Genomic DNA, 144179 nt, shown 5'->3' with positions numbered 1-144179 from the left:
AGGAGGTCAGAGACCCAAGTTTTGAGTGGGTGAACTGTTACTCAGGCTCACAGTGTCCCTGACTTTCGTGTTTGGCTTCGTGTCAATAAACTCCTTCAAACCTGTTTGTCTCTAGGTTGACTGTTAAGTCTTAACTGTTGCAGGGTAATTATAAAATATTTCCTGTTTTCCCAGTTTCTTAACTGTTTTTCTCAGAATGTGGAATTTGGAAAAACATTAAAACATCTTAAAATATACAAGGAAGGAACCCCACATTGAAACGAATGATACACTATAGAATTTTTGTAATTCTTCCAAGTCTAAAACCAAAGTACAGAGTACCATTTGACTATGAGTTGTTTCTTTTTGACTTCTAGAAACTCTGAGTGATTCTGTAAATTTTTGGCTGAAATAAAGTAAGAGGAAAATGAAAGAAACATTAAATGAATATAATAGAATGTGCTTAATTTTTATCTCACAAAACTTTGGAATTATTAGAATGTTTACCAAAATGAGAGTTGACAACATTCGTTTGATATTTAAAGTAGCTATTATAATAAATTTGTTATTTCAGTTTAAAATTACTTTAAGACCTTTTCTTTGAGAAATTATAGAAATGTATTAATTACACAGAATAATGTTCCATAATGCCACTACTTTCTGTTTAGTATTTTAAAATTCTCAAATCATTCCCTCCATAACTTATTTCATTCTCAGAACAATGCCAACAAATAATTATAGTACCTACCTCAGTGGGGTAGGTACTATAATTATTTTATAGATTAGAAAACTGATCTACATTAAGACAGCAGCAAATGCTTGCAATTCTAGTGGCTCAGGAAACTGAGATAGGAGGATCACAATTTTAAGGATAGCCTCAGCAACTTAGTGAGACCCTGTCTCAATATAAAAAGAAGTGTGGATGGGGCCCAGTGGTTAAGCACTCCTGGGTTCAATGCCTGGTACCAAATAAATAAATAAATAAATAAATAAATAAAAAGATGGTGACTAAAAGACTGTCTGGGTCACATAGATAGCTAGTAACTGGCAGAACAGGAATGAAAGTGAACGCTAGTTCAGTTCTTTTTGTCTTTCAGTATGCTGTCTCAGGGTACAGTTCATAGAACTCTTCATATGAAAATGAATGTTTAATAAAAACCTATTGATCCATAGTGGGGTGGGGGTAGGTAAGAATGAAGGAACTTTGGATTGTGCAGAGGGGAGTGAGGGGAGAGGTGGGGTGGTGGGGATGGGAAAGAAGGTAGAATGAGACAGACATTATTACCCTATATACATGTGTGATTACTCTACTGGAGTGAATGTACCATGTACAGCCAGAGGAAGGAGAAGCTGTGCTTCATTTGTGTACAATGTGTCAAAATGCATCATACTGACATGTATAACCCATTAGAACCAATTATAAGAACAAAATTAAAAAAAAAAAAAAAACTACTGATAGCCAGGTGCAGTATGTGGCACACGCCTGTAATCCCAGTGGCTCGGGAAGGGAGGCAGGAGGATCATGAGTTCAAAGCCAGCCCTAGCAATGGTGAGGCACTGTCTCTAAATAAAATACAAAATAGGGCTAGGGATGTGGTTCAGGGATTGAGTGCCACTGAGTTCAATCCTTGGTACCCCCTCACCCCCCCCCCCCAAAAAAAAAAACAAATAAAAAGCCCTATTGACTGATTGATTGACTGACTGATGTGATAAGGAGGATATTTTCACTAACTGAAATAAGAAGAAATCACCAAGGATCTGATATGTGGATGTTTTCTTCTTCAACATTCTTAAGTCCTGTTTCTAGTGGCAGCAGCAGTAGCTGCTACATGTGAGTTCTCCGTTTAACTAGAATTTAGGAGGGACTATAAGATGAGTGGCAAAAGAGAGTCATCTCCCTACTATATTAGGTCGAAAAACTGTTCAAGACTCAGGGTAGGTCTTTGGTTCCCCATTCACGTGAAAAAGGAACACTGGAACTGATAAGGAATACTACCTTGACTGTTGGAATCTGGGGAGAGGTATTCAGGATGATACAGCACATATCAATACATATAACACTTCATAATAACCAGTTCTTTGTCTCCAGAAGCTAATTCTCTCTCTCTCTCTCTCTCTCTCTCTCTCTCTCTCTCTCTCTCTCTCTCTTTAGCACAGGACATATCCTAGAAACTTAGTAAAGGACATGCTACAATATTAAGAATTCTATAATTAATGTTGGATAGCTTTGAATTTAAATCCTGTACTTTTCAGGGTCTAATTAAACTCAGACATTATTGTGAGTGGAATGAGACATTTTCCTGACCAACCGTATATTAATGGTTTAATGTGAAGGATTTTATGTTAAAAGTTTAAAACATATTTGGAATAATGCGTTTCCCTTTGAAGTCAGGAAGAGTGAAAAGTTATCTTGCCTTAACATAAAAGGAAATCACCTTTGATAAAAAGTGGTCTTATTAAGACAGATATTATTTTTATCTCTTTACAATTCTCAGTAGCTCTAAAAAAATAGGCTGCAAGATTGTAAATATAATTCTTGACACTAAACCAAGATAACTGTTCTAGTTTAGTGGTCTTTGGTTCTAAATTATTAATTCATTTTAGATGACATTTTTAGTTGTTGAATTGAACTCTTTGGTGAATGATGTTAATATCTTTAGATAGCATAACTGCAAAATGGTTGATTAATTGTGTACTAAAGTGTTTAATTTCAATATTTACTTGGAGTGTGAAAAGTAGTTTCATGTACGTCCTAGAAAATAAACTATAGGAAAATAACCATCTGCTAATGTTTATAATGTACTTTAAAGAAAAGAAATGCTGTTCATTTTCAGTCATTTTTCCCAAAATTATAAATTGTATGATAGTAGCATTACTACCCTAAATGTCTGCATAACAACTTTATCCCTAATATTTCAAGTGCCTTTTTACCTATTATTTCATTGTATCTTTCCAACCTACACATGAATGTTAATTTAAAATAGCATTATAAAACTTAAACCTAAAAAAGAAATGCGTACTCTCAACAATATATAAACTATAAAAATTACAGAAAGGTAAATTTCCAAAACTACCATTTCATAAAACCTTCAGTTTCACACAAGTAAAATAATATTAGTCAGAATTTAAGTAATCCAATATTGAATGAAATCATAGACATAAATAAAATAGCCAAAATGCCATAAAATGAGCTTTAAATTTCTGTATAAAAGTGTTTTCATGCTCATACAAACTTATAATCTTCTGCCCTGTTTCTTTCCTGGTCTTAGAAAGAAAGGATTGAGTTCTGCTTTTTTTCTCAGTTTCGTCAAAATAGAAATAATAGATTTCAGGAGAAAAAAACAAGAAAGTAAAACAAAGGGCAGAGCGGAGAGCCAAGTGGTTGGAAAATAAGTCTGAACACATTTCTCCAGTGCTCATGTTCTCCGAGTTGGCTCTTTAACCTTGAGTAGTAGTGATGTAGTTGTCACTCATTTCTATATTCTTACTGAAACTAGAGATGATACATTAATTTTAAGGCAATAATAACTGTCTTGGAGCCTGCAGATTTAGGCCCAGGGTACGGAATAGAATGTGTGACTCTCAGAAATGAGAATCTTATGCTTGAACTTGGATGATTTACCTTTGTCATCATTAGTAAATCCTGAAGTTGGATCTCTTAAAACTGGTTGTTTTTTTCTTTCTTTTTTTCAGCATCACCAGGGTTAAAATTTTCTCCCAATTGCCCTAGACTAAAGCAGTTCTCCTAAATCCCAAGTAAGTTATTCAAGAGAGCATAAGGCAGAACTAAATTCTGTTGAAGAACTTATCACCACTCGAACCCCAAGAAAATCTAAAGAAGGCTGCCAACCGGCTTCGCTGCTGCCCTCCCCCCACCAAGAGAAGATATAAAAATGGAAGATTTACAAAGTAAACTACAGTGTACAGAATATATGTATATATATACATATATATATATATATATTTTTTTTTAACCCACCACTTTGTCTTATTTGCATGAGCACAAATCGCTTTCAACTTAATGCCAGAGAAAAAGGCAACATTCCCTGTGATGACTTGCTGAAAAGCTTGCTGTATTTGTTTGATAATGGATTTTAGTTCATTGTCATGTACTTCACTCTTCATCAGCAGGAACACTTCAGGGTAAAGAAACAGGCTTTTACCACACTGGAACAAAAGCTACATAAGGAAAAAAAAATCCTGAGCAGATGGAATATTATTTGCATTTGCACAAATAGTGCTTTTTAGCACAATTCATATTACTCCATTGTGAGCTCAAGTAAGCCAGATGTGTCTACAGCATGCTGTAGGCGCAGAATCGGCTTTTTGTTTGTCAGACTCAGAGGTCCCAACCTTATGATATCTTTGTACTTGTATATCCATTAGTTTTATTTCAGTTACTTATCAGAAGGGAAAAGAAGAAAATAACACTGGATATTTAAGAGGACCATTGCATAGAGGGCCAAATTAACTATTTTTTATTTTCATGAATGAGGATCAAATAGGTTTCAGGTATCTGTCCATCTAGAGATCTAAATGATGATGCAAAATTAAAATTCAGGAGCTAAGTGTGAGAAATATCATTTCTTCATGATTACATCAAATAATCTTTGACATATAGCTTTTTCTTAAGTATCTCAGATGCAAAAAAGATCAATCATATGATTTGACATGATTAAAATAGAAATTTAGGTCTGAAACGGGTATTTGACACTATTCCAACTTTCTTATTCTACAACTCAGGAAAAAGACTCTGAAAGTGAGGTGACTCATAGAGAGGATGGGCTACACAAAATTGGGGCCTATTCCCTTGACCTTGAATCCAACTCTCTATTCATTTGTCAGCATTTTCTAAAATGTTTTACTCAGGCTCCAACCTCAAATGGGTTTGGCAATTTGGGCTTCAAAAAAGTTAAACTAACCAAATTTTCTCAGCCTTTAGTATCATTTGCGTTTTACCTTTCCAAAGACAACAAATAATAAGTCACACTTCTCAAAGTTACTTGTTGCAGAACCACCTCTTCCTACAATACATCCAATACATCCTCAGGTTTGTTGTTCTTCAGAATGCCCTTTTGGGGATTTAAGCTATGGTGTCCCATGCCCTCTACAATGAAAACACAATGATCAAAATTATGAAAATCACAGAGGGGGAAAAAAACTAAGATGAACTTGAATTCTGAAGATAAAGATACTCAGTTGAATTGAAAACAGTGAGTGGTTTTTAAAGCTTGCCAGAAACAACTTTATCAATTAACATTTATTGGGCTGGGGATGTGGCTCAAGCGGTAGCGCGCTCACCTGGCATGCGTGCGGCCCGGGTTCGATCCTCAGCACCACATACCAACAAAGATGTTGTGTCCGCCGAGAACTAAAAAAAATAAATATTAAAAATTCTCTCTCTCTCTCTGTCTCTCTCCCCTCTCTCAAAAAAAAAAAAAAAATCTTTGGGAACCAATTAAAAAAAAACATTTATTTATTTCATTTTTAAAAAGAAGCCTCTGATTTCCATGTTACATAATTTGCTTTATGTAAAATAGTATACTCAAAAATAAATAAATAAAACAGCACACTCATCTTTCATACTGGTATGAAATAGTGGTTGTCACCATCTGTGCTGATGGTGGAATAGTGGAATAGTGGCTGTTTTCCATTTGAGCCAACCCAGGGATCACTGGGAAAACCAAGAGCCATTTTTATCAATCCTTGAGCCACTCTTATTCATTTCTCCCTCAATTATTCCATGATATGGATACACCCCTGCTTTGTGTCAGGCATAGTGCTAGACATTGAAGCTATAGAAAAAAAAATAAGATAAAGCACTTCTCACGGAGCTTGCCGTCTAATTTGACAGAGTCCAAAAAACAAGCAAACAAAACATAAACAAGTAAGTAAACATATCAAGAAAAAAATAGTTATGGTAAAATACATGTTACTGTATTCCAGATACAGGACAAAGATGACAGTGAACTGAACTAGCATAGCAGCGGTGACAATGACAAGAAGTGGACAGAATTAAGAACTATCAGGGAGGGAACATATGCAGTTCTCGTGAAATATGACTGTGTGGATCGAGGAGAGAAAGACTAAATGGTGCACATAGTTAGGGAACTGATAGGTTACTTAGCAACTTTGTTTTTATGCTTAAGGGTATTTCTCTAACTACTTGATAGCAAAAGAGGCAAAGCACCTTATCTGAGATTTAAATGATACAAAGTCACATGGATGCAGATGAGTTCTTGTTTTTAATTCCAAAAAATTCAGGTTAAAAGCAAATTTTCTTTTTTTTTCTTGTTGAAAAATAATATTTGTATCTCACGAACTTTTAGATGATAAATAAAGCATTTAAATTTAGCAAATGTGCATAATTTACAAAAGAAGAAAATACTATCTCTATTCAGAGATAGGTGTTCTTGCTATTTTATATAAAGGTATTTCTAATTGTCCAAATTTTTATTACCTGAATTTAAGAACTGAAATGGATTTGGTTAACATGGATAGTTGTATTTTCTTCCATTCTTTTTATGTATTCATTTCAAAACATTGCCTACAGATTGTATCCATAATTGTTCTCCTATCTTTTTTTAACATTATGTTGCATACATTTTCCTTTCCATATAATCTTTTAAAGCATTATTGTATACTAAATATATAATTTGTTGAGTCATTTCCCCATTGAAAAACACTTAGGTTATTTTTGTTTTTTCACCATAATAAACACTGTACTAATGAATGTGTTTTTATGCAAATTTAGCCTTTGCTTTTTTCCTTAGGATAAATTTCTAACAGTGCACTTGCTAAATCAAAAGTTATCCACATCTTTAAGTCTCTTTATAGATAATGACAAATGGATCCTATAGTTTATATCAATATTTTGAGTATTCCCAAAAACCATGTTTGAGAATTATAGAAAACAGAAACATTTTAGAAAATATCTTCAATTCAGGGACATGTACCAGCTATTTGAGAAAAAGGAAAATGTGATCATTTGCCATGTTAGCCATTTCAAGTGGGGCAGCAGATAAGCCTTTGTGTCTTTGCACCAACGGGATGTGTAGCACCTATCCTATGCCAACAGAGTGGAGATGGAGGAAGACACGCCATGTGAGAAGAGTTCATTATCGTGTGACCTATTCGGTGGAGAACAAATAAGGTAATAATTGGTCAAGTATTTTGACTTTTTAATCTACTTGTGTATAAGTAACTCACACTTCCTGAATGATTGTCAGGTGCCAAATACTTTTTTTAAGAGAACAAAGATGAATGGTATGGGACCTGAATTCAAGAAGTCTGGTTGAGATAGACTCATGAACAAATAATATCTACTATTAATCTAGCATTGTGTGTGTGTGTGTGTGTGTGTGTGTGTGTGTGTGTGTGTGTTACTGGGAACTTAATCTAGGGGAGATCTACCACTAGCCGGTACTACCAGTCCTTTAAAAATTTTTTATTTTGAGACAGGGTTTTGCTAAGTTGTCAAGGCTGGCCTTGAACTTGCCATCCCCCTACTTCAGCCTCCCAAGTCACTGGGATTACATGTGTGCACCACCATGGCTAGCAATCTAGCATTTTCTACTTGTTAGTCATTGTACCAAAATCTTTACAATGATCTCTTTTATTCTGAAAACATCCTTGTGAGGGAACTTTTATTCTCTCCTCTTTTTTTTTTTTTCCCTCACATAAAAGAAAACTTGACTCACAAGAGTTAGGTAATTTTCTTAGGTCACATGTCCAGTGGATTACAGAGTGGAAATTTATCCTTGGTCTGTATGAAGTTTGAAGTCTGTGCTCTGGTCTCCAGTGCTGTAAAGTAAGACTATTTTAAGAACTATAATGAGTATTTTATTGTACAAAGCCCCAGGGGCCAGACACAAAAGTTGAAGTGTCCAATTCTACTAGAGGATAAAGAACGAAAGGTCCAAGGAAGCTTTACGGAGATGCTATGATTGTGTGGTGTCATTTCAAATGAATATACATTCATGAGGTTCACAAAGGGAAAACTCACTCTAAGCTGAGGGATTAGCATGAACAAAGGCCCATTCTGATGTTTTAGAATAGAGGGAGTCCACCTTCCACCATCTTTTCCTTCTCACTTTATGGGCTATCTGCAAACAATCTCATCCACTCCAGAGGCTATACACACTGGCATAACTACATCACTCTCAAGCCTATATATGTATTGTGACCTTCCTATGGATCAGCAGAATTGTGTTCTCAATCACCCGCTGGGTGGCTCCACTTGGATATTCAACGAGCACTTCAAATGAAACATGGTTTGTTCTTTTCCAGCCAAGTTTTCCTCCTATACATACTCAATGTGATTTCCAAATCTTAGCTTGTTCCTCAGCATTTAAAATACTTGGAAAAAATCACCAGGAACAATTGGTTCTCTTTAAGTTCTTGAGTTTCTTTTTGTTTATTTGTTCTAACTGTTTATACATGACAGTAGAATTCAGTTTGACGAATCAGACATAAATGGAGTATAACTTCTCATTCTTCTGGTTGTACATGATGTAGAATCACCCTGTCATGTAGTTATATACACATATAGGGTAGCAATGTCTGATTCATTCCATTATCTTTCCTACACCCTGTCCCCTCCCCTCCCTTCATTTCCCTCTGCCTAATCCAAGATAACTCTATTCTTCCTTAGCCACCCCACCCCTTATTGTGAATTAGCATCCACATATCAGTGAAAACATTCTGCCTTTGTTTTTTGGTATTGGCATATTTCACTTAAGTGTATTCTTTAGCTCCATCCATTTACTGGCAAATGCCACAGTTTTATTCTTTTTTAAGGCTGAGTAATATTCCATTGTGTATATACACCACATTTTCTTTATCCATTCATTTGTTGAAGGACACCTAGGTTGGTTCCATAGTTTAGCTATTGTGAACTGGGCTGCTTGCTATAAACGTTGATGTGGCTGCGTCACTATAGTATACTGACTTTAAATCCTTTGGGTATAAACTGAGGAGTGGGATAGCTGGGTCAAATGGTGGTTCCATTCCAGGTTTTCTGAGGACTCTCCATACCTCTTTCCATAATGGTTGCAGCAATTTGCAGTTTCACTAGCAATGTATGAGTGTACATTCTTCCCCACATCCTCGCCAAAATTTATTGTTGCTTGTATTCTTGATAATTGCCACTCTACTGGAGTGAGATGAAATCTTTGAATTTCTTTCCTTCTAATCCTCACTGCTATTGCCTTAGTCCAAGCTTTTATTATTTCTCATCTAAAATATTGCTTTCAAATGTTACAGAAGGGATATAGCACAAAGAAGATTAAATGGAAAGAAGATAGACTGGAATTGAAGAAAAGTTTAGAGTATCATTTCCAATTCTTAATGGTGAGCTAACTAAATTTTTACCAGTAATTTATTTGAATTATGGTTTTTCCTTTGGTAAAATGGATATTTACTTTCCAGGTTACTCCGTAGATTTATATACTATTGTGCTTGAAGGATCCAGCATCATGCCTGATACTTAATAGTTGTTTAACCAATGACAGGTAACTTTCCTATTAGTCAGAACCTGTTTCTGGTGAGAGAAAGAAAAGCAGTTCAAATTAGTTTAACAAAAAGAAGAAACAGATTGATAGATGCATCTGGGAATTTCCAGACATTGTCAATTAGGGATAAAGCAGTGTCAACAGAACTCTGTCTTCTCTTATTTTTCTCAAGTCTTGGCTTCAATTTTACACAATCACTTTCTACATTGGGAACTCAGTTTACATCCTTACATTATCTGAAAGAACCCACGAATTAGAGGGAAGGAACTCAGATCAGTCTTACTGGATTCTCACTAACCTGTGAACAAATCACTTGTCCTGGGAAACGTAGCATCAGCATTGACCCAGCTTTGTGGTTGTGTGGAACACTGTGATTGACAGTCCAGCAGGACTCCAAGTGCAGAAATTCTTCCTAGGAAATAATGTTTTCAGACAAAGACCATGTGCAACCACACCTTTCCTCCCCAACTTTCTGTCTCCTGCATTTCTGTCTAGCATATCCTCAACCATTTTCTTCCTAAAATATGGAGTATACTTTGTAACTCCCCAAAACTTAAAAACTGGCGCTCAGAGAACATAATGCTAACTTCTTCACAGGGCTCAAAAATGCACATCTATCTTATCTCAACCAACCCTCCAAAATTTCCTCTGTGTCTCAGGGCTATCACCACCTCAATAAGCACTGAGTTTTCCCTCTTGCCTTTGCTCAACCCTTTTCTTTTGCTTGGAAGAATCATTTTTTTTTTCTGTGTCAGCTTAGAGGTGCCTTATCTGTCTTTCCAAACTGCAATGGAATTCATTCTTTTTGTTTACCCCAAACCCTTCCTCCTTAGAGAATCTGCTTGTCTCCCGATGCAACTCTGTATCTGGAAGGCTTACCAATTATATAGGGCCTGACCACGTTCTCTGAGCAACTGCAGATTGGAAAGGGTTTGAGAGTTATAAAATAATTTCTAACATACAGAGAAAGCCTACATTCAGTAGGAGACAATGAGGCCAAGATGCAGAGAGATAGGATAGCCCAAGAACCTGAATCTGAATGCTTCAGATCTTGTTCTAATAGTGACAACCAATAATCTATTTTATTTTGTTTCTCTTTAATTATGTTGAACTGAGCCTCTGTCACTTGACAAAAATTGCCAGGTTAAGCTTAAATATTTTTTTCCTCTAAGAGACCTTTCTGGACTTGGTTCTTGTAGGTCTCCTCTATTAGACTGATTTCTGTTTTTTGGAAGGTCCACATAAGTGTTTCCCTATCCCACTAGGTACCTTCATTAAGTGTTACTATTTTTCTGTCTGTGCTAGACTGGGAGCTTGCCTCCTACCCTGTTAGCACAGGGTCTTATACACAGGAGAGTTTTGAAAATTGTTTATTGAAGTGGCTTGCCAAAGGGGGTTAAAAGAAGGGTTTCCATCCCATTTTGCCCATGTATTTTTCTTTTTCTTTTTAAACTCTGCATTGATAATTGAATCATAAATAATCTAAAATATTTCACTGAAAATGTAATTTTTGAAAAATATATGTGAGTAACCAGAGAACATAAGCTATATTTGAAGCGGAAAAAGGTTACATTTTCAAATAATGAACTCGAGCCATTTCTGTGTCTTACCTCTAAATAGCAGGTACAAATTGGTTTATTTGCATTTTCTTGGTTAATTACACATTTTGGAATGATCTTTCCATGTGGAAGTCATTGATAACAGGATCTAATTCCAGAGACCAAAGTGCCATTAGTTTCATTGAATTGAAGCATTTTCAGAGGGTTGGAGTCAAAGCCTGGGAATTAGAAATCATGGGTCTTAATTACATCTTGTTCCTAGATTGGTTGTTTTCTTGGAAGCATACAACCTCAAAAAATTCAAGTGCTTATAAAATGAAGATGGGAATATGCATCCTTCAACATCAGACCTTTATGTCGTTTAATGAAATATGACCTATAAATACCTTTGAAATTCTAGGGCGATGTTCATTACTTTCCTGAGCCCTTAAATTGAAGGACAGTTTTAGCAAAGTGAATCGATAGGTAAATTGGCTATGCTTTTATGATCCTCTTTTATTATAGCAATGATTGTTTGGTCTGATCAAGGCCTCCAGTCCAAAGTGTGCAAAGTCCAGTTGTTTGTACAGAAGGCACAGGAATAATGAAGAGAAGAAAGCTGATCTGAATTGGATGCCTGCTTTACATGGGTGCTGGGCTAGGCTCTTTACTTACCTTTAATCTTTAGAAAAATTCTTTGAAGCACAGATATCTTAAGTAATTTTCTTCAAGGTCATATAACCAACAGTTGTTTCTGTAAGATCCTGTGGGGGTCTGTGTGATGGTTTTCCATAGAATTAATTATAAGGTTAAAATGTCTATGTTTTTGGACATTTATTAAAAAATAGGTACCTATTATGTATGGGTATCTTATCAGAAGTAATGCTGTGTATTTTATGGTTAATTATTGTCAACTGTAAGGAGAACTTTGGCCTTCAAGGTATTTTCCTCTATCAGAGTGGCTCATAAACTGAGAAATTTAGCCCTTCAGTTTGTCTATAGATGGGACTCTATAGATCTGTTGTGGGCAGTCATTTTTGAACTATAGGATGAGCATCAGATTCATTTATGAAGCTTATTGAAAAAATCAGCTTTAGGATATATTTTGTTTAGATTCTGAAGTGTGTGTGTGTGTGTGTGTGTGTGTGTGTGTGTGTGTGTGTTTACAATCTCTTCCCTGGGGTAGGAGACAATGATCCAACATTCCATGGGAGAAGACAAAAGCCAGTTCCATGGAAGTATGTGTGTGGGGGAAACTCTATAAGACTTAGGTTCTCTTTCTGGTAACCTGAGGTGCCTGAAATCACTTCACAGTTGCAGACAAGTCTAAATTGGCTTCAGAACTGACTTTCTTTTCATAAAACCCAATTGGCAGAGTCACCTGATCCCAACATGTTTTGTTGTCTCTCAATCTGGAGTCAAACAGTTAACATAAGTGTGAACGCAGCCGTCTCAGGAAGCATGTGTAGCAGCTGAAGTAAGAATCTTTGGCAATAAGCCCACAACCTTACCATGGAGGCTGCACCCTGTTCCACCACCTGATAAGACAGGATAATACCTTCATGTTTCACTTGGCCAGTTTGTAATGTGCCACTCAAAAGGAAGCAAGTCTGTCAAGCTCGTGTGTTCAGCATCTGATTGTCCCCACACTGCTCCTGCCATCCCCCATTGTGTCACAAGTACATGACTTGCCGGGGCAGTGAGGCTCAACCAACAAGGAGAGCGGGGCTGGGAGGATTATGGCAAAGAGCAGCGAGGCTCAACTAATGGGGGGGTGGGGGAAACCAAGAGTCCCACATCCACATGAGCTCCGCCTTGCTTCATGCCACTAAACCCCGTTGAAAAGCCAGTTCAGATTTTGGTGTAACAACTCTATTGGCAAAAGACAGCCAAAAAACTCTATTTCCCAAAGCTTATTTGTTTTAAACTCAGAGGAAATAGTGTTAGAAGGAGGTGAATGCTATTTCCTTATTTTTATATATTGAAAAGCAATGTGTGTGTGCACATATATGTGCACATATGTGTGTACATTCATTACTTCCTACACTGGCACAAAAACATCAGTGAAGACTCTTGGAAATAGCCATAAAGCACTACAGGACAAAGCTATTTATTTTATTGATATTTTTCTTGCCCATCTGATATAAAACTTTACCTGCTAATCCTTTCTTATGGGAACTGGCAGTAGTCAAATGTAACAGAGGTGTCCATGGAGCCTGGTATGTGTGTGTGGGGGGGTCTACATCATGATTTACATTGTATCAATATGCAAATGCAAATGGTTTATGGCATAGTTAAATACTTGGTATATATTAGCTATAGATTCAAAATAGCTTTGTAAAAATTATTTCACAATGAATGTAGTGGTAGTGATCACACCAAATGATGAAAACTGGCCTTACAAAACTATAGGGACCCTCTAAAAAATTGATGGAATAAAAAATTTCAATATATCTGGCTATAGATGATACCCCCACTCTACCCCCATCCCCCCCCCACACCCGTTTAAATTCTTCAAGTGAGAATATCACTTAGAAAGTGCTTTGTAACACTAGAGAATCTTGTGTGCACTTTAAAAAACTTGGCCTTGAACCTCTCTCCTTGTTTCCTGGCCATGGTGGGATGAGCAGCTCTGCCCCACATGCCCTCCCTGCCGTGATGCTTTGCCTCACACAGGCCCCACAGCAAGACAATAAGCAGACCATGGACTACAACCTTGAACTCTAGCTTTTTTCTATTCCTATACACAGATGTCTACTTTTAAGAGCAAAATTATAGATACATTATAATATTATTTCATTTATTATACATATATAAACTATAATAGATACTCTATAATAATATTTCATTTACTATTTTGAATATCATTATGTCATAAACATGATGTCATTAATACTTGCTTCCTTTATAAGAAAAAGTGTTTATTGGTTATAGAGTACCATATGAATTTTCCAACCTATTATTGGACACTTCTTTCCACACCTTTCTTATCTGAATATAGATACAGCAATACATTTTTTTTTGTGCCTATCAACAATCATTTCTTAAGAATAAATTCCCCAAATGGAAACTATTGAATGTTATAGTGATTATGGACATATATTCTATGGTCACATTCAAATTCTTAGCTTATGAATCGTGAGAGTTTGGGAAAATTACTTAGCTTCTAAATGCCTTAATTTGCCTTTCTATAAAATAAAGATACCTATAGTGGTGTCATAAAGATTCTTTTTTTAATATTCAAAAAATTCTTAATTCAATGCTTGGCACATAGTAAATGCTATATAGATGTTTGTAAATGAAAAAAGCAAAGGGTATATACCTTTGTAAGGACTCTGATGCATGTTATCAAATTACCTTCCAGAATGAATCTATCAGTTTATATTTCTTACATTTGCATGTAAGTGTAGTACCTTTTTCCTGCCCTCATGGAGTAGTGCTTAAGGATATGGGAGGTTAGACCACTTTATCTCAAAATCTGGCTTCATGCGGAGGGGTTGCATTTTCCTGGGAGAGTTACTTGACCACGATAAGTTTCAGATTTTTTTTTGTTTTTTGTTTTCTGTAAAATGGGGATGATGAGAGATATTCACCTTATAGGATTTTTGTGAAGCAGAAATGCGCTGATAAAGTGCTTAGTGCAGGGCCTTGTACAAAGTAGGAGATCAATAAACTATTAGTCTTTGTTTGCAGTCCCTCTATTTAAAGTGAAAATTAGAACCAGAAAGTATTGCATCTATGGCCGAAGCACTAAGGTAATAGGTCAACATGGTCCAATAAATCAAGTAAGAAAAAGGAAGTATCTGATTCTAAGTTATACAGTTTTTGTGTTCTGGACCAATATGGAGATCCTGAGAAAAAATGTCCAAGCAGCCTTGCCATGCCCAGGTTTTAGTAATCAATGATGTGGACAGTGGAACTGAAATTATAGTCATTACCGTTGTTTTAGTGTGAATGTGGAAAGGAGGAAACTTCATCTTGGAAAAAACAGACAAGATAATTCAATTAAGCAAAGAAAACTATAGTAGTTGTCTACTTGAAGAGAAAATTAAGTTAGCCAAGTACCAGGTGTGGAATGAGTGAGTACTCAAAACAGGCAGCAAAAGTTGTATTAGCCATTTTGTGAAACCAAAACAAAGCAACACTGGCAATGAACAAAATTCTATAGAAAAAAATTTACCTAAGATACCTAAATTTACCTAAGTAGATATTTAAAAACTGGGTAGTACCCCACTCTTCTTGGGTATACTTGGTCAGCCTTCTATATAAGTTAACAGAAGGACTGGACCTCCTAATTACATACAATCTTGAAGAACATAGGACTCATCAGAGGAGACCAACACCAATGGCTGGAAAGATAAAAGACTCTTGTCGTGATTCACCTTGAGAAATGTAAGAGAAAATTTTGCCATTTTTTAAAAGAGTAGGCAAGACTTTCTTAGAGAAGAAACGGTACAATTATTTATTCCCACTGCGCATGGAACTGCAAGAAGTGAATTTCAAGCTGCAGCATGAAAGATTTAAGTTAGAACGATTGAAAATAATTTATTTGTAGTGTGCAATGTAAAATACTACAAATGATTACTAAAAAAAGCTATGTAAGTTCTTCAGAAGTATTTAAAATGGGACTTTGTTTTTGGATAGGTTTCAAATTATTTTAATGGGTCTTAACTAAAGACAGGAGAATGGGCTGGGTAGACTCTCGAGGTTCCTTTCTATGATTTGATGATAAAAAAAAATTTGATCCTATAAAGATTGCTCTGGCTTCTTTTCTATTGCAGCTACCCAAGGAAAAGCTGTTGCCTTGACAACAAGGGACATTCTTAGGTTCCTCATATGCTAATAGGAAAACGGCCAATTTTCTTGTTCATAAAAGAAAACTGTTGGTTAATGTCTCTATCGTTTTTTTTCTCTCTCTCATTCTTTTTCTCTCTCCTCTCTCCCTCATACCATTACTAGCTACTCTTCAATGAACCTTAGCAAAGGGCAGAAAATAAGAAAGGATAGAACAATTTATATCTCTAGAAATCCTCACTGAAACTTAAGAAACTCATTTACAAAGGAGTTTGGAGTAAGATGATATGAACTAACAAGAAAACTGTTTAATGTGTAAAGAAGAAAAACAATGAATAGTATAAAATTCTTAGTTTGCGGTAAGACAGGGGCAGACCAGTGAACAGATTCCAGGAGGAGGGACTCAACGTGCCCCTTCATGGATGTCTCAATACAAGATGACATCAGTGAGACAATTTTTCCAAAACTACTTCCACATAATGAAGTGCATGTATGCATATACCGCCTGCTTTTGAATAAACTGATTCAATTGTATACAGATGTAGGTTTACATAGGACTTATGAGAATAATGCCACAAAATAAGGCAGAAGAACAGCAATCACTTTCACATGCAATTCACTAAGGTCAGAAGTGACAATTAGTTCACCCGGGCAAAAGCCATCGAATAACCTCTGCTTTCTCCTTTGCTACCTGAAATATAGCCAAAAGCAAGCTAACAAACTGATTGACAGCTGATAACAAGTGCTTTAAGTAAATTTACCCACATATTATGTGGAGAGTTAGAGCTTGTAGAATAAAAGCAAGCCACCTCTCTGCAGTGTCTCTTAAAGCCTCAACTATAAAAAAGCCAAGTGTTTGAGCCCAGTGGAAGACGGCTTTTTGCATATAACAGCATGGAAGTGTCAAGATGCAGCCTCAAACCACTCTTGTTTTTGTGTTGTGTTCACATGGCTGGTGTGTACAGTATCATGACAAACACATATTCCCTTGTACGTCCACCCTACATTTTTCTATATAGTAGTTACACGGTGGGTATATTATTTGCTGTTTTCTCCATTCCCCATTACCTCCAAGGATTTTTTTTTGCTTATTATTTTTTGTTAAAAAAGTGCTTTAAAATTATCAAAATAATTTGTGCTTATTGTAAAGAATATGAAAACAGTGTAGAAAAGAACAAAGAAGGAAATGAAAGACTATTGTTTTGAAGAGCAATATTGAAAGCAAAGGAAGCTGTGGTAGGTATTTCTTTTATTAATTGCTAGAAGAGCACAGGACACATGATACAGTACACACTTCTTACCCTGGCTCTTTCTGTTTTCTGTGCTCAGGCTTGTGCCTCCCTGGACCCTGGAGAATAAGAACACTGATGACATATACAGGTACCATAGGTATAAATGGGTACTATGTTTCCCTGAAGAGCGTGCTTGTTAAGCATATTGAAGGATAGATGAACATTTGAAATACCAGGCCAAAGCATTTGCAAAACTTTGACAAGGTAATATTGAGGAGGTTCTGAAAATTTTTGGTCTTCAAGGCATAATATTGTTGGAAGATTTGGGGGGTTAGCTTTTCTTACCCACAATCCACTTATCCCCAGTTTTCCCCATAGAATGAGATGATCATTGGCTCAGTTGGCCCCACTTCTACATAGTCAAAAAATCTTACCTTTTAGTTCAGTCTTCTTCCCCTATTTCATATTATCATTACTGACCTTTTTTCCATCCATCTCCCCCATTTACAACGATTCAGTTGATCCCTACTGTCCAGAAGAAAATATTCTTGTGATGGGGCACCTTTCAACTTTTCCTGTCTTGTCTAATGTCCCTCTCCTACACAAAGGCCACCCCACAGAAGTCATTCCATCCTCCATCATGTTGAACTGCTTCTAATTCCCTACCACCTCCTCCTCCAGCTCAGGGATTGCTATTCTCTCCCCTGGAATGCACCTTTGCCCCAGCATTTCATCAGGATTCATTGAGCCACTACCTTTACAATTTTAGGTAAGAGTCTTTGCTGGCTGGATGGCTCCTCTGCCCTGCTTGCTTCCCACCCGGAAATAAGACATGTTCCCTTGCTGAGTTGTGACAACCTTGCCACTCTCTGGGCACTTGGTATGTGTTAGCTAATTTAATAGAAGTTCTGAGAGGCAGTGTCTATGTCTGTTTTATCCATAGATGTATATAGCTATCACCCACTGTAGAGTATGTCACACAGAAAGTGTTCAATGACTTGGGTTCAGTGAATGAATGAATGAATGAATTTCTACTGTGTATGGAGGCTGGTGAGTCCGAGCTAAATTACCATGAGATTCTCTGAATTATGCTACTTATAGGGTAATAGAGGCCCAGATAGATCATAAGTTTAACAAGTGCCATGATAGTGAAAATAGGAGCACATATAGGTGACCTATACATGAACATGAGTAACAAATACATGTAGGTCATGAACATGAGCAAATACGGGAAGATATCCATGTAGAGGAAATGGATGTGTGGAGGCTTAAAGTGAGAGAGAACTTGAGGAAAAGGAAACACATTTAGCTTGGCTAGAAATTTCCAGCATAAGGTGAAGGAAAGTGAAAGACCAGGCTGGGGAGGATTTTGGGACTGGTTCATGAAGGTCTTTTAATCATGTTAGAGGGCTATAGAGAGCCATGGAGGAGTCTTCATGGGAAGGAGGTGTTGTGCTCAGATCTGAGATTTAAAAACGTCATTTTGGCTGAGATGTGGAGGTGGTATCAGAGAGATGAGTTGTAGAGGTCAGGAGACCAGTCAGGGGGCTTCTTTTCTGGACACTTCTCCAACTGAAGATCAGCTCTTTGAGGAAAGGACAATCGTGTTTTTGGTGTTGTTGGAGACTCTTCTTATCCTAGTGATCATATTTCAAAAGTCAGAATAAAAAAGGGCCAATTATATTGTAAGTAAGATAATATATATGGGTGATACAGACACACACATACACGGGTACATATGTGTGTGTGTGTGTGTGTGTGTATTTCATTGAGCTGTCATTTCTTGGATTAAGACCATATGATCTTTCCATGTTGCATAAAATACCTAGGAATAACCGATCAAGTCCTGTTGTCTTGAGTTTGTTTTGAGGACTGGTAAAACAGTTAATGAAGATATGAAGGAAACCCTGAATGACAAAAGAGTCATCTGAAAGGTTATTCGTGAATATGCTGTGCTTGTGTTAGAATATAGCCTTAAAATCACGTATGCAAGGAGGGCTTTGTGGACATGGATAAGCTCCCCTCTAAGTAAGGTTAAGTCCTGGGAAGTAGGACCTGGCCATCCATAGTCAGGGTGTCCCATCCCTTAATCTTCCACCATAGCCCCAGGATGGCACACTGCCCACTGAGGTGAGTTTGGATGTATACGCATTCTCTGGTGCCTGTACACACACATAGATACACACACATGCACACACATGTGGAAAAAAATAGAATATAGCCTTAAAGGAGTTCACTTTATTGAATAAGACCGTTTTATTAAGCCTTCAGTCAGCAGACTATGAATACCTATCTTATATATAGCAACCATTAGTAACCGTAGCTCTCATTTTCCTTTTGATAAAATGAAAGAGAATAAAGTAATTTTCAAAGGGACTTTTTGAAATCATAGTAGTTAACTAAATCAACATTTAATATAATATGTATTAATATAATATATAGTGAAATGTTCCAATTTTTATATTAGTTGATGTTATTGAATCTTTGATTTAAAAAACAATTATTTTTTCAAAACATTTAAATTATGTGAGATAATAACATATTGCAAATTCGCCAGATAGAAGAAGGCAGAGAACGGATTATTTCTGATTCAGATTGTACATTGTTTAGTTGTGTTTAAAATTAACAAAGGACATAAATTTATTTTTTTGTAGGTTGCTGGGTGATATGGATTATTTGTTCTAATATCTAATATGGTTCCTACTTTTCTAAAACTTTTGTTTTTTGATGGTTCATAAAGAAGCGTATATGATTAGCTTAATCATTGATTCAACAACTATCTATATAAATTTAAAATGTATGTTATCTTTAAAAAATTTTTATTTATTCGTTCTAATTAGGTATATATGACAGCAGAATGCATTTTGATTCATTGTACACAATTCCAGCACAACTTTTCATTTTTCTGTTGTACACGATGAGGGTTGCACCATACGTGCAGTCGTACATATACCTAGGGTAGTGATGTCCATTTCATTCTACCATCTTTACTGCCTCCAGTATGTTATCTTCTTAAAGAATTGACTTGCATGTTGATCTCTCCATTGTGAATTATTATCGTCTTTATGGTTGCTTCATAACAATAGCAACTATCAGTGTTTAAAAGAATAAGAAGGACTATGATTCTGCATCTGGATGTTTTTAATAGACTGATACAAAATTCTGTTTGAGATCAAACATTTTGTCATTTTAGAGTGGGCATGAACTGAAGGGAAAATGTTTGTAGATTGTTAGGTTGGTATTGGTCCACAATTATTTTTGGGGTCTTTTTAAATACATCTCTAATGCTACACCCAGAGATTTGGCTCAGATGTCAGGAATAATGATCTTCATCATAATAGTAGACCTTGATGAGAGTTCTGGAGAGAGAAAGGAAGAAAGAAAGAAAGGGAGGAAGGGAGGGAGGGAATAAAGCAAGTGTCGTATTTTACATATACAGACATGTAGCACCATCTACTGGATTAGAGTAAATGAATAAAAGCAGTAAAACATGTATTTCCACTAGCGAAAGTGTGAACCTCTGAATATCAAAGCTTCTTTTAGTGTTGACTTATCCAATTCTTTTGACTTTTCGGGTTATTTTACTAGATAGGTGAGAATATTTTGACATATGGGCCTTCTTTCCCCCTTTGGCCTAGGTTCTAGGAAATAGTCATAAAATTATTAGCTGTTATTTATAGTGCCTTCGTCTACAGCAATAGATCACACACACACACATACACACACACACACACACCCTCCACTCAACCTAATTACATAATAACACACACACAGCCTATTCTATCTACCTCAATTACATAATACTTTATAAAGCAGTAGTTGCCATTGGCAAAATAAATTTTGTGATTGTGTATTTCCCAGAAATAGATATTAGAAAGTCTGTAATTAGAGAGGTGTTTCTTCTATTGTTCTTCTGCATTATAAAATGCTTCTTTAAATATAGTTATGGTCTCTTGTTATCAAGAGAAATAAACCTGTAGGGGTAATTGATTCATTAATTCAGTGAGCATTAATCAAGAGATTAATATGTGCCATCCACAGGATGAAAACATTGAGAAAAAAGCAAAGATGACATCAGAAATATTACATAGTCTTTGGTTGTGAGTTCAATGCTCCTTCATGAAGATTTACATCCATTTTTAAAGAGTGAATAGTGTCCACTAGAACAGCTGATTATCTGATGCAAACTTGTGGAGTGTGAAAGTTCTCAAAATATAGACACTGGCCAAGATACTCACCACTAAAGTCATATTTTGTGTAGGCAGGAAATTGAAGAAAAGGACAGTTACAGGACCCCTCTGATACTCTTCTTCTGAAACTTATTTCATCAACCCAGTCATTACCTACCTTATTTTATTATACCTTGTAATAAAATGCATTTCCTCAGAAGGCAGGGAGTAACTAATCAGTGGAAGTGCAAATCTGATGCACATCTTGCAGTCAGGGGCAATCTTGGAGGTTTCTTCTAATTCTGAGGTTATATAAATGCTGAGTCTAGGCATATGCAATCACTAGGAATTAATTACATAGAAGAAGATCTGAACAAATGCTGAATAAATGGAGACTTTTATCATATTTATGTGTAGGCAAACAATAAATGTTTCAGTTTTTAAATTAATCTGTATATTCAATGAAATTGCAGTGAAAATACCTCAGGCTCCCCTTTAACCACAAATCAAAACAAAACTTGACAGCTTGATTCCAAAGTTTCAAATTAATTTGGAATTGTGTTAAATAGACAGAAGAGTGTTGTGACAGTGGTGAGATATGGTACATTTGACCGGCTCCGCCACTCAAAACAGAGTGGCATTTTTGTAGAGATAAATAAATCAATGGAGTACCGGACATCCCCAAACTATACCTTTGTATATATAAGAATTGAACATATAGAATGGATATATTTCAAACCAAAGGAGAGAGCTATTTCAAATAGTCTATTGCTATTTATTTTGAAAAAGTTATAAATATACTTCTCACACATGAACATAAATTTCATGTGAATTAAACATTTAGTATAGAACATATAATTATAAAATACTAGAAAAAATTATTGGAGACTATTTTTATAGTCTCCTGGGAAATGCCTTCTTTAGTGTGGAACTAAACATACAATTCTTCCAAGAGAAAAATGACAGATATAATGACATAAAAATTTAAAACTCTTCTCTTTCCTATACTTATTACCTCAGCAGATTTTTATGATCACTATCATGTACCAGGCATTGCTGTAGTCTCTGAGTTCAGGGTGAACAAAACGCACATTATTCCTATGATTATGTATCTTAAAGTCTAGTGGCAAATATAAAAAATAAACAAGCAAATATGAACACACTAATTGTGGTGAGTTGTTTGGAGCAATTAATAAATGTGAAAAGTTTGCCATGAGAGAAAACAACAGGGAAAATCAGGCACAGGGAAGAGCTTATCTGAAGACACTAGGGCTGGAAGATTTTTTTTTTGAGACTCTAACAAAATAATTTTTAAAAAATAAGGTGGCTGGAATACAGGGAATGAGGGAAAAGATGGCAAGAGATGGGGTCGGAAAATAGGCAGGAGTCAGTTCACATAGGACCTTGTAGACCAGTTAAGGAGTCTGGATTTAATTACAGCTAAACTGGAAATTCACTTAAGAATTTTTATTTGGAAAAAATCTGATTTAAGTTTTTTTAAACCCCTTAAAATAGTATAGCTACTTAGAAAAAAGTTCTGGCATGTTTTCAGAAAACTAAACATATACTATCTTATGATCCGCAATTGCATTCCTTGGTATTTGTTCAAGAAAAAGAAAAACATACATCCACGAAGCTGCTTGTTCTGGGAGTGAAAGTTAATAATTCTGAAACTATTTTAGGCTGGTAGGAGTTCTGTGCCATTGGGTCATAGTCAGAAATACCAGATTATGTTAAGGTTTAGCTTATACAGATAAATATAGAAGCAATTATGGACATGTATGAATTTATGGGTTAGTATACATACATATATTATTAGTGTTTTCTATTGAAAGGACTCCAAAGAAGGACACTCCCATAACAACAAATATGCCCAGAGCTCAGTTTGATTTTGAGTTTACTAAAAATTTATTCTATTTTTCTTCCACATTTTTTTATTGGTGCATTATAGTTGTACATAATGATTGAATTTCTTGTTACATATTCATACATGCACACAATATAATTTGGTCAATATCATTTTCCTGCATTCTCCCCACCTCCCCTCCTTTCTCCCCCTGGTTCCTTTACTCTACTGTACTGATCTACCTTTGATATTCATAAGATCCCCCAAACTTTCTTTTCCTTTTTCCTCTCCAGCTTTCACATATAAGAGAAAATATACAACTCTTGACTTTCTGAGTTTGGCTTAATTTACTTAGCATGATATTCTTCATTTCTATCCATTTACTGGAAAATGCCATAATTTCATATTTTAATGGTTGGGTAGAACTCCATTGTGTGTGTGTATACATATATACATATGTCCATATATATATATATGTGTGTGTGTGTGTGTGTGTGTGTGTGTGTGTGTGTGTATAATTTCTTAATTCCATTCATTTACTGATTGTCATCTGGGTTGCTTTCATAATGTAGCTATTGTGTTATAAACACTGAGGTGGTTGTATTGTAGTAGTATGCCAACATTACTTCTTTGGGGAAAATACCAAAGAGTTGGATAGCTGGGTCATATGGAAGTTCCATCACTAGTTTTTTTGAGGAATCTCCATACTGCTTTCCAGAGTGGCTGTATTAGTCTGAAGTCCTACCAACAATGTACAAGTGTACCTTTCTCCCCACAACTTCATCAGCATTTATCTTTGTTTGTATCCTTAATCATTGTCATCCTAACTGGAGTGAGATAAAATCTTAGTGGAATTTTTAATTTGCATTTCCCTGATTGTTAGAGATGTTGAGCAGTTTTTTATGTATTAGCGCGATCGCCTGGCATGCGTGCAGCCTGGGTTCGATCCTCAGCACCACATACAAAGATGTGTGTCCACCGAAAACTAAAAAATAAATATTAAAAGTCTCTCTCTCTTTCTCTCTCTCTCTCCCTCTCTCAAAAAAAAGAATCATTGTTTTTTTTTAATTTTGTGAAGAATGTCATTGGTATTTTGATGGCGATTGCATTGATCTCTATATTGCTTTTGGTAATGTGGCCATTTTGACAATATTGATTCTGCCTATCCAAGAACATGGGATGTCTTTCCATCTTCTGACATCTTCTCCAATTTCTTTCTTTGGTGTTCTATAATTTTTATTATAGAGATCTTTTACCTCCTTAGTTAGATTAATTTCCAAGTATTTAATTTTTTAGGTTATTGTGAATGGGATAGTTTTCCTGATTTCTTCCTCAGCTGAATCACTGTTGGAATATAGGAAAGTTATTGATTTATGGGTATTGGTCTTGTATCCTACTACAACTCATCTTTGAGCTTTAGAAGTCTTCTGGTGAAATTCTTTGGGTCTTCTGGATATAGGATCATATTGTCATCCAACAGAGATAGTTTGACTTCTTTTCCTATTTGATTTTATTTTCTGTCCTGATCACTCTGACTAATGTTTTGAGGACTATATTGAATAGGGGTGGTGAGAATGAACCGCTTTATCTTGTTCCTAATTTTAGAGGAAATGCTTTTAGTTTTTCTCCACTTAGTATGATTTTGGCTTTGGGTTTGTTATAAATGGCTTTTATGATATTGAGGTAATATCCTTCTATCTCTAGCTTCTCCTGAGTTTTTAATACTAATGGGTATTGGATTTTATCAAAGGTCTTTTCTGCATCTATTGGGATAAACATGTGAGTTTTGTTCTTAATTCTGTTTAAGTGGTGAATCACATTTATTGATTTGCATATGTTGAACCAAATCCTTGCATTCATGGGATAAAATACATTGATCATAGCAGATTATCTTTTTGATGTGTTTTTGAATACAGTTTGCTAATATTTTATTAAGGATTTGGCATCTATATTAACCAGGGATATTGATCTGGAGTTTTCTTTGTTTTCATAGATCTTTGTCTGGTTTTGGTATCGAGCCTATCCTGGTTTCATAAAATGTACTTGGGAGTGTTCCCTCCCCTTTAATTTCATGGAATAATTTAAGAAATACTGCTGCTAGTTCTTCTGTAAAACTCTGGTAGAACTTAGGCAAGAATCCATCCTGTCCTGAACTTTTTTTTTTTTTGGAAGACTTTTAATTGTTGTTTTAATTTCATTACTTGATGTTGGTCTGTTTAGGTTTTCTATATCTTCCTGATTCAATTTGGGTAGGTCATATATGTTTATAAATTTGTCAATGTTTTCCAGAATTTTCAGTTTATTGGAGTATAAATTTTCAAATTTTATCAGAGGTTCTGATAAACTTTTGGATTTCAGAAGAGTGTGTGGTGATAACTCCATATCTTGTTGATTTGAGTCTTGTTACTCTTTCTTTTGGTGATTTTGGCTCAGGGTTTGTCAGTCTTATTTATCTTTTTAAAGAACCAACTCTTCATTGCATTGATTTTGTGTAATGTTTTCTTATTCCTAATTTCATTGATTTCAACTCATCTTAATTATTTCTTGTTTTCTACTGGTTTTGGGATTAGTTTGTTTTTCTTTTCCTAAGGAGTTAAGGTGGAGCATACTCTTATTAATTTGAGATCTCTCTAATTTTTTAATGTGGACACTTAGCATTATAAATTTTTCTTTTAGAAGTGTTTTTATACTGTCCCAGAGATTTTGATATATCTTTGTTCTTATTTCTAAAAATTTCTATATTTCAATTCTCATTTCTTTTTTTGATCCATTTTTTTTCATTTAAGAGAGTATTGTTCAATCTCCATGTGGCTTCTATTATTTTCCTTGCTGTTGATTTCTTGTTTTATTCCATTACGATCTGACAGGATGCATGGGTTTATATCAATTTTTTTTGTATTTGCTAAGATTTGCTTTGTGGCCTTGAATATGATCTATTTTAGAAAAAGTTTCAGGCAAAGCTAATTCAGCTGTTTCAGGGTGGAATATTGTGTAGATGACCCTTAGGTCCATTCAATTTGTAGTGTTATTTAGGTTGAAGATATCTTTATTGATTTTGTTTTGATGACCTGTCTATTGGTGATAAGAGTGTGTGAAATGACCCAGTATTATTGTGTTGGGATCTAAGTGGGATTTAATGTCATGCAGCATTTTTTTTTTCATGTAATTGGGTATGTTGACATTTGGGGCATAAATGTTTACTATTGTTGGATCTTCTTTTGGATTGCTTCCTTTCCTAGAATGTAGTGGACTTCTCTTTTGATTAATTTTTGCTTGAAAACTGCTTTGTCAGATATGAGAATAGCTAATCCTGCTTGTTTTCTTGGATCATATGACTGGATTTGTTTTCTATCCTTTTACCTTCAGTCTGTGAATATCTTTGCCTATGAGATGAGAGTCTTTTGTAAACCATGTATTGTTGAATCTCATTTTCTGATTCATTCTGCTAATATGTATCTTTTAATTGGGGAGTTGAGATCATTAACATTCCATACCTAGTCTTTTGAGGAACCTCCACACTGATTTCTATAATGGTTGTACTAATCTAAAATACCACCAGCAGTGTAAAAGTGTTTATCTTTTTCCACATCCTTGCCAACATTTATTATCATTTACATGTAGGCCTTGATTTTTAAGTACAATTCTTCATAATAAGGAAGAGGCTCCTCAGAGAACTGACTTTTGGGATGGATCATTGAAAATACAAGATGAACCTGAAAAGTCTTACAGTGTCAGAAAGTAAGAAGATGTTCAAAACCAAAAGACTGGAGTCATGTCAAAGGCTCACTGGGGCCAATAAATGATTGTATAAATTAATAAATGGGAGAGAACCCTTTATATGTGTGTGTGTATACACACATATATAAAAATATATACTTTATATATATTTTATATATGTGTGTATACATATATAAAATATATATTTTTATGTATGTATACACACATATATAAAATATATATTTTATATATGTATACACACATATATATAAAAAAATACATATATTTTAGTTGTCAATGGACCATTATTTTATTTGTTTATATGTGGTGCTGAGAATTGAACCCAGTGCCTCACACATGCTAGACAAGTGCTCTACTACTGAGCCACAACCCCAGCACGCCCCAGAGAAGGGAGAATCCTACAGAAAAATTTGAAATAACATATGTAGTCATTCTTCCTTTAGGAGGGAGAGTGTAAGCTCTCTCCTTAGGGAAGGCTGATCTTAGTCATCTGCTTCCAAAGAATAGTGTCTAAAAGGGGAAAAATAATAATTTTTAAATTCATGTTTGTCAATGCAGCATAGTCTTAATAATTTGGTCCATTCCATTCTCCAGTACTTCCCCTTTCTCTGTCTTCTGCTTTCTCCCCTGATAACCTTCCTGTTCTTTATTGACCTTTCATCTATTAGAAAAATAATAACTTTACAGTGGAAAAAGCTGGCAAACACTACCTTGACAAAATGTCTGAGGGTGAAATCACCATGGTGATTGTAGGGCAAACATAAGATGGCTATAGCTAAGCTCCCTTGACAACACTTCCATCAGCCTATGCTTTTAGTATTCAATCAAAGTCATAAATATTCAGCATATGTACTCAAGGTCAGAAACATATGCTTTTGAGCATGTGCTCCTTTATGTAACCTGTTGATACCGTGTCTTCTTTGTTTGGCCTGCATATAAAAAAGGCCTATGAAAGCACTACTGCTGCCTCCAAATAAAGTATGAGTACTATCCCAACTGCCCCTGGCATCTTCTTTCACCTACTGGGTTCTGAAATCTGTGAGTATGAGCCCCTGCAGAATAGAGGTCTTGGGGAGTCATGTGTTTGTTTGTGTTAAGAAGAAAATTTATAATTTTTTATTTCTAACTATTCTTTGGTGAATTGATGCAGAATAAACATGCATTTGGGCAAATATTGAATTCCAGTGAGTTATATGCTTCCATTGTGTTTTGAAATATAAGTTGGCATAAAAGAACCAACAAAAAGAATCATTATGGTTTCAGTGTTTTTTAAAATTAATTAATTTATTTTTATTAGGTATATAGGACAGCAGAATGCATTTTGATTCATTATACACAATTGCAGCACGACTTTTCATTTCTCTGGTTGTACACGATGTAGTGTCACACCATATCTGCAGTCATACATGTACCTAGGGTAATCATGTCCATCTCATTCCATCATCTTTCTTGCCCCCTGCCCGACCTCCCCTTTGCCCCATCAAAGTTCCTCCATTTTTCCCATGTCCCCCCCATTATGGATCAGCATCCACTTATCAGAGAAAACATTCAGCCTTGGTTTTTTGGGATTGGCTTACTTCACTTAGCATGATATTCTCCAACTGCACCCATTTGCCTGCAATTCGATAATTTTATTCTCTTTTAATGAGTCATGTGTTCTTATATCATGTGATGAGAAGGGCACTGTACCTCTGTGGCTTTCTTTCCCCAAACCCATGAGTTATCATACCTAATCATGAGGCAAACAACAAACAAAATAAAATTAGATATATTACACAATACCTGACCAGTGCTACTCAATGCTGCAAGGCAAATGAAATATAAGGAAAAAAAAATAAGAACATGTCCCAGACTAGGGGAGACTAAGGAGACATAATAACAAAATGCAAAGTGATACGCTGGATTGGGCTCTGGAACAGAAGAAGAACATTCATGGGAGAGATGGAAAATCTGCAGTTTAGTTTAGTTTATAGTAATGTACCAATGTCAGTGTCTTTATTTTGACAAATACCATGCACCATGGTAATATGAAATGATAATACTGAGGAGATGTAAAGCTGGGTGAAGGTATACAGGAACTCTGTTTACTATTTTTGCAACTCTGTGCAGATCCAAAATTATACTAAAATAGTGCATCAAAAAAACTTGTGCAAATATGTCTTTGTTTTGTTTTGCTTTGCAATACTTGTGATTGAACCAAATATGTTTACAATAGCTTTATTTGCAATAGCCCCAAATTGGAAACAATCTAGCAATTAAAAACAAGTTATGGATATATACATCATATGGATAAATATCAAAAGCATTATGTGAAGGGAAGAAAAGCACCTTATATGAGAAAGTACATATTTATATCAGTCTAAGTCCAATGATGATTTAAGGGTGGAGCCCTAATCCTAGAACTGGTGGGATCCTTAGAAAAAAGAAGAAGAGACACTAGGAAAGTACAGAAAAGAGGTCAAGTGAGGATACAGTGTTCAATGATATAGGCTTTATCAGAAACCAACCCTATCAACATCTCAATCTTGGATTTCTGGCCTCCAGAACTCAGAGAAAACAAATTTTTGTCATTTAAGTCACCTAGTCTGTGGCATTTTGTTATGAAGACTTAGCAAAACTAATACACCTGTCATATTATTTAGACCATGGAAATAGATATGATCACCAGGGAAACAGGAGTAAAAAGAACAGTGGAAGGAACAGCTTGGGTCTTAAGGATGACCAGTCTTTAGTAGCCAAACAGGACAAGATAAAGCAGCAAACAAGACTGATAGGTTAATTGGAAGCTTTCTCTTATGACAGAGAGTCAGAAAAGCCCCCAAGAAAGCAGGGCAGGGTGATGCATACCTGTAATCCCAAAGACTTGAGAGGCTGAGGTAGGAGAATGGCAAATTCAAAGCCAGCCTCAGTCAGGTAGCAAGTCCCTGTCTCAAAATAAAACAAAGGGACTGGGGGTGTATCTCAGGGTAGAGTGCCTCTGGGTTCAATCCCCAGTACTTCTCTCTCTCTCTCTCTCTCTCTCTCACACACACACACACACACACAGAGAGAGAGAGAGAGAGAGAGAGAGAGAGAGAGAGAGAGAGAGAGAACCATAAGAAGAAAATGTTTTAATTGGAGAAAAACAGCTGAGTTGAATGTTGGATCCTGAGGAACAGGAAGCATGCTGATTGTAACAAGTGCAGTTTCTGAGCTATGCATGGCAAAATATATTAACAACAAAGTTAAAAATAAAACCAAAACCAGATTGGGAGAAAAACACTATTTACACATATGTAATGCTATCTATAACATTATATAACCTGCTATAATTTAATAAAACAGCAGTTTAGGGAAAATGGGCAAATGATATGATAAAGACATTCTTAGGAGAAATATGCTCAGTCACTCAGAAATATGATACTTTGTCTCACTCAGTGAAATGTTGAGACACATGACTAATCAGTCAGGGTCACTCCGGGTGAACTGGGCTGGCAGGAAATAATCACACAAAGACAGAAAAAAATACCTTTTTTGGGGGGTGGGGTGGGGGGTGGGGGGTTCTGTGACAGCTCCTCTGACCTAGGCAAGGCAGGCAACAGAGAGCGTGAAGCACGCCTGGAACCCTGGTTTTATTGGTGGAGCCTGTTTGGAAGAACATTCCAACCATTTAAGGCAGAGGGGTAATGTTACAAGAGGCAGCCCACTCCCATTGGTAACGCCCACTCCCAAAGCTGTGCTTCTCTGCTGAGTGGAGATGGGGATCCACCGGCTTCCAGGTCAGAGAAGCCAGTCTCCACATTTCCATCACTCAAAGCTAGGGGGCGCTCAGCTCCTATGTGGCAGCTCCGGACAGTGAAATGTCAATTAACAATAATATATTGTATTTTGCCTTTTGTGAAATATTTAACATCTTACGTCATAAGTAACTTCATGAAAATAACATCCAGAATTTGTGGAGAATATTCTTCTATTGTTCTTGAGTATTTAAAGTCTTTTTCTTTTTCTTTTTTCTTTTTTTGGTACTGGGAATTGAACTTAGGGGCATGATCATTGAGCCACATCCCCAGCCATTTAGAGACAGTTGTCTCACTGAGTTTGCTTTAAAGTCTCGCTATCGCTGAGGCTAGCTTGGAACTCGCAGTTCTCCTGTCTGAGACTCCCGAGCCCCTCGGATTACAGGCGTGCACCACTGCACCCAACTTTTAAAGGCTTTTTGAACATAACTTAGTGGTATCTTTCAAAATAAAATAGCTTATACCGGTTTTCCATTCATTTTACTCCTAAGAGTATGTTTTACCAAAACACATAGGCATGCAAGATTACATCTAATTTCACTATTGATTAAAAGATGCAGCTCAATTTCAGAGATATTAAAATGTGAAAATAAGCACATTCTAAAATTTGTGAAGTATGGTATTATAAAGATGTTTGCTGTAGAATTGGTAATATTGAATTTTAAGCTTTCATTAAAATACAAAGGAAGATCTAAATGTACTGTCATGGAAACATGGCCACCACTCTTAAGTGAAAAATGGATTTGCAGAATATGTTTCTATTTCTGTAGGACAAAAATTTATATATGTAAGCATTTATAGCTTCATTAAAAACATGTACTAGGGTAAATAACAGTGGTAATCTTCTAGAGATAGGTTTGGCATGGAAGTAAAAAGATCTTTCCTTTTACTTTATACATATATGTATTTTTTAAAAAGGATAACCTTATTTTTGCAAAAAAAATTTTTCTTTATATTTTGTCCTTAACCTGATTTGAGTGAAGTTAGCTACATGGAAATAAGCTAATGGAAGTGTGCCATCTTTGTATTATTGGTATTAAGTATTTTTTTTTCCTATATACATATATTTGTTGTGGTGCTGGGAATTGAACCCAGGGCCTTAGTGCATGCAAGACAAGGATTCTACCAATTGAGCTATATTCCCAGCCCTCCTTTTCCATGTTTTCATTAGTGTATTATAAGTCATACATAATAGGCTCATTTTGATATATTCACATAACATCATGACTACATTTTAACCCCAGTCCTACCTCTTTCTCTCTCCTCTTCCTTCCCCCTGACTCTTCTTCCACTCTACTGAACTTCCTTCCATTTATTTATTGATTTTTAAAAAAATTGGTGCATTATAGTTATACATAAAAGTGAAATTCATTGTGATATATTCATACATGCATATGGCAAAACTTGGTCAATTTCATCTTGCAGTTTCCCCTTTCCCAGCAGTTCTTTCCATTTCTCATTCCTCCTGTTCCCCCTCAATCCCCTTCTACTCTACTGTTTTCCCTTCTATTTTCATGAGATCCTCTTATTTTAATTCCTTTTTCCTCTCTAGCTTCCACATATGAGAGAAAATATTCAACTCCTGACTTTCTGAGTCTTGCTTATTTCACTTAGCGTGATGTTCTCCAGTTCCATCCATTTACTGGCACAGGAGGTAATTTCATTTTATGTTCAACTCAACAAGACTTTTAAAACTGTGGGTTTTGTTTCCACACCTGGATCTGAATGAATTCAAGTAGGGTTATTATCTAGAACTTGTGAGTTCTCACTTGTGAGTGAGAACTAGGTGACACAAGATGTGGAGGTGATGAACTGAAGCTGCAGAAATATAATTTTAAGGCAGAATTGTAGAATTTGAAGACTACCTGGAAATTTCATCTAAAATTATGTCATATAATTATCATCCTTAAATTCAGAAAATAGAATCCTTGAGATGGGTTTCATGAGATTCTTTACAAGGCTTCAGCTGCTCGACTTCTTTGCCATGGAGTAGAGGGGAATGCCCCTCAAAGATTGCAGTAGTCATGTATTTAGCAGCTCCTGCTGGAACTCAGAGGGATAAATCAATCAATTGGCATGGGCCAAAGGAGTATTTGTCAATATTCAAATTAGTAACTGGGATGGGAGATTAGTAATGTTTATGATATATGGGAAGTAATAACTCATAATTTTAAAAAGCAGCATTGCAACAAACAAGGCTCCAACATAGATAACCACTTGACATCTGAACATAAGCTAGAAACTAACATCTTCATTAGTAGGATGACTAAACTATTATAAATTATGATCTTCTAAAAGATATTTGAGTTCTAAAATTCCATTATTCTATGCAGGTCAAAATTGCGTTTGCAAGCTGAGTCTTCCTCCCAAGCTAACATAAGGATTTAAACATTGTAGAAGTGAGAAGGAAAATGCCTTGCTAATTGTGGTCTTTAACGACACTGTTTAAAAAGTTATATGTAACAATAGAATCCACTTTGACATAATTATACAAGCATGGAGTCTTATTCTAATTCAGACCCCAGTACCTTTCCTTCCTTCTCACTTTTCCCTCTCCCTGAGCCATTCCCTTTATTGATCTTTCTGCCATTTGCCCATTATTATTTTTAAAATTAATTTCTTGTGGATGTACATGATGGTGAGATTCAATATGTTGTATTCATATATGTAGACAGAAAAGCTGTATGAGATTAATTCCACTGTCTTTCCTTTTCCTATGCCCCCTTCTCTTCCCTTCATTCCTCCTTGTTTAATCCACTGAACTTCTATCCTCCTCCCACCCCACTTGGGGTAGCTTTCATATATGAGAGAGAATATTCAACCTTTGGTTTTGGGGGATTGGCTTATTTCACTTAGAATGATTGTCTCTAGATCCATCCATTTACCAGCAAATGTCATAAAGTCATCTTCTGTATAGCTAAGTATATCTGTTGTGTATATATACCACATTCACTTGTTGAAAGGCACTAAGGTTGGCTCCATAGCTTAGCTATTTTGAATTACACTGCTCTAAACATTAATGGGGATGTATCACTATAGTATGCTGATTTTAAATCCTTTGGATATATACCAACGAGTGGCATTACTGGGTCAAATGGTGGCTCCATTCCTAGTTTTTTTTTTTTTTTTTAGAAATCTCTATACTGTTTATTGGAGTGGATGCACCAGTTTGCAGCCTACCAACAAGTATGAGTGTACCCATTTCCCCATATCTTCACCAACATTTATTGTTACTCACATTCTTGATAATTGACATTCTGACTGCAGTCAGATGGAATTTCAGTGTATTTTTAATTTACATTTCTCTGATTGCTAGAGATGTTGAACATTTATTTTTTCATATATTTTTTGACCATATTTCTTCATTTGGGAAGTGTCTATTTAGTTCCTTTGTCCATTTATTGATTGGGTTATTATTTTTTTTGGTGTTAAGTTTCTTGAGTTCTTTTTATATCCTGGAAATTAATGCCCTGAGGTGCATGTGGCAAAGATTTTGTCCCATTCTGTAGGCTCTCTCCTCATGGTGTTGATTGTTTCCTTTGTTGTGAAGAAGATTTTTTTTTTTTTTTTTTTTTTTTTACTTCTTGCACTTTAGGAGTCTCTTTTAGGAAGTCAGTTTCTGAGCTGATATGAGTAGGTCCCAGGTTTCTTGTAAAGAACACCATTTCTAAATCCACAAGATTAAATTTGTGGAAAATACTGTAGGTTCAAGGAGACAAAGCTATTAAAGGAGAATTTTAAAAGCATAGTAGCTAATCTGCCAGACATGGTACCCCATGCCTATAATACCAGCAGTGTGGGAGAATGAGGCAGAAGGATTGTAAGTTGGAGGCTAGGCTGGGCAATTTAGTGAAACCCTGTCTCAAAATAAAAAAAGGCTAAGGATGTAGCTCAGTGGTAGAACACTTGGTTCAATCCTCAGTACTGCATGAAAGAACAACAACAAAAGCAAACCTATAGTCACAAGCCAAGTGTAAATATGTATTTCAGGACAACTGAGAAAATATAAATGACTATGGGGATTACTTTATTTCCTTCTTATACTGGGGATTGAACCCAGGGTCTTGCATATACTGAGCAGGTAATCGACCTGTAAGCAACATCCCCGGTCCAGGTCCTGAAATAGTTGTTAGGTAATACTGAAAGATTATTAGTTTTATTAGATGTGATAATGATATTAAAGAATATGTCTATAATTTGAAGTACCACGGCAAATGATACCGATAAAGCTAATATGGAAAATATGGATGTTAAGGTGATGCATATATAGCTGTTCTTTATACTTTCTATTCTAATACACACTTAAAATTTTAGGGAAAAATTTATAAATGGTTGCTTACTGAATGTGCAAAATTAATTCATGCTTGTAATGCATACTTTAATTATTTCACTGTAGCCTCAGTTCATTTATTTAGCAAACGAAAGGTATAGATTGTTTTGTCCCTCTATTCCTGAGATTCTAAACAAAGACCATAACGCAAATGCCAATGGATGCCAAACAGGTAATTCAAATTAGTGATCTGGTGAAATGTTTGCTGGTCTCAAGGGGGCATTTTCCAGGGGAATATTGCCTGTTGATGAAACGGGCTCTGCCATCTAGCCTTAGCCCAGAGAAGGACATACAGATTTTTATGTGAAATTCCGTATTTTTAAATGTTAGTACATGAAAATGCAAAAAAAATTAAGAGTGTAGAAGCGGCCCTGGAGGAACCACCAAACTCTGCACTGCGTGTTGGCGGTCTCTGTGTGGTCCACCCTCAGCGGTCAGTTAGGAAGTTTGCAATGGGCAGATGAGCATTGTGGGGGAAGTTCAGGAGATTAAGATATGAAGATCAGAACATCCAGAGTAATTGTAGAGAGTGAAGTCTGTTTCAAAATGCCAGTCCACCTCGGCCTATTTTCATCTATAACAGTACTAAAAATGTACACAAATGGGCAAATGCCACTTGTAAACAATAACAACAAAACCAGGTTTATATTCTTGTAGTCTCTCCTCTCCGCCAGGCAACGGTGCAGCGCAGCCACCCCTCAGGTACCCTGTGGTCCTCCCACCGTCCATTTTTTAGATGGAAAGTCGCGCTGCCAGCAAGTCCCTGAAAACCTCGGAAGGGAGTTTAGCTTCCCTCTGCGTTTGAGGAAAAAAACGTTCCTCAAGCTGTTAGTAGGGAAATCAAAGCAGGAAGTCCCACCCCCCGGTTTGGGCGCTTCCGGTTTGGTAACTAAGGGCGCCGTGCCGTTGCTAGGGCTCGGGTGGCAACTTTGCCCAGGCTTCAGCGCAACGCGGGAGCTGCTCACTCGCTGTACCCGAGCGCAGGTTTTTGTTTTGCTGTGTGTGTGTGGGGGTTCCCTGTCCATTTGCCATGAGCAGCGAGTTCCTGGAGGAGCTGCATTGGGAGGATGGGCTTGCCATCCCAGTGGCGAACGAAGAGAACAAGGTCTTGGAGGATCAGGTGAGGACCAGATGAAGGCGACCCGCAGGAAAAAGGGAGGGTCTGTTGGCGGGTCCTCTGATGGGCAGCGCTACCGTGGCCGTTTATTTCTCTCCTCATCTCATCCGTTCTGTCTAACGCTCGCCCGTGCCATCTTCTTCTTCCCTCACCCAGCCTGTCCTTTTCGGTTATTGTTAAGCATTCAATTTTTTTTTTTAATTGAAACAGTAATTGACATCTCGGGGTTATAAAACCCGAGTGGCTATTCATTTCCTCCCTCCTGCTCTATGTATTCACTGCAAGCCTCCTGGGCAGGAAAGGAAAGACTGGTTCCCATGCCCGCTTTTTCCTTCTTTGAAATTAAGCGCTACTCAGAGAGGGATTCCTGAGGTTTGCCCAGCAACAGTTATTTGAGCATGCTTATAAACAAAACATGTTTGGTCGACATCTCTTTATGAGCTTCTGCTTATGATGTTTAAAGTGACTGACAGTGACTCAAGATGTTTTCAAGAGGGGTAGTTCAACAAGAATGTAAAATATGAAGTGCAGAAATTTCAAGTGGGGATCAAGTTGTCACGGTATGACAAAATATTTTACGTTGGAAGGACGAACTTAGACCAACTCCAGTTCTTAGTACTTGTTTTTAAAGAATTGCAGCTGTCTCAGCAAACTTTGAAAAACATTTAGCAGTCAGTCTTAAGTTCCTGGTTATGGTGATGTTTTGTGTAGAAGAGAATCCAAGAAATACATGATGCTTATGCAACTTTACAAGATAGAAAATTTTCTCTCCTTTGACAAATGAAAATGAAAATCCCTAAAGCTATCCTTTGAAAAGGATGGAAAACACTTTTCAGAATATTCTGTCCTATTTACCCAATTTAGAAGGCTGCTTCACTTTTTTCTTTATCTAAGAAAGACAACATTAGGAATTATAAGAGATCTAGCACTGAATTTTGAGAAATAAGAAGTATCCAGTCCCGCGTTCAGGTCCTATTTACTCACCCTGAACCTGTTTCATCTTCTCTAAAATAGAGGTAAATAAAAATAACTACCTCATACTATTGTTATAAGGCTCATAATGTAGGTTAAATGTAAGTTTTTAGTGTTATTGTTATATCTGTATCACAAGATTGCATGTACATAGACTTTTTTTTGAGAGAGAATTTTTTAATATTTATTTATTTTTTTTAAATTTATTTTTTAGAGAGAGAGAGAGAGAGAGAGAGAGAGAGAGAGAGAGAGAGAAATTTTTAATATTTATTTTTTAGTTTTCGGTGGACACAACATCTTTATTTGTATGTGGTGCTGAGGATCGAACCCGGGCCACACGTATGCCAGGCGAGCGCGCTACCGCTTGAGCCACATCCCCAGCCCTTAATATTTATTTTTTAGTTTTCGGTGGACACAACATTTTTTTTTTTTTTTACTTTATATGGTGCTGAGGATTGAACCCAGCGCCCTGCGCATGCCAGGCGAGCGTGCTACCGCTTGAGCCACATCCCTAGCCCAACATAGACTTTTATTAGCTACTTAAAAATTATAGAGCAGGAAAAAAGAAAAATGAGGTTCATAACTGTTTCACCCGAATAAACTCTGACATCAATAAAGCAATTCTTTAAGATATTCAAATATAAATGTACAGGCATAAAATATAAGATATCACTTCCCAGAAGCACCTACTGGTGACTGTAGAAGTGACTATCATAACATTAAATAAACATTTCAGACATTTGCTACACAAATATACAGAAAGAAGAAAAATGAAATCCTATTAAATGTGACTTTTAAACACAAAATATTAATTTTATCATTGAGAGAAGAAAAAGAAGAATTTTTGAATTTAGGTATTGCTTGATTGCAAGAGGTACTGATTGCTAAAAATTCCTCTAAGAAAAACTACTTAAAAATTAAACAGCTTAATTACTGTTTTTTGAAAAACTTTTAATTATAGACAGTACTGATTAACTCCCTGCTTTAAATTTTTTTTAAATTCTCATTTGTTATATGACAGTGGAATGCATTCCAATTCATATTACACATATAGAGCACAATTTTCATATCTCTGATTGTATGCAAAGTATATTCACACCATTTGTGTCTTCATACATGTAGTTTGGATAATGACGTCCATCTCATTCCACCATCATTTCTAACACCATGCCCCCTCCCATCCCTTCCCACCCCGTTACCCTATCTAGAGAGTTCAGTCTATTCCTCCCATTCTCCCCATCCCTACCCAAGTATGAATCAGCCTCCTTTTATCAGAGAAAACATTTGGCATTTGATTTTTGGTGATTGGCTAACTTCACTTAGCATTATTGTCTCCAACTCCATCCATTTACCTGCAAATACCATAATTCTATTCACTTTTATTGCTGAGTAATATTTCATTGTGTATACATACCATTATTTTAATCCATTCATCTACTGAAGGACATCTAGGTTGGTTCCACAGTTTAGCTATTATGAATTGTGCTACTATAAACATTGATGTGGCTGTGTCCCTGTAGAATGCTGTTTTTAAGTCCTTTGGGTGTAGACCGAGGAGAGGGATAGCAGTGTCAAATGGTGGTTCCAAGGAATCTCCATACTACTTTCCATATTGGCTGCACCAATTTGCAGTCCCACTAGCAATGTATGAGTGTGCCTTTTCCCCCTGTCCTCACCAACACTTATTGTTGTTCGTATTCTTAGTAGCTGCAATTCTGACTGGAGTGAGATGAAATTTTAGAGCAGTTTTGATTTGCATTTCTCTAATTGCTAAAGATGATGAGCATTTTTTTCATATATTTGTTGATTGATTGTTTATCATCCTCTGAGAAGTGTCTGTTCATGTCCTTGGCCCATTTGTTGATTGAGTATTTGTTTTTTTCAGGCTTAGCTATTTGAGTTCTTTATATACCTTAGAGATGAGTGCTCTATCTGATGTGTAAGGGGTAAAAATTTTCGCCCAAGCTGTAGATTCTTTATTCACTTCACAGATTGTTTCTTTTGCTGAGAAGAAACTTTTTAGTTTGAATCTATTTGTTTATTGATTCTTGATTTTAATTCTTGTGCTATAAGATTCTTATTAAGGAAGTTGGGGCCTAATCTGACATTATGGAGATTAGCGACTACTTTTTCTTCTATTAAATGCAGGGTTTCTGGTTTAATTCCTAGGTCCTTGATCAACTTTGAGTTGAGTTCTGTGCATGGTGAGAGATAGGGGTTTAATTTCATTTGTTGCATATGGATTTCCAGTTTTCTCAGCACCATTTGTTGAAGAGGCTGTATTTTCTCCAATGTATGTTTTTGGCACCTTTGTCTAATATAAAATAATTGTAATTTTGTGGGTTAGTCCTTGTGCCTTCTATTCTGTACCATTGCTCTACCCGTCTATTTTGGTACCAATATCATGCTTTTTGTTACTATTGCTCTGTAGTATAGTTTAAGGTCTGTTATAGTGATGCCACCTGCTTCACTCTTCCTGCGAAGGATTGCTTTAGCTATACTGGATCTCTTATTTTTCCAGATGAATTTCATGACTGTTTGTTTTATTTCTATGAGGAATGCCATTGGGATTTCGATTGGAATTGCATTAAATATGTATAGTGCTTTTGGTAGCATGGTCATTTTGATAATATTAATTCTGCCTATCCAAAAGCAAGGTAGATCTTTCCATCTTCTATGGTCTTCTTTTTTTTCTTCAGGGTTCTATAGTTTTATTGTGCAGGTCTTTCACCTCTTTTGTTAAATTGATTCCCAAGTATTTTTTTTTTTTGAGGCTATTGTAAATGGGGTAGTTTTCCTTTCAGAGGATTTGTCACTGATATACAGAAATACCTTTGATTTATGGGTGTTGATTTTATATCCTGTTACTTTGCTGAATTCATTTATTAGTTCTAGCAGTTTTCTGGTGGAATTTTTTGGATCTTCTAGGTATAGAATCATCAGCAAATAGTACTAATTTAACTTCTTCTTTTCGTATCTGTATTCCTTTAATTTCTTTCATCTGTCTAATTGCTCTGGCCAGTATTTCTAGAACTCTGTTAAATAGAATTGGTGAAAGAGGGCATCCCTGTCTTGTTCCAGTTTTTAGAGGGAATGCCCTAAATTTTTCTCCATTTAAAAAGATGTTGGCCTGGGGGTTAGCATAGATAGCCTTTACGATGTTGAGATATATTCCTGTTCTCCCTAATTTTTCTAGTGTTTTGAACATAAAGGTGTGCTATATTTTGTTAATGCTTTTTCTGTATCTATTGAGATGATCATATGATTCTTATCTTTAAGTCTATTGATGTGATGCATTACATTTATTGATTTCCGAATGTTGAACCAATTTTGCATCCCTGGGATGGATCCCACTTGATGGCGGTGCACGATCTTTCTGATATGTTTTTGTATGTGATTTGCCAGAATTTTATTGAGAATTTTTTCATGTATGTTCATTAGAGATATTGGCCTGAAGTTTTCTTTCTTTGATGTGTCTTTGCCTGATTTTGGAATCAGGGTGATATTGGCCTAATAGTATGAGTTTGGAAGGGCTGCCTCTTTTTCTATTTCCTGAAATAAATTGAAGAGTATTGGTATTAGTTCTTCTTTAAAGGTCTTGTAGAACTTGGCTGTGTATCCATCTGGTTCTGGGATTTTCTTGGTTGGTAGGCAGAATTCTGATGGTGTCTTCTATTTCATCACTTGATATTAGTCTGTTTAAATTGTGTATATCTTCCTGATTCAATTTGGGAAAATCATATGACTTAAGAAATTTGCAAATGCCTTTGATATTTTCTATTTTTTGGAGTACAAGTTTTCAAATAATTTGTAATTATCTTCTGAATTTCTATAGTGTCTGTTGTGATGTTACTTTTTCATCACTTAGTAAGTAATTTGAGTTTTTGCTCTCCTTCTCTTCATTAGTGTAGCCAATGGTCTGTCAATTTTATTTATTTTTTTCAAAGAACTAAATTTTTGTTTTGTCAATTTTTCAATTGTTTCTTTTGTTTTAATTTCATTGATTTCAGCTTTATTTTAATTATTTTCTGTCTTCTGCTGTTTTTGTTGTTGTTTTGTTCTTTCTTTTTTTTGAGATGTAATGTTAGGTTATTTATTTGTTGACTTTTTCTTCTTTTTCATCTTCATTTCTTCATGCAATGAACTTTTCTCTTAGTACTGCCTTCATAGTGTCCCAAAGATGTTGATATGTTCTCATCTAACTCTAAAAGTTTTAAAATCTCTTCCTTGATGTCCTTGTTCTTTCAGTTGCATATTATTTAGTTTCCAGGTGTTAGACTAATTTTTATTTTTTATCTTGTCATTGATTTCTAATTTCATTCCATTATGATCTAATTAAACACAGGGTAGTAGCTCTACATTTTTGTATTTGCTAAGAGTTTCTTTGTGGCATATTATACAGTCTATTTTAGAGAAGGATCCATGTGCTGCTGAGAAGAAACTGTATCCACTTATTGAAGGATGAAATATTCTATATATGTCAGTTAAGTCTGTTATTGATTGTATTATTGAGTTCTATAGTTTTTTTTTTTTTTTTTTTTTTTTTTTTTTGTTCAGCTTTTGTTGGAAGAGAGAGAGATGTGTTAAAGTTACCCAAGATTATTGTGTAGTGGTCAATTTTACTGTTGAACTTGAGAAGAATTTGTTGATGAACATAGATGCTCCATTGTTTGGAGCATATATATTTATAATTGTTATGTCTTGTTGGTGTATGGTTCCCTTGATCAGTGTGAAATGTCCTCCTTTATCCCCTTTGATTAACTTTAGCTTGAAGTTTACTTTATTTGATATGAGGATGGAAACTCCTGCTTGCTTCCACAGTCCATGTGAGTGGTATAATTTCCCAACCCTTCACCTTCACTATGTGGATTTCTTTATCTATGAGTCTCTTGGAGGCAGCATATTGTTGGGTCTTTTTTTTTTTTTTTAATCCATTATGCTAGTCTATGTCTTTTGATTGTTGAGTTTAAGCCATTAACATTCAGTGTTACTATTGAGACATGATTTGTATTTCCAGCCTTTTTTTTGTTTATTTTTGTCATTTAACTTGACCTTTTTTCTCCTTTTATTAGTTTTTCATTTAGTGTAACACTTCCCTCTACTGATTTTGATTGTTGTTTTTCATTTCTTCTTCATGGAATATTTTGCCAAGGATGTTTTGTAGTCCCAGTTTTATAGCTGTAAAGTCTTTTAACTTTTGTTTATCATGGAAGGTTTTTATTTTATCATCAAATCTAAAACTTAATTTTGCTGGATACAAGATTCTTTGTTGGCATCCATTTTCTTTCAGAGCTTGATATATGTTGTTCTAGGATCTTCTAGCTTTCAGGGTCTGGTTGAAAAACCTGCAGTTATCCTAATTGTTTTCCCCCCATATGTAATCTGATTCCTTTCTATCATGGCTTTTAATATTCTTTCCTTATTCTGTGTGTTGGGCACTTTCATTACAATATGCCTTGGTGGCCTTGGTGTGTATCTGCTGTGATTTTTATACATTTGGCATCCTGTAAGCTTCTTGAATTTGTTTTTCCAAATTATTCTTCATGTTTGGAAAGTTTTCTGATATTATTTCATTGAATAGATTGTTCATTCCTTTGGTTTGAACTCTATGCCTTCCTCTATCCCATAACTCTCAAATTTGGTCTTTTTATGCTAACCCATATTTCTAGAATGTTCTGCTCATGGTTTCTTACCATTTTCACTGCGTAGTCTGCATTCTTTTCAAGATTATATATTTTGTGTTCATTGTCTGAGGTCCTGTCTTCCAAGTGGTCTACTCTGTTGGTGATGCTTTCAGTTTGACTTTTAATTTGGTTTATTGTTTCTTTTATTTCAAGGATTTCTGTTTTTTTAAGAACCTCTGTCTCCATATTGAAATAATCTTTTGCTTCTTGTATTTGTTTATGTAACTCTTTGTCAAAATGATCTTTTGCTGCCTGTATTTGCTCTCTTATATGATCTTTTAATTCACAGACTATTTAATCATGTACGTCCTGAACTCCTTCTCTATAATTTCTTCTGCTGTGCTAGCTATGGATTTGTTTGGGGCACTTTCTTCCCTTGTCTTTTCATGTTTCTTGTGTGTGTTCCCTTCTAGCGCTGTGGTCCTAGGCATTATTGCTTTTAACCTATAGGTTTATAGTGCTCCTTTAGGGTCCTAATACCTCTCATTTTGTGGGGAAGAACAATGTTAACAGATCCCAATATGAACAATGTTAACATATCCCAATATAAACAAGTACCATCTATAAACAATTCATTGCTATTAAGATGTTTACAATTTCGTTACAATGTACAGGAATGTTGAATTTGATCATTATCTATAATATAATCAGTAGGTTTGTAAAAGGGTTTACAGTTTCTAGCGTTTGATAATGAACTGGGGGTGAGGTGTAAGATGATATGCTGAGGAGTCAGGATGTGAGGATATACAGTTAGTATTTCTTAGGGAGTGTCAAAGAAATCTCATGAAGAGGGTTAGTAGCAGGAGAATAGACTGGAAGTAATTTGGGGTAGACAAATATGTTTACATATTTGTAATTTTTACATATTTTACATATTTGTAAGACAGTAGAGTACATAAAACAAATACAAATATGTATTAAGAAAAATAAAGGATGTTAAAATAGTAAAAAATTGGAGGAAAAAAAGAAAAAAAGGCATATAGTACACAGGTAAAATATACTATTCAGATATACCAGTCCTCAAAAAACTAATTCATGCAAAGTACTTGGTTTCATATATGTTGGGGATGTGAGGGTGGGAGAATAGAGGGGGAGAAGAAAAGGAGAAAAAAAGTCTTGAAGAAAGAAACCCGGATTATTAATTGTTTTGGTTGGAGATCAGTATCTTTCCTGCTTCCCTTCTCATCTGATAAGGTGCGGTTGTCTGTTGTTAGCTGCTATCTCCGCCCTCATGATGGTGAAGGTAACCAGGACAGGAAGATTGGTCCTGGTGTAGGGTACCTGAAAGTGAGGTGTGGCACCTGCCAGTCTCTGGAGGGAGACTGCACCTCAAGGGTCTATTCTGGGTCTGCTCTTATGACTTGAGCGCCTGTTTCTATCTTCCTATCTTGCCTGAAGATTTCCCAGTTCCTGGTGTCTCTGTTAGTCTCTAAACTGTTGCACCCTCTCCCTCTCCCTTAGTAGTTCTCAATTAAAGGACCTCTCTCACTGGGACTCCCCAGGACGGCGCCCTGGTCACACTGTGCACCTGTTTCACTAAGACCTGTTTTGTGTTGGCAGTTACTATGCTGGATTATGGGCCGCTGTGGGGGGGGGGGTGGGGTGGGGGTTGAAAATCAGGTACCTGGCCAGCTAGAATTCCAATCTGGGAGCTGTCCCCACCAAAAATGGCCAGAAGGTGACCCAAGATGGAGGAGGGCCACTTCCATCGCCAGGGTATGGATGGGGGAGCCAGGCAGTGGCGTTGTGCGATGTGTTCAGAGATGAGCTCTGTGGTGTGCAGAGTTGCCGCTTTTGGCTGTCTTCAGAGCCTGTAGGATGTTCCTAGGTGCAGGCAGACTACTGCGTGTAGGGGACTATGGAAATAGCTGCTGAGTTGCAAGATGGAGGTGACGGGGGAGCCCCATGTTGGCAGATGAAGGTCCATAGGGGAATGGCAGCAGGAGTTCCTGTGGGTGGGTGGCAGCTCAGTGTCCTGCATGGGAGCGGAGTGGCTTCTGGGAGTTCTGCATCAGTGCTGATTCAGTGATCCCACTAAGGCACTAGGGGAGCCCTGCGTGGGCTAGTAGGGATTTGGGTGTCAGGAGCAGGGAGTCCTGGTAATGCTAAGGCCCGGAGCCCTGCGCTGGCATGGCGCTGATGATTTCTGCAAGTGAGCAGCTGTATAGGGGTCCTCTATCACTCTCAGAGAAGCAGTATTCCTACTAGTTGAGACCTGTGACACGGAGTGACACAGAATGATGCCTCCCTCTGGCCCACCATCTTGGATCCTCTCTAACTTCCTGCTTTTTAAGGTAAAGAAATTAGTTCTCTTACATTTTTTTTTTAACATTTTGTCTTGGAGCATTAAAGATCTCAGTTTTATTATTATTATTCTAATTATACATGACAGCAGAACGCATTACAGTTCATATTATACATATACAACACAATTTTTCATATCTCTAGTTGTACACAAATTAGAGTCACACTGTTAGTGTCTTCATGCACATACTTAGGTAATGATGTCCATCTCATTCCACTGTATTTCCTATCCCCAGACCCCTCCCTAACCCTTCCTCCCCTTTGTTCTATCTAGAGTTTGTCTAACCCTCCTCGGCTCCCCACCAACTCCATTATGAATCAAAATTTGTATATCAGAGAAAACATTTGGCATTTGATTTTTTTGTGGTTGTCAAACTTCACTTAGCATTATATTCCAGTTTTATTATTTTTATATCATCAAGGTTTATTTTATTTGCATTCAATCCAATACCATTATCACAAGTCTTTAGTCTTAGTTTATATTTAAATCAACTTATTGATGCTCACTGAAGCCACTTTTACACCATTTATCTTTTCTTGAATTTTTCTTTCTTTCTTTCTTTTTTTTTTTTTTTTTCATTAGTGCTAGGTATCAAACTCAGGTCCTGGTGCATGCCAAGCAGATGTTCTGTCACTGAGTCACATCCTCAGCCCTTAACTCTTTCATTTTGATTCATCTTATCTTCAAATGGTTGTACTGTGCTTTTAGTACCAAGTTGTTAAATTGGGAATTCCTCTACTGGATTGAAGCTCTATTTCCTAGGTCACATACCTTCTTTCTTGTATTATTTCCTTAATTTGATAGAATACTTTCTTGTGTCCTCTAAAGAAGGGTCTATGGGAGGTAAACAGTCTGAGTCTTGAAATTCCAGGAAACATCTTTATTGGCCATCACATTTGATGGTAGTTTTGCTGTGCAGAAGATTCTAGGTCAGAAATAATTTTTTTTCTTAGAATTTGGAATGAATTGCTCTTTTATCTTCTAGCAGTATTGTTGGTGAAATCAGTTATTGTTCAGCTGTCCATTTCTTTGTAGTTTATTTTAAAAAGAATTTTTGAAAGTGTTTAAAGGTTCATCTTTCCACATCATGCCTTATTTTGGCAACTATATTGGTCAATTATATTTTAAGTTTCTTTGTTGCTTTTTTTGTAGCACTATGGTTTTGTTTTAGGGGTACAAAATAATTTCCAGTTTCTCTGTTTGTGTTCATTTATATCTCTTTGTGTAGGTATGTGGGTTTAGTTCTTATCTTGTGTCCTTTAGGATCCAGTTTATGTTTCCATCCCCCACATGTTGTAAACTTTTCAACAAATATCTGAAAATCCTTATATATCCTTTTATATTTAAGAAAGAAATAGTAAATTTTGGGATCTTGTTGGGGTAGGGTTTGTTTAATGGGTCCAGATTTTCACTAAGGTAAATGAAAAATTTCTGGAGATAATGGCTATAATGGGTGGCACAATAGTACGAATGTTTTTAATGCCACAGAACCATACACTTAAAAAGTAGTTAAGATGGAAAATTTTTTGTTTTATATTTTACTACCATTAATATATATCTATATCTATATCTATCTATCTATCTATCTATATATATACATATATATCTTAAAATGCTATACAAATAGAAATTCCATAGTTCACATTCTCTGCAAGCCAATAGAATTTATAATAAATATTTAAAAATTATTTTTAGATTTTTGGATCAAATAATTAAAAATAATCCTCTATCTTAAATTCTTAAGCCATATGTATTCCTGGATGGATCTTATATGGAAGAGAAATTGAAAGGAAAAATCCTGTTTTAGAAAACAGTACAAGGAGACTGTGTCACACCCAGATTGATGGGAAACTGCCAAAATCTTACTCAGAGAAAATGTATAGCCTTACCTGCCTTCATTATTAAGTCAATAAGACAAGAAGAAACTAAAACCTCATTTTAATAAATTCAAAGAACAGCAAAGTAAACAAAAGAGTCAAAATCAATGAAACAACTAACATAAATACTATGCATATAAAATCAATAAAATATTGTGACAATAATACTAAAAACTAATATTTATATGTAAGTTTAGTTAAGTATGTAGGATTTAAATGAGTAAATTAATATTTTTTTCTTCCTTAGATAAAACTTCTGATATTTTCTTTTTCCTATCAGTGGATTGTGTTGTATGCCCCTGTGAGGTACCACATACTTTGGAGACTATAGCTCAAGTCTATAAGGAAATGTATTTGTGCTTTGTTTAACCTTTATACACTTTGAGGTGTGATATATTCTAATGGTTTGGAGAATCTATCTTGTAACCTCCCAAAGGTTTATTTTGTTTGTTTAATAATTTGTACCATTTTGTTTTTTATTAGGGGTTCTAATTGAAAGGCAAATAAGATATATTAAGAAAAGATTCTAAGCAGCCAAGACCTAGTCTGTTAATCTTTGAGGTTGGAAAAGGAGTTCGGAGAGAAGCAGCCCTATGTGGTGTATAGCCACTATTCAAATTCATGGTTTCTGTTCTGTGTTTTTGTTGTCTTATTAGCATGCTCTTATTCACTTAAGACATCTTGTGTTTTAATTGTGGAATAGAATCTCATTTTTGCCTTTCTGCTATATGAAAAATACATTTTAACAGTGGATCCTGCTACTGCCATAAGTCTAAGAAAGATTCTGTTCTATGTAATATGTTCTGCTTTATATTTAAAATGTCAGTAGATTTTAGCAGTTCATATGGAAAATTTAAAGAAGCAAAGTGTTATGTACTGGATGTACAAAATTTGTATGGTCAAGTTTTAACCCCCTGTGTGATGGTGTTTGGAGGTAGAGCCTTTGGGAGATAATTAAATCATGGGAATGGAGCCTTCATTGTTGAGATTAGTACCCTGTATAAGAAGAGAAAAGACAGAGATGATCTTTCTGCCATGTGAGGACACAGCAAGAAGGCATCTCTCTGCAGAGTAGGAAGAGGGTCCTCGTGAGGAACCAAATTGGCCAGCACCTTGATCTTAGCTTCCCATTCTTTACAACTGTGAGGAATAAATTTTTATTGTCTAAATTAACCAGTCTATGGTATTTTTGTTATCATTAGCAAACTAAGATGCAAAGTAAGTGAAGATATAATTTTCTTTAGATTTTAGGGATTTAAAGGTGATAAAACTTTATGTAAGTATGTATGTATGTATGTATGTATGTATGCAGTGCTAGGGGTCCTACCCAGGGTCTTGTACATGATAGGCAATTGTTCTACCCCTGAGCTACGTCTTCAGCTGCAAAGAATCAGGAAGGGCTTTTAAAGTAAATTATATATATTTTTTGGAGGTGCTAGGATTCAAACCCATGGTTTCATGCCTGCTAGGCAAGTGCACTGTCACTGAATTATACTACCAATTAATAAGACTTTGGTTAATCATGACATTTATTATTTACAGTTATCAAAGCTGCAGAATGAAAGATCAAGGTTGCAAGATCAGCTACGTGACTATGAAGATCGAATTAATGCTATGACTTCTCACTTCAAAGATGTTAAGCAAGAGTTATCATTTATACAGGTATAGTAATATTGAAATTTATGTTGATTATGTCATGTATAGTCATGGAACAAATATTTCACAGTGTATTTGTGTCTGTGATTTTATTTGCATTTGATATAGGAAACTTTAAAATAATTAAAATATTGGGAAAATAACTTGAATCTGAAAGTATATTTAAAAAAAGCTTTGGGGGAATTAACTCTGCTACCAGTTTTAAACAAAAGTTGATTCATACGAAAGGAGAATCATCATTCAGATAAATGAATATAATATTAAGTAGCAGATTAATATGAGAAGAATACCATGATGACAATGAGAAATTAAGGCTGTAAGCAGAAATAGGGATAATATAATACATAATAGATTTTCAGTCTCTTTTTTTTTTTATAGTTTTTCAGCATAACCAACTGGGATCATTTTGAATGGAGGTCAATAGTCCACACTTTAGTGGTTGCTACCGTATCATGGTACTTCATTGTTCAAGAATTGAAATTTTAATAATATTGATATTCAAAAGTTAAATTATATTTAGGAGACCTAAGCTATCTGGAGAGGGCATAATTCATTTTTAGAAGTATATAAAATAAAATTAAAACATGAAGTAATTAAGTAGACTTCTGCTTTATGAACAATGTATTTAACTTTAGAAACACATTTCCTGATGATACCCAGCAAAGCAGATAGCTCTGTATATCAGCATTGGAGAGTTTACAAACTTCTTTTCCAAACTACTTTTTTTCCAAATCTAATAATAATTTTTCTGAGAAAAAAATATAAAACTCTTAAAAGTGAACAAAGCCATGTGTTTCTTTTTTGGAAGGGGTGCTGGAGGAGCAGAATACTGGGGATTGAACTCAGAAGCACTCAATCACTCATCCCTATTTTGTATGTTAATTAGAGACAGAGTTTCACTGAGTTAGTTGCTTAGTGCCTTGCTGTTGCTGAGGCTGGCTTTGTACTTTAGATCCTCCTCCTCAGCCTCCCAAGCCACTGGGATTACAGGCTTGCCCAGCCAAAGCCATGTTTTTAAAAACAATTTATTTTCAATATAAATAAGTTTCTCTTGGCTTACAAATTTCATTAGAATGTTACCTTTAAAAACAATAGTCAAGATTCTCGAATCCTGTTATGCTTGAGTAGTAATCAATAAACTTTGAAATTAACTAATGAGTTAGGGATTTGGAAGACAGAGATTCTTTCATAGGTATATCTTATAATAATCATTAAACTTGGACTAAATAGACAAACTTGGATTAAGTAGAAACAAAATGTGATAATTTTCCTATAACACAATATATAGCTTTAATATTATAATTAATTTTGAGTATTAATTTCAAAGCACTACTAGATAAATGGTTAAGAAATGTTCATTCTTTAAATAAAATAATACAAAGGCATGATTACTTACTAATATATTCTGGGAAATAATGCTCAGTGTTTAAATAATTATTTTAAAATTATCTCTGTTAGAATATATGATCAATTCAATATAAACATTCCATTTCCCAAATATTATTAAGTTGGTATTTCTTCTTACTGATAGATAAGTAATGAGTTGTAGTTTTTAAATCTCACCTTATAAAGTTTTGTTTTCTTTAGTTTTTTCTAGATCAACATAATATATGAAAACTATTTACAATATTTTCTCCCACCAGTTCATTGACTAATTTTCTTACAACTAGTGAGCTGCCAAAGTACATTATAGTAACAGTATAAAGTGGTGGAGGTTTCAGAGAACTAGAGTTTATAATACTCAATCTAAGCATTTTCTGGGAACTGTTTTTTTGTCTAATGGATTACTATAAACATTTCATAATGTTAACATTTAAAAGTATTTCTATTTTGTGTATCCTTCTGTAGTCTCTTTACAAAGCCAGGGAACATGAGATTGAAAGCGAAGAGCATTTTAAGGCCATTGCCCAAAGAGAACTGGGACGAGTGAAGGATGAGATCCGTCGACTAGAAAATGAGATGGCTACAATACAGGAAAGAAAAAGTGACAAGGAAGTATGTGTTGAAGTGCTACTTAAAAATTTGTGCTACTGTACCTTCTCTCTCATCAAAGGAACCTTGATTTTTGTTTGTGTGTAAAGAAGGCATCCATTAGTTTCCTGGCATTTACTTATATTGTTTTTTTGGACAACAAAAGGGCATGGAGATATGATTGAATAAAATAATGCTACATTATTACATTTCCCTCATTATTCATTCTCCAACTATGTATTGAGAGTCTGTGCAAAGTATCTCACTGGCTGCCTGTTGTAATATAATAGGCATGGTTTATATGCAAGTGCTAAATTTTTAATAGCTGTATCACTCTTGGTTTGAATTTCATTTACAATTCTTACCTTTTGTATTAATTTGTCAGCTTTGTGACTCTAATATTAAGCTCATTTAACCTTTCTCTTTTCTTTAGCTTCTAGTTACTTGAGTTAGGAGCTCTTTCCAAATTTTGATTCTTTTCTTTATATATGCATGTACATATGGAAATATACACATACAAATTTTGTTATAATTTTATACTGTATTTGTATATGTAATATCATTCGTATCAATTTGTATTTCTATATTATTCTGTTTTATGAATATAGGTTATGACTAAATTTAAAATAGTAAATATTTTTTAGCTCCTTTACTATATTTGCTTCTGTTAGGAATACTTCAAAAATTTATATCTTATATAGATAAGAGACTTCCAAATATGATTGGAAATGGGGCTGACAGGAACTTGTGGTTTTAGTTAACATATCAAACACATTTTTACCTAAGACTGTGTATATATATTTGGGGTGGCTTTGGTGGAGTGACTGAGGAGATTGCTGTCAGGAAGCTACCCCCCCAATTTATTTTATTTGTTCTTTTTAGATATATATGACAGTCGAGTGTATTTTGACGTATTATACACACGTGGAGTATAACGTATTCTAATTAGGATCCTATTCTTGTGGTTGTACACCATGTGGAGTTTCACTGGTTATGTATTCATATATGAACATAGAAAAGTTGTGTCCAATTCATTCCTCTGTCGTTCCTATTCCCATCCCTGCTGTCTTCCCTTCATTCCTCTTTGTCTAATCCAATGAACTTCTGTTCTTCCCTCCCCCTCCCCTTATTGTGTGTTAGCATTCACATATCAGAGAGAACATTTGGCCTTTGATTTTTTGGAACTAGCTTATTTCACTTAACATGATAGTTTCCAGTTTTATGCATTTCCAGCAAATGCCATAATCTCATTCTTCCTTATGGCTGACTAATATTCCATTGTGTGTGTGTGTGTGTGTGTGTGTGTGTGTGTGTGTGTCACATTTTTTATCCATCCATCTGTTGAATCTTATGAAATGCTCCATAGCTTTGCTATTGTGAATTGGGCTGCTATAGATATTGATATGGTTGAGTCACTGTAGTATGCTTATTTTTAAGTTCTTTGGCTATATACCAATGAGTGGGATAACTGGGTCAAATGGTGGTTCCATTCCAAGTTTTATGAGGAATCTCCAGACTGCTTTCCATAATGGTTGTATTAATTTGTAGTCCCACCAGCAATGTAAACCATTTCCTCCACATCCTCACCAACATTTATTGTTACTTTTATTCTTGACCATTGCCATTCTGACTGGAGTGAGATGGGCTCTCAGTGTGGTTTTGATTTGCATTTCTCTAGTTGCTACAAATGTTGAATATTTTTTCATCTATTAATTGACCATTCATATTTTCTTCTGTAAAATATCTGTTCATTTTCTCTCCATTTATTGATTGAGTTTTTTTATATTAAGTTTTTTGAATTCTTTGTATATCCTGGAGATAAATGCTCTCTCAAATGTGCATATGATAAAGATTTTCTCCCATTCTGTGGGCTCTCTCTTCACATTCTTGATTGTTTCCTTTGCTGTGAAGAAGCCTTTTAGTTTGATACCATCCCATTTATTGATTTTACTTCATATGCTTTAGGAATCTTGTTGAGGAAGTTAATTCCTAAGCTGACATGATGGAGAGTTGGTCCTACATTTTATTCTATTAGGTGTAGGGTTTCTGGTCTAATACCTAGGTCCTTGATCCACTCTTAAGTTGAGTTTTGTGCAGGTTGACAGTTAGGGGTTCAATTTCATTCTACTACATTTGGATCTCTGGTTTCCCCAGCACCATTTGTCGAAGAGGCCATCTTTTCTCTAATGAATGTTTATGGTGCCTTTGTCTAGTATGAGATAACTGTATTTATGTGGGTTTGTCTCTGTGTCTTCTGTCCTGTTCTATTGGTCTTCATGTCTGTTTTTTTGCCAATAAGATGCTGTTTGAAAAACTTTTTCAAGAGGGTTCTGGTTCAACTACTGTTCTCAACTTTGTGTAATTTTCCATTTTATGACTTCTGTATTTTATGACTAAAAAATTAAAATATGAGTATGATGGTTTTGTAATGAAATGTGACATTCTGAATATCTGGAAGATGGGGGCAGAATTTCTGCTTAATATGTTCTGTTGTATACAATATTATGTTTTATTTTGGTTTGTATAGTGAATAACGTTTTGTAATCTCCCTTTAACATTCCTTGGAAACAAGAATGGCATATTTAAAGCTACTCAAAAATTGGATGGTTTGAAATGTCAAATGAATTGGGACCAGCAAGCCTTGGAGACCTGGTTAGAAGAATCAGCCCATAAAGATAGTGATGCCCTCACTCTTCAGAAATATGCACAACAAGATGATAATAAAATTAGGGTAAGAAATTATAAATTGTAATTGTCAATTTAAATCTGTAGTATGTCAATCTTCCTTCCTTCCTTCCCTTCTTTCTTACCTACCTACCTACAATTGTATTTCCTGATTTTTAAAGCAGGACCAGAGACTCCTTTTTGTATCTAGTAAAGCCAAATATTTTCTCCATACCAAAAAAAATCACTATACTTAAATAACCAAAAATTTTTGCTGGTAGTTTTACAGATCCTTTGACAGTTTTATAGATTCTTCTTTGATCAATTTGGGATCCATGGACCTCAGGTTAAGACTATCTTGATTTAGAAGGATTCTTGAGAGCATTTCAGAACAGAAAGTCTTATAATAGAACTTTTTATTGACATTTTACCTATTTTATTTAAAATATAGTTTGAATATTATATTTTTTTGCTATTTGAGAATATAGTGCTATTGTTTGATCTGTTATCATAACCATCACTTAAATTCCACTTATATCTGGTGATATTAACAAAGTTAGTATTATAAAACATGCTATTTTCTAGTAGGCTTAATATCAAATATATTATGTTAAGTAGTTTCAAATGTCTGATTATAATTTAATATTTTTTCTATTTAAGATGTATTAAGAGTCATTTTAGAAATTATTGAATATTCATGAAGCTATATGCAAATAGTTTAGCCCTTTGGGGTTAAAAGATAAGGAAAATGTATACTATATATAGTTGGTGTAGATATCAAATAATGCATAATTTTGTGTAAAAGTAGTTAATATTGGGTATATTATCTAATAGCTTTTAAATTAATAAAATGATAATAATGAATGTTTTGCATGAAACCACATCTTAGGCTTTGACTCTGCAATTAGAAAGACTGACTTTGGAATCTAATCAGAGAAGAAAGATTCTTGACAATGAACTTGTGGAGACTCTAAGTGCACAGGTTGGTTTAATAAAGGTTTTTATTTCTTTTTTTTTTCAAGGTGATGTTTACAGAAGCACTTAAATTCACATAAATGTTCTTTGCTCTCTAATTGACAGTTAGAATTGGATAAAGCAGCACAAGATTTTCGTAATATTCACAATGAAAGACAAGAACTCATTCAACAGTGGGAGAACACAATAGAACAGATGCAGAGAAGGGATCAAGACATAGATGACTGTGCCTTGGTAAAGTAATTTAGTTCTTGTAATGTTCAGCTGTATTTGTCCCTTTTGTATTTAACTCTTTATTTTAAATGTAAATCACAGTGTTATTTGGAAGTCAATTTTGCAGCAGGATTCAATAATTTTGATGTTTTTCAAAGCTGATTCCAATTAGAAATGTGATTTTATGAATATTATTTTCTTATAGTATTATAATCCATGAAGGCTGAATCTTGCCATCTACGAATTGTGTAACAAATATTACTGCAGTAAAACCAAGGCCCTGACTTACACATGATTGTCCATGATGCCTTAGATTTAACGTATGTGCAGTTTGGCAGTAAGTTACAGGTGTAGGGAAATGAGCCTTGATAAATAACCAAGATACAAATGAAGGAGATTCAGACAAGATGGTTATAAGGTTTAACTTTGGTACTGGGATTGAACTCAGGGGCACTCGACCACTGAGACATATCCCTAGACCTATTTTGTATTTTATTTAGGGACTCACTGAGTTGCTTAACACCTAGCTTTTTGCTGAGGCTGGCTTTGAACTTGTGATCCTCCTGCCTCAGCCTCCTGAGCCTTTGGGATTGGATTACAGGTATGTGCCACCATGCCTGGCTAGGTTTAACTTTTTAATTTGGGGTCCCAATAATGATGTAGAAGGGGAGGAGAATGGCACAATGGTAATAGAGAGCTAGTATTATCACTTGTTACTTCCAGAGGTAATTTAGGAGAACCCTATTGGGAAAGAAATAAGGAATGAAGTATTAGTAAGTAAAAATGGAAGGATTAGGAGGAGTTGGGAAGGAGAAGAAATCAAGGAGGAGAGAAGGATGTTGAGAAGATGTGTTTCAGAATTCCATTATAAAACTATTCCAAAAAAAGGACAGCAGCCAAGGCCACTAGGAGTTTAGAATTCTGATTACTTGTGATTTTTGTATTTTAAATTTCTGTAAGAGACCAATGTTTTATTGGTTAATGGGCTATGTCTCCCTAGGAGGAATACATGAGAACCAATTATACTATGAGGTCCTCTTAATTGTAGATATTGTTATATATTTTTTAAACTTCTTTCTACTTTCAAAATCAAGTCCTGTCTGTCCCCCCTCACCTTATAGGTCCACAAACAGCATTCTCAAACCATTCCATGGCTAAATTGACTCAGCCCATTGATTTGGCAGTAGTAGCTATCTGATCATAATAATAGTGGGTTCTTAGTTTCACATTGACATCTCTGATTGGGTTGTCAGAGACTAGGAAGGGTGCCAAGTGGTGGTTTCTTTAGGCAGTGATACACTTCTAAATGTTTTTTATAACTGTTCTCTGAGAAGAAAACAAGACAAAATAAACACAAAACCTCCTAGTTTAAGTATTTCTGATTTCTATGGCATAACTACTTCTATACCAACATGAGTCTTCTTAATACAGAGTAGAGTAGAGATGTGTAAAATCAATTTTTTTGTGAGTTAACAAGAGCTGCTTCATACTGCAGTAGCATTTAGACTGGATAGGTTAGGTTTTTCTATGTCTATCCTGTTAGGCTTTTTATCTAGGATTGACAAAAAACAGATTAACAGGAGAAAAGCATACATATTTTATTTACAAATACAGGGAAGCCCAAACAAGAAAAATACTCAAAAGATGTGGCAAGACCTAAGTGCTTATATACTAAGTTGAACAAAGAATTGCAATTTTGGAAAAGTAAGTAGGATGGCAAGGATTAGTTTGACGAGATTTGAATATCTAGATTTCTCTTGGCCTTGACTCCTTGTCTCTGTTGATGTGAATGTCTTTCTCCTGCGGTAGATGGGCACCTTTCATATAGAATTTTTACCTTTTGCTTTCAAGGGGAAAAAGAAGAGTACCCTTCTTGGGATCTGTAGTGTTTCAAGTGCCTTTAACTCAAAATGGTCAATAAGTTGAAGTAGGATTGTTTGGGGGTGGTGACATATTTTGATCTTCTGCAACTGAAATTGTATTCTTTCGTCTCTTTTCAAACAAAACTTGTCTTTTTAGTGACACCTTAGCAGGAGTCTGGCCAAAAAATTCTGAAATTGGCTTCTTAAGAGAAACAGTATTTAGAAAAGAAAAAAATTTCTATACTATGGTTTTATTCTAAAGTAGAAATGTTGGTATAAGCAACATATTTTCACTTATAAGCATCACCCATATGAAAACATAAATAGCACTGTTGAGAAATATAATGTTGAAGTAGGCTTAAAGCATTTGCCTAAGTGTTAGAAAAATTAATGTAATGCAGAAAACTTTAGAATGATCATTGGCAATGTTTAAACATAGGAAGTTCTGCTATGTCTTTTGTTTGAATGAGCCCAATAATTATATAGAATGTTATAGAATGTTTTTGTTATAGAGAACATATAGGAATACTACATTAAACAAATTTAAAACATCTTATTAAAAGTACATTAAATCTCAGATATGCATCAATTTAATATGCAAGTGTGTACAAATATGATGTGTAACATTTAAAAAACTTACTGATTTCAGAATACATATATCCTCCCCCAGTTTCCTAGGATTAGTTATTTGGTAGGTTCCCATTTGGTAAACATAAAAGAAATACATTAGGGTAATTTTTCCTTTTAATTCATCAAATCTATTGCCATCAGAGTCATTTGTAAAAAGCTCATCTGATCTTTTTATTCCCCAGGTTTAAAATATTCTTTGTTCCACAGTGCTTAAAAAGTTGACCCTCTTTAAAATGGCATTTGATTTTACACAATTGTGGTCTAAGTTCTACCTTTCCAGTCTCATTCCTTGCATCTATATCTTGTTCTTAATCTATTCCCTTCTCTTTTCTGTCCTCCCACCCTGCACTCTAATCACTTTAGAATATTTATGCATCTCCATACACTGTCATAGGCCTGACTTAAATGATGCCTCTTGAGTCCTATCTTCTATTGACTCCTCTGGGGTAGAATCCATCATCTCCTTGTTCTCATACTTATTTTGTCCACATTTCAGTTATACTTTATGTATTCCATTTGTTATTGTATATTTAAGATCAACAAAAGATGCGAGTGAAGATCTTCCTTTACAAACAAATAATTAAAATGTTATTTTTGAAAGATGAAAAATACTGATCTACAAAATATTTGGAAAAATTTATTAAAATACAAGTTTCTATGTGAAAAATAGTTAATAGTATAATCTTTTTAGGTGCTACCCTTCATATGTAAAGTCCCAATTGTTTTTCTTTCTTTAACAAAGTTCCAAAAAGATAAAATAGAGACCTTTAGCCGTATGAGTTTATAGATATTAGTGTATGACATATTAGTATTTTGTTCATATAAGATACTCTTTTATTCATATAAAAGTATCTCTTAAAATGTTTTTTGTTAAATAAATGCTGAATATAACAATGGAAAAAATAAAAAATGAAGTTCCTTTTAGTTTTGTTATATTAAACAAATATTTAAGTGAACACATTTGTTTCAATCCTAGGCATTAATGAAGGTAAAGCAGGAAACAAGAGAAAAGGAAAATTTGGTCAAAGAAAAGATTAAGTTTTTGGAAAGTGAGATTGGAAATAATGCAGAATATGAAAAAAGAATTTCTGCTGCTGAGCGTAAAGTTTTTAAATGTAGAATGGAGTATCAACACCATGAAACTAGCAGAAGTCAGCTGAAGGATGAGGTATGTCAACTACAAGATGGGTTTGTGTGTTCATGACAACATTATTATAAGGTAGCATAAAGCCTTTCCTCAGTTTAAGGAACTATCTTCTAGTTCTTCTTGCTACATCTCTTTTATAAAACTTCTAGGGTGCTCCCATTGAGCCCCAGAATGCTGAGGTACCTGGGAGGGCTCTCCTGATGGAGTTGTGCAGTACCCAATCTGCTCGCCACATATGGTGTTCTGTAAGGGACCTGAAGACAAATGGTTTCTGAGGATCTAGATGGAAATTGTAGTGGCAAGGTAACAGGCAAATGTGAAAATGAATATTAACATATAGTTATGGGTGATAATGTGAGGTGTCTTTCCATTGCTACAAGTGTATGTGTAATTTTAACTCTAAAATTCAACTGGAGATACCTGCTTAAGTTCACTGAGTATTATTTTGGTCTGGTAGGCTAATGTAGAATGATATTTTGGTCTAATAGTAGGCTAATGTGGGGATAAAGAAACTTGGAACAGAATTAGAGGACAAAACTTCTCAGGCATACATGTCAACTAGACTATTTTGTGCAGAGAATAGCCCTTTAGTTAGCAAGAGAGGATCTTTAGAATATTTCTGTATTGAGGTAATATGATCTGAAATTACCAGTTTTGAAGTAGAAAATTGGAATATTATAAATATTATAGACCATTTTATTCTACAAGCTATTATCATTTTTATCTCTGATGGAGAAGACTTTTTTCTGTATAAAGACAATAATCATATCATAAAAATCAATAATTTCTTGTTTAAATTAGATGTCACTGCTGATAGCTCATTCTTAAAATTTTCAGGGTTTAAGCCAGTTTCAGAAAAGAACACAAGGATTGATTGATTCACTTATTTTATTATTCAGTCATAATTTATTTATCAAGATGTAATTACCATATAGTAATTTATTCTTTTAAAGTGTGCCATTCAAAAGTTTTTAGTATTTTCATGAAGTTGGGGAATTATCACCACTGTCTAATTTTAGAATGTTTTTGTCACCCCAAAAAGAAACCCTATCTTCAATAGTAGTCATCCTCTTCCCTTCTGTTGTCCCCTGACAACTATTGATCTACTTTCATTCTCTAGAGATTTTCTTATCCTGTATATTTCATGTAAAAGAAATATAACATATAGATTTTTGACTGGCTTCTTTACTATATTTTCAGGGTTCACCCACATAATAGCATGCGTAAGTACTTCATTCCTTCTGATGCAGAATAATATTCCATATAATGGATATACCCCATCATTTAGGCATTCATCAGCTGATGGACATTTTGGTTGTTTCCACTTTTTAAAACTATTTTGAATAATGTCGCTGAGAACATTCGTGTTATTTATTTAATTTATTAATTATTAAAAATATTTTATGAATTACAGTAGATGGGGTAGAGAGAGAAGATGGGAGGGGAGGGGAGGGGAGGGGAGGGGGGGATAGTAGAGGATAGGAAAGGCAGCAGAATACAACAGACACTAGTATGGCAATATGTAAACCAGTGGATGTGTTACTGATGTGATTCTGCAATCTGTATATGGGGTAAAAATGGGAGCTCATAACCCACTTGAATCAAAGTGTGAAATATGATATGTCAAGAACTATGTAATGTTTTGAATAACCAACAATAAAAATTTAAAAAAAAATTAAAAAAATATTTTATACACTAGGATGTTAGAACCTCTGTCTTACATTGAGATAGTTACTATTGATTCTCTTCAATAGATTGCAAATTTTCTTTTATTTTAAAAATATATGCATCTTTTTTCTGGGCTTTATTGACAAATGATTGACAATTGAAATTGTGTATATTTATGGTATAAAATGTGATATTTTTATAGGTATATACAATGTGAAATGATCACCCTGATCATGCTAATTAATACATCTATCACTTCACATAACTATTTGGGTGTGTGTGGTGATAAACTTAAGAACTACTCTCTTGGAAAATTTCAAATATATAATACACTAGTGTTAACCACGCTATATTTTAGATTTCCATAACTTCTTTACAACTGAATAGTTATATCCTTTGACCAATTTCTAGCCCCTGCTAACCAGAATTCTATTATCTGCTAATGCAAGTTTTTGACTTTATTAGATTCCACGTGTAGGTGAGATCATGCAGTATTTGTCTGTTTCTTGCATAATTAATTTAGCATAATGCCCTCATATTTCATCCATATTTTTAGGAGTAGCAGATTTTTTTCTTTTTCAAGGTGGAACTATATTCCATCATGTGGAATATAGTTTCTTTATACACTCATCTGTTCATGGATACTTAGGCAGTTTCCCTCTGTTGACTATTGTGAATAAGACTACATTGAACTTGGGGAATTAAGTCTGTCTTTAGCATAATGATTTTCTCCCCTTGGGGTCTTGGTCCAGAAGTAGGATTACTGGATTATATGGTAGTTCTGTTTTTAATTTTTTGAGGAACCTCCATTTTTTTTTTCATAATGACTTTAAAAATTTACATTTCCACCACCAGTGAAAATTTCCCTTCCTCCACATCCTCTTCACTTTTTACTTTTTGATAAAAATCATCTTGGGTGTAAAGAACTTTTATTTCATGTGCTTTTTATATTAAATCCAAAAAATTACTATGGAAACGAATTAGTTTTTTCCTTAGAATTCTTCTCAGAATTTTATGGTGTTATTTTTATTTATTTATTTATTTTTAAAGAATTTTTATTTGTTTTAATTAGTTATACATGATAGTAGAATGCATTTATACACTTTGTATCATACATAGATTGGATATAATTTCTCATTTTTCCGAGTGTACATGTTATAGAATCACATTGGTTATGTAGTCACATATATACATAAAGCAGTAATATCTGTTTTGTTCCACTATCTTTCCTATCTTTAATTCATTTATAAAACTTGTTATTTCTAGATACACATGACAGTAGAATGTATTTTGACAAAATATACATACGTAGAATAAGTATAACTTGTTCCAACTAGGATCCCATTATTGTGGTTGTATATGATGTGGAGTTACATTGATCATGTATTTATATAAGGATAGGGAAGATATGTTCGATTCATTCTATTATGTTTTCTATTGCCATTCCCCCTCCCTTCCCTTCATTCCCCTTTGTCTAGCCCAATGAACTTCTAATATTCTCCTTCCTTGGTATGAGTTAGCATCCACATATCAGAGAGAACAGTCTACCTTTGATTTTTGGGGACTGACTTATTTCACTTAGCATGATAGTCCCCCAGTTCTATCCATTTACTGGCCAATGCCATAATTTTATCCTTTTTTATGACTAACATTCCATAGTGTATATGTACCACATTTTCTTTATCCATTCATCTGTTGTAAGGCACCCATCTTGGTTCCATAGTTTAGTTATTGTGAATTGAGCTGCTATAAACATTAAAGTGGCTGCATTACTGTAGTATGCTGATTTAAAGTCTTTTGGGTATAAGCTTAGGAGTGGGATAACTGGCTCAAATGGTGGTTCTATTCCAAGTTTTATGAGGAATCTCCAGACTGCTTCCCAGAGTGGTTGCAACAATTCACAATCCCACCAGCAATGTATGAGTGAAAAATTTTCCCCACACCCTTATTACTTGTGTTCTTGACCATTGCCATTATGACTGGGCGAGATGGAGTCTCAGTGCAATTTTAATTTGTATTTCCTTAATTGCTAGAGACATTGAACATTTTTTCATATATTTGTTGACCACTTGTTTTTCTTCTTCTGTGAAGAGTCTATTTAGTTCTAAGCCCATATATTGATTGGGTTATTTTATTTTATTTTGGGTTTTGGTGTTTAGTTTATTGATTTTTTTTTGTATATCCTGTAGATAAATGCTCTATCTGAGTGCATATGGTAAAGTTCTTCTCCCATTCTGTAGACTCTCTCTTCACATTTTTGATTGTTTCCTTTTCTGTGAAGTAGCTTTTTAGTTTGATTCCATCCAATTTGTTGATTCTTGATTTTAACTTCTTGTGCTTTAGAAGTCTTATTGACTATAAGGATGACATGGTAGAGAGCTGGGGCCTACTTTTTCTTCTAGTAGGCATAGTCTCTAGTCTAATGCCTAGGTCCTTGGTCCACTTTGAGATGATTTTTGTACAGGGTGAGAGATAGAGGTTCAATTTCATTCTAGTACATATGGTTTTCCAGTTTTCGCAGCATGATTTGTTGAAGAGGCTAGCTCTTCTCCAAAGTATGTTTTTGGCACCTTTATTTAATATGAGATAACTGCATTTATGTGGGTTTGTCTCTGTGTCTTCTATTCTGTTGCATTGGTCTACATGTCTGTTTTTGTGCCAATACCATGCCATTTTTTTGTTATTATAGTTCTGTAATACATACTAAGGTGTGATACTGTAATGTCTCCTAAGTCTCTTTTCTCACTAAGGATTGCTTTGGGTATTCTGGGCCTCTTATTTTTCCAAATTAATTTCATGACTGCTCTTTATATTTCTATGAAGAACATCATTGGAATTTAAGAGGAATTGCATTATATATGTATAGTACTTTTGGTAATATGGCCATTTATAATATTGACATTAATTCTGCCAGTCCAAGAGCATAAGGGAGCTTTTTATCTTCTAAGATCTTTTTAAATTTTTTTCTTTAGAGTTCTGTAGTTTTCATTGTAGAGGACTTTCACCTCTTTTGTTAGATTGATTCCCAAATATTTTATGTTTTTTGAATTGTGAATGGGGTAGTTTTCCTAATTTCTCTTTCAGTGGATTCATCACTGATGTATAAGAAGGTGTTTGATTTATGGGTATTAATTTTATATCTTGCCACTTTGCTGAATTCATTTATTAGTTCTAGAAGTTTTTTTTGGTGGAATTTTTGGATCTTCTCAATATAGAATCATGTCATTGGCAAATAGTGATAGTGTGAGTTCTTCTTTTCCTATTCATATTCCTTTAATTTCTTTTGTCTGTTTAATTGCTGCGGTTAGAGTTTCAAGGACAGTGTGGAATGACAGTGGTGAAAGAGGGCATCCTTATCTTGTTCCAGTTCTTATAGGGAATGCTTTCAATTTTTCTCCATTTAGAATGATGTTGGCCTTGGGTTTAGCATATATAGCTTTTACAATGTTGAGGTACGATCCTACTATCCCTAGTTTTTCTAGTGTTTTTAACATGAAAAGGTGCTGTATTTTGTCAAATGCTTTTTCTGTATCTACTGAGATGATAATATGATTCTTGTCTTCAAGTTTATTGATGTGATGAATTATGTTTATTTGCTTATGCTATATGATAGCTTTATAATATAGTTTGAACTCAGGAAGTGTGATTCCCCCAGCTTTGCTTTTCTTGCTCAAGATTGCTTTAGCCATTTGGGTTTTTTTTTTTTTTGTGATTCAATATGAATTTTAGGATTGTTTTCTACTTCTGTGAAGATTGATGTTGGAATTTTGATAGGAATTTTATTGAGTCGGCCTCAAGTATTACAAACATTCAGACAATGTTACTTTTTCTAACTTATGAATACTGGATATCTGTTTCTATTTCTTTGTGTCTTGTATAATTTATTTTATCAATATTTTCCAGTTTTCAGCATAAGATCTTTGACCTCCTTGGTTAAATTTATTCCTAAATATTTTATTCTTTTTAGTGGTTTTTGTAAATGAGCTATTTAAAATTTTCTTTTTCAGTAGTTTGTTAGTGTATAGAAATAAACTGTTTTTTATATGTTGATTTTGTATCTTATACCTTTACTGAATTTGTTTATTAGTTTGAACTTACTTTTTGGTAGAGTCCTTAGGATCTTGCAAATTTAGTGAAGGAGAAAATTTGTATCTTGGACTTTCTGTTTTAACAATTTAGATTAATGGTAAAATGTAGGTGATTAGGAGGATTTGTGTATTTAGGATGATGTATTAGAATCTTTGAGATTTTTTTTTCAGATCCAATTGTACTCATATGATTTTTTCACAAGCACTTTATATACAGACATTAATTTATCTTGAATCCTGGGATATGGTCTTCCTAAGTAGGTCTAATGATATTGAACATTTCTGCATTTCAACACATTTATGTAGTTTTTTATAATTTAATAGTATTGTAAAGCAGACCATTTAAAATTTGACATGAAAATAAGTAAGAAAATACATATATATTAATTACAAAAAAGTTTTGTGGGTGTGGTATAGGTTAGAACTTAAAAATGGGCACAATTGAACTTCTTAGAAATGAAGTTAATTTATAAGAAAATAAATAAATAATTTTGTCATTTAACTAATTAATAGCTGGATTCTTTAAAAGCCACTGTGAATAGAACTTCCAGTGATTTAGAAGCTCTGAGGAAGAATATTTCCAAAATAAAGAAAGATATTCATGAAAAAACAGAAAGGTAAGAAAAAAGCTATTTACATATGTTTGTGGTTTTTTTAGATACTTAAATTTATTTTCTATAAAATAATTGCAAAATTATGCCTACTACTCTACTGAGCTTAAGACAGTTTTACCTGACTTTCATCACAAAGGCTCTAGAGCAGTATTTTTATATTTATTAGATATACAATTTATAGTAAAAAGGTTTATAGTAAATATTCATAAGATATAAAGCAGTCTTAGGATAAAGTATTCTTTGTTTTCGTTAAATACTTTTTTGGAGTTTGTTTTCTATTTTTTCTCACTACTTAGGTTACAAAGAATTAAAAATCATAATCAGATTGTAAAAAAAAAATTAAGTCACATTACTGAAAAAACCATGTCTGTGGAAGAAAAAGCTACCAATCTGGAGGATATGTTAAAGGAAGAAGAAAAAAGTGTAAAGGTAAAGTTTACTTTTAATTTTTTAAAATTAGCAAGAGTGAATTCATTAGACTCCTGGGGTCAGAGGACTATTTGTTTTGAGGCACTGGAAAAGGCTAGTTACCATTTCCTCATTGAAATTTTCAAAGGGACCTGTAAGGGTGCTCTGTTACAGTGGGCACTACTTCTTGCTTTTATCCTTTTTGGGGGGACCAAGGGGAAGAAGAAGGGATAGCTGAAGATGATGGGAAATTCCCTAGACATTTTATGAGGCATATATAAGATATCTCTAGTTATATTTGGATGGAATACAGCTTCCTCAGTAGTCATGTAAAAATTTCTGAGTAGCAATCTTGACTTGAGTGGTGTTTGAGTCCAAATCATACAACATTATTTTTTTAAGTTGTTTTTGTCCTCTAATGGCATGATTTTCTATGGCACATGATAGAGGGCAGTATTGGAACTTACTACAAACTTGTAAAGACTGTAAAATTCATATGAAATAGACCTTTTGATCCCAGAGAATAAAAAAATCATTTTTAGAGAAATTAATTAAATTAGAAAATAAAAATATTGGCAGCAGATGTACTGATCGTATTCTAGCAGGACTGTTCATTATCTTAATTTTTTTTGATGTTGTCTTTTGTTTGGAAAAAAAAGGCTAACTCTATCTTTATTGAATATATACTGTATTATTTACCCTAAAACACGGACTTCAAAATTCTGCTAGGTAATCTTTGAGAAGGTCTTAAACCCAATGAAAACTGTCTGTTTTATGAAAAATGATGTGTTGATTATCAGGTATTTCTTGCTTTATAAAGATTAAAATGTGCCAACCATAGATTTCCTTTACTTCATATTGAGATTCACTTGTTACCGAAAAGTATAAGAACACAGAAGGAAATTATTTCAACATTTAAAAATGATGACTTTCAGTTGATCTTAGCTTGGTAGATCAACCAGAGCTTAGAATACATTGGTGATAAAGTTTCTAGGTCAAGATCAAGTTTGCTTCCAAGAGGAGAAATGAAAAGGGGGACTTGCTTATATTTCCCAGGGGGCAGCACATGGCAGGAAGGTCAACATGTATGAGTGATAGATAGTGCAAATAGTGTGCAGGGCCTGCCCTCTATTAGCCTATAAAGCCAGTATTTGAATTTCCAGGAATTTATATTATGCTGCTAAACACAGTTACTATTAAAATCAAATTCTATTTATAATTGAATAAATTATATTCAAAACAAAAGCAAAAGTAATAAATATTCAGCATTTATCCCTTCCAAATTATTTTATTATAATCTATGTCTTAAGGTTAAAATTACTTACATCTCCTATGTGTATGTTAGAAATGCTGCATATAATGGTCTGCATCTGTGTATCATTCCACAACTCTGCATTTAGTGGACTCATGTTAGTAGCTTGAAATTGGTTGCAGTGGTAAATGTTTATATTGCGAAAGTCATATTCTTCTGAATCCCACCTCCATTGGAGAGCTGATGTTTAGACAGTTACCTGCTCATTACATGATCAAAAGAAGATGGAGATTGGGTGACACTGTTTCTTCCCTCCCACACCCTCAAGATGGCAATGAAATCAGTGAACTTATATATTTTTCTCCAGTGATTTTTATTTTTTGAGGAAACCAGTGGAGTGACCTAGTGTTGAGACTAGGGCCATGTGATATGAAATTAAGATGACAGGACAAAGTGCATGATAGAGGAATAGAAAACTCCTAATTTAGTCTACTAGAGTAGATGATAAGAAATGTTGGGAATTTGTTGAAATCATGCATGGGGTTTTATATTCACAAAGGCTTCAATATTGGTGGCAAGATTTCAAGTTTGTTTATAAGCTCCTAAATTATAGTGTTCATATATAAAAAAACATTTTAAGATATTATGATTTCATTAACCATTATAATTCTTATTATCAGGAAGTAGAAGTTCAATTGAACATAGTGAAAGATGTGCTATTTAAGAAAGTTCAGGAGTTACAGACTGAGACAATGAAAGAAAAAGCTGTCATATCAGAAATTGAAGGAACCCGTTCCTCTCTGAAACATCTCAACCATCAATTATATAGACTGGATTTTGAAACTCTGAAGCAGCAAGAAATTATGTACTGTCAGGTAGATGTTACTCTTGTGATTGTCTTCCATATTGATTTTTTATACTTGTAGTGGTCAAGATGCCTCAATATCCTAAAAAAAGAACAGTTTCTAAGCACTCTTTTGGAAGGACAGACAGATGCTAACGGTGGGATATTATGTTAGGTTCACAGTAGGATAGGGAAACCCTAAAAGCCATTCTTTTTCTCTATCTAACATGAACAGGCAATAGGAGAGACAATTCTAGTGAGGGAGACCCATGTTTTAAAGGAAACAGGGGCAGCTGAGCCCAGAACAAAACAAGTCATGGGATACCTGAAAACTAGAAAAAACTACGTTGATTTTTATTTGTGCCAATAGGAACACCTCATCCCTATTCCCAGGGCAATAGAGTAAATGTATCTTTCATTTTTTCTATATTTATTAAAGATACACACATCTTACGTATTTTCATGATAATTTCTTAACACCCTCTCTTTCTACATGTTAATTTTCTCACCTAATATATTCTTGGTGGTTCAAAATTAAGTATAATTTTTAAAACGATTAATGAGAAGTTTATCATATTTGAACCTTTCACAGTTATTTGTGACTATCTTTCTTGCATGCTCTAGAAAATGTACCCTCAACGATCCATGTCTATATAAGTCCAGTAAATTTACTAAGGCTTTTAGGGCAGTATGATAAACACCCCTGACTTTGTTACATTTTTAGATTGCTTTCATGTAACTCATGCACTCTGTTGAAAATGGTTTGTTGTTGCTAAAGGACTAGAGTGATTTTACTAAGTGATGATGCCGAGGCCAAATGCATAAGAATGTGTTCAGTGTGTTTTTATGTTACAGAGAAGCTTTGAATTATTTATTTCTCCTTATTAACTTCTTTTTAAAAACTATATCAGGATTTTTACATTCAACAAGTGGAACGGAGAATGTCACGGTTAAAGGGAGAGATTAATTCGGAAGAAAAACAAGCCCTTGAAGTAAAAATTACTGATCTTAGGAAATCGGTGGAACAGAAGAAGGCTACCCTTGGTGTTTTGGAGACACAAATGAAGAAGCTTCATGTAATTTAGCTTTATGTAATTTGTTATGTTTCTGGTATCCTAGTTAACAGTTGTTCAGTTTTAAGTCAATAGGTTCCCAAGACAACTTTGGTTAGGGTGATTGCTAAATTACCCAAATATATAAACAAAGGTTCACATTTTGAGAGACAGTATTAGAATGTAATGTTCCCATTAAACATTTACTATATGGTAAATATTGTATTATATTTCTCCAATATTTTATTTCACTTATGCCTTGTGGAGGAAGGTACTGTTTCTATTTTACAAAGTATGTGACTTATCCAAGGTTACATAGTTAGTACCTAGAGAACTGGGATTTGATCCTTGGTCTATTTGACTTAGAATTACTTTCTAAGTAGACTTTTTAGAACATTGGTAAACTCCATTTTTTTGCCATATTAAATAACTTGATTGCCTATTTTCTCTGAAATGCTCTCTAAAAGAAGCAGCTCTTTTTTTGAGTCATCTATTATTATTCCACTAATTACTTATTACAATATTTCAGTTGACTCCATTCAGTTAGTAAGGTGAGAATGTTCTTCATCTTTAGGAGTTTTATTATGTTTATGGAAGTATAAAAACCTAGAGATGATGAACACTTTTCATATGTTTGTTGATCAATTGTATTTCTTCTTCTGTGAAGTATCTGTTCAGTTCCTTAGCCCATTTATTGATTGGGTTATTTGGGTTTTTTTGGTATTAAGTTTATATATATATATATATATATATATATATATATATATATATATCCATCCTGGAGATTAATGCTCTGTCTGAGGTGCCTGTAGTAAAGATTTTCTCCCATTCTGTAGGCTCTCTCTTCACATTATTGTTTCCTTTTCTGTCTAGCAATATGTAGTTACATTTGTAATAATAATAACAGCCACCACTGATTTCTCATGTGTCAGGCACTGTCCTACATACTTCTTGACAGTAACTGCTTTAATCTTCCCAACAACCTGGGGAGGTAGGAGTTGTTCTCATTTCCATTTCAGAGGTGAGGAACTGAGGAAGAGTAGGTTACCCACCAAGGTCAGATGGCTAATAGGTAATAGAGGTCATCTGATTCTAGAGCTTATACTTAGGCCCCTATGTTTTCTCAGACCCATAATGTTTTTACTTTGGAACTTGGATAGGATCAAGCAATTCCAGCATAGAAGGGGTGAGTCCTGTAATGAATTAAAATGTATACTCCCTCTCCTTAGAAATGGTGAGCTCTTCATTATTTGGGTTGAGCTAGAACAATGCATAATATTTTCTATAATTATTGAACTCAGCCTAAACCCAAAATATCAATAGATGATGAAAATAAAAATGTTTCTATGTGACTATCTGTGTATATTATGTAAGATACATAGCATGATGATAGAGTAAAATATCTGATTATAAATATTCGAGAGTGTATAATTTAAGATATTTTCATTATAGTATGTGCTTAATTTAGTTCTTGAAGACATGCTTTCTTTTTTTTTTTTTTTTATTGGTCGTTCATAACATTACATAGTTCTTAATACATCATATTACACGGTTTGATTCAAGTGGATTATGAACTCCCGCTTTTACCCCGTATACAAATTGCTGTATCACATCAGTTACCCTTCCATTGATTGACATATTGCCTTTCTAGTGTCTGATGTATTCTGCTGTCTGTCCTATTGTCTACTATCCCCCCTCCCCTCCCCTCCCCTCCCCTCCCCTTTTCTCTCTCTACCCCTTCTACTGTAAATCATGTCTTCCATTTGTATTCTCTTGACTTACCCCTCCTTACCTCTTATATGACATTTTGTATAACCCTGAGGATCGCCTTCCATTTCCATGCAATTTCCCTTCTCACTCCCTTTCCCTCCCACCTCTCATCCCTGTTTACTGTAAATATTCTTCTCAAGCTCTTCGTCCCTACCCTGTCCTTGTTTACACCACTTATATCAAAGGAGTCATTTGGTATTTGTTTTTTAAAGATTGACTAGCTTCACTTAGCATAATCTGCTCTAATGCCATCCATTTCCCTCCAAATTCTATAATTTTGTCATTTTTTAATGCAGAGTAATACTCCATAGTGTATAAATGCCACATTTTTTTTATCCATTCATCTATTGAAGGGCATCTAGGCTGGTTCCACAGTCTTGCTATCGTGAATTGAGCTGCTATGAACATCGATGTAGCAGTGTCCCTGTAGCATGCTCTTGTTAGGGCTTTAGGGAATAGACCGAGAAGGGGAATAGCTGGGTCAAATGGTGGTTCCATTCCCAGCTTTCCGAGAAATCTCCATACTGCTTTCCAAATTGGCTGCACCAATTTGCAGTCCCACCAGCAATGAACAAGAGTGCCCTTTTCCCCGCATCCTCTCCAGCACTTATTGTTGTTTGACTTCCTAATGGCTGCCAGTCTTACTGGAGTGAGATGGTATCTTAGGGTAGTTTTGATTTGCATTTCTCTGACTGCTAGCGATGGTGAGCATTTTTTCATGTACTTGTTGATTGATTGTATGTCCTCCTCTGAGAAGTGTCTGTTCAGGTCCTTGGCCCATTTATTGATTGGGTTATTTGTTATCTTATTGTCTAATTTTTTGAGTTCTTTGTATATTCTGGTTATTAGGGCTCTATCTGAAGTGTGTGGAGTAAAGATTTGTTCCCAGGATGTAGGCTCACTATTTATCTCTCTTATTGTTTCTTTTGCTGAGAAAAAACTTTTTAGTTTGAGTAAGTCCCATTTGTTGATTCTATTTGTTAACTCTAGCGCTATGGGTGTCCTATTGAGGAATTTGGAGCCCGATCCCACAGCGTGTAGATCATAACCAACTTTTTCTTCTATCAGATGCCGTGTCTCAGATTTAATATCAAGCTCCTTGATCCATTTTGAGTTAACTTTTGTGCAAGGCGAGAGATAGGGATTCAGATTCATTTTGGTGCAAATGGATTTCCAATTTTCCCAGCACCATTTGTTGAAGATGCTATCCTTCCTCCATTGCATGCTTTTAGCCCCTTTATCAAAAATAAGATAGTTGTAGTTTTGTGGATTGGTTGCTGTGTCCTCTATTCTGTACCATTGGTCCACCCGCCTGTTTTGGTACCAGTACCATGCTGTTTTTGTTACTATTGCTCTGTAGTATAGTTTGAAGTCTGGTATAGCTATACCGCCTGATTCACACTTCCTGCTTAGTATTGTTTTTGCTATTCTGGGTCTTTTATTATTCCATATGAATTTCATGATTCTTTTATCTATTTCTACAAGATATGCTGTTGGGATTTTGATTGGCATTGCATTGAACTTATAGAGAACTTTTGGTAATATCGCCATTTTGATGATGTTAGTTCTGCCTATCCATGAGCAGGGTATGTTTTTCCATCTTCTAAGGTCTTCTTCTATGTCTTTCTTTAGGGTTCTGTAATTTTCATTGTATAAATCTTTCACCTCTTTTGTTAGGTTGATTCCCAAGTATTTTATTTTTTGGGGGGATATTGTGAATGGAGTAGTTGTCCTCATTTCCGTTTCAGAGGATTTGTCGCTCATATACAGGAACGCCTTTGATTTATGCGTGTTGATCTTATATCCTGCCACTTTGCTGAATTCATTTATTAGCTCTAATAGCTTCTTTGTAGACCCTTTTGGGTCTGCTAGGTATAGAATCATATCATCTGCAAATAGTGATAATTTAAGTTCTTCTTTTCCTATTTTTATGCCTTTAATTTCTTTTGACTGTCTAATTGCTCTGGCCAGTGTTTCGAGGACTATGTTGAACAGAAGTGGTGAGAGAGGGCATCCCTGTCTTGTACCAGATCTTAGAGGGAATGCCTTCAATTTTTCTCCATTCAGAATGATGCTGGCCTGTGGCTTATCATATATTGCTTTTACAATGTTGAGGTATGATCCTGTTATCCCTAATTTTTCTAGCGTTTTGAACATAAAGGGATGCTGAACTTTGTCAAATGCTTTTTCTGCATCTATTGAGATGATCATATGGTTCTTATTTTTAAGTCTATTGATGTGGTGAATAACATTTATTGATTTCCGTATATTAAACCAGCCTTGCATCCCAGGGATGAATCCTACTTGATCATGATGTATAATTTTTTTGATATGTATTTGAATCCGATTCGCCAGAATCTTATTGAGGATTTTTGCGTCAAGGTTCATTAGAGATATTGGTCTGTAGTTTTCCTTCTTTGATGTGTCTTTGTCTGGTTTCGGAATCAGGGTGATGTTGGCCTCGTAGAATGAATTTGGAAGTTCTCCCTCTTTTTCTATTTCCTGAAATAGCTTGAAAAGTATTGGTGTTAGTTCCTCTTTAAAGGTTTTGTAAAACTCTGCTGTATACCCATCCGGTCCTGGGCTTTTCTTAGTTGGTAGTCTTTTGATGGTTTCTTCTATTTCCTCTATTGTTATTGGTCTGTTTAGGTTGTCTATATCCTCCTGGCTCAATCTGGGCAGATCATAGGACTCAAGGAATTTATCTATGCCTTCACTATCTTCTATTTTATTGGAGTATAAGGATTCAAAGTAATTTCTGATTATCTTCTGTATTTCTGAAGTGTCTGTTGTGATATTGTCTTTTTCATCCCGTATGCTAGTAATTTGGGTTCTCTCTCTTCTTCTCTTCGTTAGCATGGCTAAGGGTCTGTCAATTTTATTTATTTTTTCAAAGAACCAGCTTTTAGTTTTGTCAATTTTTTCAATTGTTTCTTTTGTTTCAATTTCATTAATTTCAGCTCTGATTTTAATTATTTCTTGCCTTCTACTTCTTTTGCTGTTGTTTTGCTCTTCTTTTTCTAGGATTTTGAGATGAAGTATGAGATCATTTATTTGTTGGTTTTTTCTTTTTTTGAGGAATGAACTCCAAGCAATGAATTTTCCTCTTAGAACTGCTTTCAATGTGTCCCATAGATTCCGATATGTTGTGTCTGTGTTTTCATTTAACTCTAGGAATTTTTTAATTTCCTCCTTGATGTCTTCTAAAACCCATTGATCACTCAGCAACCTATTGTTCATTCTCCAGGTGATGCTTGCTTTTTCCTTTCTTCTTTTATCATTGATTTTCAGTTTCATTCCATTATGATCAGATAAGATGCATGGTATTATCTCTACCCCTTTGTATTGTCTAAGAGTTGCCCTGTGACATAGTATATGGTCTATTTTTGAGAAGGTTCCATGTGCTGCTGAGAAAAAAGTGTAGCTACTTGATGTTGGGTGGTATAGTCTGTATATGTCAATTAAGTCTAGGTTGTTAATTGTGTTATTGAGTTCTATAGTTTCCTTATTTAACTTTTGTTTGGAAGATCTGTCCAGTGGTGAGAGAGGTGTGTTGAAGTCTCCCATGATTATTGTATGTTGGTCTATTAAGACATGCTTTCATATATCTTTTTCTTTTTTTACAGAATGATCTTTACTTCATCAAGAAGTCAAACAGTAAAAATTGTGATGAAAAACAGTCCCTCATGACTAAAATAGATGAACTAAATATTTTTATTGACAGATCAGAGAAAGAACTTATTAAAACCAAAACTTTAAAACAGGTACAATAAAATTATGTGCATATATCATTTTAAAAGCCATGTAGAAATTTTAAAAATATGGAAAAATAGTGAAGAAGAAAAAAGTATGATCACTGTACCTAAGAAAAAGTGTTGAAGTCATATTTTTTCTTTCAGTTTTTTAAAGAAAATTGGCTTTTTATTTTATTTTGTATTTAATAAATTTTAATATATTATACAAATTTCCTAAAACAATAACTACTCCTTAAAAAAACAACTCTTGATGACTTCCTGCAAATATATTGCATGAGTTACTATAACTCACTTAAGTACCTTCTACTTTGGGGATATATTTGTTTCCAATGTTTGGCTACTATGTATCATACAATAATAGAAAATGCACATATGTCATTGTACAGTTTTTCAGTTAGTTTCTTGGGATAAATTTTTAACTATATAATTATTATTATCAAAAAATTTTAATTGTAGATGGACACAATATCTTTATTTTTGTTTGTGTATTTTTATGTGGTGCTGAGGATCAAACCCAGGGCCTCATGCATTCGAGGCAAGTGCTCTACCACTGAGCCACAACCCCAGCCCCTAACTGTGTAATTGTGAGAGAGGGAGAGAAGAGGGAGAGAAGAGGGAGAAGAGAGGGAGAGGAGAGGGAGAGGGGAAAAAAGGAAGGAAGGAAAGAGAAATATCTTTGGTGTCTTAAAACTATTTTTTAAGCTAAATTGCCCTCTAGAGGCTTTAACTAATACTTCCCCAACAGCAGTGTGTAAACATTCTATTTCATTTACTACCACTGAGGCTGGATATTCTAACTTACAAAACCATTGCCAATTTGATAGACAAATATGGTATCTCATTGTTTTATTCTACATGTTTAAATTTGAGACTTTAAAATATTTTGTTTAAGGATAAAATGTAAACATTTATGTTTAAATAAAATGTTTACAACATTTTCCATTATGTTCCATATTTTTCTTTTTGGATATCTAACTTATGTTTTTTGTCTACTTTTCCACCAGAGGTTTATATATTTGAATTTTTAATGAAATATTTTTGTATGTGAAAATATTATTTTGTTGTGTTTATATTTTTATTACTTACCTTTAAATTTTTATTCAGACATAAAATCTTTTTTAAATATCAAACCTGTGGGATTTTTTCCTCTTTATAATTTTTATGCTTAGAAGCTTCTTTGTCACCCTAAAAATCAGAAAAATGTTTGCTATTTCTAGTTGCATTGATCTCATTTCTCATGTTAAGTTTTTCATTCATCTAGAATATATTTTTATACATGTAAGATCTAGTAAGGATATAGTCTCTCCTCCAACTGTAAAGTCAACTGTAAAGCTACATTTATGAAATAGAAAAATCTTATATTTTGTTTCTATGTTTTATTTTTGAGATTGATCAATTTATTCACTCTTATGTCAGGACTCTACTTATGACTAAATTGTTTTAAAATAGAAATGTGTTTTCATATTATATTGTGAGATTTAGTTGAGTATAAAAATGTTCTTCCATAGGATTTTATGTTTTTTTCTGGACATTTAAATTTCAATTGTGGGAATAACTTCTTCCTTTTTTTTTCTGTAAAGCCAGAATTTAAAATTGAATGATTTTTTAAAAAAATGACTTGGAATAGCCATGCCCACCCCTCCTGCATTATTTATTTATTTATTAAAGAATCATGACTATGGAGAAATTTAAATTTAACCCTAGTTAATGTCTTTAGTCAATGGTCAAATTAGAAAATGGCATATTCTCAAGATTGACTTTTAGAGCGATAAAAAGGAAGATATTTTGGTTTTGATATAAAAATTAATTATTTCAATATTTGAAAATTTTGCTGTTAATAGGATATGATGATAGAGGACAATCTTCTAAAACTTGAAGTTAAACGAACTCGAGAAATGCTTCACAGTAAGGCAGAAGAAGTTCTTTCCCTGGAAAAAAGGAAACAGCAGTTATGTACTGCTATGGATGAGCGAACTGAAGAAATTAAGGTTCATAAAACAATGCTTGCCTCACAAATAAGATACGTTGATCAAGAACGGCAAAGCATAAGGTAATTATCAGTTTTGAAACACTGCTAAAGAATTTTGAAAACAAACGTGTGTTAAACCGTGATGCAAAGAAAAGACCACCGACTCCAATTTTAAATGAAAGTAAAGCAAGCTTGTAATTCCTACCAGCCGGGACTGTCTCTCCTGAAATCCTTGGGCTAGAGAACAGTACTCCAGCTATCTAGGAGTGCAGTTTTATAGCACAAAAAGTTGCAAAAAAGGGGAGTGTCTTGAAAACTTACAGATAATAGGATTTTGACAAGCATAATAGAAAGGCAGGTAGTAGATTAATGGTCTAAATGGGTCAGCACCCTGGAAGTAAATTTAGATCCCAACATGAGAATTTATGAGGCACCATCAGGGTTTCAGAGAGTGTTGTTATCTGGTCAGGGAAAGCCAGACATGGGTGAGTTCAAGGCATGGGCAGGCATTCCAAGCAAGTTTAGAAATTGCACTAATTTATAGTAAAACAGAAATTAACTTTTCATGACTTTGTGTTGAGATGGCTCCCAATCTTAAGATGGAAATAGGCTGGGTTCATCACGGGAAGTGATGCTTGTTCCCTCATGACCCTGATATTCATCTTTTTCTTATTTGCTTGAAAAGGCCTTAATAGAAGATATAGAGTATGTTATAGCCATAAGTCTAGGCACTTTCCTATCTTTCCTTTGGCTTATTCTTTACTCTTTGGATTCTTGCTTTTACATTAAGATCATTAAGCCACTTGGGGTTGATTTTTGTGTATGGCTTGTGGTAAGGATCCAATAATGAATTTTTCTGTATACAGCTACATTTATTGAAGCAATTTTCCTGCAGGAGTTTTTCAGATCTTTTATAAAATTATTCCTGGTCACATGTTATTTTTTACATTGTTGTCCACATTATCTTCTTTCATAGCATTTTATTAATTTTTTGTTGCTGATATTTACCAATATTTTACAGTTAGTTTCTGTATTTTAAGTATTCAACAAGCTCCCTGAAACTTGAGTTAATTATAACATTCATCTGTAGATTCTATACTTATAGCTATTTCATTTATATCATTTTTGCATAATAATTGTTTTGTTTCTTTCTAATTTTTATAAGTTTTGTTTCTTTTCTATACTTGCTAGGACCTTCAGTCCAATGCTGAATAATGGTGATTACACATGCTTTAATCTTGTTCCTGATCTCAAAGGGAAAGTTTTTGTTGTTTTATCCTTAAGCATAAAGCTTACTGTAGGTTGGTTATTTATTTATTTATTTATTTATTGCTACAGACTGAACCCAAGGCCTTGTGCATGGTAGGGAAATGCTGTGGCAGTAAGCTATAGTCCCAGTGCTGTTTGTTTTGAGATACCCTTTACCATAATTAAGGTAGCTCCCATCTATTTTTATTCTTTGCTTAGAGGTTTTAATTTTTAACATGGAAATGGCTTTGTCTTTTGTTATTAATTTTTCTGTATTCACTTATATTGATCAGCTTTTCAAAGTTAAATCATCCTTATATTTCTGGAATAAACTCAATATGTCTGCCACATATTATCTTTTGTATGTACCTAGATTTTATTTGATGATATTTTAATGCAAGTTTTACTTCAATGTTCATGTATACAAATGACCCACAATTCTCCTTGCTCTATTGCTTTTGTTAGGCATTCCAAGCAAGTTTAGAAATCACAGTAATTTATAGTAAAACAGAAATTAACTTTTCATGACTTTGTGACGAGATGGCTCCCAATCTTAAAATGGAATTAGGCTGGGTTCTTTATGTGAAGTTGTTAAGATTATGTTTATCTTCTTAAAATGACTTATGTGTTTCTTATTCATTTATATTCTGGATAAGTTTGTAAAAGAGTAGAATTACATCTTCTTTGAATTTTCAAAGACCTCATTGGTAAAACCACTGGAGTTACCTGTTGGGGAAGTTTTTCGGTCCTTTGTTAAATTTATTTATTGGTCATATGGAGTAATGCAGATGTTGTATTTCTATTTGATTTAGTTTGGGAAATTGTGTTTTTCCCTGGAGAAATATTTTTTGTACTTCATCCAAAGTTTCAATTATTGCCATCAGTAGTCCATAATATCATTTTATTACTTAATAGTTGTAGCATGTATAGATATTCTTGATATTGTTTATTTGTACCTTGTCATTTTTAGGTGGGATAAGTCTTACAAAAAGTTAATCAATTTTATCAGTGTTTGAAAAGAATCAGTTCTTACTGATCTTTTCTATTGAGTGCTCATTAATTTCTGATCTCATCTTTACTATTCTCATTTTTTGTGGGGTTTTAAATGTTCTTTATCTAACTTCTTTAAATAGATGTGTAGTTCATTATTTTTCAGTATTAAAGCTAAATTTCCTCTAAGTATGATTTTAGCTGCATCCCATGAAATTTGATATTGCCATGGGTTTCTTTCTTTTCTTTCTTTTTTTTGTCTTTCCTGCCTTTCATTGTCTTAATTGAAGTTTTATTTTAAAGAGACAACTTTGTGGAGGTATAACTGAGCTACAATAAATAGCTCATATTTAAACTGTACAATATAAATATATACCTGGGAAAACATCACCGCACATCATGACCCTCACAAGTTTCTTTGTGCCCCATCGTAAATCCTCCCGCCAGTCCCTTCCCATGTGCCTTTCTAAGATAACTGCTTTTTATACATATTTTAGATTGCATTATCAGGAGTTTTATATGAAGGGAATCCATTAGTAAATACTCGTTTTCTGCCTTTTGTCATTTGACATAATTATTTTGAGACTCCGTCTGTACTGTGTGTAATCACTAATAACATTCCTTTTCATCAGAGATTAGCACACTCTTTTGCAAGGGTTAGATAGTAAATGTTACAGTTCTTTGCAAGCCATATCATCTTTGTTTCAATAACTCAACTCTACCATTGTGGAGTGAAAGCAGTCACAGAAAATATGTAAATAAATGAGCATAGCTATATTCCAAAAAACTTTATGAACAATGAAATTTTGTTTTCATCTTTCATAAAATTTAGTTCTTTTGTTTTTTTTTCAACTATTTAAAAATGTAAAAGCCATTCTTTGCATGTAGGCTGTACAAAACAGGTGGCAGTCAGAATGGTTTGCCAACTCTGGCTTTTTATTTTCTCAAAAGTAGTGTTTCATGATACTCTAATTTGTTTATATATACACCTGATGAAAATGGACGTTCATGTTCTTTCCAGTTTTTAGCTATTACAAACAAAGCTGCTATGAACATATGTATTGTTGACATAGACATGTGCTTTCTTTTTTTTTTTCCTGGCTAAATACCTGGGAGAGGAATTACTGGCTCACATGATATTCATATCTTCATTTATTTGTATCTATATCCATATGACTTTTCAAGAAATATTAAGAAATTACCATGTATTCAGTCTTTCTCTCTCTCCTGTCTTTTATTGATTTAATGAATTTTATTTTTCTTCCTTTTAATTGAAAATTTAAAATTCTAATTATTTTTTGGTCATTTTTAAATTCAAAAGAGAGTTTGTCTTTCCCTTCTTGAAAAGACTTAGCACCTTTTACTTCTACTTTTTTCCCCCTCCTCTTTTATGTATTCTTGAAAACACTGATTAAATTTAGAATACAATGTTTTTATGAGAGATCTGATTCCAGGGTAATTCAATTTACATCATAGGGAACCTAATTTTTGTTGTTGGGTTTCTTTGAAAGCTTTAGGACAATCTCTTTATCCTTGCTTTTCATGTCTGGGTGTTTAAATTTTTCTTGCTTGGCTTTTAGAGAACTCTTTCAATTAATTATTTCATTCATATCTTTCTTTGGTTCAGGAGAATATTTTTCTCTATTACTTCAACTTTTTTTCTCATCACTACTTTCTCTGTTTTCCCCAAATTTTTGCTCATTCTTAGTGAATGCTGACCTCCTAGATCTGTCCTCCAGGTTTCTTAACTTTTCTCTCATTTTCTACTTTATTTAATTTTAAAAATATTCTTATTTTCTCTCTCCCTAGTTCCCTTTCTCTCTGGATAGCTTCCTCCACATTTCTCCATCTGTCCAACTCACACCTGAATCTTTATTCTTCACTGATATTTATTGAACAGGAGAACTCATTTTCAAGAACTCTTGTTCTTTCTTTGATTCTTTCTTTTCCTAACAGTTCATTTTGTTTTATAGATATTTTTGGAGCTAGTATTTTTTCATATTTTAGAGAATACTAATTAGAATACTTTGAGAGTTATATTCTATGTATTATCTGTCTCCCAGGATTTGTTTTTCTTTGTTCATTTAATTCATGCTGTTACCATTTCATGAATGTCTGATGATCCTTGGTTTTCTATCAATACTTTCTAATAAATGCTTAATTAATAATTAGTGGATATTGGGATAGGTAGTTGGTAAGGGTTTTATCTGTAGCTAAGTAGATCTCTTTCTTCAACAGATTTCTCCACCAAATGGGAGCCTGGTTTTAGGCTTTTAGCTAGTTTGTCCCCTAAGGAGCACAAATTGTTACTAGGCAGAATCAGGACTTCCATTGTTACCAACAATTAGAATGTATTTATTTTGAATGAAGTAGACTTCATTATATTACTAAGCAGAACTGCCTTTATTTTTCATTTACTTCTACTGTTGTAAAACCTCAGAATTACTTCATGTTCTCTCTTTACTTCTCTCTCTAGCACCAACATATATGCTACTGTGGCAATCTGTCAGTCATCATCAGAGTAGAGACCATCCCTGTCAACATCTGTGTATACCCAGGGTGTTGGGGGAAATGACCCAGATGTTCGATGAATGATCCTTTTATTAACTACCCATTGATGGTAGCTCACAAATCAATCTTGCTCTTTTTATTTATTATTCTTGAGTTTGGGTTTTATTCAGACTTCTTAGGTAGAAAATAGTTTTTGCTGCCTCAGTAATCTTCTATGAGCATCTGTCTTTTTCTATCACTCTTATCATATCTGTTTTCCATTTTCCTATGAATTTGTGAAAATATTTGTTTCTTTCTTGTTTCTAGAGATATTATGGCTTAAAAAAACTTCTTCATCTCAGGAAAGAGAACAGATAAACTTCTGCTCAGTCTGCCATCTTAAGCTTGAAGGCTAGCTTCCGTTTATGATCACCTGAAAGATGGGCAATTTTTTTTTCTCATAAAAAATAGTGACAATTAAAAATAAGAGAATCTTTAACTAAATATATTTTTCCATCAGTTTTCTCTTGGGGCAGAAAACTGGTAGGTTGAAGATTTTTTTTCATCATGGTTTTGTGTCTTAACTTTCATGAGATTGTTGCAGGTAAATGAGTCACCCTCCATATTCCATGAGTATATTAGAACTACTAGTATTATTATAAAATAACTTCTAAAAAATAGCTTATAAAATATAAATTTATTGTAATAAAAGGAAAAAGTACCAATTTAAGAATTTGAATCTGAATGTTAGGAGACAATTCTCTGTGAGCTTCTCATATTTCTGCATGCGTTGCAAGGGGAGGTATTTTCTGCCCTGTTCTGGATTATCTTTTCAAAGATGTTTGAATAGCAAACAGCCTCAGAGGAAGAGGTAGTATTTCACTATGGAGGAACAGTTAGGCATACTTGTTTATTTTCTGTTAGAAGATATTTGGGTTGCCTATACTTCCTCAGCTATGACACAAACCTACCTACTGTGTTTTGGTAGCCTTCACCTGAGCATCTCCTTCCCATTGTGGGACAGGGGAATGGGGAGAAGCAAGGGGAACCATTGCAAACAGGAAACTCATACATATTACTTGCTGTACCATGAGTAATAATTTATAAGTCCTTTGTTTCTGCCACAGGAATCTCATGTCTTCTGACAGCATCCATGAAATCATGGCATGCTAACTTGTTAGCTTTCAAGTAGATAAACTCTGAATTATTAAATTAAAAAATGAGAACACATTTGACTTGCTTGAGTTTGATAATAACATAAATCCAAATGTCATCAGAAAGAACTCATGACTGTCCTTTATTTTTTTTCTCTTTATATTAGCGCTGAGTTTCATGAGCGACTAAGTAAAATCAATAAGCTGAAGAATAGATATGAAATTCTTACTGTTGTTATGATGCCTCCTGAGGGAGAAGAGGAGAAAACACAGACCTATTATGTAATAAAGGTAATCTTAATTGATTTACAGATGTGAGAGTAAGAAGTATCCTTTCTTTGTTAACTCACTCACAGTAATCTTCTGAGTTTAAGTGAACCCAAAGAGCAAATGTTTTCCATGAAACAATAGCAATTATTTTACTTAGTTAGGGTCATTAGCTAATGCATTAATAACATCCCAAACATTAGTTGCTAGATGGAGATAATGAAGCATTAGCAGTTCTATATATATCACCAATCCCTGAGATCCAAGCATGCCCTCTGGATCCCAAAGCCTACTGTTAACTTCCTCTTTTGAGTTCAGGTCATTCTAAGTTGACCGTTTTTTAACCATCATTTTTGCTGTCATTTTTATTGTGTCATTTCCCCTCATCTAGTCAAGACTCATAATCTGTTTTACTCTAAGACATATATCATCATTCTGGGTGCCTTCAGCATGCATGTGACAAACTGTTCAATACCTTAAGGCTTTATTTCACTATGGCCACCTATTATATGCCATACCCTGGACCTTAGCATTTTGTGGGAGCTATACCACCTCTGAATCTTAAACTCCAGTTTACATTTGCAGTCCTGGTAAGCAGTTGTCTAGAGAGGAAGAGGGCTGCTCCCTTTCTCTCTTACTTTACAGGATACAGACAGATCAGGTAAAACTGTTTCTCTCTCTCTCTCTCTCTCTCTCTCTCTCTCTCTCTCTCTCTCTCTCTCTCTCTCTCTCTCTTTTGTTTTTAAACCAGGGTGCTTAATCACTGAGCCACATCCCCATCCAGTTAATTATATATATATAAAAAATCTCACTAAGTTGCTTAGGACCTTGCTAAGGCTGGCTTTGAACTTTCAATCCTCCTGCCTCAGCCTCTCAAGCTGCTGGAAATTCAGGCATGCACCACTGCACCCAGTGAAACTGCTTTTTCTTTTGTGATGTTTGAGAGTTGTCTGGTTATCTTAACCTAAGAATCCATAAGAGAGAACTCCAGAACTGATCAGGAATTGAATGTAATTTTGTTCCTGTATACTGCTACATTCATCTTTTCCATGTAGAAAATACCCTGGATAGATGTGAATTTCTTTATAAAAAGGTTTGGGAAATTACTCAGTACACTTTAAGAAAGGACTAAAAATTACTCAGTACACTTTAAGAAAGGACTAAAATTGTAACTTTGACTCATGGATAGAGGTACTCTCAATTCACACCTTCAGAGAATGGTCCTGTGGATGCTGTCTTCAACTTCTACATATTTCCTTCAGCAACCAAGTTGACTTCTATAGCCTTTCTTCAAGTTTTCCCCTAACACATACATTGAGTGTGGCTTGCCTAACTTGTAACCTTTGGAAATTAACCTATGGGAAATCAGTGCTAATTCTCAAATCTTTGTTATAACATCAGACTTCTGCCTAATAGTAACAAGATGCTCCTCCTCCCATACTTTAAATATACATATTTCATAGTGTGAGGGGTAATCTCTAATTAGTTAGCTGTGGGTAGAAGGTACATGTTGCAATTGCAGTTATTCTTCTCTACCAACAAGGGCTGCGGTGAGTTACTTACATATACTGGTGTTAAGAATGCCTCTGTCCATATCCTGCTTTTGTCTCTAAGTAAGTGATCTTGAATAAGTTGTATGACCCTTTAAGGCCTGTTTTCTCACTTGCAAAATGAGGATGATAATATTGTTACTTTTGTTGGAAAAAGTATGTGAGAAAATATATGCAAAGTTCTCAGGATAGTGTTTGGCACAAGATGGCACTCAAATATTAGCTATTATTATTGTTATTGCTATGATGATGCTGATTCATTTACTCAGGAAAACAGGCAAAATATTTTTAGTGAGGAAAAATTCTGCTTCTATTCACAGTGACATTGATGGACAAATATCATATAACATGTTAAGTAACTTGAGGCTATCAGTTACCCTCAATTGACTGATACCATACTTCTTTTCCTTCCATCTTCTCTGGGATCCATAGCTTGTCACACAGTTATTTCTGTTTTTTATTGTATAATATGTTTAAAATTTTTACTAACAATACTTCACATGTCTCACATATATAAAAAATGAGCCTTTATTTCTTTATAACTGTTACTGTTTGGGGATGCTGGGTTGTTGTCTCTATTCAGCAAAGAATTGAAGAACAGGACACAGGGAGAGCAAGCAAGAAGTAGATTTTTTGCAAAGACTAAAGAGATATAGGGATAGATTTCTCTGAAGAGAAGGGGCCCCAGAGCTAGGAATCCAGGGGGAGTTTTGGCTTGTTCTTTTTATGGTCTCTAGAATTTCCTCCTTTTCTGATGTCCTCCCCTGTCCATGTGCTTCACACTATTATTGGTTGGCGCCCCCTCTGTCCATGTGTTTTACTCTTGGATCTCACTTAGGAGCATGAGTACGGAAGTGTCTCTCTGATTGGGTCCTCCACTTTTGTCCACAATCACTTTCATCAACCAGGAAGTTGACCACATTAGAAGATCCACTCCATGCTCCTTTGTTCTGACTTTGCCTCTAACCTCCTTACTCACAGTCTTGCCCTGGCTGTCAAGCCCTTCTATATCTGCCTCATAACTAAATTCAGTCTAACTTTTATCAGGAAAAATTATCCATGGCATGAAAATGGAGACAAACAGTCACTGGGTGCCATGACACCATTACATGGTGACACCAAGTACTTGGCATTTCTTAGCAGGCCCTTCAGGGATTATCTGATTGAAAAGGAGTGAATACCTTTGACTTCATGTTGACTAATTATTTTATCTATCCTTCCATGGGGATAGATATGAACTTGTAGATAACTGAGAGTAACACAAACGATTCTTTTTGCTAACAATGCAAATGAATTTTGGCTAGTGGAAACACAACTGTGCTTTTTTGTTTTATATTTGTATGAGAATAACTTTTAACCTTTGGAAAATAATATTTTAACAGTTTCACTAGGAAAAACAAATTTGCCAATTAGAACTTAATTTTTATTTTTCAAAATGATTCCATTTTTCAGAGCCACTGGTTTTTTTTTTTTTATAGATTTAGGGTTAAAATATAGTCAATTCAAGAGCTTTCTCTTTTTCTTATCCTTACAATTCTCCACAAAAGGATCTTTCTTAGTGGAGCATATTCGTATGTTTATAAATCTGGGTAAGAGGAATTTGGTTACAGTGTTAGCAACTGATCTGTTTTCTGCGTGTTGTAAGCCAGGGGTCAGCAAACCAGGCCCCAGTCAAATGCTGCTTGCTGCCTGTTTTGTAAATTAGTATTATGAGACACAATAATACACTTATTCATTTGTGTGTCGTCTATGGCTGCTTTCCTGCTACAATGGCAGGTAAGTAGTTTCAGCATAGGCGGAATGGCCCAAAACATTAAAATATTTACTATCTGGCCCTTTACTTTAAAATTTTGTTGACCCTCTTGTTAGTTTCTTAGGGCTTCCATAACAAGGCCACAAAGTAGATATTGTGAACAACAAAAATTTGTTTCATACTCCTGAGTCTAGAAGTCCAAGAGGAAGGTGTTATCAAGATTGGTTCATTCTAAGGGCTAGGAGGGGGGATCTGTTCTATGCCTCTCTCCTCTTCTGGTTTACTGGCAATCTTTGGTGTTCCTTGGCTTGTACCTTCATCTTCACATGGTGTTCTTCCTATGTCTCCATGCAGTCTTCCCTCTGGTTGTATATGTTTAAGTTTCTCATTTTGTAGGAATATCAGTTATATTAGATTAAGACCAACCCTAATGACCTCATTGTGACTATATCTACTAAGACCCTGTTTACAAATAAGGTCACATGTCTTTTTCCCAGACACAGTTCAACTTAGAGTCCCTGTTTTTGGTCTTACAGTAGTAGCCTTTGGTCTATGGAGCATACATGGTTTTGTTTTTCTTTTATCAATGGTAGCATCTCACTGTATCTGACTTTTAAAAACCAGACTGAAAAATATAATCAATAACCAGTGAAGAACTGGTATCTTTAAGATCTTATCTACAAGTTTCTCTTAGTCTTTATAAGTGTAGTTATGACCATAATCTAGTGAAATTGTCCAACTCTAAAGGTACTTGAAAATGCTTTGAAATGTTAGAAAGCTATTAAAAATTCCAAATACCAATTTTTCTAACCCCAAATGAAAATAAACATTATATAATCTTCAATTTAGAAGCAGATGAAGAAACTTTAGAATTTCAAGGTATACATGAAATTAGAGCAGAAATTTGTATAGGATGATTTAACTCCTTCATTTGAAAAATGAAATCAAGCTTAAAGAAGAAATATGAATTACTAATGTCACTGAACTCACTGGTAGTCAATCCACAGTTAAAATCCATGTTTTGAATCATTCCAGCTCTTCCACTAAACTATTTATATTTCAAGTAAAAATAGATGTCAATTCTAGACACAATTTAAAGGGATTAGATATAACATATATAGCAACTTTTATCTTTCTTTTTTCTGAGCTTTGACACATAAAAATTGTACATACCTATGGGCTTTTGGGTGATGTTACCATATATGTGTACATTGTGTAACGTTCAAATCAGGGTGAGTGTATGTGTCTCCTCAAGCATTTACCATTTCTTTGTGGATTTTAAAAATTATATTTGTTACAAAAATGTGTGTAACTCATGTTTTGAAGCATAATGCAACAAATACCAATGAAACTGTTAAGACTTGAAGCATTACTAATAAGACTTTCTTTCTCATTGACTACATCTGGTTTAAATACATATATCTAGGGATTGAATTAAAATATTGATTTTTAGTTTTAACTAAAAATAAAATTTTCAGTGTATATGTTTTTGTGACCCTTTAATCAGAGACATTCTTTGAACTGTACAGAATATAGCCCAGTGGCATAGTTACCCTAATAGGAATTCACTGTAATATGTCTACTCAAAGGAAATTTTAGTTTTTAGCAATTTATAAACTTCATGTTTTCTAGCTGTATTTATCAAAATAATCCCTATTTTTACATAGTTATTTTAAAATTATGACAAAACAAGCAAAGGAGGTTATTTCCCTGGATATATCTGGTTCATCTTTTATTCCTTCAATAGATTTGAAATGAGAAACTGTTCCTGAAGCTCTTTGAGGCCAAAAACATTCTTCTGATTTAATACTGAGTTTCTATTTTTAAAATTTGTTCTAATTAGTTATATATGACAGCAGAATGCATTTCAATTCATTGTACACAATTGCAGCACAACTTTTAATTTCTCTTGTTGTACATGATGTATATATAGTCACACCAACATGTGCAGTCATACATGTATCTAGGGTAGTGATGCCCATCTCTTTCCACCATCTTTCCTGCCCCCATGTTCCCTCCACTCCCTTCCCCTCACTCCCCTTTGCCTGATCAAAGTTCCTCCATTCTTCTCATGCCCCACTCCCCCATTATGGATCAGCATCCACTTATCAGAGAACATTTGGCCTTTGGATTTTTTGGGATTGTCTTACTTTGCTTAGCATGATATCCTTCAATACCATCCATTTACCTTCAAATGCCATAATTTTATTCTCTTTTAATGCTGAGTAATATTCCATTGTGTATATATATCTTAGTTTTTTCATCCATTCATTTATTGAAGGGCATCTAGGTTGGTTCCACAGTTTAGCTATGGTGAATTGAGCTGCTATGAACATTGATATGGCTGCGTCACTATAGTATGCGGATTTTAAGTCCTTTGGTTATAGACCGAGGAGTGGAATAGCTGGGTCAAATAGTGGTTACATTTCAAGTTTTCTGAAGTATCTCCATACTGCTTTTCATAGTGGTTGCACCCATGTGCAGTGCTACTAGAAATGTCTGAGTGTATCTCCCCCCCCCCACTTCCTCTCCAGCACTTATTGTTGTTTCTATTCTTGGTAATTGCCATTCTGAATGGAGTGAGATGAAGTCTTTGAGTAGTTTTGATTTTCATTTCTCTAATTACTAGAAAAGTTGAACATTTTTTCATGTATTTGTTGATTGATTGTATATCTTCTGAGAAGGGTCTGCTCAGTTCCTCAGCCTGTTTATTGATTTTGAGTTCTTTATATATCCTGGAAATTAATGCTATAACTGATGTGCATGTAGTAAAGATGTTCTCTTACTCTGTGGGCTCTCTCTTCACATAATTGATTGTTTCCTTTTCTGATAAGAAGATTTTTAGCTTGAATTCATCCAATTTATTAATTTTATTTCTTAAGCTTTAGGAGTCTTGTTAAGGAAGTTCAGGCCTCATCTGATGTGATGAAGATTTGGGCCTACTATTCCTCTATTAAGTACAAGGACTCTGGTCTAATTCCTGGGTCCTTGATCCACTTTGAGTTCAGTTTTGTGCTTGATGAGAGATAGTGGTTTAATTTCATTTTGCTGCATATGGATTTACAGTTTTCTCAGCATCATTTGTTGAAGAGGCTATCTTTTCACCAATGTATGTTTTTGGCACCTTTGTCTAGTATGAGATAAATGTATTTATGTTGGTTTGTCTCTGTGTCTTCTATTATTTACCTTTGGTCTACATGACTATTTTGGTGCCAATACCATGCTTTTTTTGTTACTGCCGCAAACTGCCCGGCCCCGGGGCCGGCTGAGTCCCGCTCCTGCTGCCGAGCACTGCCTGCGGCACCCCTGCTGAGCGATCCCCTGCTGAGCTGTCAGTGCACACGGGCTTGCAATCTTGCAACCCGGTTGGGCACAAAAACACAAGCCAGTCAAACTGAGACAAAGTTTTATTTAGAGAGAGGCCGTGTGCGTCCCCTAACAGGTGGGTCCGCCACGTGTGTGTTCTACCTGAGCCGGGGGGGGGGGGGGGGGGGGGTTCCCCTTCCCCCGGAACACCCTCCTACCATCCTTTCCCAACCAATGGGAACTCTCCCATTACAAGAGTGACATGAGTAACCTGAGTCTTGAAATGGGCCCAGCTGAACAGCATGAGTCCAATTACCATATGAATGTGAATTGCTGGCTGGCAGTCAATAAAATCCAAAGGTGCCTGTATCAATATTTTTGCTGTGGCTCCTAACATCTGCCCCCTACTGTTTAAATAAACAACAGGCAAATGTGGCTAGGGACCGTGCCTGTTAGGTATGTCCAATTCACATATGGTTCTTACCCGTCATGGGAAAACTGACCTTATTGCGTCAGTCTCCTGGCTTAGGTTGATACCACTGTAACCGAATCATACCCGTCACTGACTACCGGTCCAGTATATAGCCATACCTGTGTAATAGGCCTATGCACCAGTGGGGGGGTGAGGTTCTTGCCTCACCTCTGTTGGCCCCCAAATTTAACCTTGGTGCCAGTGGGGGGGGTGAGGTTCTTGCCTCACCTCTGTTGGCCCCCAAAATCAGACCATCACTAGCAGAAGGGAGAAAGACGCAGAATTGCCACGACACCAAGCCAATTGACGGCTCCTTTGGAAACACTGGTGACACATCGGCTAAGATATTTAGCACTACCAGTTCGCTGTATCAACAAATAGAACACAATGTATACAGGTGATACATAGTCCAGACAAGTTGTGTAAGCAGTTCAAAGTGGAGGAGTCTATCAATATGTCCATTTCCTCCCAAGGTAAATTAAGTCCTTGATTGAGCAGTTCAAATTGGAGGAGTCTATCAATATGTCCATTTCCTCCCAAAGTAAATTAAGTCCTTGATTGAGCAGTCTTATTGAGTTATTTTGATTGATGTATCAATTTATACAGTTTATAGTGATAGCTATCATAAAAGTTGTAGTTTGGTCTTAGTCTTCACCGGCACTGGGATGGAGATGGGAATTATGGCCATGTTGCTAAAGAGACATTATCCTGAACAGAATTATGAAATATAATGAAAAGGAAAGGTGAAAGTAAACAAACATATCTGTTAACCACCTTTAAAAACAAAACTTAATAACAGCTGTTTACCTAAAGTAAATTAAACCATATAAGTCACGTGACTAAATTTTTTTTTTTTTTTTGAATACTTGTATCTATATATACATGAGCGCTCCTTATAAATGAAATATGGACATACACACATACAACACAAAACAGCATACATAACATAGAACATATAAGACAATAGTAAATAAAGGCCTTGTAGCTATAGCTAGGTGAAATCTCCATTGCAATGTTTAAAAACTTTACAGTTAAAAAAAAATAAATAAATAAAACACAGTCAAAAAAATAAAACTGATCAGAAAAACATTAACCTAGGTTTGTATGAGCTTAAAAAATAAGGTAAAATAAAATAAAATAAAATAAAATAGAACTTTATGATGTGGGAAAAATGCAAATAATAAAATAGATATTGAAAAAGGCACCGTGGTAAATCACTGTCGCAGATGCAAGAATAGCCAGGCTGGAACTCTGGATATCAGCTGTTATGGATTTGAGTCAAATCATCTTCTTTTTCTGTAGAAATTGTTTTAGTTAATCTCTCTGGAATCCAAATTGGTTGCTGTTCCTCCTGTGGAAAAACACAGACGGAGCCCCGACTCCAGACTATTACTGGGTCCGGACCTTTCCATTGTCCTGTTAGAATATCTTTCCAAAGTACCTTAGGCTTATGTACATTTTTCGGATACATATGTCTTTCCGCAGCACTAAGTCCTGATGAATCCAAATTTAGAAAGTTTAGAGTAAAAAGGGTTATTTTAAGTTTATCTTTGGGGGATATATACCCCTTACTAATTCCCTCCCTTTGCTTTAATAAGTACATTTTTATAGTTTGATGAGCTCTTTCAACTATGCCTTGTCCCTGTGGGTTGTATGGGATTCCTGTTATATGAGTAATGCCAAATGATGAGCAAAATTGTTTAAAAGACTTGGAGATGTAACCAGGACCGTTATCGGTTTTTAACTGTTTAGGAACACCCACAGTGGCAAAATTTTGTAAGCAATGAGCTATAACATCTTTAGTTTTTTCTCCGGGATGAAGGGAGCCCATCAAAAATCCAGAAGAAGTATCAACTGTAACATGTAAATATTTTAATTTTCCAAATTCTGGCAAGTGTGTGACGTCCATCTGCCAAATATGGTTAGGTATCAGTCCTCTAGGATTGACTCCAAGATTAACTTGTGGCAAAAATGTCACACAATTTTGACATTGTTTTATTATATGTCTGGCTTGTTCTTTAGTTATTTTAAAACGTTTTTGTAAAGTATTAGCATTGACATGGAACCTTTTATGAAAATTTATAGCTTCTTCTATTGTGGAGAAAATATGTATGTCATGTGTAGATTTATCTGCTAGTTCATTACCCAAACTAAGGGCTCCAGGCAATCCTGTATGTGCTCTGATATGTCCTATAAAGAATGGATCCTTTCTATCCCAGATTAGACTTTGTATAGCAGAGAACAAAGAGAAAACAGTAGAGGAAGGAGAAATCCTACCAGCATCTTCAAGAGATACGATAGCATTAACTACATACTGACTATCAGAAAATAAATTAAATGTAGAATCTTTGAACATCATAAAAGCTTGCAATACTGCATTGAGCTCTACCTTTTGAGCTGATTGTTTGGGTACTAAAAATGTAAAAGTTTGATCAGGAGTAACTACTGCTGCTGTACCATTATTTGACCCATCAGTGAATATATTTGGAGCATTTATGATAGGGGTTTTTCTTGTCATTTTTGGAAAAACTACAGGATGCTTAGACCAAAAGGACAACAAAGGATTAGATGGCAAGTGATTATCAAATGCAACACTAGATTTACACATGATTATTGCCCAAGTATTTAACTCATTAGCTAACTCATCAATTTGATCCATAGTATATGGAGTAATAATTTTATTGGGAGAAATCCCAAACACTCCTTTTGCTGCTTTTATTCCTTTGAGTATTAATTGCCCTACAGCCTCAGGATATCTAGTAAGAATAGTATTAGGAGAATAAGATAAATGTATCCATAATAATGGACCTTCTTGCCAAAATACCCCTGTAGGAATATTTTTTGTCGGTAATACAATAAATAATAAAGGCAAACTTATATCAATTCTATCCAAATGCATATTTTCCATATATGTTTCAATGATTTTTAATGCCTTTCTAGCTTCAGGCGTTAACATGCGGGGTGAATTTGGATCTGATGGACCTTTTAAAATATCAAATAAAGGTCCTAATTCTCCTGTTGGTATGCCTAGATAAGGCCTTATCCAATTTATATCTCCCAATAACTTTTGAAAGTCATTAAGTGATTTGAGTTGATCTACTCGTATTTGAATTTTTGGTGGACGGACCATGGTTGAGGATAATAGAACTCCTAAATAATTAATTGGAAGATTTAATTGTACTTTATCTATTGCTATCTCTAGATTATCATTTTTTAATAAGTTTGTAAGCGTGGCATAACATTCTAGCAATGTGTTTTTATCTTTATGTGCCATTAACACATCATCCATATAGTGAAATATCTGTAGTTCAGGGTTTTGAATTCTAAGTGGCTGGATTGCTTTATCAACATAAATTTGGCACAAAGTTGGGCTGTTAGCCATCCCTTGAGGGAGTACTTTCCATTCATATCTCTGATCAGGACCTTCATGATTCAGTGCAGGGATAGTAAATGCAAAATGTGGACTATCCTCGGGGTGAATTGGAATTGAGAAGAAACAATCTTTAATATCTATAGCTAGAACATGCCACGTTTTTGGTAAAGCAGACAGTTGGGGAATCCCTGATTGAGCAGGTCCCATAATAACCATCTCATTATTAATGGCTCTTAAATCTTGTAATAATCTCCATTTACCAGATTTCTTTTTAATAACAAAAATGGGAGTATTATGGGGAGATACGGAAGGTTGTATATGTCCTTCCGCTAATTGCTGTTTGACCAGATCATGGGCTACTTGTATCTTTTCTTTAGTTAGGGGCCACTGAGGAACCCACACTGGTCTTTCTGATTTCCAAGTAATTTTGATTGTCTCAGTGGCCCTTTTTGAAAACCCAATCCATGTTTATCTATCTCTTGATCTACTTGAATTGGTGCTGTTATATCTTGTTCTTGATCTCTTAATCTCTTTTCTTTTCTAAAGCCTTGTTTTGCCCTAGTAGTGGGCGCGTTAGGATTGACGTTATTTGTTAATGTCAATCCTAATTGATCTAGGACGTCTCGTCCCCATAAATTTATGGGGAGATGGTCCAATACATAGGGCTGTATAGTTCCTTCACATCCTTCAGGATCCCTCCAATCTAATACCATTGCACTTCTATGGGGATTAGTTGCCACTCCTAGGCCTCTAAGCGTTTGGGTCGCTTGCTGTAATGGCCAATGTTTAGGCCATTCCTGGCGAGATATGATGCTGAGGTCAGCGCCTGTGTCCAGCAGTCCATTAAAATCATGCCCTTGAATATTTAATTTTAGCATAGGGCGAGAATCTAAATTTAAAGATAGCATAGCCCAATCTACACCTGTGGAGCCTAATCCCTTGGAACCTCTTTCTACATTACAACTGGAAAATTTATCATGTAGGCTTGGTATTATTAATAACTGTGCTATTCTATCTCCTGATGAAATTACTGATATACCTCTTGGAGAACTAGCTATGATTTTTATTTCACCCTCATAATCGGGATCAATTACCCCAGGACTTATCATAAGTCCTTTAAGTGTAGAAGAACTGCATCCTAATAATAAGCCTACTGTTCCCTGGGGAAGAGGTCCTTTTACTCCTGTGGGAATGATTTGAACTCCCATCTCTGGAGTTAATACTGCTCTGGCAGAGGCACAGATGTCCAACCCTGTGCTCCCTCTAGTCTGTCTGATGAGGGATCTGATGGATAATGCGTCCTGGGCACCACCTTGATGGTGCTGCTGGGTTCCTCCATTGCCCCGTATATTTGTGGTTTTGGGCCCCGGGGCATTGGGCCCTCCAATTCGTTTTTTGACAACGGGGCCTGATGCCTTTCTCCACGATATCGTGGGTAGACACTTGGTCTTTGTCCATTTTTTGATAACGGAATACCCTCTATGGTGGTTTGAGAATGGCATTCATTAGCCCAATGTCTCCCTCTATGGCATCGTGGGCAAATACCCGGGATTCTACTCTTTTGATACCTAGCTTTGTTAAACCCTCCTCCTATGGGGCAATTTCTTTTAAAATGCCCTTCTTGATTGCAATTATAGCATGTTTTTGGCTTGGTACTTAAAGCCTGTTTTACTTCAGCTGCCATGACTTGTCCTTGTTCATTAATGTCTCTACATAATTTAATATATGTGTTTAAATCTTCCTGTTTCCACGGTCTAATGACCTCTTTGCAGCAACGATTTGCTTGATCGTAAGCCAGCTGTTTTATAAATGGCATTGCCTGTTCTGTATTTTCAAATGTCTCAGAGGCTGCTTCAATAAGTCTAGCTACAAAGTCAGCGTAGGGCTCATTAACTCCTTGTATTATCTTAGATAGTTGACCTTGAAAATCCCCTTGTCCCTTTAAAGTTTTCCATGCCTTAATTGCATTTATAGCGACTTGAGCGTATACGCCAGGATCATATCTGAGCTGTTGCATCTGTTCTTGAAACTCCTCTTTTCCCAGTAACATTTTCAGGCCTCGTTCAGGGTAACCTGCTTCTGCATTTTGCCTAGCTGTCTCCTTGCAAAATTCCTCATTGGCAATTTTCCATAATAAATACTGTCCTCTATTTAGCACAGAATTACACACGTTAGCCCAATCTGCTGGTGTTAAGTTCCAGCCGGTAATAGATTCGACCATACTGACTGTGAAGGGAGCGGCCGGGCCGTAGGCTGCTACAGCTTCCTTTAATTGCTTTATTATTTTGAAATCTAAGGCACGGTAAACTCGTTCTTTTTCTTCTCCCTGCTCAATTACAGGGCATGCTAGTTTTTGGGGTCCCGCCTCAGGATTCCGTTCATCATCTATGGAGGCAGGTAAAGCTGTTGGTTGAACTATGCCCTCTGGTGGTGGAACGGAGTTAGTAGTAGCCTCCCTATCTGACGACCGTTTTTTCCCTGAGCTTGCCTTGTTCAAATTTTCTTCTATCTGACTAGCTTGAGAGACCTTTTGTTTTGCTTGACCTAATATGTTTTCTGCCATGGCTTGGACCTCTAACAATTTACTTAACAGTTTTTCGGTTTGTTTTTTACTAGATTCTAATCTACTATAAAGGTAACGTAACCCAATAAGATAGGATAGAAGAAAGCCAAAACAGAATGAAACAGAAACGGAGAGGAGGAAAATGATTATGTCAATTTTCTCTCTCTCAGGGCCGAATAACTTCAAACCTTGAGTCAGCCATTTATCCCAACTCGTCTGGAAAAATTGTAAGGCTAGAGAGCCTGAAATAAGAGCAGAATAAATCAAAACAGAAATACCCATTCTGTCGCCTTTCCTTAGGGGCGAGTGATATTACTCACCTTTAAGTTTTGGGCGTTCCCAGTACAGGGCCACCAAAATGCCGCAAACTGCCCGGCCCCGGGCCGGCTGAGTCCCGCTCCTGCTGCCGAGCACTGCCTGCGGCACCCCTGCTGAGCGATCCCCTGCTGAGCTGTCAGTGCACACGGGCTTGCAATCTTGCAACCCGGTTGGGCACAAAAACACAAGCCAGTCAAACTGAGACAAAGTTTTATTTAGAGAGAGGCCGTGTGCGTCCCCTAACAGGTGGGTCCGCCACGTGTGTGTTCTACCTGAGCCGGGGGGGGGGGGGGTTTCCCCTTCCCCCGGAACACCCTCCTACCATCCTTTCCCAACCAATGGGAACTCTCCCATTACAAGAGTGACATGAGTAACCTGAGTCTTGAAATGGGCCCAGCTGAACAGCATGAGTCCAATTACCATATGAATGTGAATTGCTGGCTGGCAGTCAATAAAATCCAAAGGTGCCTGTATCAATATTTTTGCTGTGGCTCCTAACAGTTACTATAGCTCTATAGTATAGTTTAAGGTCCGATATTGTGATGCCTGATGCTTCACTATTCTTACTAAGGATTACTTTAGCTATTCTGGGTCTCTTATTTTTCCAAATTAACTTTATGATTGCTTTTTCTATTTCTGTGAGGAATGTTGTTGAGATTTTAATTGAAATTGCATTAAATCTGTATAAAGCTTTTGGTAATATGGCCATTTTGACAATATTAATTCTTCCTATCCAAGAACATGGGTCTTTTCATCTTCTAGAGTCTTCTTTAATGTCTTTCTTTGGTGTTCTGTAGTTTTCATTGGATATGTCTTGACCTCTTTTCTTTGATTCCCAAGTATTTTATTTTTTATTTTTTTGGAGACTATTGTGAATGGGGTAGTTTTCCTAAATTCTCTTTCTGAATGTTCATCTCTGAGGTAAAGAAATGCATTTGATTTATGGGTATTAATTTATATCCTGCTACTTTGCTGAATTCATTTATTAAGAATACTGAGTTTCTGTTCTCTCTCTAGTGAGTCTTATTTCTGTTTTCAGTAGGATTTACATATGCTTAACTTTTTGTCAGACAGTTTTAGGTAAGCTTTGGTTAATTATTATATTTCCATCATGGTTTTGTATCCTGTATGCCATATTTTAAGGCCTGAGGACTTGGTCTTTTACTCTAAATCAAGTGCAATAAATAAATACCCGGTCCCATGTGTAGGTACTAAGGTAAACTTATGTTGTTGTTCATTAACTATTTTCTGCTGCAAAGACAAGACCTTTTCTCCCTGATAAATACCTTTACTTAACTAGTTCTGTTCTATACTTTATAGGCTGCTCAAGAAAAAGAAGAACTTCAAAGGGAAGGTGACAGTTTGGATGCTAAGATCAATAAAGCTGAAAAAGAAATCTATGCTCTGGAAAACACCTTGCAAGTACTCAAGAGCTGCAATAACAATTACAAACAATCTTTTAAAAAAGTGACGCCATCTAGTATGTAGGAGTTATTAAAATATGTACAATTAAGTATATATAATTATTTTATTTATAACTTGTCATATACGACAGCAGAATGTTTTACAATTCATATTACACATATAGAGCACATTTTTCATATCTCTGGTTGCATACAAAGCAGAGTCACACAATTTATGTCTTTGTACATGTGCATAGGGTAATGATATCCATCTCATTGACCATCTTTCCTACCCCAATGCCCCCTCCCTTCCCTTCCCTCCTCTTTGCCCTTTCTACAGTTTATCTAACCTTCTCATGCTCCCCCTCCCAACCCCACTATGAATCAGCCTCCTTATATTAGAGAAAATATTCTGCATTTGGTTTTCTGGGATTGGCTAACTTCACTTAGCATTATATTCTTCAACTCCATCCATTTATCTGCAAATGTCATGATTTTATTCTCTTTTAACGCTAAGTAATATTCCATTGTGTATATATACGACATTTTCTTTACCCATTCATCTACTGCAGGGCATCTAGGTTGGTTCTACAGTTTAGCTATTGTGAATAGTGCCACTATAAATGTTGATGTGGCTGTGTCCCTATAGTATATTATTTTTAAGTTATTTATTTTATTTTAACCAGAAGAATGTTATGAGACATGGAGAACAAAAACATACTATGTTTGATTGAGTAGGAAAAATCAATCACCCTCCCCCCCCCCTTTTTGTAATTGGTCTGTTAAGATGTTGTTTTCTTTATTGGTTCTGTTGGTATATGACATGTTACTTCTATGGAGAATTAATTTCAAATCTGAAAAAAATTGCAGCGTATTGCTGCTGTGTGTTGACCAAACAAGAAATGGCTACTACATGCTCACATTGTCTTTCTTCAAGTAGATACAAGGAATTTAACCTTTCATAAGAAGACATCTTAGAAATTTCTTATCTGTAATATTTTGAGACTTCTTCCTCATAGTAAGTTGAAAATTTTAGCTAAAAATTTTCCAAATTTTAGGTGATGAATATGAGCTAAAAATTCAACTAGAAGAACAGAAAAGAGCTGCTGATGAAAAATACAGATATAAGCAAAGACAAATAAGAGAACTTCAAGAAGATATCCAGGTAAATTTTATAGTACCTTTAGTATCTGAAGTATCTTAATAAACGTCAACTATCATTATTACTACTTCTATTTTCTTGATCTTGCACAAATAATAGAGTTTTTGTACATCTTTAGGGAAGTAGACAGTAAGATATAAAAGTGAAATATTCAGTAAATCAGTTAAAATTCCAATATGAAGCATTGACATTTGTTATTTGTTGATGGGTCATAGCTAGCCAATTATGATCTATCTACTGACTAATTCCTTAGTGTTCACATTAAGATTGCTCCTTGATATTTAAAAGATAAAAATAAAATAGCATTAAGTAGTTACTAAAGTAAATCACTTTGCCTAGCATTCATGAGGCCTTGGGTTTAATACTCATTAACTTGAAAAGCAAACAAAAAATAAGTACATGTATGAAGACTTGAATTGGGTGTCAACATACTTTATATATAACAGAGATATGAAAAATTGTTGTATATGTGTATAATAAGAATTGTAATGCAAAAAAATAAACAAAAACAAAGTACATGTAAAAAGGCATGAATTGGCATGAACAAATTCTATATACAAAGTTATAAAAAATTGTACTCTATATGTGTAATAAGAGTTGTAATGCATTCTGCTGTCATGTATTTAAAAAAAATAGAATCAATAAAACTAAAAAAATTTGATATGGTAAAAAATGAATGTAAATGTCATTTTAGTTCTTCTGGATAATTTACTAATCCACATACTTATCCCAATAAACTCAACTAAATACAGAAAAAAAAAGAAATAAAGCTGGAACAAATAATATAAATTGTGAACCTTTAAAATTGCCTGATTACAATAGTTATTTATATTATTGATTTTTCCAAGTACCATGAAAATACTTTCTAGTGGAATTTCGTAGAAAATTTAACCCACAAGACCATTATACTTAGGCATCGATAGATTAGATATGTATTATATGCAAAAATTAATGAATTAAAATTAATACTTGACAAATGAGAAGCAATGTCAGTTTTTGTTCTAGCCAATAAGTGTGTTACTTATTTTTGCAGAGCATGAAAAACACTTTAGAAGTTATAGAACATTTAGCAAATAATGTTCAGGAAAAATTATCAGAGAAGCAAGCTTATTCATTTCAACTACATAGAGACATTGAGGATCAGAAGCCAAAATTTGAGAGAGTAACTAAACAGGTATTGATATTTTTTTTCAAAATTTACTTATAATAGTTTTTTTAAGTCTTAAATGGTAAGCCCCAATTCTCCTTTATCCTTAAAATTTTTTGTAAAAATCTGTTTATCTAATAATTAATTATTATTTACCAACAGTGTGGAAAACTCACCAAAGAAATTCGTCTTTTGAAAGAAACAAAAGATGAAACTTTAGAAGAACAAGACATTAAACTTCGGGAAGTGAGGGAGTTTCACAAGGTCATTGACGAAATGTTAGTTGATGTCATAGAAGACAATGCTGAGATCAAACTTATTCTTAAAAAGTACTTTGAACAGGTAATAATACAGTACTCTCTAATAAGTAAATTTTTTCTTTATTCTTTCTGTGGTGCTAAGTATTGAACCTCTTTGTACATGCTAAGTATGCTATGCTCCATGAAAATAAAAAATTTTAATATCCATCATACAGCAAAATCTAATTAGAATATTTTTTTCTAAAATAATCGTTAGTAGGACTATTGATTACTGTTAAATATTCTTCCAGAATGGGTTGGAACTACCCACAGCTGGTCCAAAAAGCAGTCGCCAGAGTTCTAGATCTCCTTCACAGACTTCCCTGGTGTCAGCAAGGTAAGTAAAAGGCTAATAAAACATCCTAACTCTCACAGCTGCTACCCTGAGTGCATCTAGCCCCTTCCATGTCACACAGCTGGTGGATGAGCCAGTGCACTCCAATGCTCTCCTCACCCTCAGCTACCTCACTATGCCAACATTACACAGGCTACATGTAGAAAAAGGCAGTAAAGCAAGACTTCCCTTCTGACTTCTACTGTCACCATTCCTATTACAACACATTGGCTGTGACTGACAATTATTTTAGTAGAATGAAACTTTGGGGGTTACAGCTAGCACTGGGGTGGACCCAAGTTGGGGAAATATTTAAGCCATAAAAAGACACATCAAATTTGTGAATAAAACTGCATTAGTGAAATTGAACATAATTAGAATTTATTTGATACTTTGTTCTGATAAAAAGGAAACTATTTTTCCCTTCTGCCATTTATTGTTATTTAGAATTCTATCACTGGGGATGCTTAATCAATACTCTTGGGCTTTGTTGGCAAAAAAAAATATATTGTTAATCCTTATTTTAGAATTTCCAATCTCCTATAGTCAGCAGCTACTTATTACTTTTTATTGTCCATGTAGAGATTTCAAGAAAAAGGGAGCTCCTAAAATATAATGTTTTAAGTATGAAAACTTGGCTTCTAGGAGCTGGGGTTGTGGCTCAGTGGTAGAACACTCACCTAGCACATGTGAGGCACTGGATTCGATCCTCAACACCACATAAAAATAAAATATATTGTGTCCACCTAAAACTAAAGAATAAATTTTTAAAAATGGCTTCTAAATAAATATATTAAATAGTTACTTGTGTTTCCCTGTACTTTCATAAAATATATTTTAAAAAGCTATCATTTCAGTTGCATAGCTATTTTTCAAATGATCCCAATTTTCTATCAACAAGCCTCTCCTTTTCCTCTTGAATTATTATGTAAGCTATAATTTTGATTGCTTTTCTCAGCAGCAAAATCTTGCCCCTGTTTTGTTACCATCTTGAAAACCTTTAATACTTCTAACTCTAAGAAATTGATTATATTTGTGTGCTAAGTCAGCTTTTCATTGCTGTGACAGAATACCCAAGTAAAACAACTTAAAGAAGGAAAGATTTATGTTTGCTTCTGGTTTCAGAGGTGTAGTTGGTAGTTGGCTGTGGCAAGGCACAGTATCATGGTGATGAAGGTGTGGTGGAACAGAGCTGCTCACCTCACAGAGGCTAGGAAGCAGAGAAAACAAGGGGCTGGGGACTAGATATATTATCCAAGGGTACATATCTACTAAGAACCCAATCTCATTAATTAGTTTCTACTTCCTATACTGTCTGTCACCTCTCAGTGGTCCATTCGGTATGAATCCTTCAATGGATTAATTCACTGATGAGGTCAGAAACCTCATGATCCAATTACTTCCCCAAAACCTCACCTCTCAAAAATCATTGCATCGGGCACAAAGCCTTTACACATAAGCTTTTGGGGGATATAAATCATAGCAAGTTGAAAACATTTTTCTCACATAGAAACATATTTATCTATTAATTGAATCTATGTTCATCATTTTCTAAATTGTTTTTTGATATCTGTTAATAGTCATACTTTTAAAAAATTTATCAATGTTTTGGACTAAACTTACAGTATTTTTTTTCAGGCCAGCTATGAAATTTACATTAAATTTATAATTTTTTTTTAGGTCAGCTTCAAGTTCCACAAGTATTTCTCCTTCTCAGACTTCAATTAAAGTATTAGCGCTCAACTTCCCGGACTCAGCACCAGGATACAGTACTTCTAGTTCATCTAGTGGCTCTAGTAATGGTAAAAACAAAAGGAGCAGCAAATAAAATTTTACTCTTTTGTACATATTTTAAATACAAAAACTAAAGTTTCATAGTAATAGCAAATCCCATTCTATTTTTTTGGTTATATAACAGGACTACTGATATAGTATTAGAAATAAAAAATGATCAGACAAAAGTTTTAATCTAGTGGAAAATGTAAAAACTGATAGTTTGTAAAACAAAAAAGGTAATTTTCTTAGTTTTCCTATTATTTTATTCCTAGAGAAGGAAAATAACAGTAGATTCTTAAGGATAAGTTGTCTAAGCATAGAAAAGATTGTAATTTTCACTGAAATTTTGATGTCTGTAGTGTTAAAAGATAGTTTGCTTCATTGTTTCATGGAACCACACATTCTAATGTAACGGAATCTTTCAGGAAGAAACTTCTAAAGAGTCAGTGCAATTATAATAAGAAAATTCTCATTTACCTTAGACGACTTCAATATTTAGTTTTCTTTATTCAAAGAGACATATTTCCCAGACTTTTAGGGGAAAATAAGTCTGTTAAAGGCAGTTCCTTCCTTTGGTATAATTTGTTACCAAAAGATAACATCATAACTCCTCTATCCCAAAGAAAACAGCTAGTAAGAGAAATTCAGTTTATCAGTAAAAAATGTATCTTAAATTCCTAAGAATTACTTCACTTTGACCTTGAAAGAAACACAACACATCAAAGATTTTGCTCTCAAGATACAGCCAACCCAGCATAAAGAATAAGAATATATTTTTAAAATATATTAAAAGAATATATTAACAATTTGGAGAAAGCTTGATGTGATATGATTTGCTCTTAGAATTCTATAAATTTAAATTGGAGGTAAACTACTATATTTAGAATTGGAATCACTAGATTTAGAATTAGTTTTTTTTTTAGTTAATACTTTGTATCCAGAATTCTGAATTCTTGGAATAGAGTGGAATATCATAAAACTGGATTTCAAATAAAGGTATCATAATTTGTATATGGAAACAAATGTCTCCTAAAAACCTTCGGAAAAAATATTCATTGCAGCTGTCTGGAACTGCCATGCAGTTCCTTCTGAAAAGCAGTAGTTGTGGTAAAGTAAGTCTGTTTCTCCTGATTATTATTTGGAAAAATGATCTTGTTTGGAAATAACCAGGAAAAGTCATAATAGTAAAGTCCAATGATTAATATAGGTAAAAATACTAGGCAATTTTTGGTTAGAACATTGCTCCAATGCATGAGTTATATTTATAAGCTTTAAAAACTGATTAAATATAGTCACTTTATTCACCAAAGTTCTTAATTCTCAATCATATATTACTTTGTAAATTACTTGGAACTTGGAAATATTTTTAATTATTTATTTTTTCTTTTTTTCCATTTTTAAAAATTTGTTCTACTTAGTTATACATGACAGCAGAATGCATTTCAATTCATTGTACACAAATAAAGCACAACATTTCAATTCTCTGGTTGTACACTATGTAAAGTCACACCATTTGCGCAATCATGTCTATACCTAGGGTAATGATGTCCATCTCATTTCACCATCTTTCCTTCCCCATGCCCCCTCCCCTCCCGTCCTTTGCCCAATCCAGTGGAACTTGAAATATTAAATACTGTGTTCTATAAAGGCAGATTGTTGTCTAACTAACTCTGACTTTGGACAGTTAATTTTCTATGCTTTTGTATTTTCTTTGTAATACAGATAGTTATGTACTTCACAATTTATTGAAAAAATTGTATAATATAAACAAAATGCACAGGGCTTAACATAGTAATTACACTATAACTAGCAACTTCTACCTATTTGAGTCACTAACTAGAGCCTAGCACAGAATTTGTGGAATGGTTAGGTTCTTAGGCCAGCATACAAGTTTACATTGAACCTTTCAATAATAGTTCCAACTTGACTGTAATAATGCTAAAAATGGTGAGGCAAGATTACCTCCTTTTCAAATCTGGAGTTTTCTTTACCTCCATAAGTCAAGCTTTTTCTACTTATGGAAATCAACACAGAGTCAGCCTGGGTATGTACAGTAAGACATATTGATGCAAAGAAAAATGGTGAAGATTTCACTAGGGAATCTTCATAATTTAAATCCTCAATTTAAATATATATACACACACACATACACACACACACACACACAATAAATATAGAAAATTGTTGTAAAGGACTTCCTAAATACATCCTTAGAAACTGGTTTGTGTGTTCTTTCAATTTAGTATGTCTGAGGAAGGCTGAAATTTCTAAATTCAGACAGACAGCAAGAGAAGGCATTATCCTAATTCTTACATAAAATGGTAGGTGTAAAATTTTAAGGTGTATTTGGGATTCCCAAGGCTCAAGGGCTATGCCAAAAGGTATTTTTTACTCTTTTAAGAATCCCATTATGTAGGACTGTAAAATGTTGATATTAGAGCTATGAATACATAGAAATAACTGGAGTTTATTGTTGCAGACTAATGCTTGAGTAGCTTATTTCTTTTCTTTTTGGTTATTTTTAGTTATATGTGACAATAGAATTCATTTTAATATAATTGTACAAGCATGGGATATATCTTATTCTAATTAGGATCCCATTTTTGTGTTTGTACAATGGAGGAATTCAGTATGATGTATATATATATAATATGTGCATAGGAAAATTATTTCAGATTCATTCCCCTGTCTTTCCTCTATGTCTTTTCCTCTCACCCCCTCACTTCCCTTCATTCCCCTGTCTAATCCACTGAATTTTTATTCTTCTCCATCGTATTGTGGATTATCTTCCATATCAGCAAAAACATTTGATCTTTGGCTTTTTGAGATCGACTTATTTCACTTTAATGATAGTCTCTAGATCCATCCATTTACTGGAAAATATCATAAAGTCTTTTTTCTTAATGGCTGAGTAATACACTATTGTGTATATATACCACGTTTTCTTTATTCATTCATCTGTTGAAGGGCACCTAGGTTTGCTCCATAGCTTAGCTATTGTGAATTGTGTTGCTTATAAACATTGATGTGGCTAATTGTAGGATGTTGAGGATTTATACGAGGAGTGGGATAGCTGGGTCAAATGATGGTTCTATTCCATGTTTTATGAGGAATCTCCAGACTGCTTTCCATACTGGTTGCACCAATTTGCAGTCCCACCAGCAATGTATGAGTGAACCTTTTCCCCCACACCCTAGCCAACATTTATTGTTACTTGTATTCTTGATAATTGCCATTCTGACTGGAGTGAGATGAAATCCCAGTGTAGTTTTAATTTGCATTTCTCTAATCGCTAGGGATTTTGAACATTTTTTCATATATTTTTGATCATTCATATTTCTTTTTTTGAGAAGTGTCTATTCAGTTCCTTTGTCCTTTTCATGACTGGGTTGTTTTTCTTTAGTTCTAAGTTTTTTGAGTTCTTTATATATCCTGGAAATTGGCACTGAGGTGCAGGTATCAAAGATTTTCTCTTGTTCCGTGGGCTCCCTCTTTGTGCTCTTGATTATTTCCTATGTTGTGAAGAAGATTTTGGTTTGATACCATCCCATTTATTGATTATTGATATTACTTCTTGCACTTTAGGAGTTTTGTTAAGGAAGGCAGTTCTTGAGCTGAAATTTTGGAGTGTAGGGCCTGCATTTTCTTCAAGTAGACTCAGGGTTTCTGGTCTAATGTCTAGGTCCTTGATCCACTTTGAGTTGAGTTTGGTGCAGGGTGAGAGATAAGGGTTAAATTTCATTCTACTACCAGTGGATTTTCCATTTTCTCAGCACCATTTGGTAAAGAGGCTATCTTTTCTCCAATGTATGCTCGTGGCACCTTTGTCTAGGATGAGATAATGGTATTTATGTGAGTTTGTCTTTGTCTTCTATTCCATCTCATTGGTCTTCATGTCTGTTTTGGTACCAATACTATGCTGTTTTTGTTAGTATAGCTCTGTAATAGTTAAGATCTGAGATTGTGGTGCCTCCTCCTTTGCTTTTCTAGCTAAGGATTACTTGGCTGTTCTGGGTCTTTTATTTTTCCAGATGAATTTCATGATTACTTTTCCTATTTCTATGAAGACTGTTGTTGGGATTTTAATTGGAATTGCATTGAATCTGTATAGTACTTTTGATAGTATGGCCATTTTGACAATATTAATTCTGTCTACCAAGAACATGGGAGATCTTTCCATCTTCTATGGTCTTCTTCAATTTCTTTCTTTTATGTTCTATAGTTTTCATTGTAGAGGTCTTTCATCTTTTTTATTAGATTTCCAAGGGTTTTTTTTTTTTTTTGAGGTGATTGTGCATGGGATGGTTTTCCTAAATTCTCTTTCAGCTGCTTTGTCATTGGATTATAGGAATGCAGTTGATTTCTGGGTGTTAAATTTTGTATCTTGCTACTTTGCTGAATTCATTTATGATTTCAAAGAAGTTTTCTGGGGGAGTTTTTTTGAGTCTTCTAAATGTAGATTCAGGTAATCTGCAAATAGGTATAAAGTAGTTTTAACTCTCTTTCCTCTTTAATTTCTGTTTTGCCTAACATCTCTGGCTAGAGTTTCAAGGACTATGTTGAATAGAAATGGTGAAAGTGGGAATCTCTGTCTTGTTCCTGTTTATTGAGAGAATGCTTTCAGTTATTCTGCTTAGAATGATCTTGACCTCAGGTTTTTCATATATAGCCTTGACAATGTTTTCATTTTTTTAAATATTTTAAACATGAATGGATGCTGTATTTTGTCAAATGCTTTTTCTGCATCTATTGAGATAATCATTTGATTCTTGTCTTTAAGTCCAATTATTTGATGAATTACATTTATTGATTTCTGTATTTTGAATCAACCTTGCATTCCTGGGATCAAACCTACTTGATCCATGGGTATACTATCTTTTTAATATGTTTTTGTATGTGACTTGCCAATATTAAGAATTTTGCGTCTATATTCACCAAGGATATTGGTATAAAGTTTTCTTTCCGTGATGAATCTTTGTCTGGTTTTGGTATCACAGTGATAGTAGCTTCATAAAATGTGTTGAGAAGAGTTTCCTCCTTTCTATTTTTTTGAATAATTTGAGGAAGATTGATTTTAGTTCTTTAAAGGCCTGGTAGAACTGATGAGAATCCATCCAGCCCTGGGCTGTTCTTTTTTGGTAAGCTTTTAATGGCTGCTTAAATTTCCTTACTTGAAATCAGCCTGTTTAAATTTTCTATATCCTCCTGGTTCAATTTGTGTAGGTAATTTGTCTCTAGAAATTTGTCAATGTCTTCAAGATTTTCTATTTTATCAGAGTATAAATTTTCAAAATAGTTTCTGATTATCCTTTATTTCAATACTGTCTATGGTAATATTTACTTATTCACACATTTTAACTTTTAGAGTTTTTTTTTTCCTTTCTTTTGGTTAACTTGGCTAAGTGTTTATCAACTTTGTTAATTCTTTCAAACATCTTTTTGTTTTGTTGACTTTTTTGAACTGTCTTTTTAATCACAATTACATTGATTTCAATTCTGATTTTAAGGATTTCCTGTCTTCTATTGATTTGGGTTTTGGTTTGTTCTTTTCCTAAGGGCTTGACATGTAGTGTTAGGTATCTTTTTGGTATATTTCTATTCTTTTAATGTTTGAGCTCATTGCTGAGCATTCTTTAGAACCACCTTCATAGTGTCCCAGAGATTTTGGTATGTTGTATCTCTATTTTCATTTTCTTCTAAGTATTTTTATTCCATCCCTGATTTCTTCTGCTCTCCATTCATCATTCAATAGTGAGTTTTTTAGTCTTCAGGTATTAGTTTCTATTTTTATCTTATGTTTTTAAATTTCATTCCATTATGATCTGTTAAAATGAAGGGTATTATCTCTATTTTTTGTATTTGCTGAATTGCTTTGTAGCCTAAACTGTGGTCTATTTTGTTCCATGTGCTGCTGAGAAAAAAGTGTGTTCAGTTATCGATGGATGAAATATTTGGTATTAAGTCTGTTAATAGTCTACTTTAATATTTTTTAGCTCTAAAATTGTTAGTTTTTCATCCACTGTGGGATCAGTGGAGTCTGTTGTTAAGGCATTCTGGGTTATTTGTTCCCTTTTTCCCATTGTCTGCATGTCTACCCATCTATATGAATGGATTTGAAGCAGCAGAGTTTCTACCCTATGAACTTATAGTATACCTGTTGGTTTCTAGTACCTCACAGATTATGGGAAGCCAAATAGCAGCAACCACCTATGTAAACAATATATGCAATAAAGTACTTGGTTTCTATCATATCAACAATGTTAATTGGCACAATAAACAGAATGGCTAGGATCAGCAATTTCCATCAGTAGGAAAAGTGATCATGTTATTATGTTTGATGTAAAATCCAAAGTAGATATTTGACTTCCATAGTATTACTACTACAGCATTAGTGATAGGGTCTGGTGTTATGTAAACCAACTAGTGCTAAGAGATATTTAGAATTAATTAAGAGGAAAAATGAAGAGATAGGTGGATAGAAAAGTGTCTACAATTTCTGATTCTTCAGGTGAATGTGGAAATGCAAAAGCAAAATAGGGTGTGATAATTATGAGGGCAGATTTAAAAAAAAGAATGAAAAATTAAGAGTGGAGAAGAGAAAAATGGAATTCGGCTTTTAGCAAGATAAAAGAAAAAGAAACTAGAAAAGAAACCAATACAAAATCAAACTATAATAATCAAAAACCTAATCCTTAAGACAGAGTAAGCCTTCAAAAAATGCTAGAAATGAGAAAAACAGATACAAATGTGTATATCCATGAATCATTCAGCACACAAGAAAAAAGAATAGAATCTTGATGAAAAATAAAAAAGGTTCTTTCCATTGCTGTGGACCAAATATCAGTGGGAATGTTTGCTGTCTGTGCCCAACTGTCTTTTTTTCCATTTCTTCTTGAGGTATGTACCAGGTGCAAGAGTAAGGGCTGCAGTTTGTCATCTCCTTTCTTTTTATTGTGTTGCTCACCAAGATCTAAAACTTCTGCTTCCCTTCTGGGTGTTAAGATGAAGTTTGGGATGAAAAATACTGTCAGCTTGCTCCAGAATGAAGTCATTGGGAGATTCTTGAGATGAGGACCTGTAGATGGAGCTCTCAGGGAGGTGGCTTATGTCTGGTGAGACCCCAGGTGCTATATTACATGGCTAGTTGTCATGAAGGTATTAAATCAATGCACTTTTAGAGTGCATCAGCTATGAAACTGTACTGGGAGACTGTACTCCAGGAGTCTACCCAGGCATCCACTCATAAGATAGGGAGCCAGTCCCTTGCCACTTCTGTTGCTCACAGCTACTGTCCTTCATGGTCTCCCAGGGCCTGTCTCACATGCCATCAATTCAGGTTACTGACCCACTGCAGCTAGTCCTGCGTCCTTACTAGCCTCCTGGGGTTGGTCTCGAGTGCCCACACCCTTGCCTATTCAGATTCCTGACCCATGGTAGCTGGTCCTGCAAGCCACAGGACTGAAGTGGGGAGGGAACTGGATTCTCCCCAACTTGTATTCCCGGGAGCTAAATACTCTCTGTGCCTAATTTTCTCCAGATTTTGGTAGGTTTAATCTAGGTTATGTAGCTCATGTCCCCCTTTACTGTGTATGGGAGCCAGCCCACTTTTCCTGGATCCAATGCTGGCCAACAGTGTAGTTGGTAGGCTCAAGAAGGCTTCTACCTTGGTTCTCTGTGGACAACTGATAAACAGAGCATCATTTGTGTACCAATTAACTGTGCCCAATAGCTTCCTGATTCGTGCAGGCTGCCCCTCAGATCTCAGGATTTTCCATGCTAGAAGTGTCCACTGCATTTCTTGACTTTTTGTCCTTGTGTGCTAGTTCCACTGCTTCCATCAGCAGCCCAGATCTTATTTTTGTCCATTTTCCTTACTTAATATACCTAATTTCTAAGTCTCTAAGGTATTTTGGCTATCTAGTATTGAGTTTTAATAGAATCTCTCTTTCACACATCTCACAGAAAAGCAGTATTCCTGCTGCTTGACTACCAGGTTGCCAAGCTATGAAAAATGCTGTTTCCCTCTGGTCTCCCATCTTATTCTCTGTCTAGCCTATTTCTAATGCCGTAACTACCTCTTTTAACCAGTTTCTTATTCCTGTTCCACTACAAAATCAATTTGTTAGATTTTTATCACTAGGATTTGAAGGACACAAATAGTATACACCAATATTAAAACTTTATAATTTTGTGGCAAGCACTGCAACATAGAATAAGAAATGAGTCACTTCTCTGATCATTTTCTCACTCAAGCCTTTGCAGGAGATACCCATCTATACTCATCCTGTACCATCTTCAGCAGCAGGATTAAAAGCCCAATGCTGTTCACAGCTTATAGAGTCCTAATTTTTCTAAATATATCAGAAGCCCAGCACATGATTCCTATCTGTATCTCCCAGAGTATAAAACTTTCAATAATTCTGGGAATCTTTAAAATCCAAGTGCCTTCCTTCTTGAGCTCCAGCTGCTGAAATTTATTTTGAGTAAAATCAGGCTCTGGTTGAGGCATCAAGTCATTTATTCAGTTCCTAAGATGGCAATATTGGAGAGGTGGTAAGTAGAAAATGGCAGATTAGCTCAAAACTTTAAAAACATGCCTAGAGACTTTTCCCAACTGAACCTCTGCATTTTTTCCTCCAGAAGAAAACCAGATTTAGTATGCTTCTCTGCTATTTTTGCTAAAAGGATTACTTTCTATTTTGATCTACTCTTGCCTAGAACATAGTTTCTGAGGGTCTTGCCAATATTTAAAGTCAAAAAATTTCATAGGGCCATAATGGTACCAATAAGTAAATAAGAAATAAGCAAAATAGGCTTCTAATCATCTAACTTGTTCTTATTCCTAAAGGATTTGTTAAGCTCACTGGAGGTGGCTCAGTGGTAGAAGGCTTGCCTAGCATGGGGATCCTGGGTATGATTCCCAGCACCACACGCACACATACACAAACATTTTAAAAATTAAATCAGGATCTAATTTACAGGAAAATTTGGACATAATCTAGCAGTCTAAAATGAAATTATGCAAAGTAGTAATAAATGTTAGCTATAAAAAATAGCACTCGAAAATCATCCAAACACACGATCTTTCAAAAGTTGAGGGCTTTTAATTGAACAGAAGATACAATTTTTGATGAAAGTGATCCAAGCGTTCAATGCATCAATTTAATTTACTTGCATACGGCAAGGTAGGTGAGCCACAGAATTCTCACACACCATAATATAACAAAGGAACAATGTTGTCAGAGAATTATCTTCAGGTGAAGAAGTTTAAATAGAGTTAAGAAATATACTATATATAAACATACCCACAAAAAGCCTAAAACTCAGGTTGTGACAAAGGGACCTACAACTGAAACAAATAAAATTTGAGAAAAGGGATTCAGTAGTCTTTACAAATAATCTTAAGAGCAGACATTTCTGAATCAGATTGTTAATGACTAAAACACCCCAAAACTTTCAACAGCATTTTAGTGTAACCATGCAGATTTCCATTAAATATTAATTTTTTTGCTTATTTCCTTTTTCTTTCTCAAACTCAGCTATCTGATTAAATATATTGAGTAAATTTTGAGGTAAATTTTTTTTAACTTTGCTGTCTGATTGCTCTTTGCTATTTAGTCCATCTTCTTCTGGAATCTCTGTTTTGTTATCTTCCCCAGAATTGTCCTCTCTTTCATATTCTTGATTTGTATTTAACCGATATCTTTGCTCATGTCTACTGAAATCACGTGATCCAGAATAAGTGTATTTTTTGTGTTTTTCAACTGACTTCCAAGAGTAGTCTGAACTTGCTGGTGAAGTGGAATACCTCACGGAACCTGGCTCCCACCTTCTATAGTGCTCTTTTCTTCCCTCTATGTCTTTTTCAAATCTCCTGTGACCATACATTTTTATCTTGTCCTCTGAATTCCTATAGAAGGAATCTGAGGAATTTCTTCTACTGGAAAAATGTCTTTCTGATTTATATGGCTTTTCAGTTTTGCTACTACTTGCCTGGGTTTTATAGCTATTGTAAAAATCTCTTGGATCTTCAGACCTACCTCCAAAATCATCTGGTATTTCAGCTGAAGAGGAAGAAAGAGGGCATTTATCCTTCTCTTTTACCTGTGTCTTTTGATATTGAAACCTGTCTTGCTTTTCCAGTAGTTTTTCCACTTCTTGTTTTTGGTTAAGAAAAGATGCAGAAGTATTACTTGGAACTGGATAGCACTCCTCTTTCCTATTCTGATCTATCTGACTTGAGGATGCCCTAGATGAATGCCTTTTGGAACTTCGAGAAGACTCTGACCGGTTCCTCTTTCGTTTCTTATGCCTTCTGTGATCAGAAGAGGAAGAGGATGAGGAAGAAACTGATTCATCAGCAGAAGAAACACTTGAAGAGGAGGATGATTTTCTTCTTTTCTTCTTTAGCCTAAAAAAAACCCAGTTCACTCATCAGATAATGTTAAATACAAAACTGCTAATAAATTATCCATAGTTATTTCAACCCTATTGTTTCACTTACAGATTTCCTATAAGCTGTAGCTCAGATAAATGATGTAACAATAATCTGTTACTATGAGGTCCAATTTTTATCATCAATCATGACTTCTGGGAAAAATACCTATGTGGACAGGTGTCACTGTAAGCAGGTCAATTCTGAAGGACACAGTGACATTTTCAATACTACCTTAAAAACTAAAACTATATTAACACACAGGGAGAAAACTGAAGTTTTATATCTGACCCTCTTTAGTTTCATAGTTCCTCCACCTTAGCACAACTAACATTTTGGACCAAATAGCTCTTTGTGAGGGTGTAGGTCCTGTGTATTGCAGGATGTTGAACAGAATCCTTGACCTCTGTCCACCAGATGCTAGTAGCATACCACCACTTATAACAACCAAATATTTTCAAACACTGACAAAGGTCTTTTGGGGAACAAAACCATCCCTAGATAAGAACCTGCTCTTCTAAAACATTTCTTCATGACAGAAAATTAAAATAACTTATTCTATATTTTAATTCTAAGATTAATTTTGTTTTTTTACATAATCTTTTATAGGAAAACAAGTTGAACACATACTTGTTAAGAATTCTTAAGACATTATCATTTGAAATACTTTTTTTTTTTTTTACTTACTTTACCTCCTTATGGCACTTTGGGCTCAACTCAGTAGTTGCTTTAAGTTAAAAAATACTGAATATTATAGTTTACCTTTTCTCCTCTTTTAAGAGCTTACGCAACTTTTCTGCACTTGTTTCTATTTTCTTTGTTTTCTGCTTTTCTTCCTTTTCAGCTCGTTTTTCTCTTAATTCCAAAGATTTCTTTTAGAACCCAGATATCGGAAAAAACCACACGTTAAAAATAGCACAATATGCAAAATAATATTCAAAAGACCACCCCCAACCAGAAACCCATTTTAATCAAATCACCATATTGCCAGCATTAAACAGTATTTGATTTTAACATAAAAAAATTAATCACATAGATGTTTGGCATTAATCATTGGAATGGCCAGAACAGTATTGAGGACCATATTGCAGTTGGTATCCCATGAAAAAAGGGGAAGCCATTGCAGTGGTACCAATGACCCAGAGTGCAAGAAAGAGGGGGAAAAAACGCATGTGGAAAAAAAAGAATTTTTAAAAATTGAAAAATTTAAATAAGATATAAATTTTAAAGGTCAGATGCAAATACATATATTCCATTAATGTGAATTGAAGGGAGGAAATCACCACGTTCAAATACAAACCATTTTAAAAATAGCACAGCCCAGTTGGATGCATGATTACATAAGATATCATTTTCCAGTTTGTGGATGGGGATGAGCAGCACCAGATGTCACAGACACAGCAGCAATGGTCCAATTCAGAAGAAAATGCATGAGAAAACATCATCATCAGTATTACAGGAAAAGGCAGATGAAAATATGTCTCAAAAAGATTTCTATAATTAACTCAATTATACAGTAGCAACACTGATAATTTCATATTTACCAGGTAAGCCCATAGATAGTTTTCATACTTTTATACTGAATTTAGGTAAAAGGAATTTTCTTATAGGGCTATTTTTACTTTTGAATATAAACAAACAAAAAGAGGAATAGGCACTATGAAGCAATGCCAAACCTAATCAGGATAAGCTAAACCTAAAAAGGAACTTCATAATGTTCCACTAGGTAATCAAAAGTTTTTCCTAGAACATTATACTTTGGTATTACTTTTAAATATCTCTAGGTTTCTAAGAGGAAATAAAGAATCACCTGCATATATTTATGAAGTTTCTGCAAAGCATCCTCTGCATCTTTAAAAGTCTCATCCAAAGCCAAAGCTTTCTTATAGTAGCTTTCAGCATTTAAAAGCTTTTCTTCTTCTTCTAGCCTAAAAGGAAGATTTAGCATTTTTATACAAACAGTAAAATCACCCAAATACACATATAGGTCAGAGGCTTATATGATGGAACTTATTAGGGAAAAGTCATGTTTACCAAACTATTTTCTAAAAACCACACCTAAACTATGTTTCTCACTGTAATTTATTTGATAAAAAAAGACTCCATAAAACAAATGAAAACCTATTACTAATAACTAACAATATTGGCACATTTATTGTAGAAATACAGAGAGATACATGATAAATTGATGTCTGCAAATTTAGGGTGATCTCAAGCTTTAACATAAAATTATGTATATCGGCTTTTCCTAGTAGTTTATAAAAAAATTTTCCTTTCTATAAAAATTTTTCCCCCAGAAAATCCACTGTTAACTTTGGGAATACACACACACACACGTATATATATCACAACTAGTTTGTAGACAATCATTAAATAAAGCCCAGATATCTATGCTGTGAAAAATCAAAATTAGAAAGTTTGGACACAGAGTAGTGAAAGTATTTTGTAAGATGCTTTTAGTTCAAAGGAGGAAAGGTACTGTAAAACTAACATCAGGATCAGTTTTGTGGCAGCAGACTAGATATAGGTAGTAAAGAATAAATCAAAGATCATCAATATTTCTGGTTTTAATAACTGGTTGATTTTGCCATTCCTCAGCTAAAAGATACCCAGTACATGGAAAATAAGACAAACATACCTCAGTAGGTAATAGCAATATATCTAGAGAAAGTAAAGCAGTTCCAATCACTAATTAGAAGTATTTGTGAGTTAAAAAAAAAAAATACTGCAAAATATTTGAAAAAACATTAGAAGAAAAACTATGCTATTAATCATGAACTGGCTCAATTATTAAAGCAGGCTATTACCAAATGATACTTAACAAGCATTACATTTCTTCAAAAAACACTACAATAAAATTCCACCGATCTGTTTGGTCATTAATTATTTGCTATGTAAGGCATTATGCCAGCATCTCAATAATTATGTTTTTTCTTAGTGATTTGCTCTACCATTTAATTTGAATTTGTGGGTTTTTCCTGGACAGAGTTAGAGGCTGAAAATCTTATTCACAGATAGCAAAATCTTATTCACGACTAACTAAAGAACTCTCACTCTCTCTCTCTCTCTACACACACACACACAAAATTTTTTTTGCTCAAATATTTTTTAGTTGGTGGGGGACCTTTATTTCATTTATATTTACGTGGTGCTGAGAATCGAACCCAGTGCCTCACACATGCTAGGCAAGTGCTCTTCCACTGAGCTACAACGCCAGCCCCTTAATATATATTTTTGATGTTATATTATTAGAATGATTAAATTAGAAAGTAAATTCTTCATTATTAGAAAACTCCTAGTATATGTCTTGAAAAAAAAATAATACTCTGGTACTTTTCCATCTATATTTTTATGAAATGAGAATATTCAGAGCAATAAACTTGAGACACCAAAATACACCCAATCATAAAAACCTCGGGAATAAGGCAGGGAGGGGGAGAATTCAAAAGGACTATATTTAAAAAATATTTTCATCCAAAACTGAAATGAAAGGTGTTTTGAATTGAGTGAGCTAAAGATGCTTTTTCCTTATGTAAGGTTTTAAAAGTAGCTGGTTCCATATTAGATCTCTAAGTTTGACACTTACTGCCCTCCTCTTTCTACAAGTGTTTGGCAGAGGTATTTTCTTGCATTTCTGTGAGTTGGACAGTTTTCCAATGCAAGCTCAAAATCTTCTATTGCTTTGTTCAGACTTCCTTTTGTTGCATATCTAGAGATATTAAATAAGAAAAATGTAATCTTGAGCTATTTATAAATATTTTTCAGATTTATCTTGTAAATATCCCTTAAAAATCCTTAATTCACTTACAATGCTCCACGAGCTACCAAAGCTTCCACATTTTGCTTATCTATTTCCAGAGCTTTATTGTATTCATTCATAGCATCCACGTGGCGTCCAACCTTAAAATAATCAACTCCAATCTTCACACTAAAAATCACAAACATTTCATAAAATATCTAATAAAATTTTAATAAGTTTTAAAAGCAAATGTCTTATATTTGCAATATACAAGAAGCACTCTGCATTCTGATATTTTTATAATAATTATGTTGATACTACAGTCAATCAATTTAATTTTGAAAGACATTAAAAATGCTGGATGAACTTAAGTCTGTTTTTTACAATGTAAGACCAATGTGATACCTACAAAATAGGCTAATGACAAAAAAACTTTATTTTATATGTATGAACACACGCTGATCTTAATGATTTAGGAATGCCTGACTTTCCGTACTCTTTTAGACTACATAATATAAGTGTTAAAACAAAACATCTTCCTACCACTTTAAGGCCCAAGATGCAGACTGTTTCTTTCTTAATGCAGAAGCATAATCATCTTCAGAGAAATTTTTGCTATTAAAAGAAAATCAAAGTTAGACTATAAACACTTTAAAACTAACTATACTTCACTCTGCCTGACATACAGGCACTCAACATTGAATGAAACTCAAGAAAGAAATTAGTATTCCATTTACATAGCAAAATCCTTCAACTGTCAGAAATGAACATTACTGTTAAATATTATTTTTTCTTAAGCACATACAAAAAATTTTTATAAAGTTTTTGCATCCCTCTTTACTTGGTCACATGATACACAACTGATCATCGATAAGAACTGGGTGATTTCATCTGTCCTGAAGCAGATGAAATCACCCAGTTCATTCAACCTGTGGCATATTTCTTTTGCTAGGCCAATGATGGTCAATATGTTATGCAACCTTTGAGTTTAGCCCATTCCCCTTACCACCTTAGAGAATAATACTGATGTTACTATACCTTTGTAAGCCTCTCATTAAAGATGGTGGATTAGATTCATCTATTCCAAGTTTTTCTAGAAGGAATTCAACTACTCCGGGATTAACAAATCCCAGAGAACTCTGCATGATATTTTCATAGGACTCCAAAGAATTACTATTTAGTTCAACACTCCTCCTTGGGGTGGGGGTGGGGGGACAAAAATGCAAAAATTCAAGAATAACAAATAATTAGCATATCCCATTTCTTTAAAGATATATTATCATAAGATAAGGTTTAAATACTAATAGCATTTTTTTTGTCTTTTATGGAAGTAAGTGGCACTATTATAAGATGGTTCATTCTACCAAATTTGAAATGCTCTGAAGATTAGAAAAATAAGATGAACTCATTTTATAATAAGAGAAATTAAAATTCCATCATTTTCAGAAGCCTGACTTGACTAAATTTGCTATTTTAATTCAAGAAATTTGTAATGAGCATTGTTGAGACAGTATGGATAAATACCTGTAATACAAAGGAAGCTCCTCAGAAGTAATTACACCTAGTTTAATACCAGACAGGTGTGGTGGAAGAGCTGAGCTATAAAGAGATACTGCAAGCTTTTCATGGTATCTGTCGATATCCTTGATTCCAGCTTAAAAGAAAAAAACTGATTAATAAAAAACAAACTAAAATATATATTAAATAAAACTTTCTCAACACTACCCTCATTAGACTACATTTTCATAATTAATAAAAAATAAACAGCTCTGACTTTGTTATTAGTATGATGAACATGCTTACCTCGAATGATGTCACCAGTTTGGTAATATGATAAAGGATCCCCATGGTTACTGTGAGAAGGCACATCTCTTAATGGACAAAGAGCCTGCAATTAAAAATTCGTGAAAACACTATTCATCTCACTTTTTGTTGAGAACAGTATCTTTTCTCTTAGTTTTAAATTGTTCAGTATAAACAGCTAATAATTGACATGAACATTTAAACAACCAACATTCTATAGTCTATTTTTTTAATAACGATACAGTGATAATTCAATACATGTATAAAATGTGTAATTATCACACCAAGATAATTAGCATTTCCAATTTTTTATCATTTCTTTCTAGTTGGAGCCTTCAAACTCCTCTAGTTCTTCATAAAGTACATAATAAATTGTTGTTAACTATAGGCACCCTACTATGCTTCAACACACTAGAACTTATTCCTCTTACCTAATTATATTTTGGTACCCATTAACCAATTTCCTTCTATCCCCCCATCCCCCTCTCAGTCTCTGGTAACCACTATTCTAGCCTTTCCTTTGAGATCAACTTTTTAGTTCCACATTATAAAGGAGAACATGCTATATTTGTCTTTCTGTGCCTAACTCATTTCTTAGTAGAATATCCTCTAATTCCCTCCATGTTGCCATACATGAGAGAGTTTCATTCTTTTTTCAAGGCTGAATAATATTTTTAATTGTGTGTGTACATATCTCATTTCCTTATCTATTCATCCATTGATGGACTCGTAGATTAAGCTAAAGTCTAAAATTTAAATAAGGATTTTAGTTACAAGAAATTTCCATGTCCAAACACAATAAACATTTTTAGTTCAGTTCAAAAGGTAAAATCTCATGAATTGTTTTCTTTAGTTTTAGAAACCAAAAACAGATTTGCATTTGACAACAATAAAACTATAATCTGCTCATAAAGAACAGGATTCCAATGAAAATGAAACTTGAATTCTTCAAAGTTCTGCTTTTCTTCCTTTCTATGTGTCTGGACAGACAGCAAATATCAAATCTTTAAAAGTGACACATTATTAATTCAAGACTATTTATCTTAGGCCTTATTATCAATAGACAAATTTTATATTTATGTAAATTATAAATCATAGAAATTTTTTTCTAAATTATCCACATTCAAATGTCTAATGCTAAATATAAAATAACCAAGAATATGTTCAACTAGAAGATATAATTCCAGAATACCAATGGACTTCACCATGTCCATTTCTGAGTACGTAAAAAGGAAACCCCTCCTGTAGCCAGAGTCCACAAAACCTCTAAATTCAGAAATGGAGAAAGAAGCTGTAACTCTCTCACCAGTAACTTTCATTTTTTAAGGAAAACTATTTTTATCCAATGTTTAATTTCCAAAGCAGATATTCTTAAAAACAACTGGATGCAAACACATAATTTTTTGCAGAGATGACTATCAAAAACAGAAGTAATGTAGATAGGTGAAAAGACAGCAACTTACTGTGATTTCTAAGTGGGATATATCTCTCATGATGCCACTTCCTAAACAGATCAATACCATGAAAAAACCAAATTCTCGAATAGAACTAATTCTTCCAATCACTATATCACCACGCTCAATATCACGGAAAAACAGCTCCCTCCGGTCCATACTAGGTATCTCCATGAATTGCTCTAAAGGTGGCATGACTGCATAATGATCTGGAAAAAAAAAAAAAGAAAGAAAAAAATTTAACATCACTAACAATAGTTTTGACTTGTTTTATCTGAAGGACTGTTAAATCAAACCTCCTATGTTAGAAAGGTTTGGAGACTAAACTCACCTTCATTGTCTTCATTAACTTCAGAAGTTGCAGGTGCATCCGATTTCCAGGAAAGTGCAAAAAGCAGATCTGCTTTTTTGGAGATGAATTTTTGTATTTCAATGTTGTCAACTCTTTTCTCTTTTCTTAAAAGAAACAAAAACGTATGAAAACTTGTTTATTTGCAAAGCCGTTTCATGTCTAAACTTCTGATTATGAAAAACCCACTCCGTACAGCCCAGGAAAAAGTTTTAACCAGGCACTCCCTCATCCGACAACTTGGAAGCGGAGGGCGGGAAAACCTAGAACGTGGCGCCTCCAGCTTCAGATAGGAAAGCCCGAGAGATTTTAACTAAGGAATCTGTGGCTCGATCTGGCAGTACCAGAAAGTTCAGCTCGAAATCCTCCTTGCACACAAACCTGGTGCGCCAACCTTCTTTCACTCAGCACTCTGCACTAGCTAGCCAGTCTCACGTGCCACCGCTCCGCTTCTTTTAGGTGCAGCCCGGGGCTGCGGGAGCGGAGCCCGAGTGGAAGGCGTCCCCACCCCGGTCTCACAGCGGCGCAGCAGCACCATTACCTGCCCGGTAAGTGCTGCTGGGGCGGCGGGCCGCGGGCGGGCTCGGATGCCGACCCTAGGAGGCTCCGGAAGTGCGGATTGTCCTGCTGTTCGTTCCGCAGTAGGGAGAGCAATGACGACCCGTGGCAATTCAGCGACTGACGTAGAAGATCCCGGTCCATGGCGAGAGGCTGCAGGGTCCGAGAACCGGTGGACTGCTAGGACCCAGTTCCGTGTCTACTGCTTGAGCCCGTGATCCCGGAGGCTGAGGCAGCAGCCTAGCAGCCGCCGGAAACACACACACACTTGCTCACCTCCCGGAAGTGTTCCCGAGGCGCCCCCGGTGGCCGCGCGGCGGAGCTCTATCTCGTTCTCGCGAAACCGAGCGAGATTACGGAAGCCGGAAGGAGAGCGCTAAGCGCATTCTGTGTTGAGGACTGAGTGGGCTTTTAGGTAGACTGCTTTAAAAAATTGACGTGGTGAAATAGCCCGATCTCTAATCTAGGGTGAATAATTCATTTTCATGAGGCGGTGCAAAATGCCAGTACCTGAGTGAGAACATAAATCAATGTCTGTGTGGGGGACATAATCACATTAAAACGGCTGCCCTGGAAAGGTTACCTGGAAGACTAAAGTGCAGAAGAAAGGAAGGGAGCTAATATTTTTTAATCAACTGGAGTTGTGTTTACTATTCTTACTCCATTTACTGTTAGCGATTTTAGAGTTACAAAAGACATATGCTTATGCCATTCTAGTGTTATAGCTTTACCCCTAGTAGAGGATAAGCAGGATTCATTAAGGATGATACTTATCGGATGCCTATTGTATATAGAGTAGTAACAAGAGAAATTAACTCTAAGCAGGTGTACTTGGAACCCAGTTGGAGATTTTCTAACTTTGGTTAATACTGGTCTTAAGTGGAGGTAGCCACATTAGGTGCCAAGGAGAGACTTCTTAACTCCCACATATACAGTCATATTTGAATTCATTTTCTGTTGGAACAGATAAGGTGTTGATTTTGAAGGGGACGGAACACTGGATCTTTGATAGGATTGGAAGGGACTAGTTTGCTTTTCATTTTGGAGAAAGTAGTCTTGCTTATGTTGCTTCTCAAGGTGAGCACTGAAAGAAAATACTTTTTTTCCCCACTTCTTTGCTATCTTAAAAAAAACATTAAAAAATATTTTTCTAAGAAACTTCCAGATTAAGCAATCAATATGAATAATTAAGCAAAGGGGAGAGAGGGAGAGAGGGAACAGTCGAGGTGGAGAAAATGGGTAAGGCTGGCCAGGCAAAACACATCTCTGATGTCTAACTTTAGGCTGATTTTTAATGTGATGTCAAATTTCATCTTTAAATAAACACATATGTACATCCTTTAACAAACACTCTAGACCCTGGAAATATAAAGATGAAGAAAACACTTCTGGGATGAAATTATGTCATTTGCCAAAAAAAAAAAAAAAGGATAGAACTTGAGAACTTTATGTTAAATGAAATAAGCCAAATTCACCAAGTCAAAGATCAACAGTTTGCTCTCACATGTGGAAGCTAGGGAGTAAAAAGGAAAAGAAAAGTGGTGGGAACCTCATGAAAATCTAAGGGAGATCAGTAGAGAAAAGGACCAGGGGAAGGGAGGAGGGGAGAGAAACACGAACTACTAGAGAATGACACTGGTCAAATTATCTTGTCATATTGTGTGCACGTATGAATATGCAACAATGAATCTGACCATTATGTACAATTATAACGCACCAATAAAAAATTGAAAAAAACCCACTTCTGTTTCTTGAGTGGCTCACAGTTCACTGACGGAATAGACATAAGAAGGAAAAAAATTGACACAGTGAAAAGTTCTATTGTTGTGAACACATATTAGGGTGTCTGTTAGGTCTCTCTTCTCTGGGAAGTGAGGTAACAGAAGTTGCTGTGGATAAGAGGGAGAGGGGAAGGCAAGTATGTGTGGTCCAGGCAGAGGGACCAATATAATTAAAGATAAGAGGTATGAAAAAGCAAGATGCATTCTGGAGATCACACGTGTGATTGAGGTAGGTAGGGACATATTAGTTTATAGACATTTTCATTACATAAGTGTGACATTTGAGGAGGGTTACAGATGTTGATAAAACCTCCGTTTTCCTCTGTGTGCACATACACACCCAGTTTAAAATAATAATTTATTTAACAAAGAACACAAATTAGGTTAAGTAAGGTAGTCACATTAAATAGGAGCAGAAGCAGCATATCTCAGTATAGCTTTTCTTGGATCTTCCAGGGTTCCCAAAATAATATGCACAGCTGCTAGCTTATCTGCAAAAGATAAGGTCTTTTTTTAAATCTCAGGAACTTTCATATTACCATTTGTAAAGGACATACAAATAATCTATTCATTTATAAGGACTATCTGTTGACAATTTTTTTTTCTTGTTCTTTATCCTGATGCAAACAATTTCAATAAGACCTCATTCTTATCTGGGGTTAAGGATGAGATGAATGTGTCAGGGAAGGCAGGTAGGAAGTAAGACCCCAGGGGGTCTATTATGTAATGTCTTCTTTTCACTTCTGAGCATCTTTTTATCTCTCTCTCTTTCTCTCTCTCTCTCTCTTTAAAATAGGCTTTTTTTTTCTTAGAACATTTTAAGTTCATAGCAAAAAGGAGTAAAAGGTACAGAAATTTCCCATATATGTCCTATTGCTACATATACATAGCTTCCCCTATTATCAACATCCCCCACCCCCAGTGGCATATTTGTTATAGCTAATGAACCTACACTGACACATCCTATCACTCAAACTCTAGTTTACCTTAGAGTTTACTCTTGATACAGTCTATGGATTTGGACAAATGTATAATGACATGTGTTCAACATTATAATATCATGCAGAGTGTTTTTGCTATCCTAAAAATCACTTGGGTTCTGTCTGTCCTGACCCCAGAACTAGTGGCAACCGTTGAACATTTTACAGTTTTTGTATTTTTTCTTTCCCAGAATATATAATTGTGATCATAAAGTATGTAGTTTTTCAGACTGAATTCTTTCACTTAATAATTTAAATTCCTTCCATGTCCTTTCATGGCTTGATGCCTCACTTGTTTTTAGTGTTGAATAATATTTAATTGTCTGGATGTGCCATAGTTTATTTATCCATTCACCTACTGAAGGGCATCTTAGTTTCTTCTAAATTTTGGAGATTATGAATGACATTGCTGTAAACATCCATGTGCAGGATTTTATATGAACATAAGTTTTCACTTTTGGGGGGTAAATACCAAGGCGTGTGATTATTGAGTCATATGTTAAGAATATGTTTAGTTTTGTGAGAAAGACCAAAGCGGCTGTGCCATTTTGTATTCCCACCAACAATGAATGAGAGTTCCTGTTGCTCCGCACCATCACCATTGGTGTTGTCAATGTTTATGATTTTGATCATTCTAATTGGTGTGTAGTGGTATCTTATCTTAAATTGCATTTCCTTGATGACATACAATGTGAAACCCCTTTTCATATGCCTATTTACCATCTGTACATCTTCTTTGGTGGGATGTTTGTTAGGGTCTTTGGCCCATTTTTAAATTGGCTTGCTTGTTTTCTTATCATTGAGTTTTAAGAGTTCTTTGTATATGTCTTTTGTAAATATTTTCTTCCAGCCTGTAGCTTATCTTTTTAGTCTTTTGATGGTATCTTTTGTAGAGCAGAAATTGTTAATTTTAATGAGGTTTAGCTTATCAATCTTTGCTTTTATGGATCATGCCTTTGGTATTGTATTTAAAACATCATCACAAAAACCAAGTTTATCTTGATTTTCTCCTGTGTTATCTTTTTGGAGTTTAGTGGTTTTGTATTTTATATTTATATGTATGATACATTTTAAGTTAATTTTGTGAAGGGTACAAGGCCCATGTGTACATTTACTTTTCTACAAGTGGATGTACTGTTATTTCAGCACTATTTATTGAAAGAACTGACTTTTTTCTGCTATATTATTCTGCATCTTTGTCTAAGATGAGTCAACTGTACTTATGTGGGTCAATTTCTGTGCTCTCAATTCTTTGGAATCTGTTTTTCTATTCTTTCTCCAGTTCCACTGATGAACCCAGCCTAATTCCATTTTAAGATTGGGAGTCATCTCGTCACAAAGTCATGAAAAGTTAACTTCTGTTTTACTATAAATTACTGCAATATCTAAACTCGCTTGGAATGCCTGCCTGTGCCTTGAACTCACCCATGCCTGGCTTTCCTTGACCAGATAACAACTCTCTCTGAAACCTTAGTGGAGCCTAATAAATTCTGATTTTCCCTGACCAGATAACAACCCTCTCTGAAACCTCAGCAGCACCTCATAAATTCTGGTATTGGGACCTAAATTACTCCCTATCTTGAAATGTTGAACCATTTAGGTCATTAACCTACCACCTGCCTTTGTATTATGCTTGTCAAAATCTTGTTATCTGTAAGTTCTCAAGACACCTCCCTTTTGCAACATTTTTGCTATAAAACCATGCTCAGAGAGCTGGGGTACTGTTCTCTAGCCAAGGGTTTTTCAGGAGAGAGTCCTGGACAGAATTACAAGCTTGCTTTAATTTGATTTAAAATTGGAGTCGGTGGTCTTTTCTTTATGTCGTGGTTTTAACACCGCATGGTCTTTTGTTCCTTTAACAGTAAGTCTTGAAGTCAGGTGTTCCAACTTTGTTCTCCATCTCTCAACCCCCATTTTTTTTTTTGGAGGGGGAACAATCTCTTTTTGTTACTTAAGCAACACTGAGTAAATTTTTGGTTGGGAACCAAGAGTCTTAACTAATACACTAAGAAGTCACAAACTAGTAGCCTCTGCCTCTTTTACTCTGCCATTTTGAGAATGAAGAAACAAAAGTGGAGAGGTTAATAAATGCTTTTGCTGTTCAAACACTAACTTTAGAATCCTGTCCATGACTGTAAATCTAATCATCTTTCTACTATGCAATACAAGTTTAATGAGTTAGCTGACATTGTGTTTCTTGAGGATGTAGTTTTAAATATACATGTATGGAACTTATTTTGTTTCTAAATATTGGGATAATTTTAGGTGTCAACCTGTCTGTGAAGATATTTTTGAATGAGATTAGCATTTGAATCTGTGAATACAGTAAGGTAGATTGCCCTCTCCAGCATAGGTGGGCTTCATCCAATACATTAAGGACCTGCTTATAACACAAGCTGAGGAAGGAGGAATTTGTGCCTTTGTCCTGACTCAGTGCTTGTGCTGGGACATTTCAGTTCATCTTCTGCCTTCAAATTGAGAATTACATAATTGGCTCCTCATTCTCAGGCCTTTGGAATCAGACTGAATTGTACTACCAGCTTTCCTGGGTCTCCAACTTACAGATATCAAATCAAAGTGTTGAGAGCCACAGCCCAAGGGGCCCCAGCAAACTTCCAGCTGCCAGCAAACGTCCAGCTGCCAGCTGATGATTGGCTCACAGCAGCCCTAGCAACTTCTAGCTGCCAACTAATTGGCTCCTCTGCGGTGATGCTCATTGGGCTGTTTCCCCGCCCTTTCAGACCACGGAGCTGCTCATTGGGGGACTTTTTTTGGCTGCGACCACATGACCCAGCCAATCGGCCTCAAGAGCAGGAGGAGTGGGGGAGGTTGAGAGGCTTGTGGGAAGCCGGTGGTGGCAGTTGGGCTCTGAGGGTTTTTCCTGAGGAGCTGTGTGGTTTGACATGTGTGGTTCTAAAAATAAAGTTTGTTTCTTTTGACAAGTGGCTCCTGAATTGTGCCCAGCCAGACTGAGGCATCAAAGGACTTCTCAGTCTCTCTAATGCTCCATAATCATGTGAACCATTTCTTCATGAAATGATATAAATGTGTATATATCCCCTTTATTTCCTTGGAGAATCCTGGATAATGCACACATCCATTATTATGCTAATATTCAACAGTAGCCTTTAACCTTTTTTTTTTTTCCCAATAATGGGGCATTTGGTTTCTTTCCTAAGCACATGGTGCAAGATATGTAGATTATAGTTTTGCTACCATATTATGTTGCTAGCTGTGTTCTATTCAAAATTCTTCTATTTAAAGTCACCCAAAGTGACTCAAGAAAGATTGAGATATACTAATAGAAAGTCTAGCTAATCAGCCAGAACTCATCTTTATTATTAGAGGAATAATTAGAACTATAAGTCAATCTGACTGATAAGGATTGATACATCTTCATTTATTCCAATAGTCTTTGAAAAGATTCTAACTTCTCTTTTTCCCATCAAAGAACAACACGTCTCTTCAAGATTGGAAACATTGTCAGGCTAAACCACTTGAGGGTGCTATAAGATCATTGTGGTATCAAGTGTATATACTTTACCAAAAATTCTGACAATCAAACAAGGAATCAGGGATAAGGAACCTATCATACAGAGTTATTTTAGATAATTATGTCTCTATTATTTCTCCATCTTTTAGTGACCAGTAAATGTTTTGAGAATATTATTTTAATGTAAATAATTCTCAATGCTCAGAATTGATTAACTTGGGATTTTTAGTTTACTTTTTCCCCCTAGAGGAAAGTTTCACTGGTTTCACTGGTTTTGATTCCAATCTAGGCTGGTTAGTTCTGAAGAGGCCCAGAGTGAACATTGTACAATTCCAGGGTGAGGAGACAGAGTGGAGGTACATTTGCACCCTAACCCCTGTATGGTATGCATCCTGGAGGTGTGCAGTGCCTGACCATATGTAGTAGCCATCTGTAGTGCTGGCCTCCCAGAATTTCTTCCATGTTTGGTCTTTTTTTTACAAACAAAGCTAGGAAACAGAAGATATTTCAGAGTAAATCCATCATGATTTGAGGTGGGGGGGAATGGTTGAAACATGTGTGTAATACTGACATGAAATAGGTTTGTGTGCTGATGTTCAGATAGTTATGACTGCTTATAAAGACACACTTCTTAAATTCTTAGATTCTCATTTTGTAGTAAATTTTCAGAATGCTATACAAAGAACATGGGAGGATTACAACTAAGAAAAATTGAAAGCTTAATGTAAATAGGTACTATTATTTGTCAATAATCCTGGATTGCTTTGATACCCAATTCAATGCAAATTAGCCATTTTTTAAAAAACATGAGAGCAATTCATTGTTAATTATGAAATAGCAATTTTTTTTATTTTATTGATGACAGCACCAAGAGAATTTCAGGAATTAGAAATGTATTGGTTGGTTATCTTATTACCTTTCTTAATGGAATGCACAGGAAGATTCAGTATATCAGGGGAAGGATTTAACTTTGGTCCTGGATACTTTAGATATGGAATTTGATTATCTGTAGACAGAGTGGTCAGCCTGTCAAATGCACTAATGTATTCATTCAGCAAATATTTGTTGAGAGTTAGGCACCGTTTCAAATGTTAAGGATGTAACAGTGGAAAAAAATATACTCTGGAGGGAGACAGATAATGAGCAATCAACATAGTAAATGAGTAAACGATGTAGTACATTAACATCCTGCAGAAAAAGGAATAAACCTAGGTAAGGGGCACTGAAAATGCAGGGGGATAGGTGTAGTAGTTTTAATTAGAATAGTTAGGAAAGGTCTCTTGAAAAGGTGACATTTAAGCCAACACTTGAAGGAGGTGAGGCATTTGTCATTTAACTTATTTGCGAAAAAAGGCAGAGGAAACAGCCAGAACAAAGGCCATAAAGGGAAAGGCATTTGGTATATTTGAGGAACACCAGGAAGAAAATGTGGCAGGAACAGAGTGAGCATGCAGGTATATGGTTTTGTGGCCACTGCAGGAACCTGTTTTTTACTGGTAGTGGTTGGGAGTCACTTCAAGGTTTTAGGCAGAGGGGATTATGATTTTCATTATAAAAGCATCACTTTGGTGACTTTAAGAGCTGAAATCAACTAAATACCTATTGTTCATAAGTGGGAGGGAGTTTGATAGAAGGATAAATATCTCTTCTTATTTCTTAAGAAATATAATTTTACTTTAAAATTTACCTGTCATTGCATAGAGTGAGAACATGAAATTTTAATGGAATCAGACTAAGATGTAAGAAAGTATTACTCTGAGGTCTGTATTTACCATAGTGGAAAGAGCATTAGCCCAGGAGAATTTGGGGCAAATCATCTAATCTCCTACCCTTCTCTTGTCACTTTTAATATTAAGGGGTTAGACACAGTGAGCTTTGAGATATAACTCTCAATGTTCTCTGTCAGAAGATAGAAACAGTCCAAGTGATAAGACTGTGTGTCTGTCTTTAAGCCACTGTGCTTTTTCCATGTAATCGGTATGAAGTTATTTTCTTATTGTACTGCAGTGCTGGTAAGCATGTGTTCCTACTGTGGCTGGTCCCTTTAAATTCTGTTTTTCTTGTGGTTGTGGTTACAAGAAGGACCAGCAACAGAAATCACAGGAAGAGATTGGCTAATCACTGTTATAAAGTCTCAGTGTGATACTTCTATGAGGTATGAAGATTCTGGGCACTGATATTCCATTTTTCCAGTGCAGACATTCCCTAGCTGGGGATGTAGCTCAGTGACAGAGCACTTGCCTAGCATGGGTGAGGCCTTGGGTTTCATCCCCATTACAGAGTCAGGGGAACCTCAGTGTAGAACTTCAAGTCTAGCATGGCAGTCTGATATATTCTAATCCAACTGAACACTATTGTAGAAATCACACTGATGATGTATTGATGGTTAGATATCATTGCTATATAGATCAGGAACTCAATATTAAGTATCAATATATTCTACCATGGAAAGCCAGCTTTAGTTAGAAATTTGTTCATGAGCCTTGAATAAAATAAAATGCAAATCAACAAAGATAAAAGGTAAAAAAGCAAAGAAAACAAACAAAAAGCCAATGTAGTCTATCAGGTGATGTTAATGACTGACATTATCAAACTATGTAATATTATGAATTTATTTCCTGTATGTGGATATTCTGCTAAGGGAATCAATGGTCTGTTCACCTTGGCACACTTTCCCAGTTCTCTCTTTCTCTTTCTCTCTCATTCTCTCCATATATGTGTGTGTGTGTGTGTGGGGGGGGTGGTATTTGAAAACTACTTTCAAATGCAGTTTTCATTTTTAAAAAACATTCTGAATATGGAAGTCCAGTGTACAAAACAGATGACAACCATTGAGGCAAGTCTGGAAGCAATGACAGGAAGATACTGAGAACTCAACCCAGTAATTCCTTTTCCTTTTAGTTCCCACCCTCCCATCCCGTGTGCACATCAAATTGTGGCTGGAGAGGTAGCTTTAAGAAATGTCTCAGACTTGTTAACAGATCACTTCTGCAGGCAGAGTTCTATATCTTCGATCAGATTACAGTTTAAGTTAAAATCATATGCTAATCATTTGTCTCTGTCCATACTTCAGTCACTTTGCATTTGTGCATTTCTCATATACTCCAGCCACACACACACACATTTTCTCTTCTACTTGTATCCAATTGAAATTGGATGATGATTCCTGTTCATTACGCTTTGACCTTTCCTAGTTTCACTTTCTCAGAAGGTAATTTTATTTTCCAGTTCAGGAGGGCTCAATAAATCCCTTATAAAAACCTTCATAATCTGGTCTTTGCCTATGTGTCCTAACTGATATTCAACCCCTCTCCTTCAATGATCATTAGGATTAAATCACATAGATTTTGTTATCTTCTAAATACTCCAAATTTTTCTCACCTCATATATTTTGTACTTGCTGTTTTCTGAAATGTGCTTCTTTTAATTTTCTTTCTTTTTATCTTTGGGTTTCACCATAAAGAATACTTCTCTAGGCTGGGGTTGTAATTCAGTAGTAAAGCACTTGCCCGACATGTTTAAGGCACTGGGTTAGATCCACACAAAAATAAACAACAAAATAAAGGTATTATGCCCATCTACAAATAATACATATATGTACATATACACATATATATCCTTTAGAAAAAATAATATTTCTCCCTCATAGCACTCCACTTATTTTCTTGTTTTAATCAATTTATTTGTTTTAATTAGTTATACATGACAGCAGAATGCAGTTTGATTCATAGCACACAAATGGAGCACCATTTTTCACTTCTCTGGTTGTACATAAAGTAGAGTCATATTATTTGTACAATCATACCTGTACTTAGGGTAATGATGTCCATTTCATTCCACCATCCTTCCTACCCCCATGCCCCCTCCCCTCCCCTCCCCTCCCCCTCCCATCCCCTCCCTCCCCTTTTCACACATTTATTTTCATTGTAATACTTAACAGTTGTTTTTTTAAAAAATCTTATAATTTTTTAAATGGGTGCATTGTAATTATGTGTATTAGATTCACTGTTACATATTCATTCATGCACACAACATAATTTGGTGAAATTTTAACATAGTTAAAATAGAATACCTGTCCCATTAAACTCTAAGATATATAAAGGCAGGACCATATCTGTCTTGCTCATGACTCTGTACTCAGTGATTCGCTCAGTGCCTGGTGCACATCAGGCACTAAGTGAAAAAATAACTATTTACAAAATGAGTGAAAAAATAACTATTTAAAAAATTTGCATGTACATATTACATTTATTTAGAGTAAGGGATGGGACATAATATATCATATATATGACGGAGCAAGGCTTAGTTAACAGGCTGAGTGGAAGGGACCTGAAAATCAACTTCAGTTTGGGGCAATAGGGTCATCTGTTGGCTTGGGAGGTAGTTATGGCAAGCAGAGCATGGCATTTGGAAATAATGGCATCAGACAAAGGCATTATTTTACAACATAGATACATTTTATCCACAATGCAGAATGGATTAAAAATGCTTTTTGGACAGGTGCACGGAACATGGTGACTCAGTATTCCAGGAGTATGTCACTTGATTTGTTTTTTAACTTGATTCTAAAGGAGGAGGGTTTTTTTTTTTTTTGTAAGCTTAGGTATAGGTTAAATAATGTACTGATCAGAAAAGCAGTTGTAATCTTCTTTTCTCTTCTCTTTATCCCAGCACTTCCCACTCAGGTTTCCAGGTTTACATTTGGTTTTTCCTTTTATGTAGTTGTTGATTTAATTTTATTTGTGAGTAGGTATATTTTCTCTGTGGTGTTCTGTGCTTACAGAACAAATAGCACCAACAGGATGTATATTTAAAAAGAGACTTCGTATAAGTAATTGACTCGTGATTATGGAGCTGGCAAGTCTAAATATATAGGGTGGGTTGGCAGGCTGAAGGACAAGGAAGAGCTAATGCTGCATTCTGCAGGCTGCCTGATGGCAGAATTTCCTGTTTCTTTGGGAATATTAGTCTTGTGTTCTAATCAGCTCTTCAAGGGATTGGATGAGACCTCACATAATGGTGAGCAATCTGCTTTATTCAAAATCCATTGATTTATAAGTTAGTCTTATCCAAAAACACCAACACAGAAATATCCAGAGTAATGTTTGACCACAGATTTGGGCACCATGGCTCAGCCAAATGGACACAAAATTAACCATCAAAATTGTGTTCTACTTCAATGCCATATTTTAAAATGATGAAGCCAATCTGGAGCAGTGCATCACCATGATGGTGAAGCAGCTGTAAGCCAGGCTATATGAAGAACAGCTGAAGGAACCTGTAATGTTCAGAAATTCTGCATCACATTGTCCCTATGCAGTAGCAGTGTGAGCTGAACCACTGCTTTTTACTTATAACAGAGGAGTAATATGAATTATAGAGATTTCATAGGTTTTTGATCTAAAATTGCATTGATTTCATTTAAAGGCCTTTATCAATAGATAAGTGTATAATTTTCTAAACCTGTAATGTTTTTATTTTGCCACTTATAAGATATAGGATTTAAGATATTTTTTTTTCTCCATGGTGATTTCTGGAAAATAACTTTCATGTTGAATACTAGGTATAAAATCATCACCATTTTACATAGGTTATTGACCTGAGATGTATTCTATAGCTGAACTATCAAATATCACTCCTAGTTGTAGCAATCTAGGGTTTTGCTGTTAAACATTTCATTCCCATTTCTGTGGCCATATTTCAATTCCTCTCACCAAAAATAATAAACAAACCAACTATCATATGAGGAAAAGTTTTTGGCTTTGCTTTTGTTTTATTTTTTCTTGATTTTTCATTAGCAGATGATCCAAAATTTATTGTACTCATTTTCATTGGCATCATGGAGACTAGCATGAATATGAGAGTTGTAATTATTTCATTCATCTAATATTTATCAAATACCTACTTATTCCAAACGGCTGAAGGTGATGAGAATTCAGTGATGAGTAAATCAGAAAAATCCCAATTGAAAAATATAAGATGAGTGCCCATTGCTGATGTTTTGCTTTCATCTGAAGAGTCTTCCTTAACTCTAAAACCTATGGAAAGGAAAGTAGACTATTTTTATTTATTTATCTATTTTTGTGGTGCTCGGGATTAAATTCAGGGCCTTGCATATGCTAGGTAAGCACATACCACTAAGCTACATCCCAAATCCTATTTTAAAGCTTCTATCAGCTCCACAGAATAAAAATACTAGTATCCTTATATGATTTTAAGGGAAGAAAAATATTTAAAATAGCACAATGTAATTTCACAATGAAAAATACCATCACATTGATTATCTTTGTATAATAAAAAATATTTTCAAGCCTGTGCCATTGCTTCTTTTTTTCTGCCCCAAATTAAAGATAATTAATTTCCTCTATTGCATAAAGTCTCTGTAGGACTCTTGGAGTGAGTGGCATAAGAATGATCAATGAAATTCTTATACCATTTACTAGAAAAAAATTTTATGAAATATTTTGGGTTTTACATAATCCCTTTTATAAATACTCATGGAGCAAGGTTTTAACTGTAAGACAAGTATTCTCTTGATAGACTACCAATTATAATTAAACAAAAATACATTTTAGTAGGAAAGCAGATTGATAACAAATTATTGTTGTGATTTTTTTGGCTAATCTGTCTTTACAAACCTGCTTGTCTTTTTCAAATATCGATGCCTTATCTGTACACCTGAAACTTTTTGTCATGCTTGTTTGTTTAGGTTGTGCACTCTCAATTTCCCTGAAACTTATAGGTGTTCATTTAAGTTTCTCTGAAAATCTATGCAAAACCCATCTTCACCTGGAGCATGTGGTGCACTTCTTTTTTAAGGTAAGCCCTACCACACTTACTACGTCACGTCTTTTTTTTTTCCTTCCATATTTTTTATTGGTGCATTATAGTTGTACATAATGGTGGGATTTGTTATTACATTTGCATGTGTACACAATATCACATCTTAAGTCTAGGGGGGAGTTATGCAAATTCTTATAGATCTTCCTTATGCAAGTCTCCTATTTACTCTTCTAGTGCATTGTGTTCTATTCCCAAAGGCCACAAAGTGATCAAATAACACCTAAGAAACTTTTTAAAACTTAATTACAATGTGAGAACTTAATCTTTCTTTTTGTTCTTCAGGAAATTGCTTTTCCTTCCTTCTTCCAAAAGTCATTTCTAAATTTCATCTCCCTCTCCTTTCTCTATTCTTGTATATTCCTTTTTGTCCTGGTTTGTCGAGCAGTCTTCTGGCTCTATCCCTGCACATTATATATCTGGTCTGTGGTCATTGAAGTAGTAATAAAATTTGACTACACAATATAGCTTACAAACCTATAGAAACTGAGGATAAGTTATGATAGTACAGCTTATGAATTAATTATTTATTTTTGCTGTTCAAATGAGTAAATAGTGATGCAGTCTTCAGCTGGGCACTTACCATAGAAATTTGACCACTGTTTTAGGAACTGTCAGTAGTATTTTAATTGAAAAGAAAAATCAAAAGCCTTGTCTTCTCCTTGCAGCTATGACTGAGTAGCTGGTAACAGACTACTGGTAACAGACAAATCCTCTGTCCTGCTACTACCCCACAAAAAACCTGGAGAAAATATATGAACCAATTGTTTTCAGACACTGCATAATAGTCAATGCAGGACTATCTTGGAGAGAAGGAAAATAAATTAGATAATTCCTGGAATTGTCCAGTTTTCTGGTTAGAAGCACTTAATAGGCAATGGTGCAGAGAGGTGAGACCCACTCAGCATGGCAGCCTTGCTAAGATGAGGGAAACAGATATGAGAGATTGGGAGACCTCAAAAAACTGGAACTGATGAGGCAGAGAACCAAAAAGGGAGAAGCCAAGCAGGAAAAGAACTCCAGAAACTTGCATAGATTTTTTTTTTTTCCATATCTGAATACTAAGCTACGGGTATATAGGATGAGACCTCACAAGGCCAGACAAAGAACAATGACCAGGGAAAGAATAACTACTGGGAAGCCATGAACTGAACAACCATAAGAATTTCACAGGGTGGAGAGATGTTTTAATTCTGACCAACTAGTGTAGAAAGACCTGCTGAACATTAGGTCAATTCAGATCCCCAGAAGTCCATACTCTTAGTTTAGTACTAAAAAGAAGGACTAAGTATAATCCTCAAGTGTCCTAGATTCTTATTAACAAAGTTGAAAAAGAAGCTTCAAAATAATCAAGTAAATTAATTACCTGACCAAACAAAACTCAACTCTTTTTAAAGAAATAAATAAAACTCTTGCAACAATATAATTTACTATGTCCAACATTCATCAAAAGTCACTAGAGATTAAAAAAAATAAAAAAGCATGAAAATGTGACCCATAACCAGATGAAAATCCCATCAACAGAAGCAGTCTTGGAAACAATAGAGGAGATAATAGAATGAACAAACAAGGATTTATTCATAAGTTATAAATAACATGTTAAGAGTAGGAATGATATACGATGGTGTGAGGGGGAAGGGAAGGAAAGAGAGAGAGAGAGATAAGTGTCACAGTAGAATAGGTAGAGAATAGTGATGGGAGGGGAGGGGGAGGGAGGGGGGATAGGGAGGGCAGCAGAATACAACTGACACTAGGATTGCTGTATGGATACACATGGATGTATAACCAATGTGATCCTGCAATCTGTACATGTGGAAAAATGAGAATTCATACCCTATTTGAATCAAATGTTTGATATGTCAAGATCATTGTATTGTCTTGAGCAACTAATAAAAATTAAAAAAAAGAGTAGGAATGAAGATGGAAACAAGGAAATATAGATCAGCTTTTATTATATTTTAAATTTAAATTAAAAAAATTTCTTTAAATGCAGGCATCTCCCTTAGAATGAATTCTGGTTCAAGTATCAGGAAGGAAGTGGGGGTAAATTACTTTTCCTCCTCTTTTACTGATAGATTTTCTCTTTGGCCTTAACCTTTCTCTCTGGAACTTTGGTAGGCTTGCTGAAGTTCACCATTGTATAGTAACTTGAAAGCAATGGATCAGAGAATGCTGGAGGCACAGTTTGCACAGGTGAGTGCTTATTGGCCATTCTTGGTCCAAGAGGTGTATGAAAAAGCAGTGAACATTCCACCAGAAAGAATATAGGTGAGGAGAGACTCAACATAGGTAGAAGGTTTATCCGTTTTGGCCAGGATGGGATTCCTGAGGAAAATGGGAGAAGATCAGATTATGTTGCTGCATCCTGGTAGTTGAATCACTGTGGGGAAACATGATCTCCATGGATATCAGTTGCCTAGAATGAGACCAATTAAGATCCCAAGTGGACAGCTCTTCCATTTGGATGTCATAGTGACATTTGTTTAAGTCCCTCAGCTCAGCAACAACCAGGAGGAGAAAGAGGACAAAAAGGAAGCACACTAAACACTGAGTTTTCATTTTGGTACATCTCAGTTTGTTTCACAAAATGGTTTCCTGCTCCCCAGTTGCTCTTCTAAGCATGTAGCTCTGGATTCATTACTGGATAATTTTAGGGATGTGCTTATTTCTGTAAAGGAATAAACATGAAGCCAGCCTGTGAACCTATGAAAAGCTAATATACTTGGTGTAGGTAAACAATTTGAAAACTAATTTGTAGGTACATTATGGAAGGAAAAGTAAAAAAAAAATTGTAATAGATAGCTAAAAATAAATCGTGTTCTTTATTATTTTAAAGAAGCTTCGATGATAAAAAAGTACTTCACTTTCTTTTATCAGCACATAGACAGCTGCAATAAAAATCTCCATTTCCCCCATCAATGTGATCTGAGAGAACTGAATTGGTTAAAGCTTTTCTTCTCCAAATACAGACTGAGTTAGGGGAAATACACATCCAAGCTTATTCCCAACAGTTCCTTGCTACTTACTTGATAAAATTACTATGAGTTATAAAGTCATATAGTGTCCCTGGTTAAAATAAAGCAGCTACATACTCTCTTTACTGCATCGTAATATAATTCATTTTGGAGAAAGACTTTCATTTATTCAAGATTTGTTTTGAGGGCTGGGATTACAGCTCAGTGGTGGGGCATTTGTCTCACAAGTGTGAGGCACTGGGTTCAATCTTCTGCACCACATAAAAATAAATAAATAAGGGCATTGTGTCCATCTAGAACTAAAAATATTTTTAAAAAAGATTTGGTTTGAAATGTTATCTAGTTTTAAGTCAGTTGAACTTTGTTGGTTCTTAGATTCTAAATAAGCTGCTCCTTTTCATCTTAAATTTCTGTGATTATGCAACCCTTTAGGTTTCAAAACCAATTATCTTGGGAAAAAGTAATATACCTTTTTGAATAAAATAGTCCAAAGTATTGAGGCCAGAAGGCAAAATGATAGTTAGTGTAGGCAATGAATGATTGGGTCAGAAAGATGGGGGCTGATTCACGAGGAAATAAAATACTCCACCTGTTGCCAAGGTTACCTGCTTCCAGGGAATTGTCACTCCCTGTAGGGTGTTTTAGGAGTTGTTAATGAATGCCCCCTGGGCCACTCCCTTCCTTCCTGTACCCTGGGCAGCTTTGTTCCCATCCTTGGGTCACTCCATCTTTTGGCCCACCTTTTGGTCACTAGTCTTTAGGCAGGATTAGGGGAGGAGAAGGCATGAGAATAAAGGAAATCTAAAATATATAAAATCTAAAATATATAAACCCCCCACTTCCTTTAACACCCAGCTCTGGGGGCCCTTCTCTTCCGAGAAGTCTATCTCTGTTCTATCCTTTAAATAAAAGTTGCTTTCTCTGCCTGCCTCAGTGTTTTTCTTATCGGGTGTTCAATCTTCATGTCAGGGAAATGGGACTTGGCCCTGATTCTCATCAACTGATATCAGTATCATGCTAGCATCAAATTAATTCATTAATTCAGCCAGAAGTTTGGGAAGAAAATTTTACTAACAATTAAAAGAGAAATGGCTCCTCTTTTTCTGTAGTTAGCAGCCAAAACAGAATGCCTGAATGCCTGTGTTGTGAAAATGTGCTTACAGAATCTTGAGAACTAATATAAATAATTAATAGTACAACAAATCAAATTAGTGTGATGGGAAATGTATTATGTACATTCATACAAATATGAATAAATGTGTGTGTGTGTGTGTGTGTGTGTGAGAGAGAGAGAGAGAGAGAGAGAGAGAGAGAGAGAGAGAGAGAGAGAATATCTTTTGTTTCCTTGGTAATGTGAAATTTATTTTTATTTATTTATTTATTTATTTATTGGTTGTTCAAAACATTACAAAGCTCATGACATATCATCTTTCATACATTTGACTCAATTGGGTTATGAACTCCCATTTTTACCCCAAATACAAATTGCAGAACACACACTCACATTTTTACATAATGGCATATTAGTGACTGTTGTATTCTGCTGCCTTTCCTATCTCCTACTATCCCCCCTCCCCTCCCCTCCCATCTTCCCTCTCTACCTCCTCTGCTGTTGTTCAATTCTCTCCCTTGTTTCCCCCCTTTCCCCTCACATCCTCTTCTATGTAATTTTGTGTAACATTGAGGGTCTCCTACCATTTCCATATGCTTTCCCTTCTCTTTCCCTTTCTCTCCCCCCACTCATCTTTGTTTAATGTTAATCTTTTCCTCATGCTCTTCCTCCCTGTTCTGTTCTTAGTTGCTCTCTTTATATCAAAGAAGACATTTGGCATTTGTTTTTTAAGGATTGGCTGACTTCACTTAGCATAATCTGCTCTAATGCCATCCATTTCCCTGCAAATTCTATGATTTTGTCATTTTTTACTGCTCCGCAGTACTCCATTGTATGTAGATGCCACTTTTTTTATCCAATCATCTATTGAAGGGCATCGAGGTTGGTTCCACAGTCTAGCTATTGTGAATTGTGCCGCTATGATCATTGATGTGGCAGTATCCCTATAGTACACTCTTTTAAGATCCTCAGGGAATAGTCCGAGGAGGGCGATAGCTGGGTCAAATGGTGGATCCATTCCCAGCTTTTCCAGGTATCTCCATACTGCTTTCCAAATTGGCCTTACCAATTTGCAGTCCCACCAGCAGTGTACAAGTGTACCCTTTTCCCCACATCCTCGCCAACACTTATTGTTGTTTGACTTCATAATGGCTGCCAATCTTACTGGAGTGAGATGGTATCTTAGGGTGGTTTTGATTTGCATTTCTCTGACTGCTAGAGATGGTGAGCATTTTTTCATGTACTTGTTGATTGATTGTATGTCCACCTCTGTGAAGTGTCTGTTCAGGTCCTTGGCCCATTTGTTGATTGGGTTATTTGTTATCTTATTGTCTAATTTTTTGAGTTCTTTGTATATTCTGGATATTAGGGCTCTATCTGAAGTGTGAGGGGTAAAAATTTGTTCCCAGGATGTAGGTTCTCTATTCACCTCTCTTATTGTTTCTCTTGCTGAGAAAAAACTTTAATTTAAGTAAGTCCCATTTATTTATTCTTGTTATTAACTCTTGGGCTATGGGCATCCTAATAAGGAATTTGGAGCCCGACCCCACAGTATGTAGATCGTAGCCAACTTTTTCTTCTATCAGACGCAGTGTCTCTGATTTGATATCTAGCTCCTTGATCCATTTTGAGTTAACTTTTGTGCATGGTGAGAGAAAGGGATTCAGTTTCATTTTGTTGCATATGGATTTCCAATTTTCCCAGCACCATTTGTTGAAGATGCTATCCTTCCTCCATTGCATGCTTTTAGCCCCTTTATCAAATATAAGAAAGTTGTAATTGTGGATTGGTTTCTGTGTCCTCTATTCTGTACCATTGGTCCACCTGCCTGTTTTGGTACCAGTACCATGCTGTTTTTGTTACTATTGCTTTGTAGTACAGTTTGAACTCTGGTATCGCTATACCTCCAGATTCACACTTCCTGCTTAGAATTGCTTTTGCTATTCTGGGTCTTTTGTTTTTCCATATGAGTTTCATGATTGCTTTATCTATTTCTACAAGAAATGCCATTGGGATTTTAATTGGCATCGCATTAAACCTGTAGAGAACTTTGGGTAATATGGCCATTTTGATGATGTTAGTTCTGCCTATCCATGAACAGGGTACATTTTTCCATCTTCTAAGACCTTCTATCTCTCTCTTTAGGATTCTGTAGTTTTCATTGTATAAATCTTTCACCTCTTTTGTTAGGTTGATTCCCAAGTATTTTATTTTCTTTGAGGATATTGTGAATGGATTGGTTTTCCTCATTTCCATTTCAGAAGTTTTGTTGCTGATATACAGGAATGCCTTTGATTTATGTGTGTTGATTTTATATCCTGCCACTTTGCTGAATTCACTTATTAACTCTAGCAGTTTCTTTGTAGACCCTTTTGGGTCTGTTAAATATATTATCATGTCATCCGCAGATAGCGATAATTTAAGTTCTTCTTTTCCTATTTTTATGCCTTTAATTTCTTTTGTCTGTCTAATTGCTCTGGCTAGTATTTCAAGAACTAAATTGAATAGAAGTGATGATAGAGGGCATCCCTGTCTTGTTCCAGATTTTACAGGGAATGCCTTCAGTTTTTCTCCATTTAGGATGATGCTAGCCTGAGGTTTAGCATATATAGCTTTTACAATGTTGAGGTAAGTTCCTGTTATCCCTAGTTTTTCTAGTGTTTTGAACATAAAGGGATGCTGTACTTTGTCAAATGCTTTTTCTGCATCTATTGAGATGATCATATGGTTCTTGTCTTTAAGTCTGTTGATGTGGTGAATAGTATTTATTGATTTCCATATATTGAACCAGCCTTGCATCCCAGGGATGAATACTACTTGATCATGCACAATTTTTTTGATATGCTTTTGTATTCGATTCACCAGGATTTTATTGAGAATTTTTGCATCCAAGTTCATTAGAGATATTGGTCTGTAGTTTTCTTTCTTTGAAGTGTCTTTGTCTGGTTTCTGAATCAGGGTGATGTTGGCCTCATAGAATGAATTTGGAAGAGCTCCTTCTTTTTCTATTTCTTGAAATAGCTTGAAAAGTATTGGTATTAATTCTTCTTTGAAGGTTTTGTAAAACGCCGCTGTATACCCATCCAGTCCAGGGCTTTTTTTGGTTGTTAGTCTTTTGATGGCTTCTTCAATTTCTTCCTTTGTTATTGGTCTGTTTAAATTGTGTGTGTCTTCCTGACTCAATCTGGGCAGATCGTATGACTTAAGAAATTTATCGATATCTTCACTATCTTCTATTTTATTGGAATATAGGGTTTCAAAATACTTTCTAATTATCTTCTGTATTTCTGTAGTGTCTGTTGTGATATTGCCTTTTTCATCCCGTATGTTAGTAATTCTTTTTCTCTTCGTTAGCATGGCTAAGGGCCTGTCGATCTTATTTATTTTTTCAAAGAACCAACTTTTAGTTTTTTCAATGGTTTTGTTTGTTTCAATTTCGTTGATTTCTGCTCTAATTTTAATTATTTCTTGTCTTCTACTACATTTGCTTTTGTTTTGCTCTTCCTTTTCTAGGTTTTTGAGGTGTAGTGTGAGTTCATTTATTTGTTGGTTTTTTTCTTTTTTTTGAGGAAAGTACTCCAAGAAATGAATTTCCCTCTTAAAACTGCTTTCATTGTGTCCCATAGATTCCGGTATGTTGTGTCTGTATTATCATTTGTCTCTAAGAATTTTTTTATCTCCTCCTTTATGTCTTCTGTAACCCATTGATCATTCAGTAACATATTGTTCATTTTCCATGTGATGTAGGATTTTTCCTTCCTTCTTTTATCATTGATTTCCAGTTTCATTCCATTATGATCAGATATGGTGCATGGTATTATCTCCACGCCTTTATATTTACCAAGAGTTGCCCTATGGCATAATATATGGTCTATCTTTGAGTAGGATCCATGTGCTGCTGAGAAGAACGTGTATCCACTTGATGATGGTTGATATATTCTATATATGTCGGTTAAGTCTAGGTTATTGATTGTGCTATTGAGTTCTATAGTTTCTTTATTCAGCTTTTGTCTAGAGGATCTGTCTAATGGTGAGAGCGGTGTGTTGAAGTCACCCATAATTATTGTGTTGTAGTCTATTTGACTCTTGAACTTGAGGAGAGTTTGTTTTATGAATGTTGCAGCTCCATTGTTTGGTGCATACAAATTGATAATTGTTATGTCTTGTTGGTGGATGGTTCCTTTTAACAGTATATAGTGTCCTTCTTTATCCCTTTTGATTAACTTAGGTTTGAAGTTGATTTTATTCGATATGAGTATGGCCACTCCTGCTTGCTTCCGAGGGCCATGTGAGTGGTGTGATTTTTCCCAACCTTTTACCTTCAGCCTGTGTATGTCTTTTCCTATCATATGAGTCTCCTGAAGGCAGCATATTGTTGGATTTGTTTTTTTGATCCAGGTTACTAGCCTATGTCTCTTGATTGGTGAGTTTAGGCCATTAACATTTAAGGTTATAATTGAAATATGATTTGTACTTCCATTCATGTTTGTTCATTTATTTATTTTAGTTTGGCTAGTTTTTACTTTTTGGTTATTTTCCTCCCCCTTTACTGAGATACCTCCTAGTGTTAGTTTTGGGCACTATTTTTCAGTTCCTCTTCTTGTAGTATTTTGCTCAAAATGCTTTGCAGTGCTGGTTTTCTGGCTTCGAATTCTTTTAGCTTTTGTTTATTATGAAAGATTTTAATTTCATTGTCAAATCTGAAGCTTAATTTTGCTGGATACAGTATTCTTGGTTGGAATCCATTATTTTTCAGCATTTGAAATACATTGTTCCAGGATCTTCTCGCTTTCAAAGTCTGTGATGAAAAATCAGTCGTTAACCTAATTGGTTTACCTCTGAATGTAATCTGCCTCCTTTCTCTCATAGCTTTTAATATTCTCTCCTTGTTCTGTATGTTGGCTATCTTCATAATTATATGTCTTGGAGTTGGTCTATTACGGTTTTGAATGTTTGCGGTCCTGTAGGCTTCCAGGATTTGGCAGTCCATTCCATCTTTCATCTCTGGGAAATTTTCTAGAATTATTTAATTTAATAGGTTGTCCATTCCTTTGGTTTGATTCACTATGCCTTCTTCTATCCCGATGACTCTCAAATTTGTTTTTTTTTTTTTTATGACATCCCATATCTCTTGAATAGATTGCTCATGGGATTTAAGCATCTTTTCTGTGTTGACTATATTCTTTTCAAGTTGATAAACTTTGTCTTCATTATCTGATATTCTGACTTCTACTTGATCTAGTCTATTTGTAATATTCTTGTTTGAGTTTTTAATTTGGTTTATAGTTTCCTGCATTTCTAGGATTACTGTTTGATTTTTTTAAGATCTCTATCTCCTGGTAAAGCTTGTTCTTTGCCATTTGAATTTGTTTGTTTAATTCATTTTCAAAATATACTTTTATTGCTTGGACTTGCTGTCTCATGTCTTCTCTAATATTCCTTTCCATCTGAGTTAGGTATGCCTTGAGTTCTTTCCCTATCCATGTTTCTGATGATTCTAGGTCCTCCTGTAGATTTAAGTTGTCCTGCATTGTTTGTACTCCTTTTTTCCCTTGTTTTTTCATGATGTTCACGCTACTTTCCAGCTCTATTTGATTGCTATGTTTCTGCTCTCTTCTATAAATTTGTTTTGGTTTTTTATATCTCTGTTGTCTCTCCTTTGTGTTGGTAGACTATGCCTGCTAAATTGGATTTCGCTGGGAAGGAATTCCGATGGCCGAGCTCCAGTGACGTCACCTCTCTGCTCTGGCGGGCCCCAGGCTCCTTGCAGGGGTGTCCGAATGGGGGGGTGGGACTGGACTGTCTCTGGTTGGTTTCAGCTCCCAGATGCCGGTGGCCAGGCGGTCTCCAGCCGCCCAGTCGCGCTGGCAGCTGGTGGGCGATCGGTCGCCGGCGGGCGTGCAGATTCCAGCTGCCCAGTCACAGTGGCAACTGGCCGGCTGTTGCTGGTGGGCGGGCAATCTCTAGCCATCTAGTCGTGCAGTCAGTCGCCCGTGGGCATGTGGTCTCCAGCCACCTAGTCACAGGGGCAATGGGCCGGCTGTCGCTGGTGGGTGTGCGGTCTCCAGCCACCCAGTCACAGGGGCAATGGGCTGGCTGTTGCTGGTGGGTGGGCAATCTCTAGCTGCCCAGTCTCGCGGTCGGTTGCCAGCGGGGGGCGGACTCCAGCCCAGTCATGCGGGCCTGGCCTCTAGTCCCCTGGTTTCTCCTGCTAGTCCTGGTTTCTCCTGCTAGACCAGATTTCCCCTGAGTGATGCCTCTCGGCAGTTCAAACTGTACTCTGGGCCTGCCGTTTGTTGGGCATGGAGGGTGGCTATTGAGAACCCCCCAGCACTCTATTGTTTTGATTTTTTCTGCTTGCCCCTCCCCCCACGCTGGCAATACAGGTTTCGTTTTCCCCGCTGATGGGAGGGGGAGTTGAAGGTTGGGTGTCTCTAGTTTTCCGCTAGTCTTTATGCAGGCTTGCTCTGATAATCCCTCCCCCGGAGAGCCTAGGAGAGATTTTATGTGAATTCCCTGCTGTATGGGAGATGAGCTGAGTAACACGCACCTGTTTTTATTGCAATCTGTCGGAGAGTGGCGGTGGTTACTTCAGCTCTCCAAGATGGTGGCCGCTGGTTTCCTTGGTGGAGTTTCCATTGTGGGGGTAGAACTGTACCGCTTCTTTCCCCGTCTGAAATCCCGAACTCAGCCCGGGGCTCCGTGAGTGCTCAGGCGGCAGGATTCCACAGAACCTGCAGCAACGTTTCTCCCTGCTTGCTGGTCCCTTCTCGGCGGCTCCCCGCCGTCTGTAGCTGTGCTGCGGGCCTCGCGAATCAGTCAGCCCAGATCTCAGGTCACACAGTTGGCTCGTGTATGAGACTCAATTACCGGACCTCGGTGCTGGAAATCCTTCCTCTAGGTTTCGGTGCACCCCCATTTTGCTGTAAGTTCCTAACAAGATAGTTTTTTGTCGTTCTAACTCGTTATTCACCTGCGCAGTGGCGTGGTACACGGGGTGTGATGCACTCTATTCTCGCCATCTTGGGAATGGTAATGTGGAATTTAGATGGTGGAATTTGTTATATTTTTTTACTACTATTTATACCTAACATAAAGGTTCACATATTCATGAACATCAAGATTAATTAAGAGCTAAGAAGTATTTTTGATTACTGAAGAGAACTTGAGTCATTTGTTATCTGTTGTCTGTCTAGCATCCATTTTTTTCTTCTAATATTGGTAACAGTACTCTAAATTTTCCTCAAAGGACATCCTTTCCTCACTCTCTGCCCTGGACTTTAGGTAGCCTAGAGCACTGAGTCTAAAGATAAGCATGTGACTCAGTACAGACCATTCACCATGTTTAATTCCTATAATTAAATTCTGGTTTAGGAATGAACAGGTGACTTAATTAAGCCAGTGAGTGTCAAGCCTAGAAATTCTGATTAAACTATTGAGTTGACTTTTTATTTTTATTATCTTATTTTTTTTATTAGGACTTTAACCTAAAACTGCTTTCAGATATCTTCCCACCTCAAGAAAACTTTTGAGTGAATTCTACATGGAAGAGAACAGAGTTGAGAGATGAAAAGATACTGAGTCTCAATGACATCCTTTGAGATACTGGGTCAAGCTGGACATGAAGACAGATCTATCCCTAAACTTTT

At 35.2% G+C, this 144179-nt stretch overlaps 2 protein-coding genes across 4 annotated transcripts; one reads left to right on the top strand and one right to left on the bottom strand.

Annotated features, from left to right (window-relative positions):
- The first annotated feature begins 35944 nt into the window (after window positions 1-35944).
- On the top strand, window positions 35945-101064 carry Ccdc39 (coiled-coil domain 39 molecular ruler complex subunit). The gene is made up of 20 exons (XM_026382945.2): window positions 35945-36034; window positions 48412-48531; window positions 50374-50520; window positions 53069-53227; window positions 54050-54142; window positions 54241-54369; window positions 57817-58008; window positions 64257-64360; window positions 64654-64786; window positions 66698-66892; window positions 67773-67937; window positions 73310-73447; window positions 75280-75488; window positions 81457-81580; window positions 96212-96371; window positions 97353-97459; window positions 98490-98630; window positions 98766-98945; window positions 99154-99239; window positions 100917-101064. The coding sequence occupies exons 1-20, from the start codon at window positions 35945-35947 to the stop codon at window positions 101062-101064; spliced, it is 2820 nt and encodes a 939-aa protein (XP_026238730.2).
- Window positions 101065-110094: 9030 nt separating this feature from the next.
- Ttc14 (tetratricopeptide repeat domain 14) lies at window positions 110095-119630 on the bottom strand. Of its 3 annotated transcripts, none has more exons than XM_026382935.2 (12): window positions 119334-119630; window positions 118775-118899; window positions 118453-118652; window positions 116990-117074; window positions 116711-116840; window positions 116225-116380; window positions 115730-115801; window positions 115256-115375; window positions 115034-115156; window positions 113258-113375; window positions 112210-112319; window positions 110095-111423 (listed from the first exon to the last, which is right to left on the bottom strand). In XM_026382935.2, the coding sequence occupies exons 1-12, from the start codon at window positions 119492-119494 to the stop codon at window positions 110511-110513; spliced, it is 2313 nt and encodes a 770-aa protein (XP_026238720.2). In that variant the 5' UTR covers window positions 119495-119630; the 3' UTR covers window positions 110095-110510. The 3 variants fall into 3 exon arrangements, 2 of the variants coding, with proteins under 2 accessions (XP_026238720.2, XP_077650380.1); XR_013342634.1 differs by having other exon boundaries at window positions 111339-111423; window positions 111517-112319; XM_077794254.1 differs by lacking the exon at window positions 110095-111423 and having other exon boundaries at window positions 112204-112302.
- Window positions 119631-144179: the final 24549 nt, after the last annotated feature.

This window comes from Urocitellus parryii, chromosome 2, assembly GCF_045843805.1.
Source record: "Urocitellus parryii isolate mUroPar1 chromosome 2, mUroPar1.hap1, whole genome shotgun sequence".
Taxonomy (NCBI): domain Eukaryota; kingdom Metazoa; phylum Chordata; class Mammalia; order Rodentia; family Sciuridae; genus Urocitellus; species Urocitellus parryii.
Note: the sequence above shows the minus strand (reverse complement) of the source record. Positions and strands in the feature narration are given on the sequence as shown.

Coding starts and splice junctions, on each gene's coding strand:
- Ccdc39 (XM_026382945.2), top strand. CDS start 35,945: ATGAGCAGCGAGTTCCTGGAGGAGCTGCATTGGGAGGATGGGCTTGCC. Junction 81,581..96,211: donor AGACCTATTATGTAATAAAG/GTAATCTTAATT, acceptor TATACTTTATAG/GCTGCTCAAGAAAAAGAAGA. Junction 98,946..99,153: donor TTAAAAAGTACTTTGAACAG/GTAATAATACAG, acceptor ATATTCTTCCAG/AATGGGTTGGAACTACCCAC.
- Ttc14 (XM_026382935.2), bottom strand. CDS start 119,494: ATGGACCGGGATCTTCTACGTCAGTCGCTGAATTGCCACGGGTCGTCA. Junction 117,075..118,452: donor TATCCCACTTAGAAATCACA/GTAAGTTGCTGT, acceptor TTTTAATTGCAG/GCTCTTTGTCCATTAAGAGA. Junction 115,157..115,255: donor TTGGTAGCTCGTGGAGCATT/GTAAGTGAATTA, acceptor TAATATCTCTAG/ATATGCAACAAAAGGAAGTC.